Genomic DNA, 144,179 nt, shown 5'->3' with positions numbered 1-144,179 from the left:
TGTAGCCGCCAGCCTACACCACAGCTACAGCAATGCAGGATCCGAGCTGCGTCTGCGACCTACACCACACAGCTCATGGTAACACCGGATCCTTAACCCACTGAGCGAGGCCAGGGATCAAACCTGCAACCTCATGTTTCCTAGTCAGCTTGGTTAACCACTGAGCCACGACGGGAACTCCCATCAGGTTTTACCTTCTCTAGCTCAGAGCTCAAAATCAACCCTTTGGGGCAGGACCGTGTGGGCAGGGGTGGAGAGCTCAGAGTCATTACAAACCAGATGCCTGGCCGTTTTTCTCCATATTCATCGTATTTCGTTGATTCTTGAACTCTGAGCTTCTCCTTTCAACTCTAGGACATGATCTCCTCCTTGGTCAAAGCCTCCCAAGGACATCCAATCAGTGGTAGGTACTTGGAGAGCAGGGCCTCACTCAGCTCTGACCCAGACTTCAACAGAACCAACCCAATCCAACCAAGGCCAGCAGCTTATTACCCGCACTTGATTAGAGACCATTTCCTTAGGAGAGCTCTCCATCTTTCTATAGATAGGAACAAAGATAAGCTTCAGAGATATATGAAAATATATATCAACATATAAATATATGCTTTAAAATTCTATGGCCAGGAGTTCCCGTCGTGGCGCAGTGGTTAACCAAGCTGACTAGGAACCATGAGGTTGCAGGTTTGATCCCTGGCCTTGCTCAGTGGGTTAAGGATTTGGCGTTGCCATGAGTTGTGGTGTAGGTCACAGATGTGGCTCAGATCCCGTGTTGCTGTGGCTACAGCTCCAATTAGACCCCCTAGCCTGGGAACCTCCCTATGCTGTGAGTATGGCCCTAGAAAAGACAAAAAGACAAAAAGAAAAAAAAAATTCTATGGCCAAGCATGTTTGGGAATCATTGCCTTGAATATGGTTGAAGACAGGTGGTTTTCTGGGGGTTTGTGTGTGTATGTGTGTGTGTGTGTGTGTGTGTGGATCCTTTGACATCACAGCATTGTGAATCTCCAAGGAAGGATTCTTACCGTGCTGTTTCCCCCACTTACTGAAACAAGAACCCTTATTCCTCGGAGGAATTTGCGGAGCATGTTCATTCCAAAAGCTGCTTGTGAAGATTCAGTTGTTCTAGGAATTGTACTGTGGAGAGTCCTGGTAATGAGCTCTCTCGCTGGGACGAGGTAGGTTTTAATGCCTGGTGCCGACTGGTTGGCTTCTGAAGCTGAAAGAAGAATTAGCCAGAGAGCGAATTGTCTTTTATTTAGAGTTCAAAACAACCTCAGGGAGTGTTTACCCAATAGGTTCTGCCCTACTTCCAAGTCATTAGTAAAGAAAACTGTTTGCACTCAGGAAGAACGTTTTTCTTTGGGGATCTTTCACCAAAGAGCCAAGAGAGATCTCTGTTGATCTGTCAAAGGTAGGACGAAAATCACATTCTGTTTTATCCCTGGAGTCATCACGTTTTGGGCTTTCCCTACGTGAGAGCCAGGAAGCCAAGTTCTTTGGAGGCCACAGAGGGACCAAGGCTTGTTCTCTCCCCCCTCCAAAGCAGAGCTTTCGATTTCAATGTTATAATTGAAGTGTAAATGGAAGCACAATTTGGGAATCATGACTCGTCCTTTCTCATCAGTCAACATTCTCTAAGCTTGCCACTAAGATAATTCTTAATGTGCTAAGCCCTGCCCCTCAAGCCTCTGCCTGACAATATCTGAAAGGATTTTTAAGAAGTCATACTCGAGTCGTGTGCCGGATTCTAGCTCCAGGAAAACGCAGAGACGATGGCAGGGGTATCGGTTGCACACAGTCTAAACATCCCCTGCAGTCTTAATTAACCACATTTGCCTTCCTCTTGGCTTCGGGTGGAGTCAGACCAGCCCTGACCCAAGTCAGCTGCAGTCCTGTGTGACCACGTGCTGTGTGACTATGGCTTGGCCTGTGATACACACAATTGTCTCTTGACCGGCACGAGTTTGCAACACTTTTTGAAATGCATGTTGAGTCATGGTGCACTACTGCATCAAAATTAAAGATGAGAGAGAGCGCGAGAGAGAGACACATCATCTGCTCCATGTAAACTTCCAGATCCTCCCAAGCAGGATGGAGGGAAGTGAGCTTTGCATAATGTTAGACATGGATCTCTGGGTGTTTACCCTACTGAGTCAGTCACTATGGGAAGGTGGGGAGAGCATGGTTGGGTTCATGTCGTGACTCAGCGCTCATCTATGAGCTCTTGTGAATCTGGGCAAAGCTATTTCAACTTTGTTACACACTTTTTTGCTGAGTCCTTACTTTGCACAGGCTCGGCCCTGATCTCTCCACATATGTTAATTCATTGAACCTTTCCATCGATTTTACAGGCAGGCCCTTCCTTAAGGCCATTTTATAGCCAAGGCCAAGTAACATGACCAAGGTTGATTCTCAATCTTGGGGAGCTGAAATGAGATAATTAGCATAAAGCCCTTAGCATAGGGCTTGGTCCCTGGGAAGGGCACCAAATTTTCATTTTCATTATTTTTTAAGGTAAAGTTTTTATACTACTTCTATGGGCCAGGCATTATTCTGAATGCTTTATATATATACTAACGCATTCAATGGTAGGAGGTAGGTACACTTTTTATGCCCATTTAATAGATGAGGAAAATGAGGCACAGAGAGACCGAGAGATCTGTCCATCATCTCAAGTGTTTAGAGGTGGAGCCTAGATTTGAATCCAGCAGGGGAAGATGTGGCACATATACAAAGTGGAATATTCCTCAGCCACAAAAAGATAATACTGTCACTTGCAGCCACATGAATGGACCTAGAGATTATCATGCTAAGCAAGGTAAGTCAGATAAAGACAAATATCATAGGATATCACCTATGTGTGGAATCTAAAGAAAGGATACAAATGATCTTTGCAGAACAGAAACAGACTCATAAACTTTTTATTTATTTATTTATTTATTGTCTTTTTAGGCTGCATCCACAGCATATGGCATATGGAGGTTCCCAGGCTAGGGGTCGAATCCGAGCTACAGCTGCTGGCCTACGCCACAGCCACAGCAACATGGGATCTGAGCCATGTCTGCAACCTACACCACAGCTCATGGCAATGCCGGATCCTTAACCCACTGAGCAAAGCCAGGGATCGAACCCACGTCCTCATGGATGCTAGTCAGATTCATTTCCGCTAAGCCAAGATGGGAATTCCAGACTCATAGACTTTAAAAACAAACTTATGGTTACCAAAGGGTCCGTGTGGAGGTAGTGATGCACTGGGGGCTTGGGACTGGCCTGTGCACACTGTTGGTGTATGGAACGATTGGCCACTGAGGACCTGCTGAATAGCACAGGGAACTCTACCCAATATTCCGTGATCATCTGTATTGGAAAAGAATCGGAAAGAGAATGGATGTGTGTGTATGTCTATCTGAATCCCTTTGTTGTACAGCAGAAATGCTCACAAAATTGTAAACCAACTGTACTTCCATAAAATTAAAAAGTACACTCTCCATCTTCATACCAAATTTTCACTTTCCTTGTTGTGGGTTTGAGGGTCTGTTGGCACCCATTTTCCCATGAGTTTCTCAAGGTCGGGGACTAATTCCTATTGTGCTGATGGTCCCTGCCATTATCACCCTTCCCCCACCATCACTATACCCACCACCTGGCACTGGGAGGTTCTGGGAAAATATCTTGTTGAATAAATATACATACTAAGAGGTTACATGAGATTCGATGCAGACACGACTAGAAAACTTGTGGGGATGATAAATGTCTGCACTTGAAAGAAGAAAGCAAGTTGAGGAAAAATTGCTAAGCACCATTTCCGGGAAACAGGAACAGTTCTAAATAACAAGCTCCTACTGCATCGCATGGGGAATTACATACCAAATCCTGGGATAAACCATAGTGGAAAAAGAGTATGATAAAGAATATATATATATATATATATATATATATATTATAAAACAGTCTTTTTTCTGTATAGCAGAAATTAACATAACACTGCAAATTAACTATACTTTGGTAAAATAAATTAAAAAAAAAAAGAAGAAGAAAGAATAGCTTACCATCGGGGCTTTCGCTCCACTCTAAATTCCTTTTCTTGGCTGCACCCTGCAGACCAGAAGCCTGAATATCTACAACTGATAAATACCATATTCTTTTCCACGGTTTATCACGGGATATTGAATATAGTTTCCTGTGCTATAAAGCAGGGCTTTGTTATTTATCCTTTCTGGGTATAATAGTTGGCATCTGCTAATCCCAAACTCCCACTCTCTCCCTCCCCCAGCCCCTCCCCCACTTTGGTAACCGCAGGTCTGTTCTTTATGCTTTTTTTCCTGTTTCATAGATAAGTTCATTTGTGTCATATTATTGATTCTTTTTCAAAGTTGTTCCTAGCTCCAATATCTCTTGAGTGCACAAAATATCTTAGAGTCAGGACTGACATTGATTGAGAAAGTTGGATACTTAGTCTATATTTTCATAGACTTTATGACTTCATTCTAAAATACTGCATGTTATAGTTTTTCTTGGTTTCTCCTTAGCTTTTAATGCTGAAATATTTACCGTCATGTTGAGATAGTAGGGCAGACCATGCCATAAAAATTGTCTTTGATGCCAAAGGCAGCGAAAATATTGCTGCTGTTTTTTTTTATTGGAGAGGGAGGGAAGATTGGCATCAGCTCGGAAGTCACTGTGTGTTCAATATCAATGCCGTAAGTTTCTTCTGGTTGGCTACTTCACAGATTCCCCAGGCTCCATGAAATAGCATCAGAGACAATAAAAGACAGAAAAAGAAAGCACAGGACAATAAAAAGACTTCGAGAAACATTTTCATAAATGCAACAGCCCTTTAAAAAAAAAAAAAAGCAATTTCGTGTCTACTCCAGGTAGACACATAAAATCTTATGAACAAGTTCAAAGTCTCGTTCAGGAGGCTTTCATGAAGATTCTTTGAAAAGAGAAGAGTCGGATGGAAGGAGTGGGAGGAAAAAAAAAATGAGTGTTTGGGCCCCATGATTTGGGGAATTAGGAAGAGGATTCCTATGCTTTCCTTCGTTGGAAATGTCATGAGTCTTGCAGCTCCCAACGTTAGTGGAGTCTCGCCTTGTCACGGGGCTCATTAGTATTCATCATTAATTCATATTTTCAAAGCAACAAAGGAGAAAACAGTAGTGGGAAGAATAAGGAAGTGTCAAATCCTGGGAGTAACATTTCAACGCAGTGTTGCGACTAAGGTTAGCGGAGGTTGTGCAGTTTTAAAAGCCGATCCAAACACAGAGAGGAGAAGAAGGAACATGCTCTTTTTCCCCCCTGAATGCCAATCTGCTCTGCCGGGTCGCAGCCTCTCTCTTCCTATCTGGAGAGTTCTTCTCACTGGGTTTCCCCAACCCAGCCTTGCAGTCAACCTTGGAGAAACCCCGTTTGATCACAGTGAAGCACATATTTTGTGCCAGATGCTGTGTTTAGGGAGTCATGGGGATTATTTCATTTTGTTGTACAACAGTCCTATGAGGTCACACCCATCGTATCCCTATTTTATAGACAAAGAAACTGAGAAAAAAAGGGTTAAGTGATCAGCCAGGGTTATCCAATTGGTCAATTTTGTGTCTGGGGTGCAAGCCCAGGTAATCTGGCTTTAATTGGGGGAATGCATCATCACCTGCATGCCGCCCCTCCAGCTGTGCTGCCCCTTCAGCTGTGCTGCCGCCCCTCCAGCTGTGCTGCCCCTCCAGCCACACTGCATGCCACCCCTCCAGCTGTGCTGCCCCTCCAGCCACACTGGACCCACCCTCACTCACACCCACATTGCTCCCTGGCCAGACAAGCAATCTTTCTGGCCATCCAAGTATAGATGATAAAAGACCATATATTTAGGATCCAGTTTCACCAAGCCTCCTAGGGCCCACTGTGGGGGTGGAGAATAAGCCCAGGGAGGGTTTTTTTTTCCCTTCAAAAGTCATAATTCTGTGCTTTCTCTTGATGCATGGCTATAGGTAAGCCTTAAGTAGAAGCAGCTATATTTTCAGCTGCCTTTTTTAAATCATATATGCATTAACAGGGTACAAGTGACCCACTTGAAGTCTTTCCCCCTTTCTTCACCTTTCCATGCTCTTGTTTTTCATTTAGTCACTCTGCAAACCTCGGCTGGGTGCCTATGCCATATCATGTTCTAGGCTAAGAACTGGGAGTGCAAAATGACTAAAGGAAGGTCCTAGACCTGGAAGTCGAAAATTACTATAGAGCATCTTAGCTAATATTTATTCACCCATTTTAAGTACACTGGGTGTATTTACAATATTAATCTTAGTTGCTCTCATACCCATTTTACAGATGGGAAAACCAAGGCATGAAAAGGTTAAATGACTTGCCTATGGACTCACAACTAGCTCGTGGGTGGCTAGGCTTGCAAACTCAGGCGTCTTGTTCCAGGCACTGGGCTCCTCCCCACTGTTTCACAGCTCAGTCACACAGTTAGACTCAGGGAAGAAAACAATGGGCTCAGCCTGTGTGGATCAGGCTGATATTTGAACTGGGGCTTGAGGGATAATTAGGAATTAACCAGGCAGAGAAACACAGCATATACCAGGCAAGGAATACAAAAGCAAGGGCGCTGGTGTTTGAGAAAACAATGCAGGTGAATAATTAATAGAGTTTGAATATTAGGAGGGTGTGGAGGCGTGTAACAAACGCATAGGATCTTTTTCACAGAAGAGCCTATGGGTACTAGGGAGCTATTGAAGGCCCTATGTAGGGAGGTGCACTCACTGAACTCTGATTAGAGCTTTATCTCCCACGGTAAAAAATGCAAATGAAATCAGAGGATTCCTGAGAATTCTTTAGGTTTCAGTTTTTTAGTTCTTTTATTGTTATGTATTTGTTTATTTATTCACATGCGGAATTTCCTAGGCCAGAGATCGAACCCGTGCCTCTCATAACCAGAGCTACAGCAGTGACAATGTCAGATCATTAGCCCACTGAGCCACCAGGGGACTCTGAGTTTTTAGTTCTTTTATTATATATATATATATTTTTTTTTCCTTTACTCTTTCCAGCATGTCTGAGTCTATTGGGAGTGAGGTCTGGTTGAGAAGAACAAATCTGGTTTAAGTTGTCGGTCTAAACATTTTGCCAGGTGCAGGCCAGGAGGGGTGGGTACAGATGGAGTAAGAGATGAGGTTAATTGTGACCTGATCGCAGGAAATAGCTGGGAAGGTTTTAGGTCCCCCAAATTCCCTGATATATGCTTGGTTTTTCTCATGTATCTACTTCTCCTATGGAAAGAGAACAGCCAAAAGGAAAACAAACCTGCTTAACTGAAGAGCTGATGAGTTGGGATATTGTTAATAGAGCCCGGGCTGGACAAATTGATGGTGGAGTCCTTGATATGATCTCTGTGGGTCTGTTAGTTTCAGCTAACAGGTTTCACTTTTGAGCCAAATTCTAACTGATCTGTAGGATGTGTGTTGAGGCCTTCTGAGGCTGTGCCTGGGCTTCCTGAGAATGACTGCAGTAATCTACTAGTAATGTCTGCCAAGGTTACAGGCAAGAGGATGGTAACATGTTTGCTAAGTAATTTCTGGGTTCCTGATCAAGCAGAACTCTGAGGCAAGACAACTGATATTTGGTATTTTATTTTAATAGTACCCCTAAGGATATAGTGCTATTGGAGACAGAAAAACAAGGTTGCATGGATGCTTCCCTAACCCAGGCGCCTTATAGGGAAGCAAACCAAAGTCCATGCTCAACCTACAATAGCACAATATGGCCACACTCAGATAACTGCACAACAGATACAGGATTGTGAATTAATAGGTATAAATGATGCAGCCTCTTGTGGATATACTCAGAGGGACAAGGATAAAACAATTCTGGCCAGTAAGTGTGGTTTGCTGAACTAGCTTTTAAATTTTTCCTAATCTAATTTTAACTAGACCTGTGATGTGTCCAATTTGTTCTGTGTAATTTAAAAGTCTTAAAATTTGTTTGCATCTGAAACAGGTGAAATTGCTTTAGGAAATTTCCTTACCATTATTTATAAATCCAGGTTCTACTGTAAAAAGCCATCAAGGGTGGCCCCTATGTAGCTGAGTGAAATTAAACATTTTGTTATTATTACTGCACATTTATAACAGAGGTAGACACTGAGACCACACTTGTGTGTTATGGGAGAACCTTGTTTTCTTTCCCCCAGTTCATTTTGTAATTCCCAAGGTCATTATGAGCTTTAGGTCTAGGTGAATGGAGGAAAAATTTTCAAAACATCACTGTTGCTTGAATTGTTCCTGGATTTTTTTTTTTTTCATGCTATACCTTTCCTTCCCGAGAGGTTGTAATTTACAAATCCACCTGAATTTGTGTGTTAACACAATTGCTGCTATCTCTTTTTCTTGGGCATTCACAATGGACTGGTGATAGTGAAATCAAATCCGCAAACAAAATACCTTTTGCCTTCCGAGAGACCTCAGGCAGGGGCAGCCAGAGAAGGGACTTAATGGGAAAATGAACCTAGCAAAATGTATTTGAATAGAGAGTAACATAGGCAAATGTATCAATTAGTACTCACTTTGAATTTAATTATGCATGTTTGCCAAACTCCTGTTTTTGCTAAATGGCAAAACATTCAGCAAAATGAGAGAGAGAGAGAGAGAGAGAGAGAGAGAGACCAAATGGGAAATGCTAGGTTGAATGTAACGAAGTTATACCAGGTTGAATGTAACGAAGTTAATATTTGACCCATTAGACATACAAAAGAGATCCTTTGAAATAGTTCACCCTAACAGCCCTTAGTGGCTGCAAAGCAGTTATTTTTAGGATGCTTGTATGGACCCATCACTTTCAACTGGCACAGTCCAAACTATTTCCAGTGCCGACGCTTCCAGAATTGTGTAAGGATTATTGTACTGAGCACCTTTGAAAGCAGCTCCGGCTTCCCACGGGGCATCTTGATGCCTTGGGACCCCAAGAGAGAAAAACAAAAACCACAGGCAGAGGAGTAGCTTTTTAAACATCCTTTGATTTCCTCTCGTCATTTAGTAAATGCATTAAATTAAGCTGCAGATGTTTCGCTGTCAACACAACGCTGTATTATGGTGTGTTATTTTCCTGATAGAAACATTTTATATACTGTAAATAAACACAGTTTTGTTAATTAGTTAATGAATTATTTTTTAATGCTCCATTAGGCTTGGGAAAAGATAGCGCAAGCTATTGAAAGTTCTCATTTTTAATAAACTAACCTTGTAGTAAATATGCAATGTCTAATATCTGCTGAAATGGTAGCTCTTGTAGGAATAATTATGGCCCCGCTCTCTCTCTTTTAACTTATTATGTGCTGCTTAGAGTATTTTAGGCTTTGGTGATTAAGGTTTATCAGATCCAGGAACTGGATTGGAATATCTGAACTTGACATCTTGAAGTAAGGGAGAGATAGAAGGAATTTGCTCATTTATTCTGTCCTTTTTTCCCCTACAAGAAGGAGGTAGCAAAGAAATAGAGAAATCTGCAGATGGGGTCTGAGTCAACCTGAGAAACGCCAGAACTTTAGCAATGAAACAACCCCCTGAGCCCTCTTCTTCATTCTTGGGGCATGTCGCTTTCCCCAAACAAGGACGGAGGCTTTTTGCTTGTGGCGCCTCAGTCCAGCAGTAGATTGGAAAAATGTCCAAGCAGGGGACCTGAGTTCTCTCCCGGATGAGTTCATTTCAATAGTCACTGTGTTTCATCGGATGCAGCTGGTTACATTTTTAATAGGCAGATGGCTAATTTTACAGTTCCAAGCCAATCTCCCATTGGATAACATCCAGAAAGCCCGTGGTAGGGTAATGCCCAGCAGAAAGTTCAACAGGACACTTGGGGGAAACATATGCTAATGTCAGCGCTTTTACTTAAAGTCTTTAAAAAGAATATTCAGTGCTAAGCTGAGGGATTTTCACGGACTCAAGCCTAACACCAGATGGGTGGCCAGCTATGAAGTCTTTAGGGCCTAAAGCAAAGGCTCTTAATCAGGCTTGGATGGTCGGAGAATCAAATAGCATCAAATCAGTAATCGCTGGGTGCTTTTCTTTGAAATGACAAAGGTGTGTGCGTTGGCAGAAGTGACCTGACTTAACTGAAGCCCGTGGCATCCTTAAAGCTCTGTGGTCTTGCCGTCGCTTCTGTATCCCAACCTTCATTTGGGGTATCACCCTCCTCCCAATCCGACGCTGGTGGAGTTAGGTACTGACATCCAGCTCCCTCCCCCAGGTGACAGCTCCCTTACCCCCAGGGTCGGGGAGAGGTTGGGGTTATCTGCTGCAGCTCTAAGAGCATCCTTATTTTTAAACTATTTGGAAACCACCCTCTCTCCAAAGCAAGGGCTATTTAGACATCTTCATTAAAAGGGAATTGGGGAATCTCTCCCATTTTGCAGTGCATGAAATCAAGCATTTCTTATCCTCCGCAGAAGGACTTTGGTTCCGTCTTCACAAAAGGCTTTGAAAGGTCCAAAAACAATCCCCGCAGCTGACTCAGGGTGGGGGTAGGGGAGGGAGGGAGGGGGGAAAAAAAAAACAAAGCGGAAAAAAAACAAACATCTTTTGGGAGGTGATAAAAGTCTTGGATGCAAAGTATTCTTATTTTATCCTATGTGATGAATTGCCATAGGGTGACTGGAAAACTATTTAGGAACCACAATGGCAAATGCCCTTGTTTAAATGCAGCAAATGTTGTTTACCTCTAAGCAAAATAAAAGATGAAGATCAGAAGAAAGACGGGATCAAAAGAGCTTTCTCCAAACAGATTTATAAAAGAGAGTGATTTTTAAATGATTTCAACTCCTACTTTATAAAAATATTTTATGAGGTACTTTTCTGAAAATAACATGCTTCTGAAGAGTTTTCCTCCCCAAATCGCTTCCTGAAAATAGTGACATTACTTTCATCCACTGCAAGTGGCTACCCAGGACCTTATTTAAAACAATGCAAAGAAATCCGACAAAGCCCCGTGACTCTGCACAAGGAAAACGTTTTCTGGGGGGCGGGGAGGGGGGCAGAAAAATAACCTTCAAACTTCAAATTGAATCTATAAATGCTTCTATCAAATTTTTCTTTCAAGAACCTGGAAAGCACTTCGTTTTGTTTTACAGAACAGGTTTGAAAAGAGTTTTCTTGCAGAGTTTTTGTTTTATAATCAAAATAATTCAAGGGAAGTGACACGACTTTTCTTTAGAGATTTTTCTTTCTTTTTTTTTTTTTTTTTGGCTGGACAAAGTCTAGTTAGAGGGAGAGAGAGAGAGAAAAAAATCTAACCAATTCCAAGACTAGCAGACAAAAGTTACGTACAATGGGCAAAACCTCAAAGATAGTTATAAATTATTCTGTCACTAAATTAAAGTATTGGTAGAAGAAAAGTCCTAAAAATGTAAAATGAGTCCTGGCCAAATACCTTCGCAGAGAATGGAATCATGGAAACGTCTCTGTGGTGTGAACACCCCCAAACACATTTCAGTTTTTAAAATTTTTAAATGCAGTTTAGTGAAACTTTATATGCGAAAAAGAAAAAAAAATACAAAAAAAAAACCAACTTTGAAAGGAAAACCGCCAAAAGAAAAAGCAGAAATTAGGGCAGTTTTTAAACTACAAGCCAACTGTTTGCTCTACTTTGCTTTATTTATTCGTTCTTAAGGTATTTAAAACTTGAGCATTAAAACTGCAGAATAATTTGCAAATGAATGCAGTTGGAGTTGTGAAAATATAACTCACAGCTGAATGTGGGTTATTCAGACAAATGGCTGCTTTGTTCGAGGAGGGGAAGTAAAGTTCTGTGTTAATTTATTACAAACTGCAGCATTTCATCCCTGATGTCCAGGCAACAATGTTTTTTATTTCAAGTAATTTATAAGCACTTCCCAGAGCACTTAGCAGTGATGTCCTGAGCTATTTTGCTCCCAGAAACGGAGTGTATATGTATTTACTGTGGGAATTTGTTTTTAATAAAACTGTTGTAAGGCATTTTTATTCCTTTGCTTTGTTACATTAAAAACATTCGCTGCATAAGTAATGGATTTTATTCCAAGTTGAAAGGCAGCAGATCACAGCCGGCAACTGTATTGGGGGGGAGAGAATGCAGACGAGAAGCGGTGTTTAAAGTGAACGAGACCATTTTCCCAGGAGCTCTAGGTGTCTTCTCTGCCTCCATGTCGTAGGGACACAGCTGTTCAATGACCAAGTGCTCCACAAGTGTCCAGGAGGTCCCTGGATGGGGACACCCCGAAGCCACACTGGAGAATCGAATACAAAAAGGAAGACTAAGTGCAGGAAGTGTGTGTGTGCGTGCATTTCTGTCCGCGTGTAGGAATACACCCACCCACACACACACACCACACGCATACAAACACACACACACATGTGATCAATGCCAGGAATCCTTAAAACTTTTATTAATTCTGCCCATTTCCTAGCATTAATTCACAGCCCTAGAGATTCCCCAAATGACTTCTGTTTCAAGAAACGGCCATAGATATTCGGGTTCCAATGTACACATGGATACCTACAGGTTTAAAAAAGTCCGAATTACTTGGGTGCTCTTTGGTAGAGGTTGAAATTGTGGGAAGGAACCTCAGGACCCTATTCGGGTTCCCGGTTTTAGCTTTGGTGAAAGAATTGTAGAGGAAGCTAAAAGTCACCACAGTCCTACCCCCAGAGTAAGAGGTTCTATTGATGGCAAAAGTCTTATGGTGATTTTCACTCTCTAGGAGCCTTTAACCATTCGATTTTCTCAAGTAGGGGTGAGCTAGTTGACATCATTGCCCATCTAATCTACCTATCATCTATCTGTCTATTAACCTATTTGCTTGTCTATCTATCCAACCATCTGTCCATCCATCTATGCTTTTACCTAGCTATCTGTTTATCTTTCTATCATCTATTAACCTATTTGCTTATCTATCTATGCATCATCTATGCCTCTATCTATTTATCTATCTGACTATCTACCTATCATCTATCCTTCCATCTGTCTGTCTATCCATTTTATCTATCTATCTATCTATCTATCTATCTATCTATCTATCTATCTATCTATCTACTTACCTGTCTATCATGCAGTTTTATCATCCTTGAAACTTCAACTGAAGGAAAGTAATTTGTGTTGGCCCTAACAGCCAGTGTTAGAGGAAGGTGAGAGATAATTTCCGTAGGTATGCATGGGTGACCTCAGAACCCTTGTATGTTAATATGCATCATGTGATGCTTTTCATGTGAACCCAGGTAATGCCATCCTGGGCTCCAATGGCACAGCTTTCGCAGGCCTTGCAGTCTACGGAGGTACAGGAGCTACACAAATTGCACCCTCATAATTATCTAGACACATTGGAGAAGTTCTTTATAATTTGAAAATTGCTTTGACTTTTAAAAAGAAATTTGATGAGCAATTACTCTATAATAATAGATTTTTAAACTTCTTATTAAAAGAAAATAATGAGAGAAGTGTTTGAATAAATGACTTTTAAGAGAATCTAGCTTTTTTCCCCCTCTGGCCACCAACTTTTCCAGAAGTGAGGAATGAAAATACAGAGTACTGTGTTCATTAGCCTTAGAAATCCTACCTATTATCTGTAAAGGGGCCATGAAAATAAGCCGAGGCCTATTGGCCAGAAAAATGAAAGAAGTAAGAAAGCAGGTCTAATAAGAATCAGACTTGGGTGCTTAATGCAAATAGAATATTTCTCTTCTCATCCAGTCACTGTTCCTAATGGAGAAGCATCAACTAATTCTTTCTCTTATTCCTTCTGTTTCTTTTCTTTTCTTTTTTTTTCTTTTTAGGCCTGTGGCCGTGGCATAAGGAAGTTCCCAGGCTAGGGGTCGAATTGGATCTACAGCTGCAGGCCTACGCCACAGCCACAGCAACACCAGATCGGAGCCACATCTGCAGGCTGTGCAGCAGCAGGTGGCAATGCCAGATCCTTAACCCAGTGAGCGAGGCCAGGAATTCAACCTGCAACCTCATGGATACTAGTCTAGGTTCTTAACCTGCTGAGACACATGGGAACTCCTCCTTCTAAATTAAGTTAAAAATTAACTTAATTTTTAAAAGACAAGCTCCAGGAAGCTTTCCTGATTTTAACCTATATTTATCTTTACATAGATTTCCTAGGCTGAGAAGCCTGTGTGTGTGTGTGTGTGTGTGTGTGTGTGTGTGTGTGTGTGCTTGTATGTATACACATATATACATTTTTAGGGCTCAAGTGCCCCTTGGGATCACAAGGCAATCATCCCTCTGGGCCTGAGTGTCTCACCTGGAAAGTGAACAGGTAGGTGGTGGTGGGTAATGAATGAGCATCAGAAGTTCCTGCACAGCACGGGTGTGGAACAGAGCTGGGCTCCATGGGCTGGATGCAGACCACCAAATCCTCAAGTTCTTGTGTGGTCCAGCCCCCTCGGCTTCTCTCTGGGGTTCCTAATTCCTTGGGTGCTTTGGAGATAAAAAGGGAGTCATCTGGTTTTTCCTTTAGTGAAGAAGTCAACTTAAGAGCTGATCATAAGAAAATAACGCTCATGGTTTTTTTAAAGAGAGAAGAAAGAAAACAGAAAAAGATAACACATCAATTCCTGATGTGGCAGCGACAGCTGAGAGTATGTAGTTGACGTTGGAAACAATTATCTATCAATCAAATGATCTTCAGTTTAAAATTTGTCCAAACAAATATTTGCCATGTATGATGAAGCTCAGGGCTGCTAGGGGGAATATTAGTCTTCTAAATGAACAGATCTCAAGTATTACTTTATTTAGGCTGAGATGATTTTTAACCTGATTTTAAGCTTGTCCTTAGCAAACTATAAGGGTTAATCAATACACCAGAGATTCCTTGAGCAGGAAACAACTTCATTTGGCCCCTAGAAGTTGAAGCCCAGAGTGGCTTAGAGACCAGTACACAGCCTTCTGTCTGAGTGCCCACATCACAGCACCATTCTGCCCACTGAATATGGTCAGTGGGGAAAAATAATGACTTTAAGAGACTTCTGGGCGTTCCTGTTGTGGCGCAGCAGAAGTGAATCCAACGAATATCCATGAGGATGCAGGTGCAATCCCTGGTCTCAGAGGGTTGGGGATCTGGGGTTGCCATGAGCTGTGGAGTAGGTTGCAGATGCAGCTCGGATCCCGAGTTGCTGTGGCTGTGGTATAGGCTGGCAGCTGCAGCTCCGAGCAACCCCTGGGAACCCCAGAGCATATGGCTTAAAAAGCAAAAAAAGGGGGGCTGGTAGGTCCATCTGAGGATGGAAACCCTGACTCTCAGGCAGGCTCTGGAGGTGCAACACCTCAACCCTCAACTCCAGCCCCAGACACCTGCTGCCTGCTGGCTATACAACCTCAGGCTGGCTTCACCAGCTTGGTGCCCATTTCCTCATTTGTAAAACTGAAATGATACTAATAGACCCACATCACAGGAACATTGTGCGAATAAAACACATTACATGCTATTTTCTGTGTCTACAAAGCTTGGCCTACAGGAAATGCCTTGATATTATGAATGGTTATTATTTCAAGGCAGAGTCCAAGTTCATACGTGTCCATTGACTTGAGTAACCCCTAGATTGAACTTGACTTGTAGTCTTGCTCAGTAGTTGGATGCTTCTCTGCCTGCTTGTTCTTTTTTTCCAATATGTTTGCTTCACCAAACAAGGCAGGCGATTTCTTTCTTCTCTGCTTTGCTTGCTGGGTCTCTTGCTTCCTTGCTTCGTTTCTGTCTCTCCCTCTTCCTGAGCCTCTCTCTGTCTTCCGGTGTTCTCTTGAGACATCCTTATTACAGCTTGTTCTGCCTTAGTTGTAGTCCTTCATTAGCATATGTTTTGCATGCCCCTCCCTCATCCAGTCTTAAAAAGCAGACCTCAGGGTGCTTGGGAGGTCACCAGGGCAGCAGCTAGGAGGTATTGAAGGGGACGCAGAGAGGTGTTTAGTCTTCTCCGAGTCACGATGGAAGAAAGAGAGACCTTCAAGGTTCAGGGCACTAAAGCTGGCCCTGTCAGCTTCTCAACAAGTTCAGAGAGCTCGACATTGTCCAAGAAGGAACATGGGAAGAAAATCAGTCATTTGAGGGCCCGAGGCTTCTGCACGTCCATCAAACTCTGGGGCAGAGGGTGCTGGGTTTGGAGGGTACCTGTGGACTAGGATTAGATCCTTGGGTGCCTGAGAGTCTGTAATTTGCTCTTTGGGGGTCCCTCTTCTTGGTTTCTCTGGCTTTCATTAGTTTTCTCTCTTTTCTACCATTATCTATACCGAGTGGCAAATTCATTCACACTCAGAGAAAAGGGGTAATCCAGTTTAATGCAACATCTCCCTGAGGGATGGGGGTCTTAACAAGGTACAAAAGACGGCCTCTAGTTGGTAGGACAGGGTGACAAACGGGCAGAACATGGGTCACACCTGACCCCTGCATGTCTTTGATTCTGTTCACAGTGTGACAACAAAAAGCAAACTACTGTCAAAAATTAGTAGAATTCCCCATAAATGTCTGGACGTCTGGCTCCTTTGAAGAATCTAGGCCTGCCTGCCTTCATTTCTTTCCCACTTGCATGCTGTAAACTCTTGGGTCACAGAATGAACAAAGATTCATTCTCAAACGTCTGCCATCTAAGCCCAGATTATCTAAGCCACCCTTCTAGATATTGCAGATTTATAAAAACAGGCAAGTTGGCCCCACATGACTCATAGAATATGGTGTAAATGTGTTTGGACTTTTTGTTTATTTTTGTGTTGATCATAAAATGTTCTTTTCTGTATATTGTCTCAGGAACACATGTAGAAGTTAACATGCCTCTATTATGTTCATTTTTTTTTTTTTTTTTTTTTAGGGCCACATCTGCCACATAAGGCAGTTTCCAGGCTAGGGGTCTAATCGGAGCTACAGCTGCTGGCCTATGCCACAGCCACAGCCACAGCCACAGCCACACCAGATCCAAGCTGGATCTGTGACCTACACCACAGCTCACGGCAATGCTGGCTCCTTAACCCACTGAGCAAGGCCAGGGATCAAACCCGCAACCTCATGGTTCCTAGTTAGGTAAGTTTCCACTGTGCCACAAGGGGAACTTCATGTTCAAATATTTTTGAGCAATGGTGCACACGATGCATCGCAGAGACCCTTGTTGCTACACCTGGTGTATTCTGGAACCGTTGTTCTAAGGCGAATGCATGCAAAACACATGTTAATTCATGAATAACAAATGAGCCAGATGGAGCTGTACCTAGGATGCCAGGAGAGAGCTAGCTCAAGGAAACAGAGACAAGCACCAAGAGAGAGAGAGCAAGGAGAAAGAAAGCAAAAAGAAAAAAAAAGACCTGGGTTCTGATAAATATGAGCCTTAAAACCCCTCGGCCTGAGCTATGGCAAAAATACCACAGGACCACATGAGAGATGGCAAACTCCTTTTGGGTAACACATTTAGGATTCGTGATACATCAATACGGAGCTGAGGGAGCTTGGACAACATCCATTCCTATGGGTCATTTCTATAGTGGGAAAATATCAGTTTAAGCCACTTGCCTGGGCTCATTGTCAAGACTTCTCTGATGATAAGAATGGCCATTTCAGGTTTCTGGGAAGTGACCAGTTATCACTGCAGCGAGGAAGGAAGGTGCAGTTCTTGAAGACCACAAATAAGCACTGCATCTTTTATTAGGAATCCATTGTCACTATTTTGAAGAAAATAAAATTAGATTCCTTGCTCATCTGCATCATGAATCCAGATCATCTCTCCTCTCGTCAGTTTTCAGAAATGTTGAACCAGGTGAAACTCAAGGCACAGAGGATAAGGACAAGGGTTTGGGGTCAAATGTACCTGGGGGTCAAATTCCAGGTCTGTCTGTTGTTACTGAGAGTGTGGGTTCTTTTCTAGGGCTGCACCGAGGCATACGGAGGTTCCCAGGCTAGGGGGCCAATCAGAGCTGCAGCCGCTGGCCTACGCCAGAGCCACAGCAACAGGGGATCCAAGCCGCATCTGCAACCTACACCACAGCTCATGGCAACGCCGGATCCTTAACCCACTGAGCGGGGATCGAACCCACGACCTCATGGTTCCTAGTCAGATTCGTTAACCACTGCACCACGACAGGAACTCCGAGAGTGTGGATTCTTAAAGAAGATAATCAGTGTTCCCAGTTATGAAATGGAGATAATTATGGTACTTACCTCCTCAGGTTCTTGGCAAGATTAAATGAGGGACAATAGGTAAAGCGTGACGTCCAGCTTCCAGCATGGGAGCAGGGCTCAATAAATGGTAGACATTATGAAATGCAAATTAGTTTCATGACATCAGCTCTCCGCTGTCCAGTGTGGATCACAGGTTGGGAACTGGTGGCGGCTGAGTCTCCACCCAGACGATCCTCTTAGGGTTTTGAGGTGGTAGAGTCACCCTCCATCATTGTCAGGAGCAATTTAATCAAGGCCCCCAGGCTCTTTTACACATGAGTGAAATGACAGTTTGACAAGACCGGTAGTTGCGGAGGAAGAACGTCTGGTCCCCAGAAGCAGGACTAATGACCAGGGATTAACTGAGCAGGGTAACTGCTCATGAATGCGCTACAGCAGACGAGAGAGTCTACAGACCTTGAATGATCTGTAAATTGCATCTAGAAAGAAGTCTTGCTTTCTTGTGGGACATAGTACACTCCTGGCTCTGGCCACAGCAGCTAGCTTTTGGTTTATGAGAACTTTGGGGGGAAGTGGGGGGAAGGAATTTTCTCGAAGTTTGGTATAGAAAGACTTCTTGCTTCCTTTTTTCCCCTGTCCAGTCTTTTCCCCAATTCCTCCTCCCTCTGCCTCCTAGGCAGTTTGCTAGAACAGACCGAGAGCTCCAGGATGACCCTGAACCTTCCCAAAAAGGACGGTCCGGAGCCCCGCCTCCAAAACATCAGCCCTCCTGCTCTTGGAGGCTTCCAACCTCCAGTGGCTTCTTTCTCTGGGTGCCACCCTCCCCCTGCAGGGAACAGATTGGAAGCCCCGTCTCCCAACAATGGCAGCGTCCTCTGTGTTCCAGCTCCAATCCAGAGGCTCTGCGGCTGCTTTCTCTGCCCTTTATATGAGTCATCCCCAAGGTTTATCCTGCCCCCCCTGAGCTGGCTTCCTGGGCACTCATTCTGTGCAAAGAATGAGCCCAAAGGCCAGGGGTGAGTGAGGTCTGGTGGGGGAGGGTGCTTAATGTCCAGGATCAAATACTCCTGCAGCGAAGGGGCCAATACTGGGGTGCTGAGAGGGGCGGGCACCCAGCTCAGAAAGTCAAGGTTGCATCTGATGAGCTCCCGCAACCTGGTGCCACCCTGTGCTTTGCCAGACACTGGGCTTCCTTCCTGATGCCATTCCGGGAAGGGCGCCGGCTCCTTTTCCCTAGCGTGGCTCCCTTTATCAGTCTGGAAGAGGAACTTCTAAAACCCCATTAACTAGTAATCACTCAGAGCCAGTGAGGGCGCCTATACCACCCCAGGAATATCCAATTAGCAAATCATGATCCGGCCCTCCAGTGAAAGAAGTCAGAGCCATTATCTGTGATGTCCCCAATTAGAGTGTTTATTCATGAAAGACTGCACTGAGCTGGCCGGCCTGCAAGGCTCCTTCCTTCCCAAAGCCCGGCCAGATGAAGCATCCCTTCCCCCGCCCCCCACCAACCCCTGCAGCCCATACCACCCCACCCCCACCAGTCTGCCCAAATCACGAGGAGTTCTGCTAGCAGCAGGATGGAAGAGTCAAATTCTTCAGGTTTGGTCATGCCTGACTTGAGTTCCATGTTTTGTGTTCCTTTTGGGGGTGGAAAAAAAATAATTGAGTTGAAGCCCCGAGCGTGGCTGCTATTTAGTTGGTATTTATCAATCTCACTTTAGTAGTAAATCTGGCATTTATCAGACACTGAGAACGCCCCAGGTACTGGGGTCCACTCCTGCTCCTTCCTGCTTTCTTTCCTCACTCACCATCAGTTATGTCTTCACTGCATAAAAACATGAAATGCAAATTCATCTAAAACGGTCCTCAGTGACTCAGTGGTTCAGCAGCCTTTCCTGTTCCATTTTACCAATGAGGAAGCAAAAATAATAATGTTAGGTTCAGTTGTTTCATGAAACCTTCCCTTTTTTAACAGTCAAGACTATAACGCCACATTTTGTTTGTTTTTGTTTTTTGTTTTTCTTTTTATGGCCACATCTGCGGCATATGGAAGTTCCTAGACTAGGGCTAGAGCTGCAGTTGGAGACTATGCCACGGCCACAGCAACACAGGATCCCTGATGGAGCCACATCTGTGACTTACACTGCAGCTTGCGGCAACACCAGATCCTTAACCCACTGAGTGAGGCCAGGGATAGAACCTGCATCTTCACAGATACTAGTTGGGTTCTTAACCTCCTGAGCCACAGTGGGAAGTCGTATCACCCCACTTTTAAAATTCCTGAATAAATGTAGTGATCATGAAGCAGAAAAAAAAAAAAAAAAGCAAAACCAAAAAACCAAAAACACAAAAACACAGCCTTGGTTAGGAAGACGATTTAGCAAAATCGCCCCATTCTGGGAAAACTGAATAAAGGAAAAATTATTCAGTTGCATGCATAAGAACAGCAATGGCTACATTCTGCTTGCTAGCTAGATGGTATGCCAGCCTGGAAAGCATTTCGAGGCAAGCCATTTTAGCATTTGACATAATATGAATTTCCTCTCAATCTCAGCCCTCCAAAGTCCAACCTCTTCCCCAGGAGAAGGGAAATTATCTTCCTAACTAGCTCTCCTGCTCAAACAAGTTGCTTTGGGGAATTAGGGAGCATTGCTCCCAACCAAAACTTATGTCAGGCTGCAGCAAAAACACAATCTGTCTGTTTATATTTCTAGAGCCAAACACGGTGTTTTCTATAATTCTGATTAGCATCTACTTGGCCCCTTCCTCGAAGTATCCTCTGTGGAAATGTTCCAGATAGAAATCTGTGAGTCAGCGGTGGGCCGGAGCTGGCCCCTGCCCGCTCCAGAGCTGATTGTTGAAACTGCAGGGATTTTTTGCACACTGACTTTGAAACACAACCATGATTCAAATTTAAATTGTATCAATGTACAATTACATGGATTATATTTAAAATGAAGTTAATCATGCACAATACTTATCTCGTCTTAATATTTCACAGCTTTTGTGGGTCCCCCCCCGCCCCCAATTTTTTGGTCACCCTGAGCCTATGAAGTTTGCAGGCAGCAATGCCAGATCCTTTAATCCACTGAGTGGGGCCCCGGGATCAAACCTGTGTCCTGGCGTTGCAAAAATGCCACCAATCCCATTGTGCCACAGCGGGAACTCCTTTACTGGTTTTCTACAAAGTTGTATCTTAAAGTTATTTACATCTGTTATCTGCGTGGAGATGTGCTACCCAGCCTCTCTGCCCAAGACCTCCTCTTGAAGTCAGCCATGGGGGGGAATATTTTCACCATGGACATCAGAAATGCTACAAGTCAGAATCCCCCCTTCCTCTCTACCCCCAGAGCCAGTTGTTAAACATTGACCAGCAGATCACTGGATACCAAACCATTTGTCTAGTGGAGTCTGCAACCTTCAGGAAAGTCCCGAGGATGAAGTTCACCCTGTAACCCTTCCCTTCCCTTCTGTTGCTGGGCAAGGATCTGCTCTACAGGACAGAATTTTATAGGCAGCTGAATGTAAGTCCATTCAGCATCAGGCCCTTCATTATTGTACTCTTGCCTATTTTTAGTGGACATCTTTCTAAATTACGTCGCATATCATCCTCTGTCTTTCACACAGAAATGCTGCCAATATTTCAGTATTTCCTTGAGACTGGAGTGTGAGTCCATCCATCACTTCTGGCTCTAGCATAAAGATATCCTCGGAGAATATGAAGGTATATATTCATTTTCCTGCTACTAGATGACCTAGACAGCTATGAGATTTTAGTTGTTCTTTCTGCTTTTTTTTGTTGTTGTTGTTGTTTTTTGTCTTTTTGCTATTTCTTTGGGCCGCTTCCGCGGCATGTGGAGGTTCCCAGGCTAGGGGTCGAATCGGAGCTGTAGCCACCGGCCTACGCCAGAGCCACAGCAACGCAGGATCCGAGCTGCGTCTGCAACCTACACCACAGCTCAGGGCAACGCCGGATCGTCAACCCACTGAGCAAGGGCAGGGACCGAACCCGCAACCTCATGGTTCCTAGTCGGATTCGTTAACCACTGCGCCACGACGGGAACTCCTCTTTCTGCTTTGATTGCTTTTTTGGAGGGGCTGTGCCCATGGCATGCAGAAGTTCCAGGGCCAGGCATCGAACCCAGGACACAGGAGCCATCGGAGCCATAGTACTGACAACAAAGGAGCCTTAACCCAAGGAACCACCTAGGAGTTCCTTGATAATTTTTTTCATTTTTTAAAGATTTTTTTTAATAATTAATTTATATATATATATTTTTTTTTTCTACTCTACAACATGGTGACCCAGTTACACATACATGCATATATTTTTTTTGTCACATTATGTGTTCCATCGTAAGTGACTGGACAGTTCCCAGTGCTACACAGTGCTAATCCATCCCAAAGGCAATTACAGTTTTTGTTGAAGAACAGTTGATTGACAATGTTGTGATAATTTCTCCTGTGCAACAAAGTGATTCAGTTATACATGTACACACATCTATTATTTTTCAGATTCTTTCCCATATAGACCATCACAGAACATTAGGTAGAGTTCCCTGTGCCATACAGCCGGTTCCCGTTGGCCAATTATTCCATATGCTACAGTGTGCATATGCCAATCCCGAACCCCCAGTCCATCCCTCCCTTCCCCCACCCGTCCCCTTAACCATATGTTTGTTTTCAAAGTCAGTCAGTCTGCTTCTTTTCTGCAAATAAGTTCATTGGTATCCTTTTTTTTTTTTTTTTTAAGATTTCACGTATAAGTGATATCATGTAAGATTTGTCTTTCACTGTCTGCCTACCTTCACTTGGTAGGATAATCTCTAAGCCCACCCATGTTGCTACAGATGGCATTATTTCATTCTTTTTTATGGCTGAGTAATATTCCATTGCATATATGTACCACATCTTCTTTATCTATTCCTCTGTTGATGGACATTTAGGTTGTTTCCATGTCTTAGCTATTGTAAATAGTGCTGCAATGAACATTGGGGTGCACATATCTTTTTAAAATAGTCTTTTGGATGAGTGAAAAGATGTAATCCCAGAAATAGTACCAAAACATGAATACATATTCCTAGTAAATCATTCAAGAAATACATTGATTTTAAAAAAAAAGGCCCTTCAAACCACTTTCTATCCTAGATTCAGAAATAACCTCGGTTACATTTTGAGGTTATTTTCTCCATGATATTTAGTATTATCTACACATATATGTATGTTATTTTATGTAATAATAATATATTATATATATCTGACCTTTATAGCAATGGAAATCACAATTACATATTATTTGTCAGCAAGAGTTTTTTTACTTATATCTTCCATTTTTTCCAAGTTAGTATATATAGATCTGAATCGTTCTTTATATCTGCAGGATCTTCCAACTTGGTGATGGGCGTTTAGGCTGTTTCCATGATTTTTGTTTGTTTGTTGCAAATGAAGGAATATTTAACACCCTTGCCCATACATCTTTGCACACATGACCATGTATTTACATAGGATAATTTTAAGAAGTAGAACTTCTCAGCCATGGAGTAGGTGTCATTTTGTCATTTTTTTTTTACTCCTTTCCTTTCTCTTCATCATTTTCCTTGTCAACGAAAAGTTATTAATCTTGTGCCTATGAGTAAAGAGACTTTGAGTAAAGCTCTGATATAAATAAATAATTGCTTTTCATAATTGGGCATAAGAGTTCTAGAGGAAATCTAGGGCTGCTGAACAGCCTGTCCTCCGAATAAGCGAGCTGATATAGAAAATTTGTGTTTGGAGAGGGTTAGTGAAGCAGGCACTCGGTGCTTGTGCGCATCCTCAGGGTCTTACTCTTCCAGCTCATTCCAGCTGTCCTTCCAGTGTTCTTCTCTGCTTCTTCAGGCCAGGGAGCCTTCTCTGTCACCTCAGAAAGCCATTTCGCCTGGGAGGGAGGCCCAAAGTGCTGAAGAATTAACAGCTCCCAGAAGCAGCCCTCCAACCATGACTAGAGTCTATGATGGGCTCCTTCTGAGATCTGAGCTTAACCCCCTCCTCAGTTTCCCTATGGACCATGCTTTATTTGCCCACAGTGGAAGCCAGCTCTTGGAGACACATGCTGTTGGCTACTTTCCCATCCCTAGCTCACTTCCTCAGTCCTCTACCAGGATTTTCCGCACCTCCCAGATAAATGATCTGCACTTGAACCCTTGTCCATGGGTCGTTTCCTAGGAGGGAGCCCAAACTAAGACAGCTTGTCATCTCAGTATGATGGTCCTGGCAGCTTCTACCCCAGAAATGAGAAATTGCTAAGCAAAGATGATGCTTTACCTTAATTGTTGCAAGGGGTAAATTCATAAAGGGACCCTCTTTATGAGCTATTGCATTTCATCTGATTGCTCTTATATAGAATTTTGGGGTCTGTGACTTGACTGGCAGGCTGTGCTGATTGGGATAAAAATGGGTTGCATTTAAGATATTCCCCCATGAAGAAAATATAAATAGCCCAATGCACTTGATACAAAAGGCCGACTTTTGCCTGAGAGCACTGGACCAACAGTTAGAAGTTTGGGGACTTGGGTGGAACTGAATCAGCTCTGCCTAAGAACCTGATGCCTTGGGGGCTTCATTACCAGGAAGCCAAACCACAGACAGCATGGCAATAAGGCAGTGTTCCCTGCTCTGAGACTGAGGCCTGACACAGAGAAGCCCATCACATCATCCTTCGGCCAAGGTCAAGATGTCCCAGAGCTGTTCACTGCACATTAAGGGAGGGCTGGGGAGTTGTTTTGGAATCATCAGAGAAGCTTGTAGCTTCTTGGAGCCAATAAAGCATTTGGTTAGGGCTGTCCCTTTTCCACTTGGGAGCTGGGGTCAGCTGCTGGTGACTATCAACTTCTCTATCAGCGAGCTGGGAACTCTGTTTCTCATGAATATCCACTTATTTCTCTTGCTTTTAAACAGCACTTAGCTGTCCCTGAAAAATGAATCCCGACCAATAATAACAGTGAGAGCAAGACCTTATTAAAGCCGCGCTGGGCATCACATTTTTGTGATTCACATACATTACTCCATTGAGTCGTCAGAACAACACTCAGATAAGATGGGTAGGATGATGAGCTTCTCCATCCAGAGGAGACAAGTAAGGCATCGAGAGGTTTAGGGACTGGTCAGGAAGTGGCAAAACTGGGATTTTCTCCCAGGATGATGAACTTCAGAGACCATGCGCTTAACCTCTCTCAGTGGATGACTCTGCACTTAGATCAAACTATTCTTGTTTTAAGGTTTATTTCACTATGTGACCTTGAACAAGTCATTTCAAGTCTCTGAGCTTGGATTTCTCCAACAGGGGTGATGATACGTACCTCATGGGAGTTGTAAGAATTTCTGGGGGAGTAAATGCGTGGACCCAGCAGTCAGCAGAGCAAGCACCCTATAAGATATAGTGATTACTAGTTGGTGGTGGCGGTGGTGGTGACGGTCCCGTCCTGCACCTGGACACATGCGCTCCATATGCTGTTTGTGCTGAACTGCTTGTTCCTCCCTACACTCTCAGGGCTGTTCCTCGGTCTTCCATCTGCCTGCAAAAGGCCCTTTACTTTCTTCTCCCTCTGGTCATCTCCTGCCAGGGCTTTGAGGTCCAGCATAAAGTCACCCTCTCTGGGAAACCTTTGCAAATTCCCTTTGAGTCCTTTCTTCATCCATGATTCCATCTCAGCAGGTTAATAGCCTGAGATCTGCAGACGGACTGTCCAGCCTCAAGGAGGGACTCCACCTCTTCACCGACATGAGATGTGGAACAAGTTCCTTCATGTGTAAGATGAGACAAGTGAGAGTACTTAGCTCATAGGCTCGTTGGGAAGCTTAAGTGAGAGTAAGTATGTAAAAAGCTTAGCATGGGACTGGGAACATAGTAAGTTCTCAATAAATCTGATTTATATTATTTTAGCATGAGGGACTTTTCCATTATTTCATTTAACACTTGATGGGATGATAATGAGACAATGATGATGGTGATGATATTGCGGGGTCTTTATTCCCATTAGACCACAAAGTTCTTCATAGTAAAAATGGAGTTTATTCTAGCTTTTGTTTTCTGTGCCTACTCTAATGCCTGGAATTTTCTGAGAGATTAGACATGGTCTGGAGAGTAGAATTTGATGACCAAAAGAGCCCTCAAGGAGAGTCAATGCGGTGTGTGATGGCGAGATGGATGAGTGGGTGGATGGTAGAGAGTGACATGGATGGTTGCATAATTGCTGCCTGCCTGGCTTGATGGATCAGTCAAAGGGTTGGGTCATCTATGCTACATGAGATATGTTGATTGTCACATCAGGAGAAGGAGAACATGAAGAGTCAAGAAGCAGGCTTCCAAATTCCTGTGTTTGAAGACGGGATTGCAAAGGAGAAAGCAAGAAGGCTAGTGGTTCCATTTTTATCCACATTGGGTGAAGAGTTGACTTAAATTGCCTTCAAGACGCCTTTTGCCTCTGAACATTGGCGTTTACCACCCCATCTGCAATGCATAAAAACACCCACTTCAACATGTCATCTGCCCATACTGAGTAATCTGATCTGCCACCTGAGCACAAGGAGTATCTCAGACAAATCTGGTTGTCCTGGGACCGGTGAAGGAAAAGACAGAGTAGGATCTGGGCTTGTGACCCTCTTCTTGATTCTCCTTCATGGGGAGGCCCTGGGTTGAGAATCCAACAGTTTTATAAATATGACCAGTGCTGGCTGTGATGTGAGATCCCTTGATCTAGGGGGTTCTTGACTCTTGATCTTTCTCCTTGAGGGCTCTTTTGGTCATCAAATTCTACTCTCCAGACCATGTCTAATCTCTCAGAGAATGTGGGAATAAAAGAGGAGGAAATGGAAAAGGAGGAGGAGGAAAGAAGACTCTTGCCCTCTAAGATCTTAGAGTCTAACCAGGTGGGCCTGACTAAAGTTCACAGCAAGTTCAAAGAACTGAAGATAGTTGGGGATGGGTGGCTTGATCAGGTGACTCAGAGGAGAGGTGTATGCAAGCACAGGAGAAGGAGCTACCGGGATTGGCTAGAGGGGCTGGGAGGTGCTCCTTGGGAGGGAGAATCTCAGCCTTTGCCCAATCTCTCTTTTGTTGGTGCTGACCTATGGGGATATCTAGCAACTTTGTCTCAGGTCATTCAGCGGGTTGGGAGAGAAAGTGACCAGAATACCAGTGCAGCTATACTCAGCCCAGTGCATGCTTCACAAGAATCTTCTTCCCTTCCTCCTCCATCTCTCCCTCCTTCCCTCCCTTCTCCCCTTTCTGCCTCCCTCCTCCCTTCTTTCCTTCCTTCCATTAGTTGTTCAACAAATATTCTGGTTAACAGAGTTACTGTGTCCTCTGTGTCTAAGCAAACCCTCTTTAAGGCATTGAGATGTTGACAGGGCTTTGTGGTCAAGATCTCTGGCTTGGGAAAGCACTAGGCTTTGGTAAACCCTTGTCCTACCAGCAAGTGGCTGTGTGTTCTAATCTAGTTATTTAACTCCCTTAATCTAAAGGGTCTTCTGTCATACAGAGCGATCATCAAAATACCTACCTTGGAAGGTTTTGTGAAGAACAAAATGAGACAATTAATATAAAGCACATAAAAGCCTGGCATATTATAAGCTCTCAGTAAATTATCACCATTATTTTTAGTGTTAGCATCACAAAATCCCTAACACAACAAAACAAAATGGGGTGAACATATATTTACCTTTTCTATCTCACAGATTTTTTTTTTTTTTTTTTTTTTTTGGCTGCGCCCACAGCATGTGGAAGTTCCTGGGCCAGGGATCAAACCTGCACCACAATTGCAGCCTACACTACAAGATCCTTAGCCCACTGCACCACAAGGGAACCTCACTACCTTTTCTAGTTTGGGGTGAGTAGATGCAAACTATTGCATATGGAGTGGATAAGCAGTGAGATCCTGCTGAAGAGCACAGGGAGCTATATCTCATCACTTGTGATGGAACATGATGGAGGATAATGGGAGAAAAAGAATGTATATATACATATATGTATGACTGGATCACTTTGCTGTATGGCAGAAATTGACAGAATACTGTACATCAACCATAATAAAAAATTTTTTTAAAGTGAAGCGCACATCAGGATCATCCCGAAAAACTTCAACTTTTTTTTTTTTTTTTTTTTTGCTTTTTAGGGCCACACCCGCAGCATATGGAGGTTCTCAGGCGAGGGGTCAAATCGGAGCTACAGCTGCCAGCCTACACCACAGCCACAACAGCACGGGACTTGAGCTGCATCAGCAACCTACACCACATCTCACAGCAACGCAGGATCCCAACCCACTGAGTGAGGCCAGGGATCAAACCTGCAACCTCATGATTACTAGTTGGATTCATTTCCACTGAGCCATGACAGGAACTCCTCAACTCTCTTGTTTTGAAGGCATTCAGGAGATCAACCATTCTGCTCTAAAACTCCAATCCAACCCACACCACTGGATATCAAACTTTCCTTTCTGTGGAACCCTGGGTAAGGACGAACGAAGGAAAAGCGAAGGCAAGGGGGCTAACTCAGAGCCTGGGGGAGGCCAGACTGCTTTCTGGGGTCAGGATGATGGGGTCACCTCTCAGGTTCGGTGGCCAAGATCCAGGGAGTGATCCTTGCAGTGGAGCCTCTGTCTGAGGCCTGAGCTGAGGCAGCTCCATACCAAGCTCTCAGGACCAGCGCCCTGCCTCTTTTGGTCTTTGCTGGCGAGAGAGATGCCTGGGGCCATCTAGTTCTCTAGGGTTTCTTCTCCAATATCTCTCATTAACATCCAGCACCCATCTCCGCTCTAGAACATCATTCTCCATCCACATCTAAATGAAGAAGCGCCTCGCTGCCCTGAGACGCCAGACATTCGCTTTTGCTGCCCAGCAGTCTTCTTTAAAAAAATTGAGGAGAATCTGGTTCTGGCGTCATGGTTTCTAACTTTTCCGCCCCTCTAACCAGCCCTTTCTTTGCTTCCCCTTGCGGACCAGGCTGATCTTGCCTTGCACGGGATGGGGGGAAAGGCCAGGCCACTTCTTTGTTTACTCCTCGGGGCAACCGCATCCTGCCCATCCACCTGCGCCCTCCCCGTGGCCCCTGAGGTCTCTGAGTTTCCAGGCCCGTCTACTTTGCCACCAGAAACAAAAGGTGCACTGGATGGAAACGTCCTATGTCAGCCCACACCCTTCGATTCCATGAAAACTCCTTTTTTTGCTCTTTCTTCTTTTTTTCCTTTTTCTTTAAAAAAAAAAAAAAATCATGGGTAGGGGGAGAGGCGAGAAAAGGACTGGAGAGAGGGCGCCACAAAACCCCAGCAAACCCAAGCCTACTTTGGGGAGTTGAAACATCTGCACTTTCTCAGCAGTTTGAAAGGAAACAAAAAATTGCCAAGTGGTATAAAATTTGAAGAAAAATTACCCAAAGGAGAAATGGACGTTAACCACGCTTCAATTCCCCACTATGGGTTGACATTTGAAGTACTTTCTTCTCTCCTCTTTCTTTCTGATTCACAGTGTGTCTAAAGGGGTGAATTGGGTACACAAAACCCAACCTCCTCTTGCCAGGGTGGGTATGAAATATGAAGGCGAGACGATTGTCTGGGCTCAGTGCATTGGAATAACATTGGTTAAATTATGGATAGTTTTTGAATAGTGTCACTTTTTTTTTTTTCTCTGCAGATGGTTGTTCACACAAGGAGCCGGGTCTGCATAATTGTATCACTAATCAGCAGTAAGGCAATTAGTTGTGTAAGTGTGCTATAATCATTCTAACAGAAGAGATGACGAAAAGACAAAAAAAAGGAGGGGGGGACCAAAATGTCTTTTCTGAATCCATCAACTGACAGCCATAATTAGATATATATAATTGAAAATTCCACAGTAGGGGGGCCAGCTTATACAAATGAATTTTCTCTGCTGCCCTTATGCATTTTTGTCTCTGGCTGAGCATCCCCCTAGGAAAAGGCAGAAAACTCGTCATTCCAAGAGTGTATACTGTACTGGGTATTCTTTTTGACCAATGATGTCAGAATAACAATTTTTTTTTTTTTTTTGGTGTATGTCGGGGGGGCACAGGCTGGGGGGACGGGAAGGTTAGTTGCTGGGAAGACAAGTGCTTAGCGTGGGCCGATATGCATTGCGTCGCTGTGAATTATGTCATCGTCACTGTTGTTTTGAACCTGTTTCTGAGCTGGCACCCTCATGCCCCTCTTTTAGTTCATAATGGGAAATTCCGGGCAGGGATGACTAACCCATTAAGCACAATGTCTAGGGTCCACCGCACTTTTAGGGGCCCAGGAGAAGGTTTTTATTTGAATTTCTTTTGCAATGAAAAGAAAAGAAAACGAATAGCCTGATAAAGGGTGTATCAAAATGATTCCAGCCTGGATGACGATAATCGTCAGACCAATGCAGTTGTAAAATCTCCTTTTTAATCTGTTTTTAGGGAGGAAGGGTCCCACCAAGGCAGAAGTACCCAGAGCCCGCTACCGTGAGTGGGGCTCTGATGCTGGGCTTGGTGGCAAGCTCTACAGAAGAGAGGAAGAGTGGGGTGTGATGAAGCTTCCTCACCACAGAATATTCCATCCTCGGCTTTTATAGGAAAAGAGGGGCCTTTATTTAACCAAAGCCTGATTATCAAAACCTGTAATTACATTTGGGTTAAAAATTCTGAAGTGCCTATGAATCTGTGGAGACTCTGCAGAAAAGCTTAGCCCTGGATTAATCAGACTATAGGGGCTCCCATCAGACTCAAAATCTTCTTTTTAAACTGAAAGCACATTCCCCCAACCACTCTTTCTCTCTTTGAATCCACCAACTCTCCTATAATTTAATTGGACAAATCTGAACGGTGATTCCCCCCCCCCCAAAGAGGGGGCACATCGCAGCCAAAGCTTGTTAATTAAGTTCTTTACATGCCCCCAGCTGTGCAATAAGTTTTCAAAGCAACACAACTGCAATTTTTTTTTTTTTTTGGGCCATTTGGTGGCTAGTTTTCAATCATGCATTATTTCCCCCTCCTTGTGTTGAGGATGGGAAAAACAGGAATAATCTCTGGGAGAATTCCCATGCATTGTGGAATCTTGGACAGACAGTCAAATTGGAGGTGCCATTAAGTGGTGTCTAATTGGAGCTTGTTTAAGGAGGGGAGTCACAAGGGACGATTCTTTGGGCTCCCAGGCAGCTTGGGCACATACAGCCTTGTGCAGAAAAAACTCCATGAAATGTACCCCGTCCTCCCGTCCCCCCAGGGCCGGAGGGTGGGGCTTCTCCCTAGCAGCACATGGGGCCTTTAGGGAAAAGGACCCAGCCAGGCCAGCAGAGAGGCCCTGTGGACACAAGAGGCTACCAAATGTGTGGCTGGTGTCCCCTCTCCCCCTAAATGTGACAGCTCAGATGCCTTGTCTCTACCATCTCAACTAAACTGGCAGAGGTGGGTTTGAAGTGAAAGGAAAAAACGGGGATGTGAGTTTGCACTCACCTTGACTTTGCACTTTAAAGTAACATCTTGGAGTTCCCGTCGTGGCTCAATGGTTAGCAAATCGGACTAGGAACCACAAGGTTGCGGGTTCGGTCCCTGCCCTTGCTCAGTGGGTTAACGATCCGGCGTTGCCCTGAGCTGTGGTGTAGGTTGCAGACGCGGCTCGGATCTCGTGTTGCTGTGACTCTGGCAAAGGCTGGTGGCTACAGCTCCGATTCGACCCCTAGCCTGGGAACCTCCATATGCCGCGGGAGCGGCCCAAGAAATAGCAAAAAGACAATAAATAAATAAATAAAGTAACATCTTATTTCAGAACAAATGACATCCAGAGTCCATGGGGTGACGCAGTGGTCATGAACCGGACTAGTATCCATGAGGACACAGGTTTGATTCCTGGCCTTACACAGTGGGTTAAGGATCCAGTGTTGCTGTGAGCTGTGGTATAGACCGGCAACTGCAGCTCTGATTCGACCCCTAGCCTGGGAACTTCCACATGGTGTGGGTGCAGACCTAAAAACAAATAAAAAAAGAAAAAAAATGATAGCCAACTTCAAAGCTTGAGGACTTTTATTAGAAAGCTTTTCCTTTACTCATATTCTGCTTCATCCTTAATTCGGTTCTTTTTTCCAGGTATCTCACCATCCCCTTTGTAGGTGGGTATGGCTACATGATTTGCCTGGGCCAATGGTTTTAGACGTGATAATGATGCAGTTCAAGTAGCAGCTTTTGAGCCAGTGCATACATTACCAGTCTCTGTAATCCCCTCTCCGTAGAAGTGACTGAGTCAGCATGGGGCCTCCTTCACCCCAGCCCCTGGCTTTCCGTGCTGCACAGACCACCCCACCCGCGCCCCACCAACCCATATTGGACATGTGGCTTGAAGAATACACTTTCAGGGGTACGCCGGTGACCTAAGGGTTGTTTGCTACTATGGTGTCATTTAATGATAGCATTACTTAGAATCTGTAGCTGAATGGTGGCCTGGAGACCAGATCGGCCCTGCAGAAATATTTTGTTTGGCTAGGTTTTCTAAAATATGAGTTACGAATATTAAATATCAGGAAAGAACAGGGAAAAATCTGGCAACAGTAGACTCACATCTTTGTGTAGCCACAGCCACCTGGGGTGCGACCCCCCGCATGCCCTAAGTTCTGGTATCAAGAGGTCATTTGCATCATCTTCTGAACCCGGTAGGCCAAAATCTTCCCATGCCTGGAAAAGAAGAAGAGCTTGTCTTGGGGTTTTCCCTTTTTTTTGCTTCTTCTACATGCCCCCCAAAGGGCAGTGGTAAGGCACTCTTGGTAGGGGGTGTAAATTGGTGCATTCACTATGGAAAACATTCTGGAGGTTCCTTAAAAGACTAAAAATAGAACTAGCATCTGCTCTAGCCATCCCACTCCTGGCCAAATATCTGGAGAAGATAAAAACTCTAATTCAAAAAGACACATGCATCCCCATGTTCATATCAACACTGCTTACAATAGCCAAGACATGGAAACATCAGAAGTGTCCATCAACAGACTCTTGGTTTAAGATGTAGCGTGTGTATTCCAATACACAATGGAATATTACTCAGCAACAAAAAAGAATAAAACTTTGCCGTTTGCTGCAAGATGGATGGACGTAAAGATAAAACACCAAGTGAGGCAAGTCAGACAGAGAAAGACAAATCTTCCATCATTTATGTGTGGAATAAGAACAAACACCACAAATACCTATCTATATACAAAACGGATACCAACTCACAGACATAGAAAACAAACTCACGGTTACCAAGGGGCAAAGGGGCGGGGAAGGAAGAAATTAGGAGTATGAGAGTAACACCCTAACTCCCATACATAAAATGGATAAGCCATAAGGATTTCCTGCACAGCACAGGGAACTGTACACAATATCTTGCAAAAACCTATCATGGAAACAATATGGAAAAACATATATATCTATATAACCGAATCACTTTGCTGTCTACCAGAAACTAACATCATATTGTACACCAACTATACTTCAATTAAAAAAAGAGAGAAGCCATAGGTATTTATGAAAATCTGGGGTAAAACTAATTCTCAAAGGTGGAGCCTGCCCACCTATGGGGTGAGGAGAAAAGGTGTGAACAGGGCTGAGGCAGCCTCAGTGTCTGATCACTAATGTCCTTCCTGCTTTGTTTCACTCTGTGGGCAGCCTTTTCTCCTTTCCCCAAGGCCATCGGCACGGAGGTTTTCCACCCTCGGCATCCTCATCAGTTTCCAAGATGTGGGACTTGCTTTGGGCCAAGCCATGAAAAACAGGAGAGGATTTTCTTCTCCAAAGTCCCTAGCCTGGTGCTCCGTCCGTGTCCCGCTATGGTATTCGGAAGCTGTCATTCCTTTCCTCTTTCCTTCTCCCCGTCCTGCTGACAGTGAACTTGGTCTCCATCTAGGGTCTCCTTGTAGGCAAATCGTGTCTCTTGTGTTACCTCTCCCAGGGCTGTGGCCCTTGAAGTCCTTTTTGAAATGTCCACCCCTATTAAAGGGTTGTCCATCCTGGTGCATCACGACCCAGCTTTATTTTCATGACAGAATTGCTTCCAGGGAGCAAGAAATAATGTCTGATCAGGGGAAACTGCTTTTACCTTTGGAGACTCTATTCCTCCTTTTCTGAGATGCCCACTGGGTCTTCTCTCCCCAAGATGCCCTCGCTTCCAAGCACGTGCGCCCCTGAGATCTTGGATTTGGTTCAGCGTTGGTATTTCATCTCCACATCTTCCTTTTGGCCTGATTCTTCTGAGCCATCTTGCAAATTCCGCAACGTAGAGATTCCAGGACTCTCACCCCAAGAGTGACGTCCTGGAGGCATGGTTAACACTGAAGGCTCTCGCTCCAAAGTGCAGGGTGTTAGCCTGGCTCGGCCACAAACTAACTGTGTGACCTTGGGCAAGTGACTTCAGCTTCTGTTTTTGCAAAGTGCAAAGTGGAGACCAGGGCAGAACTGGCCTCAGAAGGGTGTCATATTGTTCTCAGTGTGTAAATACCCGTGAACCACTTCAGAGTTATCTGCCATGTTGGGAAAGCTCTGTAAAAGTTGGCTATGGATCTCAACTCAAAAAGCCCCAACCCAGAGTTCCCATCATGGTGCAGTGGTTAACAAATCCGACTAGGAACCATGAGGTTGCAGGTTCGATCCCTGGCCTTGCTCAGTGGGTTAAGGATCCGGCGTTGTGGTGAGCTATAGGTCGAAGACATGGCTCGGATCCCACGGTGCTGTGGCTCTGGCGTAGGCCAGCAGCTACAGCTCTACCCCTAGCCTGGGAGCCTCCATATGCCACGGGAAGCGGCCCTAGAAAAAGCAAAAAGACAAAAAAAACCAAAAACCAAAAAACAAAAACAAAAAATGCCCAACCTGAAAGGGTTACCTCAACCCAAAGGGTCTCTGCAGCCTCTCCATGCTGCCCTCAGCCTTTCTTCAAGAGCCGAGACTTCCTCTGACCATGTCCTAGCAAACCAGGCATCACCTCTCCGGCTCTGGATTTGCCCTGAGCTATAGTCACTTTGAATTCTTTCTCCCCTGACGTGAACTTCTCACCCCCAGACTGTAGACCTTCCAAGGACGGAGACCTCTTCTTCCCTTCATCTCTGCTTCCCCAGCCTTCCTTGCAAATGGAGCTGCTGAGGGTAACTATGCAAGACATTTTTCCTTTTGGCTTAATAATGGTGGCTTTAGGAGTTTCCATCATGGTGCAGTGGAAACGAATCCGACTAGGGGCCATGAGGTTGCGGGTTCGATCCCTGGCCTCGATCAGAGTGGGTTAAGGATCCGGCATTGCTGTGAGCTGTGCTGTAGGCTGGAGGCTACATACAGCTCCAATTCGACCCCTAGCCTGGGAACCTCCATATGCTGCGGGTGTGGCCCTAAAACGACAAAAAATAACAATAATAATGGTGGCTTTAGTGCTTTCCTAGGAAGATTTTTTTTTTTTTTTAAACATTTTGATTCCAAGAGCCCATGAGCACTGGCTGCTGCCTCCTCGTATTTACTTGGATATTCTTCATTTGGTCTTCCACCCATAGGATGGTGAGTAAGCCAGAAATTGAGGTTTGCACAAGGGAGCCCCGTTTTAGTTTAGAGGATAACCAGAATTAAGCTGCCGTCATGAAATGGGAGGTGGGAGCCTGCTGGAGGCAGGAGTTTCCAGGTCCAAATTTTGAAATGTGTGCCCTTTCCTCCTCCAAACTCTCAGCTTTCCTCTGCCACCTGGGACCTCCAGCAGAGCCCTCAGCCCTGTGCTCCTTTGGGTTATTTTGTAGCTTTCATTAAGCCACATGCCTTCCTGCTTCTGTAATCTTTGGAGAGCTACGGGAGCAAGGCTGCGAACCACTGCTGACATGCTGCTTGGTACTTATTAGCTTTGTAACTGATGACCGGGCCTCAAGATAATGACAGCTTGGCTGCCCCACAATCGCTCCGTTTAATATAACTGATTTCTCAAGAAGCAAAATGCATCGGCTGGCCTTGTCTTTCGAAGTCAGCAGTGTGGAGGCAAAAATGAGCTGAGCCGTACGGAGGGTTCAAAGAAACAACTAAATTCTACATGCCCCTGTCCAGGGCCTCTTTGACTAAAGGTTAACACGTGGTTTCCAACCCACAGGATTGGGGGATCCTGCACAAAGCTTTTATGAGGAATTCAAAGTGAGCACTTTGAAGCATCTCCTGTGTTCTCAGGTTTTCCACTGTCCCTACCATTGCCCTTTTGTGCCACAATTGGTCTTCCCTATACATTTATGTTAATCTGCTTGGTCCCTGAAGACAACTAAAAAACATGCTTCAGAGTTCCCGTTGTGGCCCAGGGAGGTAAGAACCAACATAGTGTCCATGAGGAAGCAGGTCCCTGGCCTCTCTCAGTGGGTTATGGATCCGGCATTGCCGTGAGCTGTGGTGTAGGTCACAGTTGCAGCTCGGATCCTGCGTTGCCATGGCTATGGTGTAGGCCAGTGGCTGCAGCTTCAATTCGACTCCTAGCTTGGGAACCTCCATATGCTACAGGTGCCACCTTAAAAAAGAAAAAAAAAAAAAGTGGTGCTTCCTTGGTAATTACGAAAACTCCTCATCAGAACACAGACCCCTGGAGTTGAGAGCTGAAAGGGAATTTTCCTTTTTAGCTGTAGTGCCACATTTCCAGGTGGGGACTCTGACGTCTAAGAGAAGTGACTTGAAACCAAGCCCACAAATAGCTGGTGGCAGAGTCTTAGGTGCTTACCCTCTCAAAATGAAGAAACTCTCATTTATCTGGAAAAGCCTACTTATAGCAAAGCATTGGTGAGCATTGCATATTTTACCAAAGTTCTTGAAATGGAGAGAGAAGGGGTTTGTACTGCAGTGTACCAGTCTTTCTCACTCCCTTTCTTTTTTTTTTTTTGGTTTTCTAGGGCTACACGCGTGACATACGGAAGTTCCCAGGCTAGGGGTCAAATCAGAGCTGTAGCCACAGGCCTACACCACAGCCACAGCGATGAAGCATCTGAGCTGCCTCTGTGACCTACACCACAGTTCATAGCAATGCCAGATCTCCGACGCCTTGAGTGAAGCCAGGAGTCGAACCTGCATCCTCATTCACACTGGTCTGATTCATTTCCGCTTCACCACAATGGGGACTCCTCTCTTTAAAAAAGTTTATGGTCACACCCAGGGCCTATGGAAGTTCCCAGGCCAGGGATCGATTCCAAGCCACAGCTGAGCCCTACATCACATTTGCAGCAACACTGGATCCTTAACCCACTACACTGGGTTGGGGATGGAACCCAAAACTCTGCAGCAACTGGAGCTCCTGCTGCAATTGGATTCTGAGCCTATGGCGGGAACTCCATTTATTTTTTTTTTTCAGTCTTTCTCTCAAGAAGTGGCCCCAGGCATATCTTTTTCTCCCAGTCGGACTCCTCTGCCCACCAGCTACCAGGTCTCTCTCCTGCCCCCTCCACTGATCCCCAGGCCTGCCAAACTCTTGACTCTAAGCCCCCAACTGAGCTTAACTGTCCTTTTCTTATGCTGCGCTACTCAGCTCTCCCTCCCCTTCTATCTCCTTCTGTGACTTAGTATTTTCAAGTGAGGATAGAAATTGTGTTTGTGTTCAGCAAACAAAAGAGTGGTTGCCATGGCCTGCCTCCAAACACGCCATGAAGGATCATAAATAGCAGTAATAAAATATGCTGGGTTCTGTGGTCTCCAGGCCTCACTACAGCTCAGCAACAAGATAGATATTACTCGTACCCCCTGAAAAAGGAGCAGAGATCAGAGAGGTCGTCACTTGCTGTCGGTCACACAGCTTCTAAGTGCTGCAGGCAGGATTTACTCTGTTCTTGCCCAAACTCTTCCTTCTTATCATCTGAGGACGTGAGAAAGCCGGTAGTGAGGTTGAGTCAATTGATCTGACTGCATCAATTCTGCATGACGCTCTCCTTTTATCCTTACTGCAATCTGATAACTCAGAGATGGCAATTTTGGTTAAACATGCTCTTCTTAAATAGCAGTTCTCTGCAAGATGCTTTTCCATAGTCAGAAAGGAACTGCTAATGATGTTACCTTCCCACTTTTTCTTTCTCCTCCTCATCTGGGGCTTATTATAATTCAAGACTGTGCTTTGCAACTGACAGTGGTCTTTTCTCTTTATTTCTTTAATTAGTACTGTCATTTTTAATCCACTGGAAAGTTGAGAGGGAGATTGACTGTCCTGACAACAGACGTGTTGTTGTGAAATTCCAATGGCGACAGATTCACAAACTGGTAAAACAAAGTTTTTCTCTGCTATCCTATTAGCTCAGAGCAGAGAGCGTTAGGGGTCTTTTCCTCTTTGGGGGGCTAATTCAGAGCCATTGTTTGGTTATTACACATAAGACGGTTCTCAACTGAGTTGTCAGGTTGTTAAATGTCTTCACCATGGAGTGTTCTAGAAATTCAATCTCTCTGGATGGCCTGGAGTGTCTTAAATGTTTTGATTGCAAATACAAGGAGAGAAACTGCTGTCCTGAACCGTCTCCCCTTAAATCTTCTTATGGATTAATTTGCTGTGTGGCCTGAAATAGGTCAAAAGGTTTTGGCTCAGGAGCAGAATTCTAGAAATAATCACCCGATAGACACTTTAAATCAATCATAATTAATGCACTTGCCTGGTCCTGTCAGCTGATTGCTGCTAGAGGGTGAAATAAAGAGACCCTTTCTAATACAATTTGAAAAGAGATCAAATCTGTCATTTCATCTAATAATCGAGCCAAATGAGAAAAGAGAGGGGTCAAAGTTCACCGGGTGACCTTATGTAAACCCAAGAATGCATAATTCATTTCCCTTTTATGGAATTTATAAGCTGCTGTAAATGAACAGGACAGGATCCTCTGCCCTCCATGGCGACTACCAAACTGTTCTCGCTTCTTCGGAGATGCCTGCAGAACTGCCCAAACTTTTCAGGAGCCTCTTCTGGCTGAATAATCCCAAGCCTTCAACATGGGCAGGCATTTAATTCATTCTCCCAAGCGTGTGAAGTTAATAACTGAATAAATCACTGGCAGCTCTCTCTGAATGATATAAAACCTGTAATTTATTTATTGAGTGTTACAAATACAGTTAAAACATGTTTTCATGCAAAATGCTTTCCCTCTTTTTACTATTATCAAAAAGAGAATATGGGTGCTGAGGTTTGGGAAGAGAGGTTGAAAGACAGTGTGTGTGTGAATTGTCCATTCTCTCCGGGTGTAGGATGTTGGGAAATGGGGTCTCTTCCTAGTCTTGACGTCATTTGAGATGAGGAGGGGTGGGAACAAGGGGAGGTGTGTCTCAGAAAACCTTCCAGCTCGGGCCTCCCAGCAACGGTGTTTAGGTTTGCCAAGTTTTGAACTGTGCTGAAACAAAACATTTATTTTATTTTATTTTATTTTGGCCTCACCCGAGGCTTGCAAATGGCCAGGGATCGAACCCGAGGCACAGCAGTGACAATGCTAGATCCTTAACCCACTGAGCCACCAGGGAACTCCCTAAAACTTCTATTTTATTTATTTATTTATTTATTTATTTATTTATTTATTTTTATTTTGCTTTTTAGGCCTGACCTGCAGCATAAGGAAGTTCCTGGGCTACAGGTTGAATCAGAGCTGCAGCTACAGGCCTACACCACAGGCACAGCAATGCCAGATCGGAGCTGCATCTGCAACCTATGCTCCAGCTTGTGGCAACGCCAGATACTTCACCCACTAAACAAGGCCAGGGATCGAACCTGCCTTCTCCTGGATACTAGTCAGGTTCTTACCCTGCTGAGCCACAACGGGATCCACACAGATCATTCAGAGTTCTCCTCTCAAGACTCCTTGATAGCAGGAAAGCAGATACCTTTTTTTTTTTTTTTTTTTTTTTAAGCTGCATCATCAGATGGCACAATCAAAGTAGTTATTCATTTTATTTGTATGGGTGATTTCTAAGGGAATCATATGCTTCTCTGTAGAGAAGTTAGCTCAAGGTGACTTCAGCATTTCTAGTAGCTGCTGCATGTGCCTTTGGCTGTTGCTACATCTGAGTATAGCCCATCAGTTTGTCTCGAGAGACCCACTGATCCAGGCCGTGGGCATACTATTTGGCCCTCAGATATGTATTTGTATGTTTGTTGTCAGATGTTCACATCATCCAGGACACCCTCTGACTATTTCTATGCTGCTTTTGTGACATTTATTTCTCCACAACCATTACTAGGTTGAGCTTTTAAAATTACAGATCCGATCTTGTCATTTCTTGCAACTGGAGGATTTGGTATGCTGTGAAGGGGCGAGAATAAATTGGTCCAATCTTTCCAGAGAACAGTTAGGCATTCTGTAGCAAAATTGAGACTTTACATACCCCTCAAGTTCCAGGTTTTTTTGTATTTTTTTCTTAAATAATGGGTAATTTATTTTTATATTGGTAAAGGTATATGTACTTATAACACCCAGAAGATGCATTTTAATTTTAGATCCAAACTAAAGTTTCATCAATAGGAGATCATTAAATACAATGCGGTTTTTCCAAAATAATAATATATTCAGTTGGTGTTAAATATGTCATCAATCACATGAAAAGATGTCCGTGACATGTTCTTAAGTGAAAAGTATGTCACAGTACAGCCGGGAAAGTATAATTCTATTTTTTTAACCCCTTTCAGTAAATAAAGAAGAGAAGAATTAGTGCTTTGGAGTTTGTCACAGACCAATGTTATGACACTAGGAGAGAATGGACGATACAAAGTAATAAAGAAAGTTGGTTTATAACTAAGATGATATTCTGATTAGTGGGGGGGGGAGAATTACAGCCTCAAAGTAAATGAGGTTGTGGTGTTTATTAATGAAGCATCCATAGAGGAAAAAAAAAATCTATGTAAAAATTCTAGATTTCAGATGGTTCAAGGTGGCAGCGTAGGAAGATCCCAAACTCACCTCCTTCCACAGACACAATAAATCTACAACTACCTGCGGAATAACTCTCTCCAAAAGTGACCTGAAAGTGGATGTCGGAGCCCCGACAACGAAGTGTAAAAGGGTGGCAGCCAGATGCAGGAGAGGCAGTGTAAAAAACTCGCCGTGTAAAAAACCACACCCCAGCCATGAGGATTCACACTGACAGCTCACAAAGGTATATATCTTCTCCTTGAAGGACAAGGGATTTAAGCTCCATATCAGCTAACTAAATCCCTAAATTCTGCCCAGGAAAGACAGATCTCCAAAACAAGGGGCTTCGAAAAGCAAGGAGGGATATGTCCAGAAAAACTATAGAACTACAGAGCACGCAAAACCCATTCTTAAAGGGTTTGGGTGCAGACTCACAGGACTCACTAATTTTGAAGCATCTGCTGGAGGGGTAGAAACCAGTTGGGATGATCCCCGTGGACCGAGACTCTGACAGGAGCCGTGTTTATAATCTCAGGTTACCTTGCTAACACCGGCACTGGGGGGCACCATTTTGGAATTCTCCCTCTAACCTGTTAGTGCCCAGGGGCACACTCTGCTGAGAGCCCACCCACCCTTGCCCCTCAGCTGGGGGGCAGCCGGTTTGGGGGGTCAGCCTCGTGCACAAAATAATCACACAGTGAATGCTGGATCACACATCACGGTCAAGTGAGATTTATTCCAGGGATGCAAGGATGGTACAACATCCACAGATCACTCAGTGTGATACATCACGTTGATATAATCATGGACAAAAATCATATGATCATCTGATAGATGCAGAAAACACATTTGACATCAGTTTATAATAAAAACTGTCAACAAGGTGAGTATAGAGGAAATGCACATCAACATAATAAAGACCATGTATGGCAAACCCACAGTCAACATCATATTCATGAAAGCTTTTCTTCTAAAATCAGGAACAAGATGAAGGTTCCCACTCTTGCCACTTTTATTCAACACTGTATTAGAAGTCCTAGCCCCAGAAAAAAAAGAAAAAAAGACATCTAAATCAGAAAGGGAGATGCAAATGTTTGCAGTGACAAAAACTCTACCAAAATCTGTTACAGCCAATAAATAAATTCAGTAAACAGTAGGATACAAAATCAGTACATAGAAATCTGTGATATTTCTATGCGCTAATAGTGAACTATCAGAAAAAGAGATTAAGAAAACTACTTCATTTGTAATTACATCAAAAAGAATAAAATGCCTGGAAATATATTTAACCATGAAGATGAAGGCTCTGTACCCTGAAAACTATAAGACACTGATGAAAGAATTTGAAGAAGATACAAATCCATGAAAAGTTATTCTGTGTTCATGGGTTGGAAGATTTAATGTTAGTAAAATGTCCATACTACCCAAAGCTATCTATGAATTCAATGTAATTTTTATCAAAAATCCAATGGCATATTTCATAAACTAGAACAAATATTTCTCAAATTTGCATGGAACTACAAAAGACCCAAAACAATCTTGAGAAAGAAGAACAAAGCAGGAGGTATCATGTTCCCTGATTTCATACTATACTACAGAGCTATAATAATCAAAGCAGTGTGGTAATGACACAAAAATTGTGTCATACAAAAAACTGACACATACAAATCAAGAGAAAAAAATTAAGAGCCCAGAAATAAACCCAAACATATATGGACAATTAAGTTATGACAAAAGATTAAAGAACATATAATGAAGAAAGGATAATCTCGTCGATAAGTGGTTGGAAAAACTGGATAGCCACATGCAAAAGGATGAAACTACACTGCAATCATACATCATACACAAAGATTAATTAAGGACTTGGATGTAAGATCTGAAGTCATAAAACTCCTAAAAGAAAAATAGTCATTAATGTCATTAACATTGGTCTCAGTCATGTTTTGTGTATCTGACTCCAAAGACAAGGGAAACAAAAGCAAAAATAAACAAGTGAGACTACATCAAACTGAAAAGTTTCTGCACAGTGAAGGAAATCATCATCAAAATGAAAAGGCAACTTACTGAAATGGAAAAGCTATTTGCAAGTCCATAAGGGTTTAATGGCCAAAATATATGAAGAACTCAAAGAATTCTACAATATAAAAAAAATACACAAACAGATTAATAAATTGGAGAGAATCTAAATAGATATTTTCTCAAAGATATACTGATGGCCAATAGGCACAGGAAAAGATGTTCAACATCACTAATTATTAGGAAAATGCAAACCCAAACCACAATGAGGTATCATTTCATACCTACTAGGATGGCTATTATTGAAAAGACAAGAAGTAACAAATGTTGGAAAGGATGTGGAGAGAAGCAATCCTTTTACACTGTTAGTGAGAGGTTCCTCAAACAATTAAATATAGAGCTACCATATGACCCAGCAATTCTACTCCAGAGCATTTATCTGAAGAATATGAAAACCTGTGTTCATTGTAGTATTATTGATAATAGACGAGGCATGGCAAGGAGTCCCTTGATAGATGAATGAACAAAGAAGATGGGGTATGTCTATGCAGTGGAATATTAGTTAGCTGTAAAAAATAATGAAATCCTGCTTTTTGCAACAATATGGACAGACCGTAAAGGTGTTATGCTAAGTGAAATAGGTCAGACAAAGACAAATACCTAAGATTTCACCCATATATGGAATCTAAAACAAAACAAGTGAAAAAACAAAGTCTAACTCATGGATTCTGAGGTCAGATTAGTGGTTACCAGAGGGGAAGAGTGTTGGGAAATGGGAAATGGGTGAAGGGGTTCAATTGTATGATGATGGATGCTAACCAGTGTATGGTGGGCATCACTTTGCAGTGTATGTAGATGTTGAGTGATAATGCTGTACACCTGAAAATTATATATAAAAAATTCCATATAAAAATAAAATCATAGCATGCAAACCAGTTGTATTCTGAATATAGCATATATGCACATACATACACTCATGTGCACATACAAAGGCACAAATGTGCAAGCCTTGAAATGAAAATCTTCAATATAACTTGAGGCACAAAAAAAAAGACAAATAACAGACTGGCAGAAAACACTTTCAATGGATATCATCAACAAATGACAGGTAAAATCATAAGTAAAATACATGAACTCCATAGATAAAAATAAACCTCAAAGGCTAGGTATTGTCATTTCACAGAAGAGGAATTTCAAGAGGCCAATAAACACATGAAAAGAAGCTAAGTATTCATAATAAAACAGGAGGCGCAAATTCAAGAGCATCGAGTTACCATTTCAGACCCACCCAAATGACAAAAATCGTAAAGCCTGACAGTACCAAGTGTTGATGAGTATATGGAGAGACAGGAACTCTTATCCACCCTTGAAAAGAATTGCTCCAAATTATTTAGCAATTTGGAAATAGCCGCTAAAGTGGAAGTTAAGTACATACTACAACCCAGCAGTTCCATTTGTTGGTACACATCTTAAAGAGACTCATACATATGCATGAGGTGACAAGAACTAGGATATTCATGGTTAATGAGAGGAAAAAAGAAAAAGCAACCTAAATGTCCATCAGCAGTATACTGGATCTGCAGCAGCGTTGTTTACGCCATGAAAGTATAGGCTCTGGTTCAAATTCAGTCTACGCCATTTACTAACAGTAACATACTAGCGGTGTGACCACGAAAAACAATTACTTCACTGCTCTGTACCTTACGTTTCTCACCTGTAAACAGAAAAATAAATGTATAATGTGTGTGTGCATGTATATATACATATCTTAATGAGGATTAATGTCTATAAAATATTTAGAACAATGTGTGGCACACAGTATTACATTTTATTTACTATTATTATTACTGTAGAATAATCAAAGTAAAAATAAACTCCCTACATCTTCATGCATCAACATAGTTAAATATCAAAAACTCAGTGTTGAGGAGTTCCTGTTGTGGTGCAGGGGAAACGAATCCGACTAGGAACCATGCATGAGGCTGCAGGTTCGATCCCTGGCCTCGCTCAGTGGGTTAAGGATCTGGCATCGCCGTGAGCTGTGGTGTAGGTCGCAGACACGGCTCGGAGCGCGTGTTGCTGTGGCTGTGGTGTAGGCTGGTGGCTACAGCTCAGATATGACTCCTAGCCTGGGAATCTCCATATGCCACTGGTACGGCCCTAAAAAGCAAAAAAAAAACCCCTCAGTATTGAAAATTTTAAACAGATATATATTGCACGGTGCAGTGGGAAAACCTCTATGTCATCTTTGAAAAAGCACATAAAGAAGCACTTTTTGTTGCTACAGGGATATTTATTTTTTTAAAAAATATCAGAATTATGTGTAGAGAATTTCAGTGTTGTGCTCATTTCTGTAGAGAAATGGGCTGAATCAGACAGGGTGCTGCCACAAGGATAGCTTTATTGTCTTATTTCCTCTGGAAAAAAGAGAAATCTAAAGCAGAAAAATCATTGAGAAGTATGAAATTTGAAGAGCGAGTATACAGGCATCTATGTTATTCTCCAAATTTTTTTTAAGGTAAACTTTTTTTGACAGGAAATAATTATTAATTCACATTCAGTTGTAAGAAATAGACATCCGGTGGATTCTTTCAAGACTGGCCTTTTTTCTTTCTTTCTTTTTTTTTTCCCTCATCATAATGCTGTAGAGATCTGTTCAGGTTGTTGAGTGCATCAAGAGTTCATTTTTATTGCTGAGTAGTATTCCATGGTCAGGCCGTACCAGTGTTTTTTCACCATTCACCCAGTGAAGAATATTTAAGTTCTTTTCTGTTTTTGGATGTTATAAATAAAGCTGCTCTAAACATTATGTACGTGTTTGTGTGTGTGAAAGTGTTTATTAATCTTGGAAAAGTATGCAAGAGTGTAATTATTGATCTTATGATATGTGTATGTTTAGTTGTTTTTTTTTTTTTTTTTTTTCCTAGAGCAGCGTGTGTGACATATGGAGGTTCCCAGGCTAGGGGGTCAAATCTGAGCCACAGCTGCTGGCCTATGCCACAGCCACAGAAACTCAGGATCCAAGCCACTCCTGTGACCTTACACCACAGCTCATAGCAACACTGGATCCTCACCCCACTGAGCGAGGCCAGGGATCGAACCACATCCTCATGGATGTTGGTCGGGTTCCTTAACCACTGAGCCATGATGGGAACTCCTGTATGTTTATTCTTTTAAGAAACTGCCCAATTCTTTTTCAGAGTGGCCTTACCATCTCACATTTCTACCAGCAGCAATCCAGGAGCGATTCAGTTTTCTTGCCTCCTCACCAGTATTTGGTGTTGTCCCTCTTATTTTATGTGATATTGTGGTTTGTAATAAGAAATATACAGCTGGTCTTTGTCCCCCTATCTGGCACAGAGCTCCTAAAATTATTGGAACTTCCTAAGTGATGCAAGTGATCTTGTTACGTCAGTAAGGGCACTTTGGAGCACACCTAACAATGGGGGTTGGTTGTCAAGAGAACCAACCCTGTAATTAGAGGGTAAGAATTTTCAGTCCCGTCTTCTGACCCCCAGAGAGAGGATAGAGGCCAGAGGTTGAATCATCACCAATGACCAAGGATTTTATCAATCATTCCTCTGTACCGAAGCCTCTGTAAGAACCCCAAAGACTGGGTTTGGCGATCTTCTGGGTTGATGAGCCTATTGAGGTGCCGGGGAGCGGTGCTCCCAGAGAGGGCGGGCCGGAAGCTCTGGACCTCTTCCCACAAAGCGAAGCATCTTGGGCTAGGTTTTCTCTTCCATGGAGATGTTCATCTGTATCCATTATCACGTCCTTTCCTAATAAACCGGCAAATCTGAGTAAAATGGTTTCCTGGGTTCTGTGAGCTGCTGCAGCACATTAATCAAACCTGGGGAGGGGAACTCTGACTTTCGGGGAGCATAGGCCAGAGGCACAGGTGACAACCTGGAATTTCGATTGGCATCTGAACTGGGGGGCCCTCTTGTGAGACTGAGCCCTTAACCTGTGGGATCCGATGCTATCTATAGATAGATAGTATCAAAATTAAGTTAGGAGTTTCTGTTGTGGCACAGGGGAAAAGAATCTGACTAGTATCCAAGAGGACACGGATTCGATTCCCGGCCCCGTTCAGTGGGTTAAGGATCTGGTGTTGCCATGAGCTCTGGGGTAGGCTGCAGACTTGGCTCTTGGATGCCACTTGCTGTGGCTGTGGTGTAGGCTGGCAGCTGTAGCTCCAATTCCATTCCTCTCCTGGGCACTTGCATATTTATTAAAAAGCAATAAATAAATAAATATTTAGAATCTGAGTTGAATTGTGGGACGTTGCTTGTTGATTTGGGCAATTCACCCCCTCACCCCCATCCTCTCCTTACAGCGGTGAAGTCAGAGCTCGAGCCCTTATTTAGCCTCCTCATCGGTGGGTAGTGATGTCTCATTGTGGTTTTCCTAAAGTGTAACGACGCTGAGCATCTTTTCATGCCGTCTGTGTATCCTCTTTGGTGAAACACCTCTTCATGTCTTTTGCTGACTTTCTCATTGGATGGTCTTCTTTATTTTAAATTTTTGAGGATTCTTTACATAGTCCAGGTAATAACTACTTGTCAGGTATGTGGTTTGCAAATATTTTCTCCTGGCCCCTGGCCTGTCTTTTCATCTTCTTGGCAGGGTCTTTTTCCGAACAAAAGTTTTAAATTTTGATGAAGTCCATTTACCAGTTTTTCTTATATGGCTTATGCTTTTGGTGTCCACGCTAAGGACTCTGTCCGGCCATAGATATCGAAGATTTTAAATTAGAAAAAAGTTTATAGTTCTATGTTTTACCTTTAAGTGTGTGATTCATTGCTTTCTTAAACTGAAAATTTTTTATTGACATAATTCGCTGACCATAAAATTCACCATTTGAGTGTATAAGTTAGTAGTTTTTAGGATATTCGCAAGATTGTGCAACATATACCACCATCCAGTTCCAGAACATTTTCATCGCCCCAAAATAAAACTTCAGGAGTTCCCGTCGTGGCCCAGTGGTTAGCAAACCAGACTAGCATCCTTAAGGACACGAGTTCAATCCCTGGCCTTGTTCAGTGGGTTAAGGACCCAGCGTCGCTGTGAGCTATGGTGTAGGTCGCAGACGAAGTGTTTTATAATTTTCATTAGTGTTTTATAATTTTCAGCATCTGAGTCCTATAAGTATTTTGTTAGATTTACATTATAGCATTTAATTTATTTAACTCCTTCCTCTCTCCCTTCCTCCCTCCTTTCCTTCCTTCCTGTGTTATTTTTGGTTTGAATATCATGGTGATAGTAGCTTTATAGAAGAAATTGGGCAGTGTTCCTTCCTCTCCTATTTTCTTCTGGAAGAGATTAGGTAGAAGTGATATTAATTCTTTTTTAAATGCAAGAATTTTCCAATGTAACCATCGGGGAATGGATATTTCTTTTTGCAGAGTTTTGAAATTATCCATTCAGTTTCCTTAAGCATTATAGTTCTATTCAAATTATATATTTCATGTTGAATAAGATGTGATGTTTATATTTTTATGGAAATGCTGAATTTTATGTTGTCGAATTTATGTGGGTAGAAATGTTTGCAGTTATTTCCTTATTATTCTTTTGAAGCCTTCAGAGTCTGTAGTGATATCCCCTGTTTTATTTCTGATATTGGTAATTTATCATCTCCCCTCTTTTCCTTTGTCAGTCGTGCTAGAGACTTGTCAATTACATTGATCTTTTCAAAGAACTAACTGTTTCAATGATTTTCAATAGTATTTTTCTGTTTCTAATTTCATTGATTTTTGCTCTTATCTTTATTATTGCTTTCATTATGCTGCTTTGGGTTTAGTCAGCTTTTCTTTCTGTAGATTCTTGAAGTGGGAGCTTATATCATTTATTTGTGATTTTTCCTTTTTGCTAACATATGCAATTAGCGCCATAAATTTTGCTCTCACAAAAGCTTTAACTGTTTGCCACAAAATTTTATACATTCAATTTTTATTTTCATTCAGTTCAATGTATTTTCATTTCCTTGGAGACTTACTTTTTGATTCATGGACTATTTAGAAGTATGTCATTTAGAAGTTCCCATCGTGGCGCAGTGGTTAACGAATCTGACTAGGAACCATGAGGTTTCAGGTTCGATCCCTGGCCTTGCTCAGTGGGTTAAGGATCCGGCTTTGCCGTGAGCTGTGGTGTAGGTTGCAGACGTGACTCAGATCCTGCGTTGCTGTTGCTAGCTCCGATTGGACCCCTAGCCTGGGAATCTCCGTATGCCGTAGGAGCAGCCCTAGAAAAGGCAAAAAGACAAAAAAAAAAAAAAAAGAAGTATGTCATTTAGTTTCCAAATGTTTACAGATTTTTCTTTTATCTTCCTGTTATTGATTTCCAATTTGACTCCATTATGGTTGGAGAAGACATCATATATTATACAATTTCAATTTTTAAGAATTTGTAGAGTATTTGTTTTGTTTTGTTTTTCTTTTTTAATGATCCAGGATAAGGTCCATCTTGCTATATGTTTCAAAGACACTTGAAAAGAATATATATTCTGCTAGAGTGGTCTATAAATGCTTGTCGATACTGTGACTGAGGTGTACTGTGTCTGCTGATTTTCTGACTAGTTGACGTATCAATTGTTGAGACGGAGAGATGCTGAAATCTCTTATTTTATTTATTTATTTATTTATTTTGCTTTTTAGGGCCGCACCCTTGGCATATGGAAGTTCCCAGGCTAGGGGTCGAATCAGAGCTGCAGCTGCTGGCCTACCCCAGAGCCACAGCAATGCCAGAGCCAAGCCACGTCTTCAGCCTGCACCACAGCTTACAGCAACACCAGATCCTTAATCCACTGATCGAGGCCATCGATTGAACCCACATCATCATGGATCTTAGTTGGGTTTGTTAACCTCTGAGCCATGAAGGGAACTCCTCCAACTATTTCTATGTCTCTCCTTTGAGTCCTCTCAGATATGTTCCAAGTGTTTTGCAGCGCTGTTGTGGGGTAAATACACATATAGGATTGCTATGTCACCTTGGAGAATTGTCCCTTTTATCATTATATGGTATACCTCTCTGTCTAATGATTTCTTTGTTCTGAACTTTATTCGATATTAAGGTAGCATTCTTTCTCCATTTTGTTTTAATATTTCTGTAATATCCCCCATGTTTTTACCTTCAGTATAGCATTACAATTGAAGTCAGTTCTTATAAACAGTGTAGAGTTTGATCACATTTTTTATCTGCTTTTCTAGTCTCTTTTACTTGATATAGAGACCACTTGCAGTTAGTGGCATTATTGATATGTTAAGCCTTGTCTACCATTTCATTTCTTGTTTCTGTTTATTCTCTCTGTTTTTATTTCTCCACTTTCTTTTTCTTGCCTTGTTGTGGGTTATTTAAGCTTTTTTTTTTTTTAAATAGAATTCCATTTTGGTTTATCTGTAATGTTTTGAGTCTCTCTTCTATAGCATTTTATTTTATTTTATTTTATTTTATGATTTTAATTTTTTCCATTATAGTTGATTTGCAGTGTTCTGTCGATTTCTACTATACAGCAAAGTTACGCAGTCATACATATATATATTCTTTTTCTCACATTATCCTCCATAATGTGCCATCACAAGTGACTAGATATAGTTCTCTGTGCTATACAGCAGGATCTCATTGCTTACCTATTCCAAATGCCGTAGTTTACATCTATGAACCCCTAATTTCCAGTTCATCCCACTCCCTCACCCTTCACCCCTGGCAACCACAAGTCTGTTCTCCAAGTCCATGAGTTTCTTTTCTGTGGAAAGGTTCATTGGTGCCATATATTAGATTCCAGATATAAGTGATCTCATACGGTGTTTTTCTTTCTCTTTCTGACTTACTTCACTTAGTATGAGAATCTCTAGTTCCATCCATGTTGCTACAAATGGCATTATTTTGTTCTTTTTTATGGCTGCATAGTACTCCATTGCATATATATGCTGCATCTTCTTAATCCATTCCTCTGTTGATGGACATTTATGCTGTTTCTATGTCCTTACTAGATCTTCACTGACACTGTCTCCACTGACACCACCATGGAGCAGGCTGGCCCTCTTACAGCAGCCCTGCAGTGGTTGATGTCCTGACTCTCCACTAGATCTTTTTTGATACCATCCCAGCAGGGAGTGGGGGAGGGCGCCTTATTGCTACTGAGTAAACAAGTTGCAACAAGGCACTCTGTTTGGTTCTCCGCTGATATTTTGGTGGAGCAAAGAGGGGACTGTTCATTACTACCTGACAAGGATGAAAGTCCTGGCTCCCTAAGTGGTATTCTCTGACTTCTTTGACACCACCCCTGCAGGTGTCTTGGGGTGCCTCATTCCAACCACCTAAGCTCCCCATTTGGCCTTTGCTGGGTGGGGAAGACCATGGTTTTGTTTTTCTTTAGCATTTGGCTGGGGCAGAGTGGTTATTGTCTAAAAGATTTTCTGTCTTCCGGGCTACCCTTTCCTGGTCCCTTGGCTGGAGTGAGCAAGTTTTTTTGATCTGTACCATTGATGATTCAAATGAGCCAGCTTCTCCAGCTTCAAGGCTGGGACGTACGAGGCAACCAGAAAGGGCCAAGAACCCACCCCCATGTTGTTCCCTGGGTCCCAAAGTCTCTAGCCAAGTTGCCTCCTTTTCTTCACCGTTTGCAGTCTTCTTATGCTATTTTTGTTTTTGATTTTTAGCTGCCCCATGACATATGGAGTTCCTGGGCCAGGGATACGATCTAAACCGCAGTTGCGACCTATGCCGCAGCTGCATCATGCCAGATCCTTTAACCCACTGTGCCAGACCAGGGATCGAACCTATGCCCTGAGATGCTGCAGAGACGCTACCGATCCTATTGCGCCAAAGTGGGAACTCCTGTTTTTCTGCTTTTTTGTTTTGTTTTGTTTTCTCATTAAATTTTCCTGGAGTATAGTTGCTTTACAATGTCCTGTTAGTTTCAGGTGAGCCGCAACATGGAAATTATACATATGCAGATAACCATTCCTTTACAGATTCTTTTCCCATCTAGGTCCCTTCTATTGGTTTTATATAGAATGTCTAATGTTTTGTTTTGTTTTCAGTTGTACTGAGCAGGAGGAATAGAGAATGATATGTCTATGCTATCTTCCCTGAAGGAGAAAATTATCCAACTTTACAAAAATATATTTCAAATATGTCCTAATTACAATAAGTTCTTTTTTTTTTTTTTTTTTTTTTTTTTTTTTTGTCTTTTGTCTTTTGTTGTTGTTGCTATTTCTTGGGCCGATCCCGCGGCATATGGAGGTTCCCAGGCTAGGGGTCAAATCGGAGCTGTAGCCACCGGCCTATGCCAGAGCCACAGCAATGCGGGATCCGAGCCGTGTCTGCAACCTACACCACAGCTCACGGCAACGCCAGATCGTTAACCCACTGAGCAAGGGCAGGGACCGAACCCGCAACCTCATGGTTCCTAGTCGGATTCGTTAACCACTGCGCCACGACGGGAACTCCTACAATAAGTTCTTACAAATGAACAGGAATTTGGGGGTTGAGGGGCACATACTAGGTGAGGAAAAAAAACAGTGAGTTTGATGACGACAGTGAAAAAGGCCCAGTGACAACAGAGCCAGCAACAGGAAACCATGAATGAGGGAGCCGGTGAAAAGTTTTCCAGTAACAGAGGCGGACAAGGTAAGAACGACTTAAAGCACAGCTGGATCTTGAAAACCTGGGGAGTGAATACAGGAAGCATGTTCTCTCCCCGATCGCCTCCGTGGCAGAAACTCCGGCGTCCCCTGGCCCTTTAGGGTCTATTTTAACCTCTCTTCTCATCCTTTCGGAGTAACTAAAAATGACAGTAAGAGTTGAATTCGTCGTATTATTTGAGAGTGACCTCTTGACCCAAAGGTCAAGCCTCAGCTTGCCCGTCTGATTAGGACATTCCATAATTTTTGCAGGAACTTATCTCCAAGCCCTTTCCATTCATTAGTCCAGCTCTAGCAGGTCCTTGAAGAGGAAAAACCCGTGCCGAGGGCTCTCAAATCCCTCAGCGGAGATTAGGAAGTGAGATAAGGAAGGGAAGCTTTTAATAATATGACCATCATCCTTGGAGCCCCAGGGAGGCGGCTGTCTGTAAGCTGAGAGGGGCCACACGGCATGAGAAAAGCAAACAAACAGAAATACCTCCTTGACGCTCGGATTTTATAAAGCGCCAATATCTGGTGTTTTAATCTGGCCGGGCTGAGAGGACAGTGTTAAATTGCCGTCTATTTTGGGGCCAACTGAACCTGTCATTGCTAAGCCTGCCTGAAGGAGAGTCTTTGCAATCAGATCTGGATGCATAAGGAAACTATACTGGCCCATATTTGGTGATCCCAGAACCAACGACAGGGCCGGAAGTTAAGAGAATCTACTCCCAGCTGGGTGAGCTCGAGAGAAACCCCTGCCTGCTGGACCAAGGCAGAGAAAAGACTCTGCAAAGTCTGTGGAAGTCAAACAAGTGGCATCACTCAGACCTAAGCCCCTGCCACTGTGCATAGACTCAAGGAAGCAGCGTGGTGCAATGGTGAAGCCCTTGGCCTGGGATCCACTCAGCTTCAGCCACTGACCAGTAAGGGGACATTGGGAGGGGGGTGTGACTCCATCCCTCCAGCTTTAATTTCCTCATCCCTAAAATGGAAATAATTGTGGACCCTATCTCACAGGTGTGTGGCAAAGATGACATTGGACATGGGGTATGTTCACTGAACAGCAGTAGCTGTTATTCTTAACACCATTGGTTAATGCAATAGTCATAGGAAGCTGGAAAGAACTGTTTAGAATTGAGTCGAATCATCTCATTTTAGAGGTGTGGCTGCGACTCAAGGAGAGTGCCTATGACGCCCTTGAGGTCATATGGCTGGCTTGAGCCCAAACCCCACCCCCCCCACCCCCCGCCACATCAATCTTCTTATCTCTGGGGTCCAATCCTCTGTGTTTTCAACTTCCCCATCAAATCTAGGTTATCGTTTGACCTGATGAACGTATTGCCTGCTTTTTTTTTTTTTTTTTTTTTTTGTCTTTTTAGGGCCGCAGCCGTGGCATATGGAGTTTCTCAGGCTAGGGGTTGAATCCAGAGCTGCATCTGCTGGCCTATGCGACAGCCACAGCCACAGCCACTTGGAATCCAAGCTGCATCTGCGACCTACACCACAGCTCACAGCAACACCGGATCTCTAACCCTTTGAGCAAGGCCACAGGTCAAACCTGCGTCCTCATGGATGCTAGTCAGATTCGTTTCCACTGAGTCACGATGGAAACTCCTTCCCTAACTTTTTTTTGTTTAAGCTTTATTGCCATATACTTGACTTACGATGTTGTGATAATTTCTGCTGTACAACAGAGTGATTCAGTTACACACACATCCATTCTTTTTCAGATTCGTTTTCCATACAAATTATCACAGAAGTTTGCCTTCACTAAGTTCCTCTAGGGTCAAATCTACAATTTTTCAAGCAGTGGCATATAAACCTTCCTCAAGTCAGCAATTTCTTCTATGACCTCATTTACATTCAATTCTAATATCGCTTCCTCCAGCATTTTCTTTTTTTAATTACTCAATGAATTTTATTACATTGATAGTTGTACAATGATCCTGACTTTTTGAGAGATATAGTTTAATATATATTTCAAGAAAGTGTACCAAGTGAAAAAACAAAAACAAAAATTTAATAGCACAGAATGAAAAAGACCATTGAAAAAAGAGATCCCGGGAGTTCCCATCATGGCTCAGCAGTAACAAACCCAACTAGTGTCCATAAGGATGAGGGTTCAATCCCTGGCCTCACTCAGGGATTAAGGATTGGGTTAAGGATCTGGCATTGCCCTGAGCTGTGGTGTAGGTCACAGACATGGCTCAGATCTTGCATTGCTGTGGCTATGGTGAAGGCCAGCAGCTGCAGCTCTCATTGAACCCCCTAGCCTGGGGACTTGCATATGCTGCAGGTGCAGCCCTAAAAAAAAGATTTAAAAGAAAGAAAAGAAAGAAGAAAAGGAAGAAGAGATCCAGATGCGAAGGGCCAGCAGAGGGACACGTGTGGGTCATAATCAACACTGTGCATAGTATCGGAGTCTTTTCTGTCTCATGAAGTGAGTGATCTCAAGTGCATTCTAATGCATGTTTTATTTCTCCATTGATTTTAATTAAAAGGATATTGTCAAGGTTGCTAGGCATAAATATTGACTGCTTTTGACACTACTGTCATCCCAGAGGGTCAGGCTGACTCGTTCGAGGTTTTTGTATCTCCTCACATTTCCTTCTTGCTTTTGGAATGATCAAAACTAGAGCTATTAGACATGCCGGAGATGTAACCCAGATTAAAAAAAAAAAAACAAAAACAAAGGAAGGTTTTGTAATTCGGAATCACGATTCTCAAATGGAATCATGGGCCTTGGCTAACCCTGAATGGTTGCGTCCACAGTAAAATTCTCTAAACAAAATAAATGATCTGATTCAATCAGTCAATTTGGTCAATGTATATACATGCTTATGTGTCTTCAAAAACCCATCCAGATGTTGCTAGTGCTTTTCTTTCTTTTTTTTTTAAATTTTTTTAAATTATAGTTGCTTTACAATGTTGTATCAATTTCTGCTGTACAGCACAGTGACCTGTATAGCACAGGCAACTATGTCCAGTCTCTTGTGATAGAACGTGACGGAAGATAATATGATAAAAAGCATGTACATATATATATAAGCCTGGGTCACTAGTGCTTTTCATAAAGCAAAACGGTGTGCTCTTTTCGAAGATGATTTTACTGGAAGAGATTCCTGTAGCCCATCACCCCTGACTTCCCACACCCCAGGCCAAGTTCCTCCGTGATTTCTAAGTAATCCCAACTCCCAGAGAGAGCAGGTTGTCCCTTCAGGCATCCAACTTACGCTGCCTGCCACAGAGGGCCTGGGAAGCCTCGAGATGGTCCGGGCACAACGGGGTTAATTAGACAGCGTCCAAAGCAGCAGAGGCTTCCAGAAGCCCAGCGCTATGTCGGGAGGAGGTGGTGTGAAATGCATTACGAACACGCTCAGCCAAGAGCAATTGTCTTTTTCTTGTTGATAGTGGAAAATCAATAAGGTTGTTTTCCGTTCCGTTTTCAAGGGCACACGTCGCCGCTGCTCTGGGCTGGAGAAGTTCATAGGGTGGTTAACGAAATGTCAGCGGTGATTGAACAGTTCAAGCACAATTGACATCCCTCTGCTCTAAGTCTACCTTATGGGAACCAGAGCCGCAGAGGGAGGTGAAGCATCCCCGGGCCGTGGGGAGCAGGGGCTGACTCGTCAAGTTGCAGTGGAAACAGGTGGAAAGTGGGGACACGTCGTCCCCCCCTCGGTTTGGGCAGCAGACCTGAGGGAGGAAGAGAGACTCTCCCATCAGCAGAGGGGTTGCCCAGAAACCAATACAACCAGCTACCCTAAGACTGTTTTCCCTGCCTCGGTTTGGCATCATGAGGATTCTTCCCCTCTTGGCGCACTGTCTGACCCTCAGATAGATTTTTTTCCTCACTCCTCCCCAGATGACTTTTCTCTCCTCCTCCCCCCCGCCGCCACCTCCTTTCTCTAGCTCCTCTCCTAAGTGGCTGAAGGCCATGACTCAGCAGCTCATGGTGGGGAAGAGGCAGGCTCTAGATTCTGATCCAGGGTTTAAATCCTGGATTGGGCATTTATTGGGAAAGTTACCCAAACTTCTCCCAAGCCTCAGTTGCTTCAGCTGTAAAAAATGGGTGACAGTTGACCTCACCTCCTAAGACTTTGTTGGGAGAATGAAGTGAGATTATGCAGGTGGAGAGTCTCAGGCATGTGTGTGCTTCGGTTTCTTCTTTGCCAATTAATGGGTCTCTCTGGTTCCGTTAATGCCCCATTCACAAGCACACTTCTCTTGTCTGTAGGGAAAGAAGCTGATGTGTTACCTTAGACTGGAAGGTTGAGAACGTCTTCCTCCCCAAGTACACTTTATGGTCACAAATAAATTGTCTGCTTATTATATCATTTAATCTTGTCATAAACCCCAAGAGGAAGGCCAGGGCAGAGCATGTCAGATCTCAGAGGTGGTTTTTTTTTTTTTTTTGGTTTTGGTTTTTCTGATTGCTTGGTTTCTGGTTTTTGGTTTTTTGGTTATGCCCATGGCATACAGAAAGGTACAGAAGCTCCCGGGCCAAGGATGGAACCTGAGCCAAAGGGAGTGACAATGCCAGATCCTTAACCTGTTGAGCACCCAGGAAAGTCCAACAGGGGTGTTTTAATACCCACAGCGCCTGACTCCCAAGTGATAACTGTCATTATGGTGTCTCAGAGGATATGGCAGTCAAGTTAGCAAGATGTTTGGGACGTGAGGGGGTTTCATAGACCTCTCAAATCAGGTTATTCAAAAATGTCTATATTGCCTATAATAAGTCAGGCTTGTTCTCATTGGAACAATGGAATACCCCACTACAACCTATCACTTTAATCAGTCATCATATAAGGGGCTACTCAGGATAGACTCACTACTCACAGCAAACTATTGTCTAATACTTGTGGTTTAAGACATAAATGCACATGCCTTGCTTGTATCAGAATCCCACGGCAGGGTGCTGGGGCCAGAGCTCTCCTCCATGCAGTCATTCAGGGGCCCAGCCCCTTCCCTCTCATAGCTCCTCCTTCCTCTATGTTTTTGGAGTCCTCTCCATTTATTGGTGAGGGGGACAAGAATGAAAATCTGCAGAAAGTGATTTTATGAGCCAGGACTAGAGGCAATGAATGTATTCACTTCTGCTCACATTCCAATGGCCAGATCTCAGACACTGGACACATCTAACTGCAAAGGAGGCTGGGAAATCAATCCATCTGGGTGCCGAGGAGAACAAAGGAAGTGGTTTGGTGGCTAATTAGCCAGTGTCTGTCATACAAACAAGGACTATAATTCTCATATTTCAGTGGGGGAGAAACTGATCCTGTTCTTTTAGGGAAGAGTTTGGAAAGGCCAGAGGGTCACAGCTGAAGTATAGTGGTGGGATTAGGGTAAAGAGAGTGAGGCACCAGGGGTACAAGGTTTAAGGAGACACTTGCTCTCAGGGTCCCACAAGTGCAGGATGGACCCCCTTAAATGTCCTGCCCTAGGCATTTCCCTAATCTTACCCACATCATGGCCTTGTTTTTAGTAACATTTTCACGTTAATCTATTGATCTTCTCCTTAAATTTTTTCTTTCTCTACGTTGAGTGAGTATGACCTTTCATTATCACAATTTTGAAAATCACTTTCCCAGACAGTCGTCTGACTGTTAGAGGATTAACCACTCATTTGTTTTCCCTCCCACTCTCGCTGCTGGAAGATGAAGACGGTCTCTCCTATTCTTCACCCATCACAGCAGCTAACACAAAACTGGCCACATGGGAGGCGCTCACACAATAGACTTGGACTAAAGAAGGTGGCCACAAATGGTCTTTATGACTCCAGATTGACTCTTGACATAAATATTTGGCTCGGACTCTTGCATGTTTCTGCAGGCAAGGGGTCAACAGAATGTGAGCAGATGAAGAAAGTATGTCTGGGATAACTCTGTGATGGGCTGGGCACCCCAACAAAGGCAGGTAGAGGTGTTTTTTTTTTTTTCTTCTCCAACGTGATGACTGGCAGCACGACTACATAGGAACATATACACATGTATGTTCTCAAATAGATGTTTTTACCCAGAAGCAAAAATAGGTTTCTACACATGTTATATAATTAAGTGATGGCCAATATTTGAATTTGCATGGCCTCCAGGGTCTCTCCAAGTCCACGATGAAAGGTTTGCTGGGTCTCATGGAAGACCTCTAGAAAGAAAATATAGTGAGATGCAGAAGTTGAAAATCATCCGGATGTCACTGTTTCTTCCTTCCTTAAGCATTTTCCTCTGCGCGTGACTCTCTCTTCCACCATCTGACCCTCCACCATAGCATTGTGGAAAGAAGAAATAGACTGAAAAGCCCAGCCTCAGACGCAAATGAGAACATCCCCTCCAAAGCAATCTAAAGCAGACTCCTGTTGCTAAAGCTTTTCTGATGTGTCCTTTCCTTATCGAGGCATTGTGATTTAGTCATTGCAGTGAAGTCCGGAACAGTTGCCCTAACGTCTGTGTCTTGGAAGGATTTCCATTTTTTTCTTGTTGGGTGTGGGGAATGAGAGTGCATATCTTTGTCCTTCCTGCAAACCCAATTTTCCAAAACTCAGAATAGGGACATCAAAGGGCTCATTGAAATAGATAAAATGCCCCATCAAACAGCTCTAATAAAACAGTACCTTGATGGTTCTTGAGAAGATGGATCCGAAGCATATGGACTCAATTTCCCTTGGAGAACTCTGTTGGGAAAAAGAAAAGCAAGTGGTGTGCATAAAGTGCTTCAAGTATTTTATTCCATTTTCAGCTCTGAAAGGTAGTGCTAACTCTGTCAATGAGGAGCATCCATTGGAGTTGATCCTAGCTCTGGTCCAAATTAGATTTTGACTCTCAAGATGTTCAGAAAAATAAATTAGGGAAACTCAAAAGGGTGCTAGACTAGCTACAGTACATCTTAAAACAAAAACAAAAACAAAAACAAAAAACCCCACACCTCATTGCATTTGTATCTCCAAATGCAAAGACTACATCACTTCATCATCTTGGGGGAGGGGAGAAGGGTTACAGAAAGGACTTAGATTCTTCAGCTTATAACCTCTTATTCTAGGCCTTCCATCTTCAAATGTCATCAGCTCTGAAATGATCACTAATCTTCACTCTATCTCTCGCAATTGTCAACCATTCCTTTGTTTGGTGTCAATTAGATAGGAAAGAACTTTCAATAATTCAATAGTTCTGTATTAAAGGGCAGCTCAACCACACATAACTTATCTCCACGGTTATCAATTGTTTTTATGGAACAGCCAAGGGGAGATCACTCTGCTAACTCGCCAGTCATCCATCAGGGCTGAGCTTCATCTGGGTAAATGTAGAGTTATGATTTAATTACCAAAAGGTTGGGTTCAAATGCAAGGGAATGAGACTTGTTTATAGAATGACGGCTTGTTTTTCACAGTTACTAATCATGAGCTTAATTTTTAATGGAAGAGCATTGCTAGCATAATTAACACCCAATTTACATGTGCATCCATAGAACCAATTAATTAAATTTTATTGATGCCTAGTTGCTCTTTAAAATGCTTTCCAAATGCCTTCAAATTGATTTTAAACTGTTGATAGTGGAAGTCAGTTTACCACTTTTCTTGGGTTTATGAAATACTAACCTCTTCATTCATTAAAATATACTTTATCCACTAGAGGCATTCCATAATTTGTTAAGGACATTATGCATGGAAAAAGCAGTGTGATCTGACGGTGTTGTTAAGTTGGAACAGTCTTAGAAATACGTGCTGTAGGACTTGGGGGCCACAGGTAGGGAGTCCCAAGGATCTGAAAATGAAGAAAGTAAGAGCACTTTCTGAAATCAGAGCAGAGATAGAGAAAGTCAACTGAAAGAGACAAAAAAGCTTCCAGGTCAACAGAATGAGATGGTAACTTGAAGGGAATGTGAACACATGTCAAGAAAGAGGATGTTACTCCTACAAGGTTGATCAACAGTGGACGCTTGGACAGGAGAGTCCTTGAGTGTCATCTAGCGCTACGGAGACATACAAACCCTGGAGAGATAAACTCTGGCTATTTTGACTTTCAGTTCCTCTGGAATGATAATCAGCAGTATAAATTGAAAATCTCTGGCAATCTTCATCTTATGCCAATACATGTTAAATCTTCAAAAGTCCTCCCCTTCTACTCAGTAAGAAGTCTTGCGAATACGACGCGGCTTCCATACCTATGCATATATTACATTCACCAAGAGGGAATGCACAGTCCTTAGATCTTCAAGTGTTTTGATCTCTGCGATGGTGACTTTGCATATGGTGAATCAATCAAAACACGTTTGGATCACATTAAGCTCAACTAGATGGAAACAGTGGCTGAGGATCCTTGACAGTCTGTCTCTTATGAACCTTCTAGAAGCCGAGCCCTCATATCTCAGATTAGACCATTTTCTTCATCCTCCAGCCTTTATCCAGTTTCTTGTCTGGAGTATTGCAATAGCCCTCTGATTGCAACTCACCTCTTGTCTGGACCCCTCTAATTTGTTTTCTATGCTGTGGGTGAAACATGTGACTTGCCAACATGCCCCCTGCCCACACAACACATACACACAGGCACATGATTCATACTTCAGTAGCTTCTAATGCTCGGGTTGAAGACAAACATTCTCAACATGCCAACGAGGCCCTATATGGTCAGGCCACTCTCTATCCATGTAGCCTCACCTTTGTATCACACACTCTACCCTTTGCTCTCTCTGCTTCAATCACATGGATCTGTTTTTTTTTTTTCCTGTGCAAAACATCACCCCGTTATTTCTATGGGACCTGTCAGAGTATAATTTTAAGAAGTTAAAATCAAGACATCCGTACAAATACAAAATGAGCAGGTGCAAAGATGTATTTAGCTCCTTAATAAAGGGACCCTTGAGATGGTAGAGCTAGATCCGAGGGCATTTGAGAAACTGAGTATTTATAGGTACTGGAAGAAGAATGTTGGAATAAGATTGCTAGTTTAGATAAAAAAATGGTTAATGGACTCCAAGGCAATGATGCTATAATCTTTGGGTTACATTTTTCTATGAGTGGAAAGCATTTGCATCTCTCCCAGACAAAAATATCTCCAAGTTAACTCTAACTTCCCAGAGTCTGGGCTCTAATCAATAGTGAAAAAATATATGGTAAAGGTAGATTCTCCTCAAACGGGGCTTGACAAACTAGGGCCAAATAAATCTCAAGTTTTTGTATAACTTGAGAGCTAAGGACTTTTTTCCCCCATTTTTAATGGATTGAACAACAAAGAAGAATGTGCGACAGACACTATATATGAACCAGTCTCAAAATAAAGCTGAAAATATTTACTTTCTGGGCCTTTACAGAAAAAGTTTGCTGGTCTGCCCTAGAAATTTTTATAATTCTCAGGTGAGCCTTTTAGGCAATACTCCATTATGACCAAGGATTATTTTTTTTAAAATAGCATTTGTGGAGTTCCTGTGGTGTACAGCAAAAACGAATCCGACTAGGAACCGTGAGGTTGCAGGTTCAATTCCTGGCCTTGATCAGTGGGTTAAGGATCCAGCGTTGCCGTGAGCTGTGGTGTAGGTTGAAGACGAGGCTCAGATCTAGCGTTGCGGTGGCTGTGGTGTAGCCTAGGAGCTGTAGCTCCAATTTGACCCCTAGCCTGGTCTCTTCCATATGCTATGGGTGCTGCCCTAAAAAAAAATTTTTATAGGGTTTGCAATATTAGTCTTTCTGCCTAGAATATTTCCTCTCTCTCTATCTCTTCAAGGTCCTTTTTTTCCAGGAAACCTCTGACTTGCCAGATCGGGCCATATCACTCTATTTTTAGAGACTCCTGGTACCATACATCTTTCAGTAGTGGCCCATGTCCATGCTACAGTTGTATTTGTAGGACTATTTGAAGAATACCTGTCCTTTTCAAGTATGCCAGCCCCATGAAGATAATGGCAACATGTGTTTTGTTTTCTGTTGTGTCTCCAGTACCTAGCAGGGCATCTGGCTGTTAGTAGGCAGATATTCAATAAATCTGTGTTTAAATAGGTGAAGCAATAATTCTCCTGGACCACATCAGCATTCTGATGTGTAACCCCCTGTGTTTGTGTGTTTTAGTGAGGATAAATCTGTTTTTCATCCTTAGACCCCTTCGACATGAATGAGTGTGATTCTTTAGGGTTTTGAAATAGATTAGGCACAGGAGAAATAATCAAGACTCCCCCACCCGCCCACCCCGGATTCTTTGCCCAGTCCTAGTCCTCTTCACTTTGTTTGGGGAACTAGTAGTTTTGTCCTGAAAACATCTGATGGCCTAAATGAGTAAAGGCAGAGGCTGGGCTGCCTTAGTGGAATGATCACGGCTGACACCTAGTAAAGGGGGAACAACAGCCCATAGTAAGCTCTGACTACCGAATATTATCCAATACACTAGGCACTGGGATTAAAATCAAAACAGCCCGTATTAATACGGAGATTTCCATGAGCTGCTCCCTCCATGAGTTTGTCCCTATTGTAACAAGTTTTCTGGTCTCACTGAGTGTAAAGCTGATGCTTGTGAAAAAGGTATCACTTCACTTACAAGATTATTTGGAATTTAGTGTAAAGCTACAGGAATATAAATAGGTTTGCTTTTGGCTTAGCACTAGATGCAGATCTGAACTGAAAATTCATATTTGGTGACTTAACGAGTTTTATTTGAACTTCCTTTTGAAAAGTCAGAAATTTGGTAAGCTTATGGGATTCAGAGGTGGGAAGTCTCCCAAGAAATAAATACCGTGGCTTGAATGGTCAGCTCTTCCTGGATCCTGGAGGCAGGTGGCATCACCAGGAACTTGTGTTTGAAGGAAAGTAGCAGGGGTACAGAATCCAGACTCCCAGGACACCCTTTGAAAATATCCTTGAGGAATGAGTTCAGTTGCTTTGTTCGACCGCTGGCCAAGGGTCAAAAAAGGCCCAGGGAGTTTGCACGACTCATTATAAGCTTTCATTCCAAAACACAACACTCAAGTGAAAATATAATGGGAAAAGCATACAATTTGTTGCATGACAGAGCTGGGTTTTTTCCTGGCTCTTACACTGTGATATTGGACAAGATGCTTAACTTCTAAGTTTTGGTTTTATTATCTATAAAATAGATATGATAATATCATCGCTGCAATGTCATTGCTAAGATTTATGGGGAAAAAGATGTAAGATGCCTGGCGGAGGGCATGGTCCTTAGTGGGTATTGAATGAGAATAATCTCCTTTTGTTTTGCTCTTATTAGGTATTTACCCTTATACTACTTAATTTACTTAAAATAAAAAAAAAAATAGGAGTTTCCTTCGTGGCTCAGCAGAAACGAATCTGACTAGCATCCATGAGGACACAGGTTCAATTCCTGGCCTTGTTCAGTGGGTTAAGGATCCGGTGTTGCCATGAGCTGTGGTGTAGGTCTCAGACGCGGCTCAGATCCCACATTGCTGTGGCTGGGGTATAGGCCAGCAGCTACCGCTTTGATTAGACACCTAGCCTGGGAAACTCCATATGCCGAGGGTGCAGCCCCGAAAAGACAAATCAATAAATAAATACATTTTTAAAATAAATTGAAATATAAGGTAAAAAGAGCAACTTGACAGTAAAATTATGTCAGTGGGTCTTACTGACAGGATGACAGATTTGCTTTCACCATCTGTTTGTCTGTTTGTGGTTTGTCCTTTTAAGGAAAATGCAAGTTCCATGAGGGCAGGGATCTTACCTGTCTTACCCTTTTGTATTCCTTGGGTCCAATACATGATTTGTGCTCAGTAAATATTTGCTGCGTGCATGAATGAAGGAGTGAACAGATAAACCTATGAATAAATATAAAACTCATATTTATGCAGGAGATTGAATCCAGAGCTCTGTTTCCTCTCCTCTCCCTCTCTGCATAGTCTTTGCTCTGTGATGTTGACGTTCCTCCAACAAAAGGCAAAGTATATTTCCCTGCCTTTGGCTCTCTGTGTTTGGGTATGTGCCTTCCTTTCTTTAGTCTGGTCAATAAAATGAGACAGAAATGACAGTGTGAAGTCCAAGCTCAGGATTTAAGAAGCCCCATTGTTTCCACTTGCTTCCTGTCACCTCTGCCAAAGCCATGAGAAGAACACGCCTGGAATAGCCCACAGGTGTCAGGAGAGGATGAGACACTTTGGCGCAGACCCACTTGCAGCCCAATAGCCTGGACCAGCTGCCTCCCAGGCATGAGAAATAATTCCTGATTTATTGTTTCAGGTCACTGAAGTGGGGAGGAGTTTATGACATCGTAATATGACTGATAGAAATAAGACAACCAATGGTGACAATCATGCTTATACTGACTTGAGTCACCTGTGTCTGGATAACAAACTTGGTTGCTGGACTGCAGATCAAGCGTTCAGGTTTAGAATTGCAATTTTTGGATACTGGGCTTTCACGTTCAGACCATGACGTCATCGAATTAGGAAGGGCCAGGGGCAATTGGAGAGAGTTGTCACCACTGCCCTCCAGTCGTTGCTCCTCTCACCTCTTCACTACACACATCTGGAGGCCTTAGGGATGAATATTACGCTAGCTGGATCCAGAAACTGAGATTTTTGACGGGAGCCTGCATCACATATGGCAGAAACCAAAATCCTTCCCATCAAGTGACTGAAGGAAAACAAATCATGCTTCAGTAGTTGCATTTGTTGTTGCATGTCCTGCCATTTAGGAGATGGAGCAAAGTTAATTCTTTAATGAAAGTGGAAAGAATGGTGTCAATTTCTTCCCACGGGCCTTCAAGAACATCATTTTCTAAATGTGCTTTTTTAAGCACCTAAAATGTTTATCTGCCCTGGGGTTTTAGGACTAAAGGATACATTCCAGAGCATCATGCAGAAAACCATGATAAATTCATAATCCATTGGAGAAGCAGGACAGTAGATTACAGAAAAATACTCAACCTTCTTATCAATTTGTAAATTATATTTACTCACATTTCTTATTCTACGTCCAACATTTGTTGAATACTAATAATATTGTACTTATACACTTAATTTATTTTTTGGAATTTCCTTTCTTGTTTGTTCTTGATGATTTTTTTTTTTTTTTTTTTTTTTTTTTTTGCTTTTTAGGGCTGCACCCATGGCATGTGGAGGTTCCTAGGCTAGGGGTCCACTTGGAGCTACAGCTGCCAGCCTACACCACAGTCACAGCAACACAGGATCTGAGCCACGTCTGCAACCTACAACACAGCTCACGGCAACATTGGATCCTTAACCCACTGATCCTTAACCCAGGGTTTGAACCCGAAACCTCATGGTTCCTAGTCGGATTCGTTGATCACTGTGCCACGACGGGAACTCCAAGTTTTTGGTGAATTTTTAAAAATATTTCTGGTTTGCCTTTAAATGAGTGATATTTTAAAAGATTAAAACATGTTAAATTAACTATAGTGATATTATCATGCTGATGTTTCTTGAAATGATTTTTCTGATGCTTTAAGTCTGAGGCAAGACTTAAACAACACAGTCAATGATTGGGAGTTAGAGCACAACCCAGACAGGCGGTCCAAGCTGAAGCTTCTCTCAGACAGTGACCTCTATATAGTTGAAGAGCTGGTCAAAGGCCTGGAAAAACTGATGTCAGGACAAAAGAAAGGCCTCTTCTGAGAGAGCGGATGATAGAAATTGAGAGCAAACTTTAACATGCTCTGCATGAGCAGAAGGAGTTTTTTTGTTGTTTGTTTGTTTGTTTGTTTTGTTTGTTTTCTCTTGTAGAAGAGAAAGGCTTGGCCTTTACTGGCTTGTCTTAGGTCACATGACTATCCCTGAACCGAGAGAGCAGCCAAGTCTATGAGTTACTCTGATTAGCCAATCCTAGGTCTCTTATTCTTTTCTAGAGACAGAAAGAGATCAGCCCTAACTAAACTCTAGAGAGAGGGGAGGAGGAGTTGAGAAATTGCTATTGTTGTCAGAACTGTGTAGGCAAAAACTCCTGCTAGTAATTTTTTTTTTCCTCTTATTCTCTGAGTCTGCAGAAAAAAGCTATAGAACTATTTGTGTAACTCAGGTCCTCCGGGACAGATTTATTTGTCCTACTTCCTCCTACCTCTGGAATGGAATATCTACAGTCGTGCTTTGTCCTTGTGATGGGAAGGAAATATCTTCCCCTTGATGCCGGGATGGACTGTAGAATTTACTTTGGCCAGTGGGACACTGGTCGATGAGATACATCCGGAGGTTTGAAATGTGCCAGTGTGTCCGGGTTTGTTCTCTTGCGCTGCTGCCATGACCATGAGAAGAACTTGCATTTGATGCTTGCTGACCCCAGGAGCGTAACTCCCATGGAGGGCATACCTGACCTGCCACTTGGAGCCATGCCCAGCCAGATTTAGACAAGAGGAGCCAAACTCCAGACGAACCAGATGCCTGAGTGAGACATAAAGCTTATTTTTATGTGCCATTGAGATTTTGTGGCTGTTTGTTACATAGCCATAGCTGCCAAAGACACTTCTTTCATATCTAGCTGTGAAAGTGGATGAGGAATGGGAACAGCCTTGATTATTTCTGACTACTAGTTGCATTTACTGGAAAATTCTTCATCTTCCTTCTCGTGTGTCAGCCTAGACATCATCTACAAAGAAAGTACAAATTATTGCTAATTTGGTTCTGTCCTCACCGTAATTCTCCTATGTTAGATTTTACTTCTATGGTTATATATCTCTATTAACTTCTCTCTAAGAGTTTATCATTGGTGTCCAGAAATGTTTAACATTGAACATGATGCTATAAATAATCCACTGTTCCCAGCATGTTCAGTAAAAATTACAATACCATTCTTATGGCTACACTTAGGCATTTATAAATTTGCCTTTAAATAGAGATTTATGGAGGGTTTCAGCTGCTCAGTGATGGAATAGTATTCATGTCTTCACAAGGAGAAATGAGTTCAATGCAGTCTTTCTATATGCTCGGAGACTCTTTGGCGATGTCAGCCTGGACAGCTGGCTTCCTACATACAGTAACTTCTCTGTTACTTGGAAGGGTTAGCGAGATGGGCCGTTCTCATGTTATTTTTTTAAATTATATGAGGTTTGAGGTTGCAGGGAAAGAACCAATTATACAGGCTTCCTATTTAGTCTGAGGTGCAGACATTCAAAGAAGGCAGGAAAAGAGGGAGAGCGACGGTCCTTATGGGAACATGGCCTGGCCCCCCCTGTTCTGACCTGAGAAGGTGGGATGTTCTTTGGTGAGCTCATTAGAGAAGGCAGCAGGAAGGCGGGAGAGTGGACTTTGGACTAAAACCCAGGCAGGTCTGCATCCCAGCTCCTAGCTATGAGGGCCTGGGCATTTCAAATCTTTATTTACACTTGCATTTTATTCCCAGGTTCATTGGTTGTTTTAGGTCTACAGAAGCAGAGCCGGACACAGAATTAAGATGTCCTGGAAGGAGGGGTTGCAGATGAACTTTGTCAGGCAGCAAGGGAGGGGAGAGGGGAGAGGAGAATGCCCGCCAGGGATGTTGTCCTAGGTAAGGTTGAAAGTGGGCTTGATCCGTGGGACACTGCAGAGCCTGTGTCATGCCCCAGAGGCATCCTTGCCTTGAGGCAAGGTGCCCACCTTTCCTTTTATAGGCTAGCAAAATAGTAATAAAATACTAATGACATCAAATTTACTCTTTTAACTGTAAGTGTACAATTCAGTAACATTAACTACATTTACAGCATTGGGCAAACTTTACCCCTAATTCCAGAACTTTTTTCTTCACCTCAAAAGGAAATCCTGTACCCATTAGTAATTACTCTCATTCCCCCCTCCTCCCAGTCCCTGGAAACCAGGAATGTGTTTTAAGTCTCCATTAAATGGGCTGATTCTAGGTATTTCAGATAAATGGACTCACACAGTATATGACCTTCTGTATTGTCTGCTTTCACTTAACATTACATTTTTAAGGTTCATCCACATGGAGGAGTTCCCGTCGTGGCGCAGTGGTTCACGAATCTGACTAGGAACCATGAGGTTGCGGGTTTGATCCCTGGCCTCCCTCAGTGGGTTAAGGATCTGGCATGTCAGTAAGCTGTGGTGTAGGTCGCAGACGTGGCTCGGATCCTGAGCTGATGTGGCTCTGGTGTAGCCTGGCGGCTACAACTCCAATTAGACCCCTAACCTGCGACCCTCCATATGCCGTGGGTGCGGCCCTAGAAAAAGACAAAAACAAAAAAAAGCTTCATCCGCACTGAAGCAAGTATCAGCATTTCTTTTTTAAGACTGAATAATATTCTGCTGTGTGGATCTACTACCTTCTGTTCATCCATTAGTCAAACTACACCACGTCAGGTGTGCAAAAGATGGAAAGCCCAGCCTCTGGCCTATTTTTAGCAACATAAAAATAGAACTCTGAGGAGTTCCCGTCATGGCTCAGTGGTTAACGAATCCAACTGGAAACCAACCATGAGTTTGTGGGTTTGGTCCCAGGCCTTGCTCAGTGGGTTAAGGATCCGGCATTGCCATGAGCTGTGGTGTAGGTTGCAGATGTGGCTCGGATCCCACGTTGCTGCTCTGGTGTAGGCCGGCGGCAAGAGCTCCGATTGGACCCCTAGCCTGGGAACCTTCATATGCTGCGGAGCAGCCCTAGAAAAGGCAAAAAGACAAAAAAAAAAAGAACTCTGACAAAGGTAGAGAAGAGGGGTAGGGTGCTACAGTCTGTAATAAGGTTTGACTTAGGCAGGATGGTCAGTGAAGTCTTCCATGAGAAATTAATGGCTGAGATATTCTCTAGTGGCATCCATGTTGCTCTAAATGGAATTGTTTCACTCTTGTCATGGTTGTATAGTATTCCACTGTATATTGTACCATATCGTCTTTATCCATTTATCTGTTGATGGATATTTAAGTTGCTTCCATGTCTTGGCTATGGTAAATAATGCTGCTATGAACATTGTGGTTCATGTACCTTTTTTATTTGGAATTTTCTGTGGACATAGGCCCAGGAGTGGGATTGAGAGTTTGATTGAAGTGCAAAATGTCCTGGGACCTAGGAGAGTATTTCTTGAAAGAAGGGAGACTTGCATCGGGCCTTGACTGATATGTTACTTGTTTATTTGAAAAATATTGATTGATTATCTCCTGGGTGGTAGGCTACATTAGCTATGATGTTTGGAATTGACTGACAGAGGGAACTGATGGCTTTCCATGCTGAGGTTAGAGATAAAGCATAGGAGGCCTTTCTCTTGTGGACAGCCAAAGAAGTAGTAGTGAATTATTTAATATGCTTACTTATAGCAGATACAGTCTGTGCCCTGCCCATGTAACCTGACACTCACAATGCCTGCTGAAGATTTTTACTTGTAGCATCTCAGACTATCTACCAAAGGTTTCTTCTGGCAATGAGAGCAGCTGGAGCAGATGTTGGTTCGTAAAGAAGCAGCTTTCAACTAGTGATGAATGGGAGTTGGTACCTCGCCATTCTTGCCCCGACATATGTCACCCCAAGATTTATTTTCCCAAGTAGATGTTGACTCCAGTTGTCCACAGAGGAAGCCCGCTCATCAATGCCTCTAAATTAGCTTTTTCTTTCATCCCCCCTTTTTCTACTAGTGTTTCTTGAGATAACCTCTTGAATCAAATACTCACACTTACCAGCCTTAGCTCAAGCGCTTCATCTGGACATGTTAAAATATTTATCCTATAAAACAAAAACTCCTGTTTTTTTATTGTCTAGATAGCAACCCTGCTGGTATACAAACATAATTAAATGTCAAGTTAAAAAGATATTCCCAAATTCATATTCATGACCTCATTCATCCATCAAATATTACTGAACATTTTTGATGAGCAAAGTTGGCCTCTATTTTAAGCAAAAATAAATAATACCAAACTCTGCTCATTGACTATTACTTGCACATGTCTAGGATTCATGTGACTAAATTGACTGGAAAAAGCTCATAGTTTTTTCTTTTTTTTTTTTTTTTTGATGTTGTTGAAATAGGTTTATCTTTCCTCTATTGCAATCATTTTAATATGTTCGTAAGAGTCAGAGGCAATGTTGACTCAGCTGCCCTTGAAATGTCAAATACCTTCCCTGTGTCATCAGAGGACACTCACCTTGAGTCCAACGTGCAATGCTGACCCAGTTATAGCAACTGTATTGACGTGGTGCTGTCCACCCCCTCTCATTGTGAGGTTAGGACTTGGGCAACCACCAGGACAATTTAATCAGAGAGCAGCTTAGTTGTGAAGAACAGGCCAGGATGATTTGAGAGCTTGGTGCAAAATTCCCTTGGATGGTGGTACAGATGTTGCTTTCACATCCTGTTATTCTCCACGTGTGCATACACACATGCACACACAAACAATAACAACAATCATCAGTAGGCATTTGATAAAAGTGCAGAGCCCCATACTTGAAATAATACACCATTTTAATTTTTTCATCTTCCTTTCTAGATGTTGGCCATAGACAGATGCCATGGTTAGGTGACTGTAAGAAGATTCCTATACTCTGTTCATTTCTTTTTCTTTCTCTTTCTTTCTTTCTTTTTTTTTTTTTTTTTTTTGTCTTTTTAGGGCCACACCCGGAGCATATGGAAGTTCCCAGGCTAGGAGTCAGTCAGAGCTATAGCTGCCAGCCTGCCCCACAGCCACGCGATGTGGGATCCGAGCCACATCTGCAACCTACACCAGAGCTCATGGCAATGCCAGATCCCCAACCCACTGAGTGAGACCAGGAATCGAAACTGCATCCTTTGTATCTACTGAGCCACAACAGGAACTCCCCTTTGTTCATTTCTTTTAACATTATTTTTCCAGCATTTTTTTTCCCCACAAGTGTTGGCCTGATGGTTTTTATTTATTTATTTATTTTATTATTATTATTTTTTTGTCTTTTTGTCTTTTTAGGGCCACACTCTGCAGCATAGGGAGGTTCCAGGCTAGGGGTTGAATCGGAGCTGTAGCTACTGGCCTGCACCACAGCCATAGCAACACCAAATCCGAGCTGCATCTTCAACCTACACCACAGCTCACAGTAACGCCGGCTCCTTAACCCACCGAGCGAGGTCAGGGATCAAACCCACAACCTCATGGTTCCTAGTCAGATTCATTTCTGCTGTGCCACTACAGGTAGTCCTAGCTTGATGGTTTTTAGAAAGAGGTCAAGGATGGAATCCTTCCAGCTGGGATGAGTTTCAACCCTCTGTGCTGAAATCACATTTGGGGATGCCAGGAAAGAGCTGCTTTTAACTTCTTCACTTTTCTACCCTAAGTAATGACCTCCTAGCTCCAGCTTCTTTCGGGTATTAATGTGTTGGGATAATTGTGTCAAGTGGGAGGGTACCATAGGAGACCAGGTGTAGGTCTTTGGCCATTGGCAAGGCCTAGTTTGTTTATCTGTTATTTATTCACTCATGCCTTCATTCAACAAACATTCCCTGAGTACCTATTGCCTCCAAGACAGTGGCCGTGATGCTATCTACAGGCTGGTGATGGAGGCTGGAGACTGCAGGGGATCATGAGCAGGCAGGTACATGAGGGGATCCTAGAGCTGAGTGTGCACACTTAGAAGCAGATACATAAAACAGAGTCACCAGGGAAGCAGATGGGAAGTGATGACCCAAAATACAAGAGATGGGGCACGATAGGAGAGCAGTAATCTAATCCAGCCGATAGACACAACTAGAAAGACAAGCCATAAATGCTCCATGGACATTTCAGATCAAAGAAGGGGTGGTCAGGGAGGAGAATTACAGATTTAAGGCAGCAGGGATGGGGGCGAACCCTGCAAACGACAGCAGAGGCCTGCCTCGGGGTATCATTCTTAAACACGGCCCCTGTGAAGGCGGAAAGCCCAGGAGTGATGGATCTGTGCTTGGCTGCCGGGGTCTCCAAGAGTTTCACGGACCTGAGCCAGGCCACTGGGTTTGAGTTCCATGTGGAAGTTATGTGAGCTCAGGGAAGTTGCTGAACCTCTCAAGGGCATGGTTGCCAGATCCGTCAAACAGATAAGGTTGTGATGAGGCCCAAAGAAAGTACCCCCTTTTTATTCTTTTTTTTTTTTTTTTTTTTGCTTTTTACACCCACAGCATATGGAGGTTCCCAGGCTAGGGGTCGAATTGGAGCTATTGCTGCCAACCTACACCACAACCACAGCAACACAGGATCCCACAGCAATGCAGGATCTGAGCCTTGTCTGCGCCCTACACCACAGCTCATGGCAACACCAGATTCCCAACCCACTGAGCAAGGCCAGGGATTGAATCTCCATCCTCATGGATACCAGTCAGATTAGTTTCCACTGAGCCATGACGGCAACTCCCTAAATTAACCCTTTTAAAATGCTCAGAGCGGTGCCTGGCACAAGTCAGTACTTATATAGGAGTCATAAATATAAGTCATCCATAGTGAAGGAATGTGTTTCTTGATAACTCTTGATCAAATCTTTTCAGTGTCCATAACCACCATCATTTTAAAAAGTTTAGAAATCAGCTAGTATCCATAAGGACATGGGTTTGATCCCTGGTCTTGCTCAGTGGGTTAAGGTTCCACATTAGCAGTGTAGGTCACAGAGGCAGCTCGGATCTGGCATTGCTGTGGCTGTGGTGTAGGCCAGCAGCTACAGCTCTCCTTTGACCCCTAGCCTGGGAACTTCCATGTGCCGTGGGTATGTCCCTAAAAAGCAAAAAATAAAAATAAAAAAGATTTTATTCAAGTATAATTGATTTACAATGTTGTGTTTATTTCTATCATACAGCAAAGTGATACATATATATATATACATATACATATTCTCTTCATATTCTTTTCCATTGCAGTTTATCACAGGGGATTGAATAGAATTCCCTGTGCTGGACTTGTTGCTGATCCATCCTGTATATACTATTTGCATCTGCTGGTGAAGAATCTTCTAGTTGCTGGGCCAGGCACACAACTGTCCCACATCAGAGCCTTACCTTTGTGCCTGTCCCGTGTCTTTAAGGATTGACCCTGAATGGCACCCCTGGCTTCTCTAAAACTTCCAGACCTCTGAGCTGCCTTTGTACCATCCTGGTGCCTCTGGTGCTCCCTTCCCTTCGGGGGAAGTCTTTTCTGACTCCAATCTGGCAGCATGTGGATGTTTCGAGGCAGGGATCCTCACAGCCAGGCTTTATGACTCAGCAAGAGGGCTACTAAAGCCGTCCCTGTCCAAAGTTCATCTTGCATTTCTGAGTCAGCCAGGAGGCGTTTCATTGAAAGTGCAATCAGGATGTCCTCGCTCCCGGGCCTTTTCCCAGATGCCCAGCCTGGGAAGCACTGCCAAGTCTGCCCCAGCTGCTGGGTTGAAGGCCTGACTCCAGGAATGGTGTCATCCTTTTGGTGGTTAGCAACACACAGCAAGAGCCACCACATGCGTCGTGCACCCTGCTGCCTGCTGAGGCCCTGGAGCGGGGATTTGGGGAGGGCTCAGAAGAGGGTACAAAATTCACTCTTTCCTCTTCTTTTTCTTTTGCAGAAAGACTCTTTGTTTTTGCCATTCTGTGCACGAGCTAAGCAGAATACAGTAAAGAGAAATGGGGCAGGCCCAGGTATCCAGGAGATGGGAGAGAATTTGCATTCCGACTGTGGAACTCATCAAAAGGCTATTCTTCCTGCCTCCACTGGAAGGTACAATTCAGGTTGGGGGCTATTGAAAACAAGACTCTACCTCTTTCTTCAAATTCTAACTGGCGGGGGTGGGGGCTCTGAAGGTGACCTTGTGCCCCCAGATGTCCCCGGTGGACTTGACAGTTGAAAGCTGTTGATGCTCCTTCCAAATCTGAGGCTGCTGGTGTTTTCAAAAAGGAAGAAATGCCCTAAGATGGTTCACCCAAAATAAGCTGGCTACAGCGGATGGTGACTTTTGGCAAAATCACGCATTTAACATACCCAACACACACACACACACGGAGAATTGTGTGTGTAGCTCCAGTTGAGGAAAATGTCCAAAGTTTGGATTTGAGGAACAGGATGGAAATAAGGTGCCACCAGAGGCCACCCGTGCCCTCCAACCCGACCCCAACCCCCATCGGGATGGTTTGGTCCAAGATACTTCACAGAGAGAACGACCCCCGCCAACCACACACAACCCCCCCACTTCCATGAAAGACGTCTCATCCATCATTTGCCCACCTCCCCAAGAAGCATTATGCATCGTTTAATTCCAACTCTTTTTCGTGTTTCCTTTTAAAAACCATAGACTTCCAAGAGAGACTTCCCCCGAAAGCAAAGCATTCTCCATGGGTTTGGAATAAACCTGCAAAATCCTCTCAACTCCCCTTTACCACACACACACACTGAAACCCAGCTCCAGCGCTGTGTCTGCATCATCCCACTTCTGCCTCTTCCACACAGACTTATTTCATAAAAACGTCAGCTATTAAGTTAACATTATTTAAGGGGCTGTGGGTGTTTAGTTCCTGAATGCAACCTAAGCTGGATGGGGAGAGGGGAGAGGCCTGACGTGAAGGCCTGGCTGTATAAAACATGATCCACAGAGAAGCTACATAAATAACCCGACCGTGGGCTCCCAGCGCCTCTCTATTTATCACTGAAGTAACGATAAGGATCTGCTTTAGAGTGAACCCTGCTGAGGGTCCAGCCCCGGCACAAGCTGTAATATGATCTGCAGGGGAGGGCTGATAACCCGACACAATGTGAAGAAACCCGGGCAGAGGAATAAGACAAACTGTTCGTCCATTAAACGGCGCTGTCAGGAAGGGGGCCGCGAAGCCAAACAGAGCTCCATCCAATTCTTGCGTGGAGACACAAAGCCAGGAACACCTGAACCGAGCTGGGGAAATAACCTCCCTCAGAAACAAGCGGAGGTGGGGTCAGGGGAAGGGGGAAGCGGTCTCTCAGGCACAGCCTGCACCCCCCCTGGGGTGGGGTCTCTCCATCAGTGAAATGGGATCCATCCGCTTGGTGGCCCCTCCCTCCTGGGTGGTTGGGGTGATCCCATGGTCGAGGGACCTCCAGAGGGTCCTGAGGAAGAAGGAGACGACTCCACGAAGGCCAGGAATGCAGAGGCCACGCTGGTTATAGAAGTGCTGGAACCACCCAAGGAAGATGAAGGGCTCGTTCAGCTCCAGGAGCTGTAGTGACGCAGCGCCTTCAACGTGGCGGCACAGAAGCCCAGGCCGCTGCCACCAAGTCTGAATCTTTCTTTCAAAAGAAGCTCCAGATACGATCTTTGCTGGGAAATTTCAAGGATTCGGTGTTTGCTGTTACTGAGAATTTTTTTTTTTTTTCTCCCTGTATTCTGTGTGCTTTTCTTTTAAAAATTCCTTGTATTGAGTTGAAAAACTGTGGATTAGATGTGGCCCATCATTTGTGCCCTCTGGACTAAAGCAAAGCAAAGGGGGATCTTTCTGGATCACCACCATGGCTCCTGCACTTCAGGTTAGACAGCACGCGGGGACAGGAAGGCACAGAAACAGCAGGGCCCCTTCTCACATCCGCGGGTCGATCTCACATTTGTGCCGGCTCCTTTGACTTTAGGGTGTCCTTTTTCTGGATCTACACCGCATCTCGTGGAGTGTGACACAGAATCTTCAGACAACAAAGATTCTCTCCCACTGAGAGCGTTACGTCTGAACTGTCCCCTGAGCTTTTCATTCCTAGAGAACCTTGGCCCTGCCCCTGGCCAGCATTTTTCCTTGGAAATATTGATGCATTTTGCACAAACATTGATGGCATTTTGCACATGCACTGCAAGTCTGTAGCTCACCACCACCACCCCCCGCTGACCACAAACCCGAGAACAACTGAAAAAATACCCCTTCACTTTAAAAACAAGAACCAAAAAAAAACCCTTCTGCTAGTTCACCTTTGGGAAAATCAGAGAGTCCCCTTCTTGTTCTTGAAAATCAATTTGTTCCCACAGATGGTCAACGAGACGAGCCCAGGTCTCTGAAATAGGCTTCTCAATGCAACCCAGAGAGTCTTTGGCCTGTGAGGTATGAGCTTCTTAGAACAATGAAGGCCAAGCCAGAAGATGGGAACAGAGGGTTTTCTGGAGGGTCATCTGTGGCTTTGGTTCCACCTCCAGGCTCTGAGTCACCAGTGTTCCTTCTTGAATAGGCAGGATCCTGGCGCTCATCCTAGAGGGTCTGACCTTATGGCCCAGGGACAGTTATTTTTATACACAGCTTCACTGGTAAATCTAGACCTTTTTGAGAGCCACCGCTATAATCAAAGCATCAGTGATTCCTCTTCATTCTCAAGACTTGCTTGTTTTACAGAATCACATGGAAAGCTTTGCAAAATATGGCTTCGTAGGATCCAGTCTAGGAGACTGATTTGATTTGGATATTGGATCAAATTTTTCCATAACTATTGTAGGCATGGAGCTCTTGTATCTTTGCTATATTTTTGGAGAAGTCGGTCTACTTATCCCCACAATTACAGGTGGCAAAGCTGACACCCAGAAATGGAAGATGACCACTGTGGTGCTGCACCCAAGGCTAGAATAAGATTCAAATGTCTTGCCTTTTTCTTAAGGATATCACCTTTTTCTGCAAAGTGTTATGACCAACTTGCTGCATTCAAGCTGTTCTTTGTTGGGCTAAAATTAATTTCCTGAGGCAGTGGCAAAGGGTTATTCCTTTCTAAAAATTTAATTGTAGTTGATGTACTCTGTTCTATCAATTTCTGCTGTACCGCAAAGTGACCCAGTTATACATATAGATATACATATATACATACATAAATATACATTCTTTTTCTCGTATTATCTTCCATCATGTTCTGTCACAAATGATGGGCTATATTTCCCTGAGCTATACAGCAGGACCTCATTGCTTATCCATTCTAAATGTAATAGTTCATATCTACTAACTTTGTATTGAATTATATTTTTCTTGAACTTTGTAGTTGAATAATTCTCTTTCCCCATCAGGCAGGCAGCAGTTTCTGTGCCTCGTTGGCATTGAGATGACTTATGGCAGAGATTCACAGCTTTTATTTCCAGGGTCTCTTTCTCACTGAGGAGCCCATGGTACGAGGATCAAGGAATTACTCAAGTCAAAGTAGCAGTTTTTAGAGACTACGGGAGGAGGAGGTGGAGGCTCGATGTCAAAGTTAGAGTGACTGAAAATATAGATATGCGAAATATTTCGCTTACTTCAATTTTTCAACCAAAAGTCAGAGGGGCAGTCTTTAGTTGTGATATAAAAGGGCAAATGGCATTTTCAATTTGAACCATTTCAGAGGAAATTAATCTTATAGGATGGAGAAAAAAAGTATATACTGGAGAAAAAAAAATTTTTATTTTAAGTGATTTCTTAAATGAAAAAAAAAATCTTTTATAGTTGTTCAAGCGAATAGAAACACAACCTAAAGAAGGTTAAGAAAAAAGAAAATAAAAAAGAAATGTCCCAGGAGTTCCCTGGTGCCTCTGGTTACTGCTGTGGCGCAGGCTCCACCCCTGACTGGAGATTTCCACATGCTGTGGGTGTGGCCAAAAAAAGGGAATCTATTGGTCCATATAAGTGGAAAATCCAGGAGTACAAATGACTTTAGGGAGGACCTAATCCAGAGCATCAGATAATGTCATCAGGAGCGCCTTCCTTCTCCGTCTCCACCTCTGCGTTGGCTTCACCCCCTGTGCCACCCCCCTGCATCCTTCCAGTTTAGCCATTCTAGTGGGACCAGCATTTATTCTCCTTGGCCTGCCTGAGGCATGTGCCCATCCTGGGTGCATCCTAAGGAGTAAGGTATAGAAGAAAACAAGCCGTTTGGCCAGCCTTGGATCCTATGCGAATCCTGGATCCAGGAAGGTGGGGTCCATCTATCTAACCTACACAGACAGACAATGGAGATATGGAGACTCCCCAAAGAGGGAAAAAAAACAGGACTGTTAAAGAAAAAAAGGGGGGGGGAATTGATCCTGGTCAAGAATGAACAACAGATGTTTCCTACAAAGGGAGACAAGATGGATGTAGGGAAAGGAACCAAGTCCATTCTCTTCTTTTCTGTCTCACATTAGCATTCATTAAATAAAAGCAAGAAGTCAAAACAGTGAAACAAACACCCATTGAGAACAAAATCAAAGAAAGGGCCCTTCTCTAGTAGTAAAAAATTCTGACTTGATATTGTTTTCAGGAAAGCTTTTTTTTTTTTTTTTTCTTTTAAGAGCCTACAGTAACTCAGCTTGGCTAATAAAGTGTTTGTCTAGTACATTATGGAAGTCTTTCGGGAGACTATTGAATCAATTAGGATGATTTGTAATTAGCACACCAACCTAATGCCAGGGTGTCTCTAAACTGCTTGAAAATAGTTTGTTCTCTTAAAGGACTCATATCCCCCCCCCATGAACTTGTGTACACTAGAAATATCCTCATGAGCCTTTTAGCATTTTTCCAGAAAAGAAATTTTGCTCAAATTCTGTATGAAATTCAAAAAATCGGAATGAAGTGATTTCAAACAACTGGAAAATTACTATATTAATTACAATGATTCTTCCCCCGCCCCATATAAAATTACTTACAAATATCTGTGGAACAGACTATCGCAAACGAGCATTTTTGACAATTCTAATATAAAGAAGGCATGGCAGACCCTGAAGCTTAAGGATATTCACAAATGCAAAACAGTGCTAAAACGTGCCATATGCTTTTTTCAAAAGTTTTACAAGTAAGATTGGGAATCAGCTGAAATGTTTTCTAAGTCGCCCTGACTTGAATGAGCAAATGCTCATTCACGGGGTGCGATTTCAGTTTTTCAAATTTCTAGAACCGAGTTTGAAAACATGTCCCACCCACCAACATATGGCCTTCTGGCCAACAACATAGGTTCCAAAGGCAGGCAAAACTTGGATTCATACCCCAGCTCTTTCCTTATTATAGTTGTGGAATCTCAGGCAAATTACTTTCAGAATTTGCCAGAAAAAAAACGAGATGATTGTAACAATAAATTTGGGGGAGTTAAGTAAAATGCATGTATCTTAGACACAGTAACTCTGTACTGGCTGCAGACAGATGCCTGGGTTAACAGGGATTTGCTTCTATCTTATTTTAGCGAATAACCTGGAAGATATAGAAGCGTTTTCCTAACAGGCTAGAGCAAAGGTTGGATCACGGAGGATGTTTAATAGTAGAAGTATGTTTTCAGTCAAATCATATTTACAGCACCTTTGAGTCAGCACATTTTCATGCATTTGTTCAATCATTCACTTATCCCATAGATAGGAAAGCCTACAGATATTAACTGAGCCTTCACTCTGGGTTGGCATTGGGTGAAATCATTGGAAATACAGTGGAGGATAAAACCCATAAGGTTGCCATAAACTTTCAACAACTTCACAACTTTGGTTAATTTCAACTTGTCAGCACTTCTCTTGAGCCATAAAACCTGTGCTATTTTGTCATATCCATCCAGCTCAAAAAAAAATAGAGAATAAAACAGCTTCCCACCTCCTGATCATTGTTCAAAGAGCTGACACATGCGAGGTGCTTAAGGCAGGGCTTGCTCATAATACAAGTAGCTCAGTATGTATACTGGTTTCAACTGGTACAACAATGATTAAATTTAAGAAAAAATTTTTAAGCACTGTGATGCTGTTGGAAACATTCGAGCAAGCTGAGTTGAGATGTGGATTTGTCTCATCGCAGCTGATGTTCTTGGGCACATTACATAACCTAAGTTTTAGTTTCCTCATCTATAAAATGGGTAATTTTCAGCACCTCCTCATAACATGAGTGGGATATTGCCTACAAACTGGCTTGCAGAGTACCGGGAATGTTCTAAATGCTTCCTAGGTACCATGATCATCAGAGTTAGTGAAACTTGTGTTGCCGTTTCAAGTCGATATGGTATTTCCACTGAGATGTTCTCATTTAATGCTCAGAACAGACTGTGAGAGAAGGGTCATTAAGACCACTGTCATCATTGTCTTTAGGTCTATTTATAAAGTGAGGAGGGGTTCCATGATTTGCCCAAGGTCACAGGACTGATAAGTGCAAGGTTTGTCCTTTGTCCTAGAAAGCATCACTGGATTGACCAGCAGTTTTCAAAGTGACCCTTTGGACTGGAGGATACACTTCGTCTTAGACGTTTGTACCAGGGACTTGGCAGTGATCCGGACATGTCTGACCTGGCCCTGAGGGATGCACATTTTAGTAGGGAGTTGAACTTGCAGAACTGGGGGCCATGCAGATGAAGAGCCATGCCTCCCTCCACAGGCAGTGCCTCTGCTCAGCCAGCTGCTTGATTCTCCATTTGGCTGACTCTTGAAGATGCTTTCCGTCTTGCTTCCAGCATCATTTAAACCATAGCCATGCTAACATATCTTCATTAAAATATTGTTGAGGAGTTCCCGTCGTGGTGCAGTGGTTAACGAACCTGACTAAGAACCATGAGGTTGCGGGTTCGGTCCCTGCCCTTGCTCAGTGGGTTAACGATCTGGCGTTGCCGTGAGCTGTGGTGTAGGTCGCAGACGCGGCTCGGATCCCGCGTTGCTGTGGCTCTGGCGTAGGCTGGTGGCTACAGCTCTGATTCGACCCCTGGCCTGGGAACCTCCATATGCCGCGGGAGCGGCCCAAAGAAATAGCAAAAAGACAAAAAATAAATAAATAAATAAATAAATAAAAATAAAAAATAAAATATTGTTGAAAAAAATGTGACTTTTGGAGAGTATCCCTTATCAGCTGAGAGGGCCACCTCCCCCACCCCCATTCCTCTGGCATAACTTCCAGGACATGTGAGTCCAGCATTACTACATCTTCTGATTTCCAAAAAAAAAAAGGAAAAGAAAAGAGAAGGCAAAAAAGAAAAGCTGTTCATCTGGATTTTTTATATGAAATACCCCCATTTAAAAAATAAGCGGGTTGAGCATATGGTGTTGTCACTGCTGGGGCGCGTGTTTGATCCCTGGCCCCAGGACCTTCTACATGCCATGGATGATGCCCCAAAAAATTTAAAATAAATTAAAAATCAAACCAAACCATGGCCCTTGACTGGATGAGGATTGGGGATTGCCATTTGTAGTGCCAGCTGTATCAGAGGTCAGGTGAGGGAAGACTTCCACAAGAAAGTGGCTTTTAGAAAAATGGCTTTTGTAAGAAGAATGAGAACCTCTGCGCCAGGAGAAGAAGGCGGGGGTTAGTTCCCTACCCCTGAACTCTAGACCTTGCCCCCTCCTCCACCCCGCACTGTGGAGCGGGGGTGGAGGATGGGGCAGGGCCCTGAGGCTGGTGATGCCGATGGCGGTGAGATCATGGGACCCTCGAGGAACAGTGGGGGCTGGGTGTAGCTGATCCAGCGAGCCTGATGAAAGCAAGGCGCAGTGATGGGAATTGACTGCCAAGGGCGAGGCGGGAGCTGCGCAAGCTCTTAGGAAGCGGTGGCAGCCAAGCCAACGCATCCTTCTTACTCTCATCCTTGCCAGAACCAAGCCAAGTCAATGTTCTCCTGCATTTTACCAGATTAAAGGTGAACATCCCGCAATGGCCCCGACCTCCACCCCACCCCACCCCCAGCCTAAGGACCTAAAGGAGGATTTCTGGCCGAGTTCTGCTTTCACAGCCTCTGACCCTGCGTACCTACTCTGGTCCCTTTTTGCTTCTATTTACTTTTCTCTCCAATATTTTCTCCCTGTATTTTCTTTTCTCTTTTTGTCTTTTTGCCTTTTCTAGGGCCGCTCCCTTGGGCATGTGGAGGTTCCCAGGCCAGGGGTCCAATTGGAGCTGTAGCCGCCGGCCTACACCACAGCCATAGCAACGTGGGATCCCAGCCGCACCTGCAACCTACACCTCAGCTCATAGCAACGCCGGATCCTTAACCCACTGAGCAAGCCAGGGATTGAACCTGCAACGTCATGGTTCCTAGTTGGATTCGTTAACCACTGAGCCACTATGGAAACTCCTGTATTTTCTTTTTACATCTAAATGCCCAATTTCCTACTGTCATGGAAAAAGAATTTAGGAACATGCTACCTTTAAAAAAAAAAAAGCTTATCCATAAATCAAAGCTTCTGGCAAACATGAGGGTGTAGGTACTGCTTGTCATTTTCTTTTATATCTACCTAAGGAAACGTTTCTTTTTCCCCTTCTTAGTGCTGACTTTTTTTTTTTTTAGAAACGCAGCCCTCGGGTTGTTGTTCTGCACACTTTGAAGTCACTATGAATTGAATAAATTTGATGTTTGATGGCAAACTGCCATGAGAATTTAAACAACTTGTGAGGGAGGATACTATTATTTTTTCCCTGTCACTTTAAATTCCCCGAGGCCATTGGATGGGATGGTGGGGACAGGTATTGCTTCCCGGGGACAGGTCTTGAGTACAGGGTCTCACACTCTCATGTCTCACATGAAAGTCACAGGGTCTGAGACAATTCTCATCCTAGAGTCGAAATTTCAAGGTCATTGTGTTGGCTTGATGACTTTGAAAGTAGGAGGATTGGGGTACATGTTGAGAAGTCTTGCAGAAACTGTCTTGAATTGATTTCAGCAGAGCAGTACTTTATTATAATGTAAAATGTGTCATATTTAAAGAGGTTATTCGGAGGGCATTCGAGTCTTTGTTGACTGTGCTGTGAAGTTATTTTCTTTTTCTTTTTTCTTTTCAAAATGCCCTGAATTTTCTCCCCCTTTTCTTTGCCCTAACATCCTGCTTTGGAAAAGAGAACAGGCCTTAACCTTCAACAAGGCAAAGGGCCCAAACTTGTGGGTGCTTGGTACATGGCACAGGGACTTCACTGGGAATCAGTCCCTTCGTGGGGTGCTGGGTGACGCCTGTCTGCTCGGGGCACAACGCCTTTTTCTAGTGCACCAAGGCTCGCATCTGGCCCCTTTGCCATGCACTGACTTTTTGCATTTTTTTTTAAGACGGCAGATAAATCATTTCTTTCAGATTGGATAAAAAATGGGCCAGGCTCTTTGAAAGCAGAAGTCTTCCAGATAATTCTACGTTTGCCCTATAAACTATACCAGTTCAATTGTACATTCAAGTTTAGATTCGGGCCAGATTTATGCCCCTGAGAAAATCCTATTTTTGCATGATTTAGACAAAAAATGTGTCTGAACGGTGTTACCCAGCCTAATTTATATGAAACTGGGATTCTGCCACCTGGGGTTTCGGGTCTGCTCTGTGAGACACGTCTGGTATGTGACTAAAAGACCAAGCAAGGAGGAGGCGGCGGAGGGGGACAGCCACCCCCACCAACAGAATGGGGCGTGCGCAACCAGCTGGGGAGTGAGGCCGCCTCATTGTGCTTTGATTATTGGCTCTTGTGTACAACCAGAAAGGCACCCCCCTCCCCAAGGCATGCTTGGTTGCTACGATCTGTTCCTGGAGGCTTGTGTGCATCCTGAACCACACCCCCCCTCCCAACCAGAGGGGTGGGCGGGTGCTCAGTTACCAAAGCCTCCAGCCTCCCGATTCCCTGGTCCTTCCGAGGTCCCACCTGCAGCCAAGTGTGTGTGAGAAAGAGGCTAAGACTCAGGAACTGTCTGTGGCCAGACTTGGGGACTCTATGGAATGATTCACTCCCCATTGAAGCCTTACCGCGCATCCCTTAATTTATCAGGAGATGCCCCTGGCGTTTTGGTTTTGGCTTGTTTCTAACTGTCAAAATCTCCTTCCAAGACTCCAGGGGTTCCAAGAGGCCAGGCTTATGAATCTCTTTAGGGTGCAGAAGGTGGCCTCACCTGACCCGCGCAACTTATAGCCATGGGGGTGGGGGGGTGGGCTCCTAACCAAAGTTTGACAGATATTTTTTTGAGCACCTCTTTCACTCCAGGCACTGTTGTGTGGCTACACTGCTGGAGATGGGGTACAGTGATGGGGTAAAAGACAGATGTGGTCCTTACTCCTAAGGGGTCCACAGTCCAGTGGAAAAGGGAACCATGAAAGGGAGTCATAAAAGAAGTGTGTAGCCCAAAGGCAGAATGCAGTCTATAATGGGCCTGAGTCAGTGGGCAGCCATGGAGGGAGCCACGGAGGGGTCCCAGAGGCCATTTGATCAGAGATCTGGGGGCTGAACAGAAACGCCACACTTAGAAGGAACCAGAAATGTCCCCTAGCTCAGGAGGGCTACCTCGGGACCAGAGAGGGTCAATGACTCGCCCAAGGACACTCAGTGAGTTAGGAGCAGGGACATAGCCAGACCGTCCATGCATTTGAGGAAATACTTAAAACACAGGTTCTGCAGGCAAAAGTCCCTGAGCCTCGTACCCAACACTTTCCACGTAAAAGCTCATCACTTGATCTTTCCAAATCTCTGTTTCATCCTCTACGGAATGAAAATGGTAACAGCTGCTTCCATAGCAGGCTGTTTTTGGAGACAGAGTTAAAGTAAATATGCAGTGTGTTTGGTCACAATAAAGGTTAGCTATTATTAGTATGTATCCAATTTTTTTTTCCCCTTAGGGCTGTACCTGCGGCATATGGAGGTTCCCAGGCTAGGAATCAAATCAGAGCTACAGCTGCCAGCCTACACCACAGCCACAGCAATGCCAGATCTGAGCTGAGTCTGCGACCTACACCATAGCTCACAGCAATGCCAGATCCTTAACCCACTGAGGGAGGCCAGGGATCGAACCCACATCCTCATGGATCCTAGTCAGGTTCCTAAACTGGTGAGCCACAGGGGAACTCCCAATTTGGTCTTTCAAAGTAACTCTATAGGATTGAATGATAAAGACGATAAAGACGGACCCTTCCATGCTCACCCCCAAACCTTTTATTTTTAACAAAGGGGCACAAATCATGCATGCATTTGTTCACTCCAAATATTTGTTTATTGAGTTCTTTCCATGGAGAAGGCCTTGTTCGAGGTGGTAGACAGGAGGAAAGACAGGAAATGGGTCCTTGCACTCAAGGGTGGATTTCCGGATGGAGGGTCCTCAGGTTTCTGAGAATTGGATGTGAGGTCTGGTAGCACACTGGCAAGCCATCTTAATCCTCTCCCCATTTCATAGGTGGGGAGACTGAGGCCTGGTCAGGAGGTTGCTGGCTGACATGGTGCTCTGGTCCCACTATGATTATCTTTCCAATCATCCCAGCAGGAGTCCTTCTGGGCTGAAAATCTGTTTCACGTCACTTTCCACTGAACTGCCTTAGCAGTTTTTTTGTGCTTTTTCAGGGCCCTATGAAACTGGATCAGTTCATAGAAGACAGCAGCTACAGAAGGAGCTGACAGTTTTCTTTACCGACTTTTTTTTTTTTTTTTTTTTTTTTTTTTTTGCTTTTTAGGGCTGCACCTGGGGCATATGGAGGTTCCCAGGCTAGGGGATGAATCAGAGCTGTAGCCGCTGGTCTATGCCACAGCCATAGCCCTGCAGGATCTGAGCTGCATCTTCGACCTACAACACAGCTCACAGCAACTCTAGGTCCCTAATGCACTGAGTGACGCCAGGAATTGAACCCGAATCCTCATGGATACTAGACAGATTTCCCCTGTGACACAACAGGAACTCTAGTTTTTTGACATTTCTAAGTGCTTCTCAACCTCCTCCTTCTAACTCCATGTCCCAGCCCCAAAGGCAGCCCCTTGCCCCAAAACGTGGTGAGTTTTTGGGTTTAAGTATCTCAAGTCGTACTTACAGCATATAGTGATAATGCATGTTTTAATCTCTTAAAAGGGCGTGAAGCAAAGACAAAGCTGCTTTGGGTACATCCTAATGAGACCCACTCGTTATAAAAAAACAAGAACATTTAGAGGAGTTCCCTTGTAGCACAGTGGGTTAAAGATCCAACATTGTCCCTGCAATGGCTTGGGTCATAGCCATGGAGCATGTTCAGTCCCTGGTGTGGGACCTTCCACATGCAGCCTGCAGACCAAAAAAAGAAAAAAAATTAGAGATATCACATCTTGGTTCTCCACAGCCAGACTGGACTTAGCTGGTGATTTTCCTTTCCTTGGGCCGAGGTTGTTCATTTCCTAACAGCAGAGCAAGCAACAGTTTATTCCTTTTTTTTTTTTTTTTTAAACAAATGGATTTTCACAAATTGATATGAAGAGGAGCCATTCTGGAGCAGGGTGCTGGGGGTGCTGGGTCAGCCCAGCCTGAGGCGCCTCTGAAGGACCCATTTGGATGCTGCTTAGAGGCAGGGACAGTGTTTGGGGATCCTCCTCAAATCCTAGGAGCCAACCTCCCAGCCTAGATGCCTGGGTTCTGCTCGAAGCCTTGTTTATCCTCAATTATCCAGGAAGTCCTTCCTGTAATTAACCCCAGCTTCACGGACACCGCTATTTGCACATCACTTCTCTCCCCAAACACCGCCTCTTTGCCATTATTCCCTGGGAAGATGAGTCACTGAAGGCGATGCCTTATCTCTTCTCAGTTTTTAACAAGCTTTTGTCTCCCAGAGATATTTGTTACATTTGATACATTTCCAACCAGGCACTTCCTCGCCTCTCCCCCCCTCCCCCTTGCGTGCTTTTTTCAACTTTTTTTTTTTTTTTAAATAACATTTTCTTCCTTTCTGCTTTTATATTTCTTCCTCTCCCTCCCATAGCCTTTCAAGCATTCAGGATGTAAGAGAGCCAGCATCAAAGCCCAGAGCCCTGCCGAATCCTCCTCCCCACGGTAAGCGTGCCCTTTCCCTGTCTGATCACTGACTCATAACCACAGAACGTCCCAGGCACAGGATGGGGGGGGAGGCAGGATGAGGGGAGGAAGGGCTGAATAAGCAGGGGAGACAAAAGTGGAGGATTTGCTCAACAGGGCTCCCCCCCACTCCCCTTTGGGGATAATTGTTTAGGACAATCTCAAGTGACCCAGTCCCCGGAGAGGAGGAGGGGAAGCCAGTGACCCCCACCTCCACCCCCCATCAAATGGTAACTCCAAACCAAGTGCAACTCATCTGGTCAGGCTCCAAAGCCCAAGGCCAGGCCTGTCCTCAAACCCACTCCCTGGGCACCAGCAAGCATTTTGATTGCATTATTTAATTTTAACTCAATTGAACATACATGTGTTGATCTTCGAGGGTGTGCTGGACTGTGAGTTGACAACTGACGGCCATAGGCTTAGACCCTCTGGAAGTTAAGTCCCTGTCCTTCAGGACAGAAAGGCCAAAGAGAGCCCCAAGCCACCCTCTCCCCCCCCCCCACCTCCCCGCCTCCCCGGTTCCTCCCTCCCCTTCTGTCTCCATTAGGCATGAATGGGCATCACATCTGTTTCTTTTCTTGCTGGAAAGCGAGAGGCAAAGACCCTAAAATGGGGACAGACCAACACACACCTGGGTGGTCTTTAAATTAGAAAAGTTTTTGCCAGAGTTCTTCATTTGGTCTGCAGGCTCCTACTTTTCATTGCTCTCAGCCCCTGTAGGTTGGGAGAAATGCGGGGCAGGGGGGGGCGGTCTCGGGTGGGGTATCACAGGAGCCCTTCATTGTTCTGTTCTCTTGGGCTCCCACTGTTCTCTCCACCCTGTCTCCAGCCCTGATTCTTCGCTGGCTGGACCAAGCCTGGTTTGGGGCCCCAACAATGCAAGGCAGAGCCAGGGGGGCCCTGGGGGAAGTGAGGAAGTCAAGATAGGGGTTCAGTGAGGGTTTGCTCTCATTTTATGTTAAGCAGAAGGTCTTGAGCCAGGCTGTGTGGATGGCAATCTCTGTTCCACAGCTGGGGGGCCTGGGAAACTGTGGCCTCAGTTTCCTCAGCTGTAAAATGGACATAATGAGAATTCTACCCCATTGGGTGCAGTGAGGAACAGTGAGTTACTGTGTTAGATTGGATGTCAGCTCTAGTTAGATGCTGATGAGAGTCTCTGCTGTCTGCCTCCACCCCCGCTCTTCATCCTTCATTGAAACCTTTCCTTCTGAGAGGTGTCTTGTATCATTGCGAAACCTGGTAAGGTGCGATTTCCCTCAGTGCTTGCTTTCACATTTCAATCTGTAAAGAAGTCAGATGTCCAGGATCTGTAACTCCCCCAGCGTCCCTAGGCTCCAGGCCTCTTTCTGGGTCTAGATCTTTCATTTCCAGTAGAAATACATCTGGTGTTAGGTTTTCTTGGAGTAGTATTGATAGATAACTATAGATTAAGTGAGGACGTAGTACAAAAATTATTTATTGATTATCTGAAATTCAAATTCAACTAGATAGCTTTTGGGTTTTTTTGTTTTTTGGTGGTTTTTTTTGGTCTTTTTAGGGCCACACCTGCAGCTTATGGAAGTTCCCAGGCTAGGGGTTGAATCGGAGCTACAGCTGCCAGCCCACGCCACAGCCACAGCAATGTGGGATCCAAGCCACATCTATGACCTGTGCTGCACCTTGTGGCAACACCAGATCCTTAACCCACTGAGCGAGGCCAGGGATCAAACCTGCCTCCTCATGGAGACTAGCTGGGTTCTTAACCCACTGAGCCATAATGGGAACTCCAGATAGCTTTTGTTCTCATTTGCTAAATCTGACAGCCTGACCTAGGGATTTTCTTTACTGGTGGCCAAAAGGTCAGTTGCTCTGCCCTGTATCTCGATAATGGACAGAGGTCGGCTGGGCTTCTGGAACTGGCTCTTCTCAAGAAGAATCAAAAGCTCCAGAGTAGAAAGAAGGAGAGAGGGTATCAGTGATAACTGGGGTCTCCTTGTTTGTTATAAAGGTAGTGAGAGCCATTTTCAAAGTTATCGTCCATGGCTATCCAAGAGGACAGAACAGTACACCTTCTGAAAGTTGTATGTTTTTTTCAGACTTCAGTGTAGTATTTGGGGGTGTATGTGTGTGTGTGTGTGTGTGTGTGTGTGTTAGGAAAGTGAGGGCCATGGAAGGGTTACAGTTAGTGGCTCTGCTGTGTGGATGGGTCCTGTGAGCCATGTGATGTATAGCATATATGTTGTTCATTTTTGTGTATTCCTATAGAACATTCAACGGTTTGGTACAGTTGCCTGGAACTCTCCAAGTTCTTTTTGCTTTATTAACTTTTTCCGAGTTACTGAAAAGTCTATTTCATTCGTAAGGAGGTGAGCTTCAGTAGAAGAATCAGATGTGGGCGGAGGAGTATCTTTGAATTTTGAAATTTGCCAAGGGAACCATCGAGGGATTGGTGATTGGGTGAGAGCTAGGCTTTTGTGATTATTACACGAGGGTTGGCAGATATAAATGATCAGTATTATATTCATGAATATAAAGTAAAATTACCATCGGAAAGGAGGTTTCTTAAGAGGGACCATTTTATGGAAGAGTCTTCCCACCCACCAAATCATCGTCAGCTTCCTCAGGTCGAGGAGGGCAGCCTGAGGAAGAAAGTGTTTAGAAAACGCATGTGCTCACTCGCGTGCATACGAGTGCCTTTTTCATTCTTTTTTCCTCCAAAGACAGTGATGAGAAACATTATTTAGTCTCTGGCCAAAACAGTGGTATGATTCAGATTCCAGCATTTGTACAGGCAGATTAGCTAGTGCACCTGCATATGTTAATGTGAGAGACATCAGACTGACGGGGGCCGGGCGTGTGTGCTATTTCCCCAGGAGGAGGTTAAAAGGAGAGCCACAGAGGGGTCCCCAGGATCAGGCAGCCCCTAATCTGAGGAGGAGGTGTGTTAGGTTTTTAGTGTTCTCTAAATGTCCCCCCCTTTTATTTGCAAAGCTGTAGAGAGAGAATATTTTCTATTTGTTAACATAATTTCTTGTCCAAGTCCCCACAATAAATAAGGAAATCAGGAAATAAATGAGGTTATCATTTCTTACTTAGATCCTAGAAGAGATGGCTAGGAAATATTTTACCAAAATGAAAGTTCTAATTTCTGTTTAGAGTTGCTAGGTGGTATTTCAGCTGCTCGGAGCCCCGTCCTTTCTAAGGCATGCATGAGCTGTTTGCCTATGAATTCTCCGGGCTCAGGGGCTCTTTTCAGACAAGGGACTGCGTTGCAGGCATCATTTGCGGCGTGGCAGGAAATCACAAACTCTGGGAGATGAAAGGAGCTGAGATTTAAGAGTAAAAACTATCATGGAAGCCACTTTTTGACAGAAACTGTTTCCAACCCATGTGTGGCAATCCTGGGCCAACAATAATATAATTTACATTTCATCCCCTTTACCTGCAAGAAAAGTTACTTTGTTTTCTGGCACTAATGGGATTGAGAATGTATCCTATTATAAATTCTAAATAGTTTGACTAAAAATATCCTCTTTCCTCCTTAAATCTGACTCTCTCTAGTAACTGGAGTCTAACTTTTGGGACGAAATCAGTCTGCTTCAGTTTCTAGGCATCGCCTGGATCACCTGCCTCACAGGTTGCCACCATCCCACTTGAAGATGTTTTATTTAATTTTGTTGAGATGGGATCTCCCTCTGTCCACAAGCCTTGGCACCTGCTGGCTCACCCTTTCCCTCTTACCCGGGAGGGTTCATCCTTTTTTCTTCTCAAATCCTATTTGATTTTTTTGCATTTCCTGATTATTATCTTGGGAAAACAAAAGCCAGCTGCGATCAGTTAGGGCAACAGCTGAAGGAGGCTTGGCAGGTAGAGGCCTTGCAGGTTTCCAGGCTCAAATTGTGAGAACTGAAATGCAGCGTTGTGGGTTGCAGTGACTTCTTGCACCTCCGTGTTTCCTCTCTTCTGCCTACACACTGCTTGCACGCGCGCGCACACACACATACAAACACACACACACACATATGCACGTCCCTTTTCTCGCTCTTGTCCAGCATCCCCCTCACTCTCTACAGCTGTATTTCTAATCAGCAGAAGATACATCTTGCTTGGAGCCAACCCTCCTTTTCTCTGCGCATTCTTAACCTCCTATCTTATGCATGGATCACTGGTTAGCTTAGAAATGCGCAGACACAAAGGAGAAGCTGACATTCGAGGTTTGACGGCCATAATGGCTGTTTATAAGCCTAATCCATCACGTTTAGTGGACACCTCCATTTTTGTCCCTCTGAAAAGGTATAAATAATAAAATGGGATAGCTCCAGCTCAGAGGTGCCTTGGTAAATATTTTAACTATTTACAAGATCGCACCAATAACAAAAGAGGCATCTGTACCATCCACAGAGAGGGCCCCCAGTCATTAAAAGAGACCCAGATGGTTCCTCCCATTCAACCAACAATAACATTTCTTGATGGCAGGGCTTTTGTGACATGGTTTACATTTTTTTTTTTCCATATCACATTGGGATATTCTGAACTGGTCCCTTTTTCTTCACTGCCCCCAGCAACCTTTCTAAAGAAAATCTCCCTAAATAGCCTTTCCCCTCCGAATAGAATGAAGCCACAGAGAAACATGGCAAAGGCATGTTTCAAAGCCCGATTCAGAGAGGAGTCTGAACAATTATAACCCGGGCCTTCTCCGCGTCCAAATATTGACATGGGCCCGCTCATTCTGTGGGTAAACACCCCCGTGGAGCCCCGCATGCTCTGTGCCATCCCAGCCTCTGCCTCACTTCATTCGAATTGACCCTTTCCTGCCAGGCATAAAGAGAGTGCAACGCGAAGCGGGGCAAGGCAACGAACACAGGGATGACTTTAGAAGTTAAAGGTGTTTCTTCTCGGACCCTGTGCCTGACTCTAGGGTTGGCCCGGCGCTGTGGATGCTGTGGACCTACGCAGCTTTTGAAATTGTTCAGCAACTCAGATTGCTTTTTCACTCTGAGCATGAGCGAGATGGGTTGACTCTGTCGTCCCTAGCTGCTTAGTAACTGTTGCCAACTTTAGTTCTCTCCCAGACACCAGGAAAGGCAACTTTTTAGCTACACAGAGATGGCAAAGAACAAGCAGGAAAGGGGGTGGCTGAGGCACCCAGGTTCTGAAGTCGGGGTTGATGGGCTGATTTTTTTTTAAATTGAAGTATAGTTGGTTTACCATATCATGTTTGTTTCAGGTAATAGCACAGTGATTTAGTTATGTCTCTCAATAATCTATCTATCTATCTATCTATCTATCTATCATCCTCCAGATTTTCTTCCCGCATAGGTTTTTACGATATATTGAGTATAGTTCCCTGTGCGTCCTTGTTGGTTACCTCTTTTATAGAGAGTGTGTATGTTAATCTCAGCTTCCTCATTTGAGTCTCAGTTCCGGGACCCAGGCAAAAGCCTTCTCTGCTTGAGCTTTGGTTTCCAGCATATAATATGGGGGCAAATAATGATGGGCATTTCTGAATGACAGGAGAGGTTCTTTCTTTGTTGCTTCTTAGGGCCACACCCTCAGCATATGGAGGTTCCCAGGGGTCAAATTGGAGCTACAGCTGCCACAGCAATGTGAGATCCGAGCCGCGTCTGTGACCTACACCAGAGCTCATGGCAACGCTGGACCCCCAACCTGATGATTGAGGCCAGCGATCGAACCTGCGTCCTCATGGATACTACTTGGATTTGTTCCACTGAGCCACAACGGGAACTCCTGAGATAGTATGTTTAAAGCAGGGAGTTAAGTGCTCAGTAAAGTTTGCTATAATTAATACTGACAAACCTATCTTAGATCAAATCTTTCGAAACCAGAAGATGAGGTAAACAGCAATCTCATTTTATGCACCCTGTAAACAGCACTGGCATTTGAAGTTTCTTTTTTTGTTGTTGTTTTAATGTTCTTGGATTATAGTGGTTTTTTTGTTTGTTTGTTTGTTTGTTTTTGGTTTTATTGTTGAAGTAGAGTTGATTTACAAGGTTGGGATCATTTCTGCTGTACAACCAAGTGATTCCGTCATCCATGGACACACATCCATTCTCTTTCAGATTCTTTGCCCACATAGTGGATCACAGAATAGTGGGTAGAGTTCTCTCTGCTAATAGCAGGTCCCTGTTAACCAGTCATTCCATAGACCTCAGGGTGCTTATGCCAATCACAACCTCCCAGTCTCCCCCACCCCCACCCGTCCCCTTTGGTAACCATGTTTTCAAAGTCTGATTTAAAAAAAAAAAAAGATACAAATGAACGTCTTTGCAGAACAGAAACACTCACAGACTTTGACGTTTCTTTGTTGGGGGTGGTGGGAAGAGCCCCCAAAACCAAAAAACAAAACCACGTGCCCACTCTCCAGATCTTTGAGACATTTACAGGTTCATTTCTTTTCCGAAGGCTCTATTTAATTTTGGAGTTTCCCACTTTCCAAATTTGGTCAATAAAATTAACAGCCTCCTTTTGAGTGGAACATCACACCTCGGAATGAGCTCAAGCTGGCGCTGCGATTGTCCGGAGGAATGTGAGATTTACATTTCACAGCTCCCGGCCAAGTAATGAATGAATCAGAGCTCATAAACAAACGATCCTCCTCGCTCCCCTTGTTCCGTTGGCCCCCAACGTGGGGTGTGTGCTGCAAAGAAAAATATTTATCCTGTTTGTGTGGCGCTGGGTCCCCGAATGGCCCACCAATAAAACAACATCATAAAGGGCATTCACAGCTGAGCTCGCGATTTAATAAACAGATGCAAACAGAAGGCCTTGGAGGTCAACAATTAAAAATAAACCAGCCCAAGGTTCTCCTTGGAATTCTCTTTCTCTATAAAGTAGGGAGGACCGCCCCCCGCACCGCACCCCCCCCCAGCCGCAGCTGCCGTGGGGGTCCTGAAGGGTGGGAACGGTTGGTTTCCCAACCCCACCGAGCTCAGGGGCTGTAGACCTATTCTCAGGGCTTATTCCTGCCCCTCTTATCTCTAGTAAGAAAGGGCACCTTGGATAGCAGATGAAAAGACTCCCGGACCCAGAGAAGCTGGAAAATGGGCCAGTCGCCCTCACTGAGGGCAAATGCTGCATGTCATTTTCTCCATTTTCGTTGCCAAAGACAGTAAATATTAGAGCAAGTGATCTGAAATGATAGCGAAGCAAAGAAGAGTTTCTGTGTAGTTGGTTTTAGAATGGGTTTTATACTTAACTTTCTCTCTCTGTGATGTCTGTGAGAAAAAAGCAAAACCACTGAATAAAGGTAGGAAAGTTGGCCATGGCGACCACTCATTTTTTCCCATGGTTCCTGAAACACGCAAGGCTTCTGCTCAGATCAAGGCTTCCTCCACCTATGAGCCATGTTTTATTCCACTTTACCTGTGTTGCCTCTAGCTCCCACACCATTTTTCCCTGCCTCTTTTCTCTCTTAAAAAGATGGCTAAGGAGTTCCCATTGTGGCCCAGTGGTTAACGAATCCGACTAGGAACCATGAGGTTGCAGGTTCGATCCCTGGCCTCCCTCAGTGGGTTAAGGATCCGGTACTGCCATGAGCTGTGGTGTAGGTCGCAGACGTGGCTCGGATCCCTAGTTGCTGTGGCTGTGGTGTAGGCCGGCGGCTACAGTTCCCATTAGACCCCTAGCCTGGGAACCTCTATATGCCGGGTGCAGCCTAGAAAAGACAAAAAAAAAAAAAAAAAAAAAAAAAAGATGGCTAAGAGTAGTACCTGGCTGTTGGCTGAAAGCATTGGCTGAGGATTCAGTATCCCATGCAAAGCTTTGCTTTTTTGGGGGGTGGGGGGAGAGCTGTCCTGCAGGCAGATGGGACGTTCTGAGGCCAGGGATTGAACCCTAGCCACAGCAGCTACCCAAGCCACTGCAGCCACAACTGGATTAAGCCAGATCCTTAATCCACTGCACCACATGGGAGCGTCCCATGCAAGCCTCCTGAGAGTGTTTAACAAACAGCAAGAACTCCAAAATGCTGCTGCTTTTCAATAGTCTCTGTGTCATCTGGGAGGCTTATACTTTCTGCTGGACACGGGAGCATTCCTCTGTGGCAGGTCGCACTCACCTATTTTGAGAAGGTGTTGAAGGCCAGTAAGCCCCCCATTCTGACACCCTCCCCCTCCCCAAATCCCAAATGCCTTCACAGCTAATGCCTGGGAGACCTCCCCACATTCCTTTGCTGATAAGAGGGGAAATGAAGGATGGGTTTAAAGATAACCATTTGCCATAGGGGCGGACCTCCCCTGAGGACCCATCTCCATCTGGCAGGCAGCGGGGAGCCCTGTATCAAGTGGCGCCCCACCAAGCTCCGCTCCAGAGCCATCCTGAGCATCCTGCGTGTAAAAGATTACTGCAATGGGCAATGGGTCATATTTATGCACTTAGAAGTTTCCTGGATTCATTTTCTTTCTTTCTTTCTTTTTAATGATTTTTATTTTTTCCATTATAGTTGGTTTACAGTGTTCTGTCAATTTGCTCCTGGACAGCAAAGTGACCCGGTCACACATACACATACACATTCTTTTTCTCACATCATCCTCCATCCTGTTCCATCACCAGATACAGTTCTCAGTGCTACGTGGCAGGATCTCATTGCTTGTCCATTCCAAAAGCAATAGTTTGCATCTGTTAACCCCAGATTCCCAGTCTATCCCATTCCCTCCCTCTCCCCCTTGGCAACCACAAGTCTGTTCTCCAAGCCTGGACTCATTTTCTTCAGGCCAGAAGGAGAGGGGAATTAAAGAGTTCTTCAAGTCCTCTGTATTCCACTGGGGCTCCCAAATATACCAGGGGACTCCCACACTACCTGGTGGCTCTTCTTTGGGAAATCTGGGGGTTTGCTGGTTATTAGGATCCTCCTCCTGTCAAATTAGTTAATTTGAATGATATCGTCTTGAGTCCAAGTCCCTCCCCTGCTCCCTCTGCCCTTTTAGAGAAATAAGAAAAGAGGGCTGTTAAGGAACATGATTCAGAATTCGTTTCCCTCTCCTTTCCTTGATGTCAATGACTTATATTTTCATCTTCTACAGCTGTGTATTAATATGCATATAATATACATACATACATATATTTAAAAACTTAAAAGATCCTCTGTTAGGCACTTTCTCAGCTATTCCTTGGGACAAGCCCGATGGGGGCTATGATCAACTTGCTGTCACCAAAGGAAAAAATGGAGGTGCAGAGTTGAGGCAGCGCCCCCTCGCCCCCGCCCCAAGACATCATTTTTAAGGAGCAAAATTGGATATTTTTTATGGATAACTTTTGTTTTTTCATTTAGATCCAGAACTGAACTTAAAGAAAAATAAACAACTGTCGTGAAATAGAGCATTCATACTGAAAAATGTTTACAATATAAATGCATAGATTAACAAGTAATTGCAAAGCAGTTGCCTGTGTAACTCCAATCCAGGTCAGGGTAGAAAATCTCCATCTCCCCCTTTGTTCCTATCTGATTAGGGCATTCAGAATAGATAGAGCCATGATTTCAACTTTTCTGACAATCTCTGCTCTCCTGGCAACACTGGGAAGCTCCAGGATTGGGCAAGTGGTTGAGGAGGAGCCAATCAGCATTCTTCTCTGGGACTTTTCGGTCTATAACCGAGAAACATCTGCAGTCTGTCGATAGTGGTGAAAGCTGTAGGACAGGAAACCTGGGAAATCTTGATGACCATGCTTGCGTCCATGCCAAGGAAGCCAGGCTGCTGATGGTGAAGATAAAAAGAGCAGGCAGAGAAAATCTAGAATGTAAAGCACAGAGAGATTCTGAATAGCATTCAAATGACTACTTATTTTTATTACTACAGTTGTTGCTACAATTAGCTTCCATCCTTGCCTTTCCCCAAGTTTGGATGGTTGACCTTTCCTGGACTCCGTGAGCCAGTAGATCCCCTTTGGTGATGAACCCAGCTTGAATCACATTTTTGACCCTTCTAAAACAGTCCTGATGGATGCAGACAGAAGCAGGACATGGACCCCGCTATAAAGAGAAAACATTGTGTGGTCATTTAAGCCTGCAAACCCACAATGCTTGTGAGTTAAAAAATGAGACACTTGCTGTCAATGCACTCACAAAGAAGTATCCTTTCTTTCTCACTGCTATATAACTCAGCATCTGGACCCATGACTGGCACATAGGAATATTTCATACACGTTTGTTGAACACATAAATACAATATTCAGGGTGGTGAATGTTAGCAAAGTGTAATGGGAGAATAGAAGGAGAAACTAACCATTCGACCAGGATGGGGAGTTGAAGATGCAGGCAATGTTTCCCAAAGTGGGGATGGGGTAGGGTGGGAAGATGTATTGGAGCGGAGCCTTAAAGGATGTGTAGGTGTTTGGTGGCGAGAGAGAGAGAAGGCAAGATGGGAGTCCAAACAGAGGCCAAGGCATATGTAAAGGTGAGAGGCACAACAGAGCATCGTGCATTCCGGAAACTGAAAGAGTTTTATGAGGTTGGATTATGATATTAGAGGAGGCTGAGAGAAGAGGCTGGTGAGATAGGCTGAGCTGAGTAAAATGCAAATACAGAAGATTAAATATTTACATAAGCTCATTAGTGATACTGTGTGCGTGTGACAAGTATGATTTAGTTTAAACCTCCAAGGTTTAAATACCCTAAGTGCAACTGTATCTTTTCGAAATTGATTACATGACATTAATAGGCTCTTTCTCAGCTTCAGTGGTGATCATATGCATGATTTACTTCTATCTCTCATCCCCGGGTTCAGGAACAGTCCATCCTGACCTTCCTCCTTCCTTTTATACCTTCCGTAAGAACTAAACATTAGCTGCTAGCAACCTCCTGGTTTTTATCCTCTATAAATGTACTCAATTTTGCTTCCAAAGTTTTAACGGGCAAATTCCTATTATTAAGAGGACCAGTAAAAAAAAAAAAGATTCTGTGTCACAAAGCTATTTTCTGATCTCTGCTATCACCCATTAAATACAATTCAACAAGAATTCTTTAAGAACTTGCAAGATGCCCTGTAATCAGTGAGGCATACTCTGGGAATACGTCAGATCTCAAAACACTTAAGGAAAAAAAAAAAATCTCTTTTCCTGAAGACCTCATAGCCTTGTTAAGGAGGTCAGATCAGTGTCATTAAGTTTGACAACATCACTTGCTTTTATAAAATGTTTATAGAATGTTTATGTATTGCAAAGCCTTTTTATCTGTATTCTTACATTTGACCTTATCTGTACCGTGGACGGTACTGCTGATCCTGTTGTAGATTAGGTAGTGGCTAAGGGCTCTGGGGAAAGGCCACACTGGTCCAAACCCTTAATTTGATATTTATTAACTCGATATCTATAAGGACAGGCTATGTTGTGCGGCAGTAACAAAAAATGCCAAGGTCTCAATGATTTAACTAAATAATGGTCTATTTCTCACCTATGTTTATATCCACTGAGGGGTGACTGGAGGCTTTGCTTCTCCCATTCACACTTCAGGACTCAGAATGACAGAGCAGTGCCTTCTCAAGTGTGACTTTAACAGGAAAGGAGTGCTCTGGAGGGTCTCAAACCAGCAATGAAATGCTTCAGCTCAGAGGTAGCACACTTCCCATCTCAACTTTTTGGCCAGAACCAGACTCATGTCCCCACTCCCCCATTACCACTATGTTGGCCACTTTCCACAGGCAAGTCCTAATTTTTATCCCTAGGTTTCTAGCAGCTAAGGCGAAGAGATGTATGTATGTATGTGTATATATATACACAGACAGAGACCTCTGCGTGATTTTGGATGTCTAGCAAATTTGAAATCAAAACCTCATTGCTCACAATAAGTACAACTTCCCCTGAGGTTAAAGGCCAAAAGGAAATATTATTGTAATTTTTTTCTCATAAAGATGCCACCATGGGATGAAATGAACAATATCTCCAGCAACATCTTTACAGAAAACATATGGGCTTCATGGGGCCTCTTTTAATACTAACCTTGAACAGTGGTAAAATACTGAAGTCCTATTCAATGAAAGCAAATTTGCAGGGGTCCAGGGCCACAGAGGTCCTGGCACAGAGCACTCTATAAGGCTGCTCTGATCGAGGGATAGATTTTTAGCAATTCCTGCTGTGGCTCAGTGGCAATGAGCCCAACAGGTATCCAAGAGGATGCAGGTTCAATCCCTGGCCCTGCTTGGTGGGTTAAGGATCTGGCGTTGCTCTGGCTGTGGTGAGGCTGGCAGCTGCAGCTCTGATTTGACCGCTAGCCTGGGAACTTCTATATGCTGTGGGTGCTGACCTAAAAAGGAGAAAAAAGGTGGGGGGATAGATTTTAGAGTTTACAACGGAAGTTGCAAAATGGCAGTTCTCCTACCAAGTCCATCCTGCTGACGTGTTTTATGGTTTTGTTTAAAACTTTTTTGTTGCCAATACTTTGAGATGTTTTATGAAAGTCTAAAATTTCAACTTTTATGAAAAAAAATGGAATATCTGTTGTTTGACCAGATCTGGGTAGTACCCGCCTTCTATAGATGAGATGAGTGCTGTCCAATTCCCCACCGTCTCTTCTGGCCCTCTCCACTCAGGATGGCACCTGCCCTGTCCATCCTGGCATCTGTGTTTGCAGCTTCTGGTTTGGAGGATGGGCTGAATTGTATTCTCTTTAGGTAGAGAATACTTTTCTCCAATACTTTTCCTAAGTGTGTTTTTAAGTAGCCATAACCTCAAGCATTTTCCAATCCAGAATGTGGTATTATTATCCCCATTCTAAGGATGACAATGTTGGAACTCCGGTTAGTGATCTGCCCAAAGTCACGTAACAAAAGGATGTGGCTTCCGGATATGGTTGTCTGAACAAAACTGATAAGGCTCCGTTGGGTCCAGCCCCCTCCCAGCTCCATCTGTATCTCATACTGCTCTTCCTCCAACTGGTTCTTAAAGCTGCAGTCTCACTGTCGTCTTTTCAGTCCTTTGAAAGTGTCCTGCTCATTCCCACCTCGAGAGCTTTCTGTTTGTTCTTCCCTCTGCCTGGAATTTCTTCCTTTTTTTCTTTTTTTTTTTTTTCTGCTGCCTGCTCCTCCTTACGTTTGTCTGATACCCAAGAAAGCTCAGTGAATAGGTCAACCATCCTGACATGTGTTACCTAATTCCAAAAGATGAGCTCGATTTGCCCCTGGAAATTAGCCCTGGGAAATGGACTCATATGCAACATATTCAAAAATATGTTGAATAGGACCTGAAATGCAGTGTCCCATTAGGGTGAGTCAGCTGTGCCAGGCTGTTCTACGAGAGCCCATGCCCCAGACTGAGCACAGGACTTCAGACACAGGCAAGGTGACCTCCATCTCCAAGGAGCTGACCCACAAGTCCTTGAAAGCACTTGGGAAGCTCATTGACATTCTTGAGACGTAACCCTAGAAAATATGATTCATAAGACTAGCCTGATCATGGCTGGTTCAGGTGGAATGAACACACCAGGATAGCTGAGCTGATTGTCAAAATAACAAAAGTTTCTCTAATTGTTGATACCGAATTTCCCAGTCCTCTTGGGAACTTCCTCTCTCCGTTCTAACGGCTCTGGCCCCTAACTCAGGATCCCTTGGGTCTCACCACAGTCAGCAAACAGAAGAATAACGCCTGGCAGAGGTGGGTGCTCTGAAGTCCCTTTCTGGTGCTGCAGTAGTATCCTGTCTGATAGATGCCATGCCCTACCAAATGTTCAGTGCTTTGTATCTGACTCCTGCTAGGGGGGCCCAGGACCATGCATTATGTCAAACACCCCAGAAACTTCTGATCCAAGAGACATACTAGACAGGCCTTTAGAAACACTACTCTCATGGACGAAGAACTGACAGTGATCATGACTGCGACAGGTGTCATGATAGAGGAGACAAAGGATGGAGCATGAACATAGAAGAGGAACCTCATCTCTGGCAGTGGGGGCGAGGGGGCGTGGGGGGGCCATCCAAGAAGAGAGAAAAGGAGCAACGTCTTGAAAGGCGCTAGGAGCGCTCCAAGATGCAAAAGTAGTAGAAGGCTCCATTGCCATCATGCAACATTCTCAATTTAGCAAGAGATGCCTACTGTCCATTTACGCAGCAGCAGGAGAGTCTTAGGTAGCTGTTTGGAAACTGAAAATAACATGGTAACACCAAGAGGTAGAGAATGTCTCTCCAGCTGCCTGAAGGACAAAGAAGGACCATCTCCCCCTTTCTGTATCTACTCCACTGCTGAGCCTTCCAGAGATGCTTGGAGGGGTACGGTCGAAATATATTCCTTGGATGAAAATGTGGGAGAGACAGTGATGATTTCTGAAATTCACTTTCATCCGAGGAATATACTTCTTCACCTTTGACCTTGGACACAATCACCTGACCTGTGTTGACTAGTGAGAGCTGATCAGACAAGATACGGCAGAACTAGGTTGTGTCTGTGTGGCTGAGGCCATACACTTGCACGTCTACCATCGCTATCAGAAAGTCATGCCCAGACCAGCTCCTTGTGCCAGGAGGGGGACAAGTTCAGCCAAGTGTGTGAGCTCACAGGTGCATAAGCTGAATAAGTGCTTATGGCTTTATGCCAGCAAGATGCTGTGGGTGTGGGGGACACGGCTACAGCTGATGGGTGGAGAAGTTAAGGGATGCAGTGGAGTTGCCCCAGCACTGTCCAGAATCAAGACTGGATGGTCTCTCTTTCATTCCAACGCAGCCAAGAGATAGGCCGTGTTTCTAGAAAGTTCTCTTAAGAATAGAAAAAGACCAAGAAGATAAAAGCCAAGGGAATGAACACCTGAAAAGAACCATAACCTTGCCAATTTCTTGAGCCTCGCTGCGAAGGAAGCTCTGTGGTCTGTGCCTTGGATGGATAATCTCATGGAACTTAGGTTCCTCTCTCAGTCTCACATCTCTAGGCTCTGTCTGGAATAATCATGAGGCCAGAGGGGCCCCAGTATATGCAGACGGTGCATTTTTGGGTTCCTGTCTAGACCATTCAAGCCCAAACTGAAATAGCTGAACTGAACAAGGAGCTGGGGCTTGGAGGGGGCTGTGAAGTAGGGGAAAGGGAAGGCTGGGAGGGGGAGGGAACAGAAGGCTTAAAAATAGTGGGAAAAATATTGCATAAGGGCTTGGAGATAAACAATGCAGTCGTTTCAGCGTCCCTTCCCATGACTCGCATCACGGGTCTTAGGGGTGTGGGTTGGTTGGTTGTGAGTCAGGAAAAGGTGTCCACTTTGCAGCAAAAGCAAGGGTCCCAGGCCGAGCAGCCTCTGGCGGTCTTATTCTGAGGCCACGGCGGGGTCGGTGGGGTCAGCGTGGGACTCGGTGTCAGAGGAAGAAGAAAATGGCCTCTCCTTTTGCCCTCTGAGGCAATTGTCGCACGTACCCCCCACTGCTGGGAAACAGGCTTGGGGACACTAACTCCAAAATGGCTGGAGAGGGCTAGAGTTAGGGTTCAGCCTGAGGATCTATGCTTCTCGGAACTGAAAGCTCTTGTGAGCAATTACACATCAAGGGACGGTCCTTTTGGAGTTTCCGTTGTGGCTCAGCGGGTTAAGAACCTGACAAGTATCCATAAGGATGTAGGTTCGATCCCTGGCCTTGCTCTGTGGGTTAAAGATCTGGCATTGCTGTGAGCTGTAAGTTGTAGGCAGGGCTGGGATTCCTTGTTACTTTGGCTGTGGCATAGGCTGGCCCCTAGCCGGGGAACCACCATATGCCGCAGGTGCAGCCCAAAAAAGCAAAAAAAGAGAGACGGTATTCTGGAAGCCTGAAATATTTGCTCGGGATCCTCTATTTCTAAGGACGAAGGCAGGGAAAATGGTGGTAAGAATAAGGCTGCTCTTAGGCTGCCCCCAGCTGTGTTCTATCTCCTCTCATCTCCCAGGCATCGGACCTGAGCAAAGTCTCACTGGAGCTGCTTGTTTTGGCAAGAAGTCCGAGTAGCCTTTAGAAATCAGATGAGTTGCCTGGCTCCTGCGCATGCCCTTCATTGCATCCGATCCAGATGAGCCCAGACAGCTCCCGGCGATCCTGGGGTCTGAGGCACAGACACGTGAGACGAGCCAGCCCCTCCTTTAGTGGTGAAGACCAACAGTCAGAGAGACAAGCGATCAGCTCAGTGTTCCACAGACAGATCGTGGGGACCCCTTCCCGGAAGCCAGGCAGCCCCTGCCCCAGAGCCCCACTCTTTCTGCTGTGTCATGCTGCCCCCCTCCCATCATTTCTGGGGTGTGACTCATGGTGGGAGCTAATCCTGGGACTCTGCCCTTCCAGGGCTTCTCTCCAACAAATGTCACTTTCCCGGTTTGAGGAAGAGGGGGGAGAATTCCCAGAAATTAAATGTTTGTAAACTCGAGGTCTTTGTGTTGCTTTCCCAGCTTAACCCCTCACTTGCCAACTCCACTGAAACAAATGGCAGAGCTAGTACTAAGGGGACCATTTAGAAGGGTGTCAGGTAGAGAAAGCAAGGAAAAAGCCCCTTAGAGTTGCAGTATTTGGGGCGGAGAAATTCTCATTCCGTTCTTGCACATCTGAGTTTTGCCTCATTCTCGCTTTGCGGCTGCACATGTGTCAGATGCTGGATTCCTCCATCCTCCCTCCAGGGAACCAGTATGTGCGGAGTAGCTGTAGCATCTTAGAAGGATTTAAGAGATGCCATGCTGCCTTCTCCAACACATTCATGTCGAAAATGGGCTTCATCGAGACCCTGCTCCCAAGGAATAGAAGCCACCTTAGAAGAGCTCAAGCACAGTGGAGATAGTCTTAAAAGAATACAAGGTATTTTCCAGGGTAAGAATCAGGACTTGACAAATCAGAGACAGGACTGCTCCAATCCTTTCTTCCAGGGTGCTGTGATGTCTAATTGGGGTTTCTCTTTAAAAGGCATTTCTTTATTCTTTCCTCTATCTACCAGCCAGTATTCTCAGTTGCAAATAAGAGAAATTTTAGCTGTTTCAGGAGGGCACCATGGCCGTGCTATTTTTTTTTTCCCATCCAGTCCAGGCTGTAATTATATTTGGATCACTGTGGTTACAAAGCAGTGAATGGGGAAACCTGTAGCGTCTTCCCTGACATTTCACGGAGTTTCATTCTGTTCTGCCTCTGACCATTCTTTCTGGATGCCCAGGCGAGCTGCCCTTATAGAAGGAAGGAAATCTGGGGCGATTAGAATGATTTGTGATTTGTGTTTCATTTTAAGAGAAAAGCTAATTTTATGATGAGCAGGTTATTTCAAAAGGGATAGCTTTGCAGGTGGGAACTTGTACGTTTTTATAATCTTAGTAGCTAATCCTGTTTTGGATACTTATTATGGGGCAGGCATGGCTCTAAGCATTTCCTACCTATTGGCTCATTTTATAATCCTCATGATAATCCAGTGTGGAAAGGCAATTATGTATGGGTTTTCCTTTACAATTCAGGAAACTGTGGCACACAGAACTCTTGCTGAAGGTGGAGCTGGGATTCGAACCCTGGCAGTCTAGCTACAGAGCCTATGCTTTCAACCGCTATGCTAAGTAAGCGTATACTTTGTACACATTATTTCATTAACATAAAGCCATGACTGGTTGTCACAACCATTCTGCAGATGAGGACAGCGAGGCTCAGCAAAGTTAAATGGTTGGTCTCGAGTCACAGAACTAGCAGTGACAGAGGGGACCTTTGTACTCAAGTCTAGCTGGACACAGAGTCTGGGCTCCTAAATCCTGGATTTTAGCATAACACTGACCTATAGAAGCTGGAGTCTTAGCAGAGGATGTGCTAGAGAATGAACCAGAAAAGGGGGGGGGGGAAACAACCCTATTTTGAAGGGTTTAAAAGCAGAACAAAAATAAGAAGTTTGAAGCAATACTCTGGCTAGGGAAGACGGATTAAAAGAAAAAAAACACCTTCGTTTCGATGTATCTGAAACGGATGCATCAGAGAGGGGAAATCTGGTAGATATTGAGCCCGTTACAAGTTCCCAACAGCTGAAAAGAGTTCAGCTTCAAACCGATCATTGTCAGAAAAGCAAATACAAATTTGTCCTCGAGCAAAATAACTTTCAGAAAATCAGGAAGAGGGTAGATGGACAGTAAGTTATGAACATAAAACTCTTTGTACCCGACCCAATTAACCCTAACCCAGGGCAACCCTGTGCCTCTAAGCTATTCATTTAAAGGTTTTACGATTTATAGGCAGCCCTTCTCAGGGGAGGTCCCGCCTGGCTCTGATTTCACATTTCACAGCAGCACATGTGTAATCCTGCTGCATCCCAGCCGCTCTTAAGCCAAGAACAGAAAATACGTGTTTCGAAGGATGGAAAGAGAGCAGGGGAGTCCGCAGGCAGCGCTGCTTCCTTGCAAGTGACTAGAAAGAATGCTGTCGAAGGCTGCACCTGAGACCTGCCTGTCTCCACGTCTGCAGGGTTGGAGGACCGAGGCTGCCCCACGCTCTGCTGTCAAAATTTCATTTTCACATTTGGCAGATGGTATCTGGCGACCTCCAGGTGCAGAAATAAAATATCTCAAAATCGAGGCATGGGGGAGATAAGAACACCCAAGACTGGGAGTTCCCGTGGTGGCTCAGTGGAAAGAAACCCGACTAGTATCCATGAGGATGCGGGTTTGATCCCTCGCCTTGCTCAGGGATCCAGGGTTGCCATAAGCTGCAGTGTAGGTCACAGACACATCTCAGATTCCACGTTGCTGTGGCTGTGGTGTAGGCCGGCAGCTGCCACCACTCCAATTCAGCCCCGAGCCTGGGAACTTCATCTTCCAAATGCTGCAGGTGAGACCCTAAAAAAGAAAGAACACCCAAGACTGTTAGGAAGACATAAACAGAGGCCAGAAGACAGAGGCCTTAACGTCTGCTGTTAGTTCTTCACTCAGAATGTCACTGTGGATGAAGAGGATTTGGCTAAATGGGGGGGGGGGGGGTGCGGGCAGAGGGCAGAGACTCCTGAAGGGAAAGGAAGGGAAAGCCTGCAGGTGAGACAGAGCCTGGAAGGGGAGCAGCCTGAGGAGCTTCAGGCCACTGATGCATGGAACTTACTTGTGCCTTAGAGGCCTGCTCAGGCCCCATCGCTAGATATCATTTCTATCTGATGATAGAGTGCACCGTGCAAGCCCTACTTGGATTCAATCGGGACCGATTGCATCACGCTTGAGGGGGGTGGGGTCCGAGAACACCCAATCCATGAGGGGCAGCCCAGGTCACGTGGTGACCTTGTGCCACGTGGTTCTGAATTTAGTCTCCACCAAAGACCAGTGGAAGGCCCCGAGCTGTTTCTCAAAAGGGGGGTAGTTATGCACATAAGACCAAAAATATCCAAAAATCCTGAGGGCTGGTGCTGTGATTCACCTACAGCGGCTGCCACAGGCTCCAGACTGCCTCCCTACCTGCCCCTGTCACTTCGGGTACCACTGGGTCTGCAGCCTGCCCATCAGCCTGGACCTTTGCAGAGCCTTCTCTTGTTGGTCCCCACTCAAAACTAGCTGCTTCTGTACATATAGGATGGATAAACAATGAGGTCCTATTGTATAGTATAGGGAACTATATTCAATATCCTGTGATAAACCATAATGGAAAAGAATATGAAAAAAGAAGAATATGAAAGAAGAAGGTGTGTGTTATATATATATATATATATATATACACACACACATACATACAGGTACACATTCTGAATCACTTTGCTGTAGAGCAGAAATTAACACAACATGGTAAATGAACGCTACTTCACTAAAAGAAATTTTTCAAAAAAAACTAGCACCTTTCTGGATGATTTGGGAAACAGGTCCCATTCACATGCCCATGTGAGGACTATATTGCTTCCAAAATCCTAAGCAGCCCAACTAAGCATTCTGCCTCTTTCTTGGTTTTAGGGGGAGCCAGAGGTAGCAACTTCTTTCTCATAGAAGAGATACTTGGGCACAGCCCACACCATCGAGCTCCTAGACATTTTGCTGGGGTAGGCGGTATCTGAATTTGAGTCAGATGTATTTCCCACCCTCTAGTATGTTAATGTCTGCTCCATACATCTTGAGTAGTTGCTTTTTCTTACTCAGTAGATCCAATCGGTATCGTGTCATCCATGGACCAGTGTGATATCTCATGGAAGGGAAAGGCCATTAAGATCTCTGCGAACTGGGAGCTCCTGTTGAGGCTTAGCAGGTTAAGAATTCAACCATGTTCTTGAGGTTAAGAACTTGACCGCGTTCTAGTATCCATGAGGATGATGGTTCGATCCCTGGCCTCTCTCAGTGGGTTCAGGATCCAGCGTTGCTGCAAGTTGTGGCATAGCTCACAGATGCGGCTCCGATCCCAAGTTGCTGTGGCTGTGGCACAGGCCAGCAGCTGCAGCTCTGATTAGACTCCTAGCCTGGGAACTTCCAGATGCTGCACGTGCACCTATTTAAAAAAAAAAAAATCTCTGCAAACTGAATTACAGAATTATGACACAGGGCTAAAGACTTGAGAACATTAGAGTTTTGCTGCCACGAGCCAAGGAAATAACAGAAGCTTACGAGACAGAGAGAGGCCTGGAACAAATTCTTCCCTAGACCCTTCAGAGGGAGCCTGGTCCTACTGGCCCCTTGATTTTGGACTGCTGGCTTCTGGAACTGTGCGATGGTAAATTTCAATTGTTGTGAGCTACCCAGTTTGTAAAGGTGGGGCTGGGAAACCAATACAGATCTCGCTGCCTTTCTAAGGTGTTAGCTTGCATCAGAGCGTTTCTGGAGGATCTGGAAAGCCATGGATGGACTGAAGGCATGACGAGTCAGATCTGGAGGATTCTGGGAAGGCTTGGCTATGGGTAGCAGGAGGGAGAATCATCAGGTTTCTGGTTTCCTCTGATCTGTCCCTTCTGAAACTCTGACCACTCCAACCCTCCAGGCTAAAGGACGTATTTTATCCGAAGGTTGCCCTGTCTCCAGCAGTGTTCTTGATCTCGTTCTCTGTTCCAAGACCCAGAGTCAGTGTCTGGGCTTTGTGCAGTTATTTGAGAACATAGCATATCTGGTCCTAATGTAGGGATGGCCAGAGGGGACCTGGGTCTCTGCCCTGGACTTTCCATGTGCTGGTAGTCAGGACCCCTTGGAAGCTCTCAGAGGGAGGAAGATGGGCCAAAGCTTCTCCAGCTACCAGGCCAGGCTTGCTGTTCCTGCTTCTGCTGCTTAGCTGGCCAGCAAATTACTTTTTACCTTCGCCGTTGAGAACTACTATTTGAACATTTTTTTCAGATGCAATCATATAATGGTTTAAATGTAAAACAGAAAGCTCCACAACTTCTTAAAGACAGCGCAGCAGAAAGTTGCCCAATCTCGGGTTAAAGAGTTTTAAGACATGACATGCTTTAGCTAGTGACCAGATAACCAAAATGTAATTAAATCCACTCCATGGAACATTACTGAGCAATAAAAAAGGAACAGATTCCAGACTGACACCAAAACTAGGCATATCTTAAATGCATTTTGCAAAGACAAAGAAGCCAGACCCCAAAGGCTACAATATGATTCCATTTAATGACAGTCTGAAAAATGCAAAACTTCTATAGAAATTCAAAACAGGTCACTGATTGCCAGGAGTGGGGTGCTGGGGAGCAGGGAGATGGGTTGAATCCAAAGGCACAGCATGAGCGGCTTTTGAGGGTGGTGGAATTGATCTGTAAGTGCCAGGTGCAAAATTCCACGCATTTGTCAATACCCAGAGGACTGTTTACTGCCAAAGGGAACGTTACCTAGTATACATTAAAGAAGAAACTCAACCAGGTTGTGGGGAGAAGCTGAGAGGGCACACGGCCTAGGACACATGAATCAAACTTGGTTGCAAATGAGTAATACCCACGCCGAAGGGAGTGGGGAAGAAAAGAAACATATCTAAGGAACTTTGGAAAACAAGACTCTGAGTGAATACCATCAGGCTAAAGACAAAAAGACTGCACACGGACGCTGTTCTGAAGTTGGTAAAACAGCTTTCCCAGGGGCAGGATTAGCAATTCTGAAACTACTTTCTGTGTACGCCAGGGATGGAGAAAGAAGCCAATCTAGGGTGGATAGTGAGACATGGGTTTCTTATTGTCAAGAAGAAGTTACAGATGAGGAAGTGAAGAAGGCTAGAATAAACCCTGGGTGGGGAGTGGGAGCGGGGGCTGGTTCAGAGTCAGCAGGATCAGTTAAAACTCCTGGTTTTTAAAAGGGATACAGTTAGGTACCTATAGAAATAAATATAGGTGTGTACCACTGGCTTAGGCACATGCACAGAACTCCGCTCCCTAGCTCTGTCTCCTGAGCAAGAATGAAAATAGTAACATCCCAGTATGCATCTCAGTACTTCTAGCACCTAAATATCCCTCTCCAGGGAAAAGAACAAAAGCGCTTTGGCAAAGGGACTGATGGCAGGGCTGGGAAAGGGAATATTCAAGATGAGCCCGGAGCACACATCGGTGCCAGAAACAAAAGACGTGGTTGTAAATAAAAAGGAAGAGATGCATGTTAAAAGGCCATGGGGCCAATCTGAAAAAGTTCCCCATCACCAAAGCACTGGGAAAAATTGAAGCCACAAAATAAATAATGATTTGGTTGCTATAACGTAAAAAGTAAGTAAATATCCTTGACTTCATACCGATACATAGATAAATGAGCAGAGATATGGAGTGGAAAGGACAACTCTTTTTTTTTTTTTTTTGTCTTCTTAGGGTCACACCCACAGCATATGGAAGTTCCCCAGCTAGGGGCCAAATCGGAGGTGTAGCTGCTGGCCTTTGCTACAGCCACAGCAACGCCAGATCTGAGCTGTGTCTTCAACCTACACCAGAGCTCACGGCAACGCCGGATCCTTAACCTACAGACCAAGGCCAGGGATCAAAGCTGTGTCCTCATAGATACCAGTCAGGTTCATCACCGCTGTGCCGCCACGGGAACTCCAGGATAGCTCTTACTGAAGAATTCCAATTAGTAGATAGAAAGAAAATAGAAAACAGACAATCACCATCAGAGCACCGCAGTGAAATCTGCTACTGGCAAGATCCATGTATGGATGCTAAACCTAATGGACAAAAGTTTGAGAACTAGAATATGGGCATAGCCTTGAACTATCTCCCCACAAATAAATATATACGAATTTCAAAGGAAAACATCCTATGTTCACAGCGGAGGAAGCTGGCATCACCACCTTACCCACGTGATCAAAGTTAACAGCACTTGTGAGAACATAAAGCATTACCAGGGGCCCCGCTACATCAGACCCTCATGGTATCTTTCCCAGTAAAGTATGACTATAATCTAATCACAGGAGAGCATTATGCAAACCCAAACAGGGAAGCATGACACAAAAGAATGGCCCTGTATGCCTCAAAAACGTTCCAGGTCACGAAAGACAAGGCAAGAGTACGTAGCTGTCACAGATGAGAGGGAATCACGAAGACATGAAAACTAACTGCCAGGTGGCATCCTGGACTTAATCTTGGAACAGAAAAAGGCATTCGTGAGAAAACTTAGATCACCCCAAAGAAGCCTGAAGATGAGTTGAATACTGTGCCAATGTTAATTTCTTACATTTGAGGAATGTATTATGGTTGAGCAAGATGTTATTTGAGGATGCTGGGTGAAGGGTGTGTGGGAACTCTCTGTACGATCCTTGCAGTGCTACTTTAAGTCTAAAATTATCTCAAAATAAAGAGTTTTGTTTTCTTAAGGTACTGTTAGTCAATGTCCGTTGCTTATAAAAACCCTTCTGAAGTAATACAAAGATCTACCTTTTGGCTTATGGTGGTGGTGACACATACACCCAAATGATATTGTAGCAAAATAAGGGTACAATTAAGAAAAGGGAACTTGTGGGGAATCCTGTAGGTGCAGTCAACAAAAACTTCCCATAGTGGGAACTCAAATATTGTATTCAGAGTTAGAGTTTTTTTTTATTTTTTTCTCATCTATTAGATCATATGAGTCATTTATTGTAGTTTCAAGTAGAATCCACTTGTTTTGCTGCCAACATCTAGAACTAATTTTTTCGTCTTTTTTTAAATCTTTTTTTGGGGGGTGCCGCAGAACCCATGGCGTATGGAAGTTCCTAGGCTAGGGGTCAAATTGGAGCTACAGCTGCTGGCCTATGCCATAGCCACAACAATGCCAGATCCGAGCTGCTTCTGCGACCTACACCACAGCTTGCAGCAATGCTGGATCCTTAACCCACTGAGCAAAGCCAGGGATTGAACCTGCATCCTCATGGGTGCTAGTCTGATTCGTTTCCCATGAACCACAACAGGAACTGCCTAGCACTAATTTTTTAAAAAATGGATTGGAATCTAGTCTAAGGAGGGGAGAATGGTAAGCAGTAGAATACAAAATGCAAACCCATTTATAGTTTCCAAAGGGCCTATGGGGGCTACCAAAAATAAAGCTGGTGGAAAACAGTTCACTAAATCACTTAAGAAGAAAAAAAAAAGATTATATGACAAATCCTATAAATATTCCGAGAGTGGTAGGTAAGGCGTGTTTCATACTGATGAACAAAGTTTTAGCATGTATTGGAAAAACAGTTTCTAATATAAACTTACCGACGACTGGAAGTTATCTGCACAATTTTATACCTAAGTACTTGCAGATGTAATTTATTTTTCTGACAGCACCGCCGGTGTAATGAAAGTTGCTTTTAATAAAACATGAATGCAGTTAGGTTTTGCCAATTAGGTTCAGAGGAGTTGTAATCAGTCTGATTCAAGTTGATATGTAGCTCCTTAAATTCAGTGCTGACCCATAGAACGGCTCCAGTATTTTGAACGTGTGTGTGTGTGTGTGTGTGTGTGGTGTGTGAAAGATGAACTCCCAAAAAGCTTTGGCTGCCCAGGCAGAAGGGCGGCAGTTCCTGGTAAGTCAGTACAACACCCTCCCAGAGGGACGGTGGTGGTGACGGTAGCAGGTTCCCTGCTTTGCGCTGAGTGTTAACACTTTACTCTAATGGACACGAACATAAGCTCATTCTCCATTTCATTGATTTACAAAAACGTGGGCAAATATCTGATGTCAGCCAACATCTGATCGCTATACATCAACGATCATTTATAAATCGATCAGCCAGAGAAATTACTCTCAGCGACAACTTCTCGCTGCTATCGAGGAATTCAAAGACATAAAGACAAATCTTTTCACTTGGAATGACTTAACATCAGAAAAAAAACAAAACCAAAAAGCAAACCCCAGAAAACTCAGCCCTGCACCTTTCTAGTGGAGAAGAACATCTGTCTTTTGGACTTTTCATGTGACTCCCTGAAACTGTATATTCAACAAATACATACTGCGTTCCTATTATTGGCAAAACAGAAAGGGCAGAGTAGTGGAAATAGTACTAGATTCAAAGCCAGAAGGCCTGTCTTCTACCAGCTGTTCTGGTTTTTCCATTTCAAAAGAGTGGTAATAATTCTTGCCTTGCTAAACTCACTGGACTATTGATAGGACACAATATAATGGTTTTAAGGGAAAGTGCTTTGAAACTTTCAGCCTGCTATGCAAATACAAGTGCTGGATGCCAGAGGTGAAATAGAGAACTCCCTAGAATCTTCAGAATCTTATGGTTGGTTGGGAAGAATGGTTGTTCTTAGGCCTCTTCTTAGGTTACGGGTTCCATGCTAGGTCACAGATTAAAGAAGTTCATAGCTGTGATCTCACACCTGGCCTTCAAGGATGAAGAAATTGAGGACGGGGTGGTGCAGACGCTCAGTTAAGCTCACTGTATGTAAGCTAGTGCTACGGACTAGCTTGGTAACAGTCAGCATGATGCTTTGATACCACACCCAAAGCCCATTTGATTCATCCCGGCTTACTCATTAAGCCAGTTAACAATGGAAGAGCCTAGAAGATATTCTGCCCACATGGGTGCAGGCACCAGTGCCCTGGGAAAATTGAGGCATTGCCTCCCCGGAGTTGCGGTTCAGGGTGCATCTGGTCAGCTTTTCCTTCATGTTCCAGCCTTCGTAGAGTGAGTGAGAAAAGCTACTTGCTATCTGCAGCTGCTTCTCCCCAGACAGGAACTGAAACAAGCCTAGCAGTCATTCATTCATTCCCACCTCGAGTTTCATCTCTTCTGGACCTTAGGGTACTTCCAGGTTCTGGCCTTGAAAAGGAAGTCGGACGTTGATGTGTGAAATACACACACAAAGGCATCTTTGCAGCTATTTTCATCTCTGCCAGCTTGCCACGGCCCCATTCCCAGCCCATCTCCTCTTGTGAAGTTACTGGGCTTTCAAAGCAGCGAAATAAAGCAATGTTTGACTTCTTACCAGTGGCTCCAGCTCCTGGTTTGGCACTCAGATAATGCAGGCATGGGATGGAGGCTAGTTTGCTCCCGGCTAAGCCAGAGATGGTACCAATAAATTCAACCTGTTAGGCTGAAGCATCTCGGACTTTCCTGAGGTTAGAATGAAGCATTTTTCTAACTGGAACAGCATTTTTTTATTAAGTTATTTTCATAGGTTTAAAAATAATGTCTTATTCAGTGACTTTTAAGAGACAAGCCTGAATAATAGGAAATAATAGGTTATAGAAATATTCAAAATGCATAAGCAGAAGGAGAGCTGAACTAGGTGGAGGCAAGATGAAAACGGTGATGTTCTGTTTATCATGGAGATTTATTTGGCATTAATTTTGATTTTTAAAATTGTTATATTAAAGCACTGTTCTATTACTATTAATCAATAACACAATAATGAACCAAATGATTATTTTAATTATTGATAATTAATGCAATAATGCACAAAAGGATTATTATATTATTATCTCAATTTCAGAGTGTTTTGATTCCCCCTTAAATTTTGCTCCTGAAGCAAGTGCCTTCGGCCTCAACCTGGTCCTGACCCTGCATAAGCCACACCTACCACCCCACCAGGGACATGCAGGCTTCAGAAGACATCTTGCATCATTCCTCTGGAGTCAACTCAAAGGGGGCCCTGGTGGAGTGGGATGGTGCCTCCCTTGTCTCCAAAAAACAACCTGTGCTCTGCTTTGGTAATAAAAGTGTATTCTTCTGCTTGTCTGCTTTGGATACAGAGGAAGCATTTCTGCAGTATAGTCTCTATGCCTAAGGCTGTGGAAGCCAATACTTCTCATGCTTGAATATGGCCACCAATCATCAACAACTGTTTAAAATTTAGATCCTGACTGAGCAAGCCTAGAATAGAGCTTGTGATTCTGCATTTCTAATAAGCTCCCAGGTAATGCTGATGTTGCTGATCCCTACCATACTCTGAATAGCAAGAGTCCATAAACTGATGGGTCATGGGTTTTATAAATATGCCAGATTTTACCTATCTTTTTTTTTTTTTAAAGCAATATCTCGTAATGTTTGACCAGCACTTTTGCAGGATAACAAAATGTTAGAAAGGGGTAGGATCTGCCTCTTTAGACACATGTTCTCCATTTTCCTGCAGCCTTCATCACACGTACAACGTGAGGGTACCTAAATTTTTCCACTTCCTTTGCTATCAGCCTGAACCGTGCAGGCATTTGAATTCACAACTCTGATCCACTGTTTAGTTTGTCAATAGCACTGACTGATATTTACCCAAATCAGAAACCAGTACATTGTTCCTCTGTGGATCTTTTATCCTCAAGCTGTTGATCTATGTTTTTTTTGTGGCATTATCATCAAATTATGACCTATCAAAATGCCATGTTTAAAATTAGCCTCCTGAATAAGAGGAAATGGCAATAAAATTAGCTCTCTAAAAGGTTCAGACCTTAACGACTCTTGGATTTTGAAACTATTGGAAAATTTTATGTGTGATTAACTTGAGGACTAGAAAATTAATAGGAGCACCATCTACTAATTTATGTTTAAATTTGGCAAAGGTATTTCGTAGCATTTGGAGCTGAAAGCATGAGATCTTATTAGTTGGATTTGCAGTCTAATATTAAAACGATATTCCAACTAGTATAATAATTACCAAGTGAGTGACCTATTGGACGTAGACATTTCAACTAATTTTTGTTAGTCAGTGGCTGTATTCGGCTGCTTCTCAGGTCCTGTTGATTCTGTTCCCTAAAATACATCCCTCTATTCCCTATTGTCTCCCCCCGCTGCCCCAGTCATTACTCTTGCATCATATTTCATCTGGATCATTGCAAGAGCCTCTTAAATATCTTCCTGGCTTTCAGGATTATCCCTCTGTATGCCATCTTCTACCTTCTTGTAGAAATAAAAAGCAAAAATATAATGAATTCCTCTCTCCTTCAGTGACTCTATCACCTACAAGACAAAACATAAAACCCTCAGCTGCCATGCAAGCCTGTACCCTCCCCAATCTGGCCACCTTGCTATCCACCTCCCATGCCACCAAATCCTCATTTTGCATCCCAACCAAAATCCCTATAGCTCGAGGAATTTCCCACAATGCATCAAACCTCTCTGCTGTGTACTTGCTCATTCCCAAGTAAATCTGTCTCTCCATCAAGGTGCTCTCTCACAGCACTTCTCACAGAGTTGGGGTGCCACACTACATGGACATTAAGTTCTAATATCAGAGGGTAGGGCGAAAATCAAGTCTTTTTTAAAGAAAAAAATCTTTATATCACCCGTAATATAGACTATATATGGTCTGGGGTATGAACAAAGCTGATAGCTCTCCATGTGGTACAAAGAGCTATTTCTTCTATTCATCGTTGGTTGAACTAGTTGAGTTATATTTAGAAATTCTAGAGGAATTTTTTTTTTTTTGGAGTGCTCAGTTTCCCCAGCCATGAAATGAGGGGGTTAAACTCAATTATCATCAAAAACTGCATTCTGCTTTCAATAGTCTAGACCAAGCATCAAGTGCAAGTGTCAGGTAGATGAAATATCTAGATGCTTTATGCCCAGGGTGTATGAAGTGTAGCAGGATAGGGAATTTTTGCTCCCTAGAACTTGAGGGACCTGAGCATGCTAGGCAGGCGAGCTTGTAGTGTCTGTTCTCCAAAAGAGGAGCAGCTGAAGGAGGAGGTCCAAGCTACTCTTCTCAGATGTGGGCCAGGGAGAGACAGGGTTGGAATATAGTCTTTTGGAAGATGCTGAAGCCATAAAGGAGTGGTGAGGGTGGAGGGCAGCAAGATGGCAAAAGGCTTCATAGTACGACCTGAAGCCCCTTCGTACCTCCTCAGGCTTCAGGACAGTGACCAAGCTCATGAGTGATCAGGTATTTGGATTTTTTTTAGGAAAATGACAACAGAAGCTGCAGTGCACCCTAGGTCTAAACCAAAAAGGCAACTGGATGGAAGAAATAATTTAGGAAAAATCCTCCTAAAACAAGTATGCTTAGAAGATCACAAGGCATCAAAGAGGGACTAGAGACTTCAACGGTGATTCAGATCAATCTCAGACACCCCCGACCCTTTCTGAAACGTGTTTCTGAAACAAAGTGGAGCATGGAATGGGAGAGAGATCTCAGTTTTCTCTTATCCTGATGCATCAATTTTCCAGAGTCGTGAGTTTCAATTCCCTCCAGACTACGTCCAAAGGGCGCTTTCCGTTCATGAGAAACTATAGTGCTGGAGGAAACTCATTTTTGACTGTTTTTTTTTTTTTTTTCCCCAGAATTGTTACGACATTTTCCATTTGCAAATTGTGGTTACTTTTCTTCCCTGTTATGTGCCGCTCCCACTCTTTGTAACATATCTCTGTCTGTTTGCTGTCTTCTTTCTCATTAGATGAAGTCCGTGATCTGGATAGATTCTCCTTATGGCAAAAAAATTCTCTCTGGGAGCTCTGGAGGCAGTCATTTAACCCATCAATATGCAATACAAGGCTCATCTTCGACTTTACCCTGGGAGAGATACAGAGGAATAGCAGGCGCAACCCACGCCCTCATAGGTCTACAGCTTGGGCAAACTTAGTCATACAGAGCAATAAGCAAGCAAATCACAGGTTTTAGGGCTGTACTGGTGGACAGAACCTCTGAGATTATCTAGTGCAGCACTCCTTTTACAGAAGGGTCTGAAATCGGGCAGCTTCTGGGGCTCTTCCACAGGACCGCATGGTGGCAGAAGCTGGACCAGACCCCCTCCCCACGTCCCCTCCTCTCCAAGCACTCCAAATCCCGGGCTGTTTCCATGATACTACGGATCACATCTAACTCATAATATCATTCCCCGAACTTTAATTTTCCTAGGTGCTAGGAAGATCATGCATGGATCAACACTTACATTATATAAGAATTATATAATAATTAAAATTGAATGATACTATAAGCATTATTATGTAAGAATTTAAGTAGTAAATAAGTCATTAAAATATTAAATAATGAAAAATATACATTTTAGGTACTCACCTATTCTCTTTATACATTAAAATTAAGCTTCCCTCTCATTCCCTCCCCCAGTGCTTTACCCTATTTTTTCCCCTTTAAACATATACTCTTCTAAGCTCTCTTTTATTTTAATTTAATTAAATTAATTAATTTATTTAATTTTGGTATGGGCACACATATAGAGACCTCTTTCTCCATTAAGAGAATAAAAATAGACTAGCAACTTGATAAATGGCATTTGTCCCCCAGCCTTATGTCAAAGATTGCTTGGGGATGGTGCAGACAGCAGCAAATTGCAGTGACCACAGGGGCTGCCACTACCCAGCGGCAGGCATTGTGTTCATGTGACCACGTAACCAGTCTGTATGGCTGGCTGCTCTGATTTTTCAAGAGATGTTGGAAATCTGTAGTTTTAGGTAAATTCTGCAGATTAAAAAAAAGCTGATGCAGCTTTTTATTTATTTTATTTTTATTTTTTATTTTTTCGTCTTTTGTCTTTTGAGGGCCACACCCATGGCATATGGAGGTTCCCAGGCTAGGGGTCTAATCAGAGCTGTAGCCACTGGCCTACATACACCACAGTCACAGCAATGCCAGATCCGAGCTGTGCCTGCGACCTACACCACAGCTCACGGCAACGCCGGATCCTTAACCCACTGATCGAGGCCAGGGATCGAACCTGAAACCTCATGGTTCCTAGTCAGATTTGTTTCTGCTGCGCCACGACGGGAACTCCATGATGCAGCTTTTTAAAGGACAACACAGGATAAACAAAACACATCTATGTGTTAGATCCATGCGCTTACCACATTCCCCAAGGCCACACTTTCCTCTGGTGGCATGTCAGCATCCTGGTGCCTGGAGTTAGGAGAGGCTTGAGAAAGAGCTTCCGCCCATCTGAGAAGGGAAAGAGGGGTGGTGATTCGATGGAGGAAGGAACAGCAGAAAGAAAAGCACACAGTCTTTGAAACAGAGTCATGTGAAAATCCCAAATTTGTCTATCACTTACTCAGTCTTGGTTTGGAGCAAATAAAGCCACCTTCCTTGTCCAGCTGGATTCCCCACGAACTAGACTCTGAGATTCTGGGATCCGTGTGTGGGAGATTTAGCAGGAAGTACTCTCAATAGCCAGGCTGATGAGGGGTGGCGGGGAGCAGGCTGGGCAGAGGAGAAGTTAAGCCTTGATGCAGTAACACCAGAGGGCTTAGCTGACCCTGCAGGGTGCTCTGGACAAGGGATGGTCCCATAGAAGTGTCCCAAATTGAGTCAAGGGGTCTAGTCCCTTACACTCTTATACCAAGTCACATAGATGTAGGCTGCCCCTGAGAAGGAACCAGCAGCCCCCTTCCAGGAACTGGAAGGGGTGAAAGTGTGAGAAGTCAGCAGTCAACTCCCTCAGCAGCAAGGAGAATGAGTTATCTCAGTCTTGAAAAGAGAGGCAGTGCTTAGTGAGGCATCTCAGCATCTGCTTTGATCTCCAAGCCTCTGTCTTCTGTTTAGTATAACAGGAATAAATATACTTACCTTCCTGGCACATTATACAGGTGAGATAATATGCAAAGGGACCAGCACAGGACTGGGCACATATTCAGCATTCCAAAAAATATTATCAGTAACTCTGAGCAGGAAGTCATTTGAAGTCAAAGGTCAGAAACTGGGTGAACAAGGGCAGGGAGGAAGGGACAAGTATGACAAGTTTAGGATCAGTGAGAAGACAGCATGGATTAGATAGTTTGAGGCAAGATGGTAAAGGTTCTTCAAATTTAAGTAAAAGAATTGGGACTTGTGCAGTAGGCAGAGAGGGTCGGATGTGCCTATAACTTGCCTAAGGCAGTGTGCATTCAGATTTAGGGTGTGATCCTTGTGTGGCAAAAGATGACCAGAGGGCAACCAGCTTTCCAGTCTCCATGCTTAATGAGGCAAGTGACATGGGGTGGATATAAAAATGACTTCAAATGAAAGATAGAAAGATAGTGTGCCACTTCTTAGGATGCAAGGATACCCTAGACTCATGGATTGACTTGGAATATGCTCTTTTATCCAGCAAGGTGGAAAAGTAACTTGAACCTTTGGAAGTTTGCTCGGGGCCTCTTGGAATTCACTTGGCTGCCTGGGGATGATGGCTATACTCCACTGTGTCTCCAGGAGGGCAGATATGTCTAGGAAACAGAGTTGCTGTCTGCAGTGAAATACATGGCGTTCTGGGGAGGACCTCAGGCCGGCCTGTTCTGTGTTCTCTTCTGGGAGCATTCCACATCAGAAAGTGGTCAGCTTAGAGTGTGACCGGGCATCCAAACCCAACTAGCAGCCAGCAAATAAAGGTGCACTTTACCGCCGCCACCTCGGGACAAAAATGCACTGTGTGCTGCTCGGAGCCAGCGGAGCCACGGGCAAGATGGGCCATATCCTGTTTAACGGTGGCCACAGATATTTCCTGGCAGAAAGCTCCGGTCCGAGTCATACACGAGCGGGAGATTATACACAGAACTCATTTATATACAAGTTGACGAGACCTTGGAATTGCTCAACGGCAGAAATTTCTTCTCCTCTTTCTTTATGTGCCTCTTTTAAAATGTCACTTTTGATCTTGGGTTGAAAAATGAATGGCTGGGAAGAGTTGGACAGCTTGATCCTCAAAGAATGTTTTTAAAATATCGAGGATATTTAACTGTTGACAATGTTCCCTCTGCAAAACCCGAGGAGCACTCTTTTTGCGGATTTCCACCCCCTTGGAGCAGCCCCTTCCTCTCATAATGAAGAAATCATTTTTTACAATGTTCATTACAAAATCGGGAATGGCTTGAATTATCTCTCTCTGCAGGGACTTCCATTTCTCTGGAATATTCAACCTAATTAGCTGCGTCTACTGGTCAAGACTCAAGAAGATTGCCAGGGGCAATCTTAATCCGTTAAAAAAAAAAAAGTACTTATAGCTCTTTTAACCAGATCCTTAGTGACTCTCTGGATGCTTGATATATTTTGCTTGAGCAAATCAAGACAATGTTGATGAATCTACTTACTTGAACCGATAAAGAAAATATTGAGGAGGAAGTTTCCAAACTCACTGTCTAGGGATTGCTAGGGAGATGGTGTTTCAAATTTGTGTAGACGCACCTAGAAAGTTAACTAAGGCACTGCAGTGTGAAAGAATATTTCGCTGTTGCATGTCTGATTGTGTCTGTGTGTGTGTGCACGTGTGTTTTAAGTGGACCTGCTGGTGTTTCTGCTGCCTCCTAGACTAGTAAACACACAACTGGGTATTATCTGGTTATCACAAGTTTGCAAATTCAAATACATATCAGAGACCGAGCTTGGGGAACAGGGAGCTGTTGCTTTGACAAGCATTAACCAGCTTGCCAGGGACACAGAAGCGAATGTTTTCACTCCCTTCCCCAGACAGCCTGGAAAGATAACCCTGCATCAGGTAGTTAGTTACTTAAGTGGAGCTGCTGGTGTAGGGTTACTGGAGTCTTTTCCTTTTAGAGCCCAAGGGCAAAGAGCATTGTTAATGCTGCCTACACCGGAAAACAGGTTAAGAGAGTTGACACCCAACGCTTGGCGGTGTTTCAGTTGAACACTTGGTGTCCTCTGACTCAAGGCGCAGATGCCACTTCAGGCTTTGTAGCCTCTCAGAAAACTGAAATGTAGACATCTGGAGGTGGGAGGAGTGGAAGTGATGAATCATCAGTAGAAAAAAAAGATGAAATACATCTTTGTCTCTTTGCACTCAATAATACCCAGTGCCTGAAACGCGAATGTGTTAATTACAGAGATTTCAAAGCAAAACCGTAGCCTGCAGAGGGCACGTGTGTTTTGACTCAGCGTATTAACAATACCTTTCATGTAGGTGCGACAATATCGCAAACGCAAGGGATGTTTATGGGATTCAGTGACAGCAATTCGTGAAAACCCAAAATGGGACGGGCCGTAAAAGCACACGTGACTCCTATGATCCGATGTAACAGATTATTATTATTAATTTTTGCTTATCTGCCCTTTCTCTAGAAGGAAGGCCAAGACACAGCCTCCAAAAATCACATACATTTTACTGAAATGTATGTTTAATTTTAAATAGAAATGAGAAGTTTCACTGTACATCAGCTCTAATGGAAAAAATAAAAATCATTAAAAAATGCAAAAAAAAAAAAGAGAAGTTTAAGTCTTGTCCTTTCCTACAATTAAGCTCATATGTTGTTTTGAGTACCTCTGGAACCTCGCTACATTCTTTATGGATATAGGGTGGTGGGATGGAGAAGAGGATGGATTTTGGGACCTAGGCTCTCTCCTCTCATTTATGTGATCCTGGCAGTCGTGGGGTCCCTTCAGACCTGTTTCCTTATTGGCAAAATGGGAATGATGATGCTTAAGTAATAAAAGAGGTAATCCACAAAAAGCTGTTCATGGTCTAGCGCCTGGCATATAGCTAAGTTCTCGGTAAATATTGGCATTCCAAATACTGCCATGTCTCAGCTATACAAGGCATCTTCTAACAGAAAGAGGGCAACATTTCTTTTTGTTTATCTACCTTCCTATGCTGGAGAATCTGAAAGCAGGATGGAGCCTTTAAGAGCATCTGGTCCAATTCATCTTTTTAGACCAAAAAAATAAAAAAATAAAAAAATAAGCTAAAGCTCAGAAAGGGGAAGGGACTTGCTAAATATCAGGGTGAATTCATGGCAGAAGGAGGACTAGGTTCAAAGTCCTGGTATCCAGGGCAATATTTCTGCCCCACGTTCCTGGCAGGGTTTGAGTATGAAATACCTGTTGTCACATGTTGTCAGATAAGGGTGACATTAACTCTAGGTCATTTTAGCTGGTAAAATTGGGGTGAGTATTAACACTGCATATCTGACTAAAATCTTTACGTGGGTCATTGTTTTAAAAGTTCCTTTGTTGATGCACTTGATTTCAGATCATGTATGAGTTTTTAGGTGTGTGTGTCCGCAACCCTGTGGGTGGAATGCAAGCTGGACTTGCACATTGACAAAGGGGCGATGCTTTACTGCCTGGAAATCAGTTTTCTTATTTTAAAAGACCTCGCCAAACCTTCTGTCATCAAAATGACTTTCACAGTTTACGGTAGACTCCCCCTAAAAAGCTCATGACAAGATACCAAAAGATATCCTTTAGATAAGAATATGTTTTCCATGAGTTCGTTTGGCATCTCTGCTAGCTATGCCCATACAAACCCAGGAATTAAAAAAAATATGGTTGTGAAGCAACATGGATAGACGATGTTTCTAAATATGGCACTTCTCCCAAAGAGTAGATCTGGGGAACAGAATTAGACCACTGATCATCAGACAAGTTAATTAAAGATGGTAAACCTCAGACAAGAGAAATGATGGACATCTCGGTCATCCTGAAATTTGAAAGATTTAACTGAGACGGGCCTGATCTGATTTAATCCTTGGCATGGCCTTCTTCACTCCCCATGTTAGCGTGTAAGAACACAAAACGTGGTTAGAGCACCCCGTCAGCGTTGTCACAGATAGCCACAGATCCCATATGTGGGAAGTTAGGAATGAGATCATGAGTAAATCAAGGCCCTTTCTCAAGTCTCATCATATCTCATTAAGAAGCATTTAGCTGCAAGGAGCAAAGCCTAGCCATCAAAGGCTTAATATCTCAAGAAATTTATAGACAGACCTTCCAGCACTCGGGCAGCCGTTAAACCATGTCTGAGCACTGGGTTGGCATCTATGGAATGCTCTTAAACCTTCTCTCGTGGTCCTCACTAAGATGGAGCCAGGGGCTCCAGGCTTCATGGTTGCCTTCCAGGGGGAAAGCGAGGCAGAGGTCCAAGGCTGTTTCTGCTCTCCTTTTATCTTAGAAGAAAAGCTTTCTCTGAAAAGCTAGACTTCCCCTTATACGGGTCCACATTCAGCTTCAAGGAAGGCTGTGCAGGATTGTCTTTGCCAAGAAGAAACAGGATGGCCGTGAGCAGGTGGAACAATCGTGTTCCATTCCTTGGAGCTGGACCCCAAACAAAATCAGGGTGTTGTCAAGAAGAAGGTGAAGACAGGCTGTTGGGTAGGAATCTTCCCTACTTGTCTTCTTGCAGCTTCAGGTCAGAGGAAGACTGGGGGTGAGGCGGGGGTGGGGTGGGGTTGGGGAGCTACAGGCCGAGGCAGAAAAAGATATTCTTGAAAGTTAACTGCCCATGAAAATGGGTGATCTCTACCTGACTCAGATGACACATTTTCTCCTGTAAGACAAACAATATCCAGCTAGTCTTTCTGCTCCCCGTCACCTATAGTGTTTCAGAGGGTGTGTTGAGTTTCAAGGCCTCCTTGCTGTAAATCACGCTGGTGAGCAGGCCTGGTAATGACCACCTCGGAAGTTAATCCAGGACTTACAGCCCAATGTTCTTTCCTCTGCACACACTGCATCAAAGCCTCCACAATGGATGTAGTCTGGGGAGAGAACTGGGCTCCTCAGGCTTTTGTGAGTCTGGCAAAAGCCGAATTTCTTCCGAGAGCCTGAGGGCCATGGTTTCTGAGTAGGATGCCCTCCTGTGACTGTACGTATTTACATGAATTATTAGGTTGATATTAACTATTTGAAATTGGATAGTGGTGAGAAGGAAAAGGAAAATAAAAATCACCCAGAGAGAACTACTATTATTATTTTAACATGTTTATCCTTTTCCATTTCTAGACATAGATGCTTCCACATGAATATATTTAAAAATGAGACCAAGTTATATCCTATAACTTATTCTGAATTGCTATTGAATATCATATTATGATAATTATCTCAATGTAACAAAATGTTCCTAGAAAGCTTGATATTTAATAAAGGCTTATAATTTCATTTTTTTTAATTATCACATTAAAAATTCTCTTTTCTTATTTTCAGTATATTGGGTATTTTCCTACATTTCACTTTTGTAAGTTATACTATAGTGAACATCTTTACACAGAAATTTTAATATATATTTTATTATTTCTTCAGGATAATCTATGGCAGTGGAATTTGAGTTAAAGGATATGATTCTTTTTAAATTTTAGGCACAATATAAATACCACAAACTTTCCCCCTTCTTTCAAATTGCGGTTATACTTTATATGTAGCAAAGTGCACAACTCTTGTACACATCAGTGAATTCATATATATGAGTGGGTGTATATATACACATATAAACACACACACATATATTATATAGAACATTGGCATGAACTTTTTTCCCCTTTTTTGGGCCACTTCCTTGGCATATGAAAGTTCCCAGGCCAGGGACAAAACCCAAGCCACAGCAGCAACCTGAGCCACAGCAGTGACAAATGCTGGATTCTTAACCCTTTGAGCCACAAGGGAACTCTGGCTCGAACATTTTAACACCTCAGTATATTTTGTGTGTGTGTCTTTTGTCTTTTTAGGGCCGCACCCACGGCATATGGAGGTTCCTAGGCAAGGGGTCTAATCAGAGCTGTAGCTGCCGACCTACACCACAGCCACAGCAATGTGGGATCCTTAACCACTGAGCAAGGCCAGGGATCGAAACTGCGTCATCATGGATACTAGATGGGTTCGTTAGCCACTGAGCCATGACGGGGACTCCTTAGCCGCTCAGTATTGATTACATATTACAAACTGCTTTCCAGGAAACTTGCACTAATTCACACTTCTTCTGGCAGAATATGTTATCATCGTTCTCATTAAAGGTTTGCCAGTCTTGAGTCCTAAAGTAACAGCTTAAAAACATCTGTCAATTTGGTGAGCACAAAGATTATTTTACTTTGCATGCCACTGTCTTTCTTAGCTATTTGTATTTCTAGTGTGAATTGTCTTTTCTTATCTTTTGCCATTAAAACCTGGCATGTTGGTGGCATCACAATTTTGTAAGAGTTCTTTAAATTAGGATTGCTAACCTTTGGTCACATTTATTTAAATATCTGTTTTCAGTCTGTCATTTGCCTTTTAATTTTGTTTGCATTGCCTACAGACAAAAAATTAATATATTCTCAGATGTATTTAGTCTTTTCTTTCATGACTTCTATTGCTTTTATGCTCAGGAATTCCTTGCTCATTTTGAAATAATTTAAATAATCTCTTACATCTTTCTTTAGAAAGAAAAATGCAGGAGATTATTTAAATGGTCTCAAGATGATTTTTTGAAATAAGTATCTTGTTTCCCATTCAGTTCTTTAATCCACCTGTAATCTATTTTAATAATGGTATAAAGAATGGTACAGGTAGCTCATGAGGCTGCTTTTCCCCAGACATGAAGAATTTATTATAATCTAAGGTCTGTTTCAGGGTTTCCTCTTTTGTTTTTTTGAAACTGCCCATTGTAATCATTTTAGATTTGTTATATATTTTTATGTTTGGTAGAGCAAGTCCTTTCACTGGTGTTATTTTCCATATCTTCCTCCACTGGTCTTGCCTCTTTATTCTTCTAGATGAACTGTTATCTTTTTTCCCCAAAACTCTGATTTGCCATGAACCTGTACAACTATTGTCTTCCACTGAGAAACACCATTGCTCTAATTCCACATGCCAAAACCTAGTTTGGCCAAGATAGCACTCACAAAATGCTCTTCCTATGTTCTAGCCTCTTATATACTTGGCTTAGGACTAGATGACTAGTTCTGGCCAATGGACTGTAAGCTAAAGTGAGCAGAGTATTATCTAGGACAAGAAAATTACAACCTGGATCCCATCCTTCTTTCTCTGTTGCAGACCTTTGGAAGCCATGTGTTGACATGGCAGCATTACACCTTGGAAAAATCCTGGACCCTAGAGGCAGTCTTAATCCACAGCAGGCTTTGCCTGAATGAGAAATACATTTTATTTCTCAAGCCCCTGAGATGACAAAGTTCATTATGGTGTATCAGATGCCCTTTGACCCACCTCTCTTCTTAACACACACAGAGGTACCATCTTGGATTCCCTCCATCTCTTCGTACCCCATATCCATCCATCAGCGAGTCCTGAGCCTCAACCTTTGGTATTGACTCTAACTCCAGGAATTCTCACCACTTTCACTGCTAAAACCAAGGATCTCTCACATCTGTAGGGTTACATGAAAGCTTTCCCAGGTGTATGGGAAATGGACAGTCTAAGGCAATCCCTTTGCCTCTTCTTTCTCCAAAGGGATCTGCCTGAGAAGGATGCTGAGATCTTTTGCAGTCTTGGTACCTCTCCTTTCATACCTTTCATTCCACAGGGACCTTTGTCATCTTTTACAACAGAAAAGCTTTACCAGCATCCATTCCTGAGCTTAGGGGCGGCACTACCCCCTTGGGGTGGAAAACTCCTCAGGTTCCTTGGTGAACAGAATGAAAGCAATGCATCTAAGGACTGAGAAACATCCTTGCGTCCTTGGTGAAATCCAATTGTCTCCAATTCCTGGTGCTCTACAAAATGAAGAAAGAACTAACTGAACTGGTAGATCATTAGAGCAGATTTTGAATAAAGAGCATCTTGTTGTATTTTGGCATATCACTCAGAAGGAGTTCAAATCATTGCCAGATTTTGCTACAATAAAACTTCTTTCATTTCTATGTATGTATTTTTGTGAATAAGTTTTCTTAGCATTTATATCAATAAAAATTGGGAGAAAATTGATGTTGAACTCTATCTCATTCTGGCAGCAAATAAGAACCATTCAAGGGGAAAAAAATCTCCATCAACCCCCTGAAGACATGCATTTTTAATAAACTTTAGTTTGCTATGTCTAATCATTATTCAATAGCATTTGTAATGTGCTTATGTTATTTTAATCAATTGTGTGTTAGTAATTAATACTTAGTTGATGCTATTATAATCAATTGTGTGTTAGTAACATGTTTATGTCATTGTAATCAATTGTGTATTATTGTAATTAATTATGCGTTAGAATTTCTGATAATTCAATCGGAAAAATACTCATTAGAGGTTTTACGAGCATAAGAATTTGAAAGAACAAATGCTAATTTTTACATGTATTTTTGATATGGAGAACACGTTAGGATAATCTATAAAAGAACTGTCTGTAGGGAAATGTAATGGAAAGCAGAATAAAAATATGAGTTAAAAGATAAAAAACACTGAGTTCTCTTGTGCCACAGCCAGTTAAGAATCTGGCATTGTCACTGAGGCAGGTTAGGTAGCTGCTGTGGGGCAGATTTGATCTCCAGCCTGGGAACTTCCACATGTCATGGGCCTGACCAAAAAAAAAAAAAAGAAAAACAGAATAAAACTATTAACTGTCATGCAAAAACTTGCTAATATACTTTTTAAATGAATGTACACATTACAGGCTATTTAATGTTATAGAATTTAGCTTCCCATTGTGGCTCAGTGGAAATGAATCCAACTAGTATCCACAAGGATGTGGGTTCAATCCCTGGCCTTGCTCTGTGGGTTAAGGATGTGGCGTTACCATGAGCTGTAGTGTAGGCTGCAGATGCAGCTTGGATCCCGGGTTGCAGTGGCTGTGGAGTAGGCTGGCAGCTATAGCTCCAATTTGACCTGGAACCTGGGAAATTCCATATCCTGCAGGTGTAGCCCTAAAAAGAAGAAAGGAAAAAAAAAAAAAAAAGAATTTAACTTCAACTGAATAGCTTGAAAAGTGTGATATCTAACCATTTTAAATTGTCAGTATTAAACAATTAAACAATATTAAATGAGCAGAAATCCCTTTTTGGGGTAACAATGCTAAGGTTGAAAAATTTTAGATGTCAACTTAAAAATGTGGGAGAAAACTCATAATTTTTCAATGCCCTGCGTTAGGGTGAATAAGAGAAAAATGTTTGAAGACTACTGCCCTGTAAGAAAAAACCCTTGTCTGTTACATGTGCTTTTACAGTCTCCTCTCACTATTTTCTCTGATTCTGGGCTTTCCACTGCCAGTTCTTTCCTTGCCAATTGTCAGTTCTCCACTCAGCAAAGTGTTGTTGTTTTTAAGGCTAAATCAGACGATGGTGCCCCTCTGCTTGCAAACTCTCAATGTCTGCCCATCAAATACAGACTTCTTCTCATGGTCTACAACGCCCTTTGTAGCTTGGTATCTCTTACCTTTTTTTTTTTTTTTTTTTTTTTTGGTCTTTTTGTATTTTTAGGGCCACACTCACAGCATATGGAGGTTCCCAGACTAGTCACAGCCACGCCAGATCCGAGCCACATCTCACGGCAACACTGGATCCTTAACCCACTGAGTGAGGCCAGGGATTGAACCTGAAACCTCATGGTTCCTAGTCGGATTCGTTTCCACTGTGCCATGATGGGAACTCCCAGCATCCCTTATCTTCTAACTCCCTTCCCCTTATCCACTTGGCCCTAGCCATTTTGGACTGTCTGGGCCTGATACAAGCCAAGCTCATTTTGGTCTCTGTGCCTATGATCTGCCTTTCTCATCAGCCTTGAGCCTTGTTCGTTCTCATCATTCGGCTGTCACTTACTCAGAGAGATTGTCTCTAATACTTTCATCACTTCTAATACTTCTCTTTGAAATTTTTCTTTACTCACTCCCTCTCCTGTTACTTGCTTAATTTTCCTTCATAGCACATGGTATTATCTGAAATTATAATATATAATATTTCTTCCTAAGTTATTCATGTCTCCCTCTACAGAATATGAATGCCATGAATGGACTATTGTCTATCTTGTTACCTCTTTGTTCCCAGCTCTTGGAGTAGAACTTGGTACATACTAGGCACTCGATTAATATTCATTAATGAATGAATGTTAAGAAATAGTTTGAAATAATATCCACATAGAAGAGAACTATTTCTTCAATAGAATAATGTACAACCTTTAAAATCATGTTTCAAAGAATTTATAATAAGGGAAAAAAGGGGAAAACTTAATTTAATAACAATTTTCTCTCCTTCTTTCTTCCTTTCTTTCCCTCTTTCTTTCTTTCTCTCTCTCTCTCTCTCTCTCTCTCTCTCTCTCTCTCTCTTTCTCTCTCTCTCAATTTTTCTTTTTTTCATGGGCTGCAACCATGACATATAGATGTTCCCAGGTCAGGGGTCGAATCCCAGCCACAGCTGTGACCTACACCACAGCTATGACCTACACCACATCTGTAGCAATGCTGGATCCTTAGTCCATCGCACCTGTCTGAGGATTGAACCAGCGCCTCATCAGCAACCTGAGCCACTACAGAGACAATGCCAGATCCTTCACCTGTTGCACCACAGCAGGAACTCCCCAACAACAATTGACCATTTTCAGTAGGAAAATGACAGGATTTAACTATTTATATCTAAATCTCTATATCATCTCACAGGAAAAAATAAGGTTCAATACCATAAAAGGGATAGTGGTAGTTTTGTGGGCCTGAGTATTTTTGTGGCAGTGTCAGAAAAGAGTATTAATATTATAGAAGGAGTTTTGAAATTTGAGAACATTAGAGAAAGGAAAAAGACACTATGTGGCAATAACTTGAAAAGAATCATATTAATGTGCAGGTACTCTTTTAGAAGTTCTAGCATCCATTGAACTCAGTTCCCAGGAAAGGGTATGAAGTCCACATATATCAGTCAGGATAGGCCGTAAGAGCCAACAATCTCCAGCTATCAGCAGTTTAAAATGGGTCAGCAAACTACGGTACATGGGGAAATCATTACGGGTTGACAGAGAACTGTTTTCATCTTTGCCTTCCTGGGATTCAGGCGGATGGGGAAGCTGCCATCTTGAATTTGTTGTTACTGGACCAGAAGGAAGGAGGGAGATACAGGAGTCACGCCTCCAAGGAAGCCTTTAGCTCAGAAGGGACGCATGTAATTTCTCCTCACAGTTCATTGACTTCAAGGAGTCATGTGGCCCCTCGAGCCATAAGAGGGCCAGGAGGCAGAGAATAATACCATAACCATGAGAGGAACCTTAAGACTCTTTGAGGGTCAGAGAGGTTAAACGACTCTTCAAGGCCTCACAGCCAGTTTTAGAGGCAGAGAGAGGAATTCTAAGTCTTATTCTATGGATTTCTGGAGAACATGACTATATCTCAGAGCATGGAACCAGGCAATTAATTACTGGAAATCACTTAAATCTCCACTGTTTCTTCAGCCACTTGGGAAACAGAGTCTTTAAATAATTAAAGCAAATGACAAACTGGGATCAGAACAGAAATCATAAACTCTAATATCTTCAGGGACCATCAGGATAATAGGGATGATGGGAATTTGCAGCAATAGAGGGTGGTGGAGACTGCAGTGCTAGAGGGTCAGGCCTGGCTGAAGAGGGTGGTGGCTATTCATCTTCACCTGATTCTGGAGCTGGACTGCTTTTATTTTATTTTATTCTGAAAGGGAAAACATTAATCTGGATTTTTTTTTTTTCTTTTTAGAGCCGCTGCACCTGCAGCATATGGAAGTTCCCAGGTTAGGGGTCCAAGAAGAGCTGCAGCTGCCAGCCTACACCACAGCCTCAGCAACATCAGATCTGAGCCTTGTCTGTGACCTACACCAGCTCACAACACCAGATCCTTAACCCAATGAGCAAGGCCAGTGATCAAACCAGCATTCTCAAGGGTACTAGTCTGATTCGTTACCACTGAGCCACAATGGGAACTCCCTAATTGGGATTTTTAAATGAGAGGGTGCAAAGTTTAAAATCGGCAACAGATTTTGAAAATTTACAAAAATGAATGGACTCAATCAAGCATGTCTGCGGGGGACCCTCCCGGCACTCACATGGGTGCACGAGAATTATTCCTCAGGGGAATCTTTGACTCTTTGTGAGATGGGGGCATGGACTAACACTCCCTTCCTCAGTACCTCATGAAAGAAGGCTGAGGAAGATTCTAGAAGCTCCTCAGAGGCTCCTAGGGGGAATCAAGCCCTCAGTGGAAACCATTCTGATAGAGCACCTTCCTATCAGCCTTCCTTCTTTTTCTGTTGATCTTTGCAGTCCCTCATTGTCGTTCCCTGAACTCAGGTCCCATAATAAATTAACCGCACACAAGTCCTGTCTCAGGCTCCTCTTTCTTGGGTAAACCAATTTAAGACATAAGGCACTCAGTAAATGTTGAATAATTGAAGATCCGTAAATAGAAATAAGGGCTTACAATTTGTCACAACAGTCATTGATGGAAGTCCCCTCGTCTCAGTAGGGAGGCTGTGGTTAAACCCTTCAGGAAAATCTATAGATTATAATTCTAAATTACATAAAGAAAAACAGGCCTATCTGAGATTGTTCCACTAGGATAGATTCTCAGCTTTTTCAGTAGAATACACTTCTCTTGTCTCTTAGCTCCATCAATCCAGGCATCTATTTCTCTTTCTAACCAATTAAATCCTCCGCTTCCTCCAACACATTCCTTATTGGCAGAAACCCACGAAGTCAGCGGTAAAAAGTAAGGATCACCTCCAGTCTCCATTCCACTAGGTTGGTCATGGCAGCCTGGAGACCCGGACGGAAGCTCCTGGGCCTGTGTGTGGACTCAGGGAGGAGCGATCGGATTGCTTAGCTGTGTCTAGTCCACAAAGACCCAGGAGAGGGGTGGTGACAGTCCTGCCAGACGGCTTTCCATACCCAAGGCTGTCGGCTGAGTTTCTTAACTGCTGTGCATGCTCCTTATAAACACTCTCCTTGAAAGCAGAGTTTAAGATTATTTTTATCAAATCATATATTTTAAGTTCACTAAGGACAGCCTTAGACCTGCTCTGTCCTAGCATTTTGCCCTTTACCACTATCATTGCAACATCTCCCCCCCAGCTCTCTATTACCATTTGAACCCATTTTTTTTTTTTATATTCCCTAAAACAGACTGCTGAGCTTAAAGAATTACAGTATTTGGTCCAAATAACCCAGGAAGAAGCCACATGCATTTATGTGTTATAAAAACAGAGGTTCCTAGAATAGCATGCTCAGAAATTAGGGATGGCAGACATCTAACAGGTCATGGGTGGCCCTGTACAATTTAGTTAAATGCCTGGTATTTTTACAGAATTTCTTCTAACATTTCCTATTTTACTATTTCAGTCACATCTATTAGGAAACTGCATTTGCATCTTCTATGCAGACATTTAGAAGGCCACTGCGTCACTGAGCTGAAGCTGGCTCCTTGCCTTGACTTTAGTTCTCAGAACATTTTCTAAAGCATCACCAACTTATTCCTCTTGAAAAGCAACAATAACACTTTTTTTTTTGTTTGTTTTTGTCTTTTGTCTCTTTAGGGCTGCACCTGCGGCATATGAAGGTTCCTAGGCTAGGGGTCCAATTGGAGCTACAGCTGCCGGCCTACACCACAGTCACAGCAACACAGGACCCAAGCCGTGTGTTTTTGACCTACACCACAGCTCATGGCAACGCCAGATCCTTAACCCACTGAGAGAGGCCAGGGATGGAACTTGCATCCTCATGAATACTAGTCGGGTTCGTTAACCACTGAGCCATGATGGGAGCACCAGCAACAATAACACTTAATGTAAATATTTGCCCAGAAGGTGGTTTACTGAAGCAGTTTACAACACATAAAAAAGATAGAAGCCATCTGAATGTCTTAAAAAAAAAAAAAGATTGATAAAATAAGCTTTTGTATATCTTTTGACCCAATAGGAGGCCACCATTAAAAATGATGTAGATGCAAATTTATCAATTGCAAGTAATGGCCACAATAAGGACTCAAAGATGACAAAAGTAGATGACAAAATAGTATGTATTCTTGCCCTGATTTTTGTTAGAAATGATTCGTTTGTTGGCTTTTCAAGTTCGCAGTGTCACGACAGTGAACAGTAGCTAATGCTGAGATGATGGATGCTTTGGGTTTTTCTTTTTCTATTATCTACACGTCCGAATTTGTTTATACGACATGTAGTGCTTTTTATTAACAGGAAAAAAAATCTTTTGAACAGGGAAAAAAACCCTTCGTCTCTTTTTTCTTTAATTTTAATGCCTGGTTAAGAGGGGTCAATCCCCGTGAGTTCATTGAGAGACAGCCACTGAGATAGGAACTTTACAAATCAATATTTACCTTCCTGCTCACCTCAGCATGTGTTAATTGATTACCCCTCTGAAGAATTTTCTGGAGTTGAATTGCAAAGGCCCCTGTGGGGGGTCTTGCCTGCATCAGCAAAGGTGTTTTCTAGTTTTGTTAATTCTGCCAGATACATATTCTGACTCTCTCAAGCCCTGGCGGGTTTGTATCCCATTGAAGTAACTGACATCCAGGTGCACACCAGGTAAATAACTGTCCCCAAAGCGCCCCAAAAGGCAGGGTTGCAGTCCTCAGGCTGCCTGCAAACCCAATCCCTCACTCCAAGGATAAAGGAGACAGCTTCCCCTATAAAGTTACCCTATGGGACTGCAAGATTGCTCCTCTGTTCCCCTAAGCTTTGTTTATATCCCTTCAAACAAAGGCACAGAAAGCCACCCTGGCAGAAAGGTGTGTCCAGCAGTGAGTGTTTCTCCCGAAGCTCTGTGCTGGGTGTAAGGTAACTCTTTCCCCTGCCCTCACCCCCTCTTTTTAAAACCCAACTGATTACAAGTGTTGTTAAAGGTTACTGAACTAGAAAAACAAACCGCGCCATGGTTGGTGCATGGCTAATTACAGACGGGACTGCGTTGAAAACAATTGTTCTGGTACCTCTACATTTCTCTGAGCCTCCAACAGGAAGTGGGCTGTTTCTCTTTGGCCACTCTTAAGAAAGGATTACTGACAATCTAGAAACTGCTATCAGCTTTCTTTTCTATCCCGATCTAATACGAAACCATTTCTCCAGTATCGGCTTTCCCAACAAAAGTCTTTAGCGGCTGACATTGCATCATAACAACTGACTCAACAGATTGGAGCCCGAGGTACCTGCTCTCTCCTGATCATATTCCAGCGAAGGATATTGTCTGGGGCTGGTTGCGAGAGGAGGATGGAAGAAGGAGACCAGGGCTGTGCAGCATGGCCCCCACTCAGAGCAGAGCTTATAAGTTAGCACCTTGATTCTTCTCCTTGTCATTGTCCCTTGTGTGTTTCATGGTGACGCCACTTCGTGGGCTCTGCCTCATTGGGTCTGCTGCCATCTTCTGAAGTTTAAAATGAATGGGTTGAAGAAATCAAGCTGGTTTGACATAATTCATGGTGTGCCCCCCCCTCCCGTGAGAGGAATCAGAAGTTATCTGTATTTTGTAACCGCTCTGAGGAAGCTCCGTTACCAAGAACAGCAGAACCACCCCTCACCTGCTTGGTGTCGCCCCGCCATATTTCACTTGTCCATGGACCCCCCAAGCTTTGAAAGTACCAGCTCACCCTTTCCGCAGCCGTCCTCAACCTCAGATGATTGTTAAAAGAGGACCAAAAAGAAAACGAAAGCCCCCTAGTCCTCCCACTAACCCTGGAGGTGACATGGAAAATGCGGGAACACCTGGCCTTGGGCTTGCTGCGCATTTGCTGTGGAAACAATCTGTTCGGATTTAACGAGAAATGACGTCATCAAGCCTTTGTGGCCATCCCTTTCAGCCGCTTGATCCCAGGGGTCGGACTTTCTCAGATCAGAATACAACTTCAGGTCTGACAAAGGACATTTTCTACACACCAGGAAATCGAGCTTACGGAGATAAAAATCGTCCCCAGAATAAGGCTGCTGACCACTGCAGCAGGGCCATCTGGTCATCGTGCCAAGCCCCCATACTTTCGGAACACCCCATTCTTGCCAAAGGGCCAACGCGCTATAAAATGCTTTAAAAACATTGTATTTTAACAATGCTGAGCAGCCAAAACGGTTTGCTTTTAATGGCCATCTGTAGAAAGTCTCTTTTTATTTAGGAAAAACTATTTTAAATTAAATATCATAAGCCCACGAGCCATAGCAAACAATATTTTGGACCATATGCTCTGAATTAATATGCCAAACATTGCAACCTCTATTTTCTTCGTAGAAAGGGGGCCCGCCCTGACGTGGGGATGGGGGAGCCCAGAGGGAGAGAGAGGAGGAATTTTCAATAAGGCCACGGAGGAGAAGATGATGGCAAGGAACCAGAGCCAGGCTTCGCCAGAGTCATCTCTCTGCTGAATTATCTCAATACAGATTCACTTCCTTTTTAAAAAAGAAATTCCCTTTGGTCCATTTTTCTTCCTTGTCTGGAAACTTCATACCCGGGACTTCTAGCACTGTTGGCCACGCTTTCAATGACTTGGGAAAGTTGTGTAATTCTTTTCATCTGTTGCTGGCCTCCTTCCTGGGTGATAGGGTTTGGAAATGAGTTCCTTTCATCAGGTGCTGCGCAGAAATGGAAACTTGGAGACTGAAGTCTTCCTGTGGGTGACACTGCCCCCAGGGAATGTCCTTCCTGCCCTCCTCCAGTTCCTTCGGCAGCTCAGGGCAGCCAGGCTACCTTGGGAGGCTGAGCCCCATGGCCACCAAGAATTCAGTGAGCAGGAGTTCCCGCTGGGGTTCAGTGGGTTAAGAACCTGCCAGAGTGTCCATAAGGATGTGGGTTGGATCCCTGGCCTCTCTCAGTGGTCTAAGGATTTGGTGCTACTGCAAGCTACAGTGTAGGCCAGATGTGGTTCAGACCCGGTGTTGCTGTGCCTGTGGCGTCGGCCGGCAGCTGCAGCTTCAATTCAACCTCTAGCTTGGGAATATCCATATGCTGTAAAAGAATGGCCCTTAAAAAAAAAAAAAAAAGAAAAGAAAAGAAAAAAAGGACTCAGAGTGCTGTTGGCACTTGTAGGGGACTAAAGAGGATTCATTTAGGAGGGGGAATGCTGCCTTTTGTCTTTGCAAAGGGAGCATAGGATAGTTTGGGAACTGGTTTCATGGGGGTTACAGGGGCTCTAACCTCTAAGCAAGAATGACTGATCCTTCACAAGGTCACGGGGCTGGGTTGCACGGGGCTGGCATCGCTCCTGCAGGGGCAGTGGCACCAGGAGCTGCTTCAGGCTCCAGAGTAGCCTTCTGCATGGAGACTTCAAAATCATCCAGCATCAGACCTGATGTTCTTTGTGCCTGCTGCCCAAGCTCCCTCCCTCCAGCAGTTTCTTCTTTCTTGTGTCCCTTCTGCCCATTCTAGCAGGTTTCTTCTCCTTTTTCCCACTTTTCTTCCCCCTCCCCACTCTATTGAGTCTCTGCAGCCTTGGGTGTTACTGTAATTATTCTTAAAATCTAGGATGATTGGTGACATTTTGATACCCACCAAGCACCATCCAATTTACAAGTATCATGGTCAAACCTTACAACAGAGACCTGGGGCTCCTCACCCCCCATTTTAGAGATGAGAAAATGAGAAAATCTCAAGTCTGAGATCACACATGTCATAGGAGTAATTTCGAATCCAACCCGCATCAGTGGCCCTGGAAATTCCATATTCTTTCTCTTACCCTTGAATGTGGTCATATCCCACCCTTGAATGTGGTCTTTTTTTTGTAAAGTGAGTTTTAGGGCTCCGTAATAGTATTGGGTCTTTCCAACGAGGCTATTTATTCATCCATGCATATCCGCCTTATCATTCTCCCTGTACTCTATTCTCTAAGTTGTAAATCTTCCACTGGCCACACAGCAGATGTGTTAGGAGGACAAGCTTTGGAGGAAAATAGAGCTGGATCGAATTCCAAGTCAGCAGGAAACAGTGGTCCCTGAGTTTCAATTTTATTTTCCCTTAAATGGGTACTCTGTGTGTGTGGGGGCGGGGGGAGGTGGCCAGTTACTTAAGAATAGAACTTTCCTCTTATTGCTGATATGAGATGATATGAGACGTTATGTATTATGTGCTTGGCCTGGGCTTGGTGCACAATTAAGATTAATTTAGTCCCTCTCAACCTCACCTTGAGCCATGTGCCCATTCACTCACCATACTCCAGCCTCACTAACCATCCTAATTCTTTTCAAAGTCCAAGACTTGTCCTTGAACAAGAGGCTTTAGACTTATTGTTACATCTCGGTCGATATTTGTCTTTCTAGCCTTTTCTGGGGCTATATGTCAAGGTTCTTTGGTGACAAGCAAAAGGAACAAATTTTGGTTAAACAAGAATACATTAATCAAAAGGAAACCGAAAAGCTTATAAAACTGAAAAGAGACAAGGATCCAGGCCATAGAACAAAGGAAAATCAGACTGGTTGTTCCAGTGTTCAAGCCAGGTAATGAACTGCCCCCAAACTTGATGGTACAAGGCAACAACCATCATTTATTTTGCTTATGAATCTTCAGCTTGGTCTGGGATACCCCTCTGTTCCATGGGGTATCAGTTGGCATGGCCCCAATAGAGGCCGGAGGACTCACTTTCAATATGGTGCACTCACAAGGCTGTCGGCTAGGAACTTACCTGAATTGGGCAGCTAGAGCCTTGGTTCCTCTCCATGGGCTCTTGAGCTTCTTTACCGTATTGGACAAGCTTTGGGTACTGGCCTCATTGCGATGAGCCTGGAGTATGGAAGATAGGTAGTTACACTCCCTGGTGGCTGGATTCCAAGTATCCCAAGAGAGTCAGATGGATGTTGTATTGCCTTTTGGGATGGAGCCTCAGCGGTCACAGAGCATCATTTCCACCAGTCCTAAGGCCACTTAGGCTGCAGGGAAGGGAGCAGAGACCCTATATCTCAAATGGAGCAGAATCAAAGTCACATCATTAGAAGGGCAGGTCGGATAGGAGATACTTTTGCAGCAATATTTGGAAAAAAATAAATCACAATTTCTCCCGGGCAGTTTCCTAGACAGTTCTGGGACCTGGGAAAGCTCAGCATCTATTGATACTGATCTTTTTGTTTGATTAAACTCAATTTCCAGGGGAGAAGAGTCTGATTAGCCTGGGTGGTGTCACATAACTTCACATGGTCCTCTGATTGGATGTGTGATGGGGATCCTTTCTAGGATGGCAGGAAGGAAGAAAAGTCAGTTCTACAAAGGCAGGAGTACTGAGTAGATCAAAACAACTTAGGTCCGCTACCCCTACTTGATGCTCAGTTTCAGGGTCACTTCTTTAAGGAGCCTGTCCCTGAATCCCCACTTTAACTTTGAGCCCATGGTTACTCATCACTCACTCTACTTTTCTCTCAAAGCACTTAAATAAGTTTAAATTTTAAATTGCATTTATTTAATCTCTCTCTCATCCACTAGACCAACACCTCTATGAGCAGTGCTCATGTTTATCTTGTTCTTCTCTCTGATTGGATACTAATGGTCGCCACTTGAAGAGCAACATGGGACCTGAGCCCCGTCTGCAACCTACACGACAGCTCATGGCAACGCTGAATCCTTAACCCACTAAGCAAGCCCAGGGATCGAACCCTTATCCTCATAGATAATAGTTAGATTCATTTCTGCTGCACCACAATAGGAACTCCCTTAGAAATAATATTTTCATACTCGGGCTAATGCCTATCTTTCCTTTCCTGTGAAACCATCCGTCAGAGCTGCATTTCTCACTTTTTCCTTCTCCAAATCCCTTTCCAGTTAAAGTCTCTCTTCAATCGTGTTGAGACTCCAGGCAGATTCCTGGTGTCCACATCAATGATGATAATTGTGCAAAGGACTAGTACATGTTTTTCTCCTAATTACATCATAAAGTTCAACACTTTTTAACACACTGGTTGTATGTTCCCAGGTTTTGTTAATAGGTGAGTTATTAGGTTTTAGGACACATTTTTCTTGTAGAAACAGCCTTTTATAACAGAGTTGGTCAAACTTTAATGTGCATGCCAATCAACTGGGGGCCTGGTTGAACAGCAGATTTTGACTCACTAGGCCTGGGATGTGGCCTGTGGTTCTGCATTTCTAAGCAGAATGCCCATGGATCACAATTTGAGAAGCTGGGAGTTTCTCATCATGGCTCAGAGGAAGCAAATCTGACTAGTATCCATGAGAATGTGGGTTCGATCCCTGGCCTTGTTCAGTGGGTTAAGGATCCCACATTGCTGTGAGCTGTGCGGTAGGTGGAAGATGCGGATCGGATCCTGCGTTGCTGTGGCTGTGGCGTAGGTGGGCGGCTACAGCTCTAATTCGATCCCTAGCCTGGGAACCTCCATATGCCCTGGGTGCGGCCGTGAAAAGACAAAAACAAAAAAACAAAAACAAAAACCAATTTGAGAAGCTGAGTTCTGCATGGCTATTCACCATATAGAATGCCGTCCCGTGGGCAAAGGCAATAGGTTCTAATATGGGGAAAAGGGGTTCCTGAAATACCAGTTATAGGGACCACACGTGGGGAAAATGCTTCCGATTTCCATCAAAACTACAGGTCATCGGGAGTTCCCACTGCGGCGCAGCAGAAATGAATCTGACTAGGAACCATGAGGTGGCAGGTTTGATCCCTGGCCTTGCTCAGAGGGTTAAGGATCTGGCATCCATGAACTGTGGTGTAGGTTGCAGATACGGCTTGGCTCCTGTGTTGCTACGGCTGTGGTGTAGGCCGGCAGCTGTAGCTCCTGTTGCACCCCTAGTCTGGGAACCTCCATATGCCGCAGGTGCAGCCCTAAAAAAAAGCAAAAAACAAAAAACTACAGGTCACCTGTGACAAAGGTTAAAAAAGCTTCTGTCCTCTAGGAGCCATCCCATCCAGCAAGACCTGTCACCATACTCACTCACTGTTTAGGATCCCAGCACCTCCCACATGGTGCTAAGAGGGGCTGAATGTTGGCTGTTGGTTTAGTTCCTAAATGGGTATATCTGATGCCGATTGGCTTGATAGTGTAGGAGGCTCTCCAGTGACCTTAGAATTAAATCCAAAGCCCTGCTCATAGCCTGCCACATCCTGCATATCTGAGCCCTGCCTGTCTCTCTGGCCTTCTTCCCCACCACCCCCTCCTTTGCTCATGGCACTCCGGCCACCTGGACTTTCATTCTGCTCAACTGTCTTTTTTCTTTTTTGGCTGCCTCCCAGGGCCAAGGATGAGATTCGAGCTGCAGTTGTGACCTATGCCAAAGCTGCAGCAACACCAGAGCCTTAACCCATGGAGCCCTGCTGGGGATTGAACCCCCATCCCAGCGCTCCAGAGATGCTGCTGATCCCAGCTGTGCCACAGTGGGAACTCCCCTCCTCAGATATCTTAACAGTCACCCTTAAAAAGCCCCACCCACTGGTGAGTTGCCCTTGCTGTTTCATGGCCTGGGGGGATAGTGCCTTAGACCTTCACCTTGCTGGCTTCTGCTTGTCATTCAGGTTTCAGCTCAGATGGCCTCTCCAGAGAAACATTTCATGACCTGTCCATCTGCTACTGACTATCCTCTTATGCACCGCACTACGACTAACTCACAACCTGTATTTATGCATATAGTGGAAGTTGTGTGCTCTGATCAGATCGCCATGCCTGGCTGGGGTGCTCACTCCCTAGCCACTGTGAGTTTTGACTGCTCATAGCTCACACTGCATCCTTCTCCCAAAGATCACTCTTGGTCAATAGGAGCCACCCAGCCCAGGGATGCCTAGGCCACTATGACAGTGAACACTGGCCCCCACAAGGCAGCTTGCAACTGATGACTGACTCATCACCGAGCCCCAAAGCCCAGGTCCAGTGCAGTGCCTCAAGGGGGGTCACTCTTGGGGCCATTCATACTTCTAAGCTCTCCTGGGATCAGGTTGAGGTTCGACTGAGCTTTGCTGAGCCTTATCCCCTGCCCTCTTCTGCCACCCACACCTCCTTCTGTAAGACTCCTTTTTTTTTTTTTTGGTCTTTTTAGGGCCAAACCCGTGGCATATGTAAGTGCCCAGGCTAGGGGTCAAATCAGAGCTGCAGCTGCAGGCCTACACCACTAGAAACAGGGTCTGAGATGGGGATTCTTGTGAAGGTGATATATTGAGGTCTTCCTAAAGGAGTCTTACAGGGGCTCCCCTCGTGGCTCAGCAGTAAGGAACCTGACTAGTATCCATGAGGACGTGGGTTCAACCCCTGGTCTCAATTGGTAGGTTAAGGATCTAGTGTTGCCATGAGCGGTGGTGTAGGTCACAGACACGGCTTGGATCTGGCATTGCTGTGGTTCTGGCGTAGGCCAGTGGCTACAGCTCCGATTAGACCCCTACCCCAGGAACCTTCATATGCCACTGGAAGAGGCCCTACAAAAGGCAAAAAGACAAAAAAAAAAAAAAAAATCTCCCCCCTACCCCCTGGCCCAGAGTCTAAACTCTAACCCCGTTCCCTCCATGGGAGCAGAGATTTGGTTTATTTCATTCTCCACAATGCCTATTACATAGTAGATGCTCAATAAAGATGCACTGAATAAATGCTGAATGAATAAATCTGGGTTTACATAATCAGCATCAGAGTAAGGGCAGCTTGGTATTAAACATGAGGGGTACAATCCCCCCATCCACCCAACCCCCAAAACGGATATACCCAGCTGTATGAAATACATGTGTATGTGCTTTTACACGAAGAGCGCTGCAAGCTTGCTTCTCTTATTTTTATGCTTATGAAAGGCAAAGCCATAAAAAGCAGGGGGTGGGGTGGAGATGTCAAATCCCGCCCCCGAGTACGCCTCCTTCAAGTATCTGATTACACAAAGTCCTCAAAGAATATGATTAATGTAACTAAGCCATATTCACACTCTGACATTCTTCCCAGCCAAACACATATTTTAACCTCACCCAGTCCCTTTCAACAAATAAGCTGTTTTGAAAATGATTTCCAGGGCGATGTCTGTTGCCATAGGAATGACATTAAATGAAAAGGACAGAAAATATAGAGGGTGATAAACTGCATGCTTGGATGACACACTTGACTTGGAAGCCTGTGTTCAAATGAGGCACACATGCCAAGATTTTTATGAAAGACAAAATTAAAATGTATCGCTATCAAGCTGTAACTGACAAGGTATTGTGTGGCGGGCTGTTAACATACTGCTCCATATATTTATTGTTTGTCATTTTACTGGCCCTGACAAAGGTCTCTCAGTGCTGTAAATCACACCATTAAATCTGCCACGAGCAACAGAGGCTGTTGGAAAGAAGAGAAAGAAAGCGTGGTGTTGAATCTCGGTTTCTGATACACGCTGGGCGAGTTAGCCTGTCCTCCGAGGAGATGGTCCCCTTTGGGCTTGACACTTTTATAAGTGTCAGATTGTTGGCTTTTGACCCCTTGGAAGGAAAAAAAAAATAACAAAAGCTTGGACCCTTCCCCCACCCCGCTTCCAATTGCATCTGCTTTTGCTATTTAAGAGCGATGCCCAGAAATGGCTCCCCACTCCAGTTCCTCCTATATGATGCTCTTTTGGGGTACAGGACCTCAGAGGTTCTAGGGTGCCCTGTGGATGCTTCCCTGCTGCAGCTGGCTTTTGCTCTTTTCTTGGAGATGTGCTGGGGTTACCACGAGACTTTTCACTACACCAGTTAAGACTTGCTTGTTCTTGGACTGGTAAATTCAGAAAGTCTCTTTACACCTGCAGCTGCAGTCCCAAGTGGGATGTGTGAAACTGTTAACTGCAGGACAGCATGTCAGGCAGCTCGGTACTGCCTCTCCACCTTGCTGGGTCTCCAAAGACTTGAACTTCCTGAACTGCCCCATCTCTACTTTCCAGATGTGGATGCTATGGAGACAACTTGCCTAGTCTGAGAGCTATGGTGGGGTTAACACTGAAAGGCAAATCAAGATCTGAGTTGGGTTCGTGGCTTCTCTGTAATGAGATGTGTGATTTTGGCAAGTTTTTCAATTTTTGTTGGACCCTAGTTTCCTCATCTGTTTAGAGAAAGGGGGTGCTGGATTTCAATTACTTCTAAGTTGTCTTCCAGGACCAGTTTTAAATAAAATTAAGGGAGTATGAGAGGCTATCTGGGGCATTTTACTGCCTCTGGGAAAGGCTCGCCTATTTTATCCAGAATCCATCTCAATCAGAGGAGAGACTAAATGAAGAACAATCAGGCAATGTGGTGTTCTCTTAGGGGGGAAAAAAAAAAGGAAAAGAAAAAACACCACCTCCAGCATCTAAACTTGAGAGTGGGAAGATGAGAATTCAATCACTGGTTTGGAGTGGGGACACTGTTCTCAGGATTCATTAAATATGGGAGAGCTCCCTGCCAATGCTTGTCTGTAATGTCTGCATTTATTTTTATAACACAAATGGATGTTTTAGGCAACAGAGTTGAAAAGATCAGACAGCTTTCATCTACATACTGGGTGCAGAGTATCTTTTTCCTGAAACCTTCTATATTTAAGAACCATCTCTATACTGTTTGAAGATCTTCCTGTACAAAAATTAAGAAGTGGTTCTTAAACACTTTTTCAATGCTTAGACTGTGTTTTTTATTAAAGTATAGTTGATTTATATCTTAAACATTTTTCGAGGCATATGATTTTTGTATTGTTCAGTTACTGTCAGAATTCTGTACATGCATGCTTCAAAATTAGCAACCTATGTATTGAGTTCGCAATAATTCTATAATTACAGATTTGAGGGAACGTTAAAATTGCTTATAATTGGGAAGAGTCTGACCAATGAACCATGCCAGTCTTTCATCGACTGATTCTCTGTTATAAGCAAGCCCCGCCCTAGCCTTAGAACTGCTTGGAGAAGCTCTTTTAAGAGGCTCTTGTGATACCGAGAGGCAAACAACAAAGCTCTAAGTTGATGTTTGGAGTTGATCACCGGGCCTTGGTTCTGGTTCTGTATGCTAATACTGATTTGCCACTTTTCTAATAGAGTTAATTAGTGTTGCTTTAAGAAATTAGGCTCTAGGAGTTCCCATTGTGGCTCCATGGTTAACAAACCCGACTAGTATCCATGAGGATGCAAGTTTGATCCCTGGCCTCGCTCAGTGAGTTAAGGGTCTGGTGTTGCCATGAGCTGTGGTGTAGATCACAGATGTGGCTCAGATCCCACATTGCTGTGGCTGTGGTGTAGGCTGGTGGCTACAGCTCCAATTAGACCCTTAGTCTGGGAACCTCCATATGCCATGGATGTGGCCCTAAAAAGGTAAAAGACCAAAAAAAAAAAAAAAAAAAAAAAAAAAAAGGAAGAAAGAAAAGAAATAAGGTTCTAGAATATACCAAGGTTGGGTTGAAGTCACAGCTCTACTAGCAGTGTGGCTTTAGAGAAGTGATTTCACCTCTCTGAGCTCCATTTTTCTCATCCCTGAA

General features: G+C 43.8%; 2 long non-coding RNA genes across 4 annotated transcripts; one reads left to right on the top strand and one right to left on the bottom strand.

Moving 5' to 3' along the window:
- On the top strand, positions 66,458-87,048 carry LOC110260961. Of its 3 annotated transcripts, none has more exons than XR_002344611.1 (3): positions 66,458-66,940; positions 73,994-74,145; positions 80,500-80,875. It is a non-coding gene; the product is annotated as an uncharacterized LOC110260961 (long non-coding RNA). The 3 variants fall into 3 exon arrangements; XR_002344610.1 differs by lacking the exon at positions 80,500-80,875 and adding an exon at positions 86,978-87,048 and having other exon boundaries at positions 66,459-66,940; XR_002344609.1 differs by lacking the exon at positions 80,500-80,875 and having other exon boundaries at positions 66,463-66,940; positions 73,994-76,257.
- LOC110260960 lies at positions 95,201-121,359 on the bottom strand. The gene is made up of 3 exons (XR_002344608.1): positions 118,268-121,359; positions 118,065-118,155; positions 95,201-96,797 (listed from the first exon to the last, which is right to left on the bottom strand). It is a non-coding gene; the product is annotated as an uncharacterized LOC110260960 (long non-coding RNA).

Source organism: Sus scrofa, chromosome 6, assembly GCF_000003025.6.
Source record: "Sus scrofa isolate TJ Tabasco breed Duroc chromosome 6, Sscrofa11.1, whole genome shotgun sequence".
In the NCBI taxonomy this organism is placed as follows: Eukaryota; Metazoa; Chordata; class Mammalia; order Artiodactyla; family Suidae; genus Sus; species Sus scrofa.
The sequence above is the reverse complement of the archived record's forward strand: the minus strand, read 5'-3'. Positions and strand labels throughout refer to the sequence as shown.